Below are 114,717 nucleotides of genomic sequence, written 5' to 3'. Positions count from 1 at the left end.
AGAGGGGGCTCCAGACATGAGAAATCATTGCAGATTCCTCTGTGTGCCTGCTGGAGAACAGAGAACAGAATAAAGAAAAGGAGTACTTGTGGCACCTTAGAGACTAACCAGTTTATTTGAGCATGAGCTTTCGTGAGCTACAGCTCAACTCATCACGAAAGCTCATGCTCAAATAAACTGGTTAGTCTCTAAGGTGCCACAAGTACTCCTTTTCTTTTTTCTTTTTACGAATACAGACTAACACGGCTGTTACTCTGAAAAGAGAACAGAATGTGGTTATTTATAACACAGCCCCTTTCCTGCTGCAATATAAATAAATGTGTAGGTTAGATGCTGTTGTAGTAATGGCGGTGGGTGTAGGAGCCAGCTGGGTCTCAATGAGCTCATGGGGTTCAGATGGTAATCTCAGGCACTTGCTGAGAAATGTCATTGGCAACATTCTTTCGTGACAGTATGTTAGTGCTACAGAGGAAGCCAGGCAGTGAGCACCCCTTAATGTCAGGGCCTCATTTTTAAGGCAAGGTCTGAGCATCCCTGCCCATACAGTACGGCTCATCACCCCTGTGCATGCCCCCGGCACTTGCACTGACAAATTCAACAGAGGACAGCGCTGAAGAGGCCAGAGTCACAGGTGAACTTTCAGCAGGGCATGTAGGGAAGCAGTGGGCTAATATTATACCCACTGCTCACAGACACGCAGTTTGAATAGCACCTGGGTTTGGACCTCAAAGGGACTAGATTACCCAGGCGGCAGCAGCATGGGCTCCTTTGCTTGCTTTCTAGTGGAGGACAGGCATGGAACTTTGCATCCAGTTGCAAAGCCATGGTAAGGAATAAAACCTTCAGTGTACAGCAAGAGAGTGATCCAGTCCTGAAGGTAACAGTAACAAACTATTTTCTCCATGCTGCAGGAGAGGATGAGGCCTGGAATCAAATGAAGGGGAAATAATAATATCAAGCACATTTCCTCCATAGAGCTTGAAGCAATTTACAAGAGAGGTCACTACAGTTATCCCCATTTTAAAGGTGGGGAAAGTGAGGCACGGAATAGTGAAGTGATGTGCCCAAAGTCACTCAGTAGGTCAGTTTCAGAGCCAGCAATAGAGCCCAGGTGTCCTGAGTCCCAGCCCAGTGTGCTATCCTGTAGGCTACATAACACCTCTTGTTAATCAGTAGCAAATGTTTAATAAATAGACGGGCCAGAAGAGCGTGAGGAGAATTCCCTCTATTACGCATTTGTCACTGGAACCTGGATGGCACCTCCGCCTTTATTTTAAAAATGCTCTCATATTCTACAGGCCTAACCCAAACTCTTCCATTCCAAGCAGGGTTATAATTGAGCTGCTGCTATGAAACAGGGTAATATATTTTTTATCAGGGCTGACCAGGGTAAAGTCATAAGATAAAAGTGAAGAGACAGTCTCTGGCTGAAAAATAAGTATATTCCACCTTTGTTCATTCATTTCAAGAAAGCGATGTCTATAAAACGTTGGCAGCCTAAAACGAAACACGAGAAACAAACAAACTATATCTACTGTGTATTCCAGGCTTGATGTACAGTGAAAAAGCCCCAAAGAGATGATAAGCAGCATTATGCTATGAATCAAAAGAGCTGACTGAGTTCAGTGAGGGGCTTTATTGTTTCTGCTGAGTAAATGTCTCGGCTCTCACCAACAGGATTACGACACAAATTCAGATTCATGTTTGTTAATCTAGCTCAATAAAAGTATTTCAAAAAGCTCTGTTTGATTCAGCAAAACCCTGCCAGTAGTTTTGCACTATGACCACTAGAGGTTGCCAATAGGTTGAACCTAAATGCGGATGGGAGGTTTTTGTGTGTGTTTTCTGCTGGCAGGTGCTGGGGCAGTGAGGAGCAGCTATTGTATGACAGTTAGATGCTGGCAATAGCATTCTGCCAACATGATCCTTCTGCCTCTCAGATGGACTTGAACAATACGATCTTACCGCTAAACAACCCTGTCCTCACACAGTCCAGTAACATGGAGACATAGGGCTCAAGCCCCAGCCATGCCTGAAGAACTAACAGCCACCAAAGAGATGACTTTGAGTCCTTTTCTTCCTGCCCTGCTCTTGGGTCTGGCCAGTGGCTGACCTAGCCCCTGCAACAGTTTGAACAGTCCAAGGGTTGCTCTAACATCTGCTGGTTAGCAATGCCCTGCCTCCCAGGAGCTATAAGGCCAATGAGTGAATCATTGGAGCACCGTGTGCTCCAGTCCTGTCCCCTCTCAGGGCTTGTGAATATGCTGGACTAGCAGTGCTAGACTACCTGGCCTTGTAGGTCTTTTCCATCACGGGTCCCTATGATTTACCAGTGATGCCCACAGACAGATTCTGCAAGTCTGGCACCAGTTTCATGGCATCTGTTTCTGGCAGCAAGCGTGCTGGGGACAGCAAACTCTTGGCACATGAGGGTTCAGATTATGGTGTTCGAAATGAATGCTTCTGAAGTCTGGCTGGTTTGCAGCGAAGGGGGGAGTTGACCTCTGTGCTGAGGCTGATATGCACCAGCACAGCCAGTGCAAATAGGGACAGTAATGCTAACCGCCCACTCCCAGGGACAAGTGCAGAGCCCGCCTCAGGAGCCTACGGTGCCTGGGGCACCCTACAGTAGGCTGGGCTCATGTAGGGAGCAGGCTGGGGCAAGGAAGTCGCGTGGCCGGGGCAATCCTGCACCCTGGCAGTTTACCGCTCATGCAAGGCTTATAGGGGCTATTCCAGCTAAGTGTACAAGTTAGGACAGCTCTGATCCACACCAGGGGAAGAACTGCCCCTTCCCCCCACTGAGAAGCCCTTGAATAGGGGAGGTGCAAGTCACCACCTCCAGGTCCCAGTGCTGGCCTTAGCGCTGGGGCAGGGATAAATTTCAAGGCCCCTCAAAAAGCGATTAACAGGACAACGTGGTGTCACTACCTAGGTCAGGGGCTTGGGTCCCACCCAGGCCAATGGGGCCTGAAGGGTGTTCCCATCTGAATCTCTTCAGTGGCCTGTATAAAATGAGCCTGATGGTCCATGTAAACAGCTTCATTCCCACAACAGGCCTCCTGGTTTGTTGACTTAGCACAGCGGCCATGGACTGAGTGGGGCCTGGAGACTGCACGAGCACCCCTTGAGGTGGACCCTTCAGGACACAGTTGAGATGCACTGTGAGGTCAGCATGGGGGAAAACTCGCATAGCGGCTCCCCTCTCTCCCCCCGAAACTTCCAAATAGATGACTAGAGGACTCCAGGCGTAAAGTGTTTCCATGCAGCATCCACTGCCAGCATTTAACTCAGCCAAGAAAGGACAATGTACACACACACTGTGGTTCATTGCAAACATACAATGGTTGATACTGGATAGTGCATCCGGGATTTAGCTTACAATGCACCTCATTAAGGGCTACATCCTGTACCCCTGACTTAGGCAAAACTCCCAATGAAATGCATGTGATAACACTACTTCCCTACCTGAAAAGAAAAAGCCGCAGCAGCTTCGCCTGAGAGAGGACTGTCAGATTTGGCCCCAAAGATGACTACATGGTAACTATTTGGGCTAGATTCTGTTTTGCTCATAGGCATCTAACCCCATTCCAAGATATTTTTATGTGTCAATGACCACCCTCATTTTTGGTCCCAAGAGTTCCTCCTACACATCAAGATTTTTTTCAAAGCTTTGTTGTTTGGGACTGTGACCTTAATCAAAGAATATGCAAATCCTGGGCTATTGTTCCGCACTGTGTACAACAGACAAAGGACACCGGAATCCTCCTTAAAACGGCTTTTGTGGATTGTGGGTGGGTGGAGGAGGGCAGAGTGTGTTGGTGTCTGTTTATGGGAATGTGAACTTTGTTATGTGATGGCAAATACCATCCAATTCATCATGGGATATTTTTACCCTGCTGCCTGAAGGAGGAGCAGATCGGAAACCTATTTTTTCTCCTGTTTCTTTTTGGGAGGCCAGCACTTGGAAACCGGGATTTGAGATCTAATTGTTGAATGCTCTAGAGCAGAAAATGCTGCCAAGTTCTTCGTATCATCAGTCACTCCAAAGAAATGGCAAAGTATAAATAGCCTTCTTCCAAGAGTGGCATTCTAAATGGGAAGAATCTTTTTCCGTATCAAGAAAGGATACAGTCTGGTACCAAAATTCCTGGGTTCTCTACTGCCTGGCTCCACCAAATGGGGGCGGAGCCCTTTAAGGAAGCTATGGGCAAAACTCAGGGGACTTTGGGAAGCTACTTTGTTTCTGAGAGAGTTAGCCAGGCTGCAGTGCTGAGCAATCAGCCCGTTCTTTGAGCTCCTTTCTCTGTGCTTATTTCCAGCACCAAAAGTAGCAGGTGGAGATGTGGACACTTGTCCACTAGCATCTGGCCTGATGCCGCCAAGCTCATTTCACTCAGGGGCCATCAGAAAGGTGTCTGGGGGCAAGGCCTTTAGCCCAATATCATTTTGTTTTTAAGAGACCCGCAGCATGGTTGGTCCAAGTCACAAATATGTCTTCCACCTAAGCCCAGTGCCTTATGCAGTCTCAGGGCAACCTTAGGCAACAGTATAGCTAGATGAATCATCTCCCTGGGGCAGAAATGGTTACATAAGAGGGGAAAGGAAAGACATTTCACATTTCATTCAAGGAGTAAAACAGGTAGGACAATGTTTAAAAGGGTTGTACAACCCAGACACTTCCTGTTTTCCTCCGGCCAGGAGCTGTGATTGTCACTTCTTATTCAGCGTCTCATCCTGGGCGGAAGACAATATCAGGTTGTATGAGGGCAGCAGGATGTTTATATGGCAGACTGAGTCAAGGTGCTGCTTTTAATACGCCCAGGAACAGAGTCGGGGAGGGTGGGGGGAAGCGTTCAGTAAAGCTTTTTAAAAAAGGGCCATGAACAATCAAGATTCTTGACGATTGCCATGCAGGCCGGCTGGCTTCTTGCCAGCTCAGAATGTCATTTTCTAAGGCTATTATAAACGGATTTGACAAGATGCTGGGAACTACTGGTAATTTAATGTGGATTCATACCATTAGTGACGCTACATTGAGAGGCTTTGCTTAATTACGATGTAAGCCGTTAAACACATCCACTCAGATAGACTGCATTAACATTAATACTTAATGGTGATAAACATAACCAGCTGAGACTCAGCCACATGAGACCCCCCCCCGCCCCCGCATTGCATTTCTATTCATGTCATGCCCCCCCTCATCTCCCATTTTAGGAGTTATGAATCTGCAAGGTATGTTAGAACAAAACCGGGTACCCAATGGGGCTTATTCTCATTGGTTACCAGTTGGCTCACAGCCTCGACTATCAGGGAAGATAAAGAAATGCAATTCTTGTAAGTGAGGCATATTGTAACAGCAGAGGAACAAATTGGACATGGTTGGCTAAATTCAGGCCTGGTGTGCGAGTTCTCAGCTCCCACTGTCGTCTGTTGGGAGTTGGAAATTGGTCCAAAATATCAATGCTTCAGAATATGCTCTAAGTAGGTTTATTGCATGAATGTTACAATACGTAGGGCCTGGTTCACCTCCCATTTACACTGGTGTAATCCATTCACTTCAGCAGTTTTAATCCTGATTTACTCTGGGGCAGAATAAGGCCCATAATGATAGGTGGAGCTGGTTAGTGCCATCTAATATTAAGGTTACCAGATACTTCCCATTGTAAGACCCTGCCTTCAGCCATTTATAACTTTGCCACACTGGGACTAGCTGGACAAGGAGACTGGGACTGAGAACTGAGTGGGGCACGGGGAAGGAGGTGATGGGGAGTGGAGACTGAGCTGACAAAGAGTTGGTGTGCAGGGCAAGAACTGGGACTGGCTGGGCAAGGAGACTGGGGCAGGAAGCTGGGACAGGAGCCTGGTAGGGAGATTGTAACTGGGAGACAGTGGGGATGGGGAACATGGGCATTGGGGGGCATGAGTGGAGGCCTGGGGTGGGGAGATAGATTGTATTAGGAGCTCGGAGGAGGGAACTAGCACTGTCTGGGCCAGGAAACTAGTGACAGTGGGCTGGGGAGCTCAGGTGGAGGGAACTGGGAATATCAGCAAATATCTGTGAAACCCACTGGCAGAGTGGCTCATACCCTGCTAATGCTGGTTTACATACAGGATGACAACCTACTACAGCTCATGAAGTGAGCACTTGTCCATCTTGTGCACTGATTGAGTCCCAGTCCTGTTTATGTATGTGATCATGTAGTTATTAAAGACAGTATCATAAGGCATACGCACAAGGGGTGAATCAAAGTTGCTTGGGTAACCTTCATTGTGGCATTTCCTAACTTTGATTGCTTGACTTTGCAGCCTTAATAATGGGGGGTTTTTAAATCCGTTTTTGTGCACGTGTGATATTTGTTTGAATCGACTCCTACCTGGCTGTATTTCCCAACTACTTTGCGTCTTCCCATTGGGTTCTCCTGTCAGACCCCCTGCATAGAGTTGCTGTGCACTATTTCAAAGCTGCCACCTTCCCCCACAGAGAAGGGGCTCATCTTTCTTTCTTATGAGACATGAACCTGAGCTCCTGGCCGCTTGTGGTTATTAAAGAGGATTATTAGTGTGGCCATGTAGGCGGTTGACTGTACGACTGTATTACTTGTAAGACGTGCTGGGCACTGCACAGGCACACAGGAAGCCACAAGTGCTTGCACACACAGACTAGGTGCTGTGAATTTGTGGATGCTTAATTCTGAAAATCTAGCTCTCTGCCTCTCCTTGCTCATCTATTTTTAATGGGAAGGAAAAGTCTGCTCCTCTGCTGGCCATTAGTTTACCTCCTCCTTTAGGCTGTGGTTATCTACTGACCTGACATTTTCTGATCCATGAAGATCTGGAATAGGGTAGGTGGTAAATGATTAGTTTAGGTCTCCACACACTTATCTCTCTCAGACTCGGCTCATTTCCAAACTACCATCCTATTTTGGACTTAGATAATTACAGGCTAGATCCATGGAGCTGACTATGAAATAACCCTCTACACCTAATAATCAGCACAATAACTCAGATTTATGACACAATATGTCTGAGTCCCACCTTGTCACCTTAGCCTTATATTGTGTGTGTGTGTGTGTGTGTGTGGGGATTTGGGAGTGACCCAATTAATTGGTAATCCCCCCTGTGGAACTCCCATTGAAGTTCATACAAACTGACGGCAGGATCAGGCCCTCTGCTTTTCATCTGAGGCAATGCTGGCTGGATTGAGGCTCTTGCAGAGCAGAGAAGGTTTAAATCAAAGAGCTCTCAGAGCTTGCTAGAAAAGAAAGTGAAAATGAAGTGAAGGGAGAGGAAAAGTCAAACCTCAAGCATCTGCTGGTGGAGTCAGGGCCTGATCTCTCTCTTGTGATCCATGCACCGAAGCGAAGGGGAGGTTCAGTTTGTGTAAAGGTGTGCAAGGCTGGTTGATGTGCTTCCCTAAACTACCACCGGTGCAGCATTTATACAGACTGAGTCTCACAGGTCCAGGACCATACAGCCTCATATTTCATGTTTCTGCTCTGCCACAGGCTTCCTGTGTGATCTTTGGTAAATTCCTTAGGGTTTGACTAGATGAATTGACAGTTTGTGGTAAACTGGAGTGTAAATCCACCTTGCGCTAGTCTGCTGCACACTCACTGTCTGTGTGGACCCTGCTACCAGGCACTAAAAATTCCCTAGTGTGCATTGACCTCCATTGCTTTGGAACGGCAGTAGATCAAAGTGCACTAGGGAACTGTGGGCAGCAGAGTCCACACAGATATTTCATGCGCGGCAGGCTAGTGTGCGGTCGATTTATACTCCAGCGTGCTGCGCACTTTGTCTAGACAAGCCCTCACTCTCTCTGTGCTGCAACGTCCCACCTGTGAAACGGGGATAACAACACAACCTTTCTCCCACTCTTTGTCTGCCTTGTCTGTTTAGATTGTAAGTTCTTCAGGGCTGTCCCTGTCTCTTACCATGTGTATGTACAGTGAGCGCCTAGTACAATGAGGCTCTGATCTTGGTGGGGGCTTCTAATTTTCTACTGTCATATAAATAATAGTTAAATAATAGTAATGATCTTTCCACCACTTGTGTGAAACAGTCATCCCAAAATTGTGACAGTGAAAAATGCAACGCACCCCTCTTACCATCACATAGGTCCTATTAGTAGACATGCATTTTGCTGCCCAGGGAATTTCGGAACAAACAGAAATTGTAGAGTTAACCAGACTAAGAGAGTTGCTGTGCGTGGCTGATTCTTTCCCTACATGGCACCGCCATTTGGTTTTTCCCAGGCCCTGACCTTTCTGTCAGGGCAGTGAGCAGCTGTTTGAATGAAAGTTGTGTTGTTCCGACAGTGCTTGGCCGCAGCTGAAAGTATGTCCTGAAGGGCCTGAGTCAGCGCTTTGTGACTGCGGCTGTTACCCGTGTTTGTCACCGCAGAGCTGGGTCAAGACAGAACACATTCTGCCTTTGCTATTGCTTTTCCCTGGCCTTTGGCCACAGTCAAGTAAAGGCAGAGATGCAGCCTAACTGGGTCTGAAGTGGGAAAAGAGAAAGAGAGGCAGCCGAGTGGCTCAGGATGGCAGTTGATCAAAGGCTCTCATCTCTCACTGAGACACACTCCGCTGTAAATCAGAACACAGCTCAGAGAAACACAGTTCTGGTGACAAGGGCCTGGTTCAGTGGGCTGATGCTAACTCCACCGAGTGTTCATAGAAACGGGGGTGCGCAGTGGACAGGATTGTCTTCAACCTACCCAGTATGGTGTTGTTCTGCTCTCTTCCCTCCCTCGCCATCTTCTCTGGCTGGAAGTACCATGTGTCCCCTACCCTCTGGCTAGGAGCACTGCCCCTCCATTGGCTAATGGTAACAACCTTCTAGTCTGGAGAGGTGTTCCTCCTTCTGCCTTCTAGTTAACAGTTTTCAGAGTAGCAGCCGTGTTAGTCTGTATTCACAAAAAGAAAAGGAGTACTTGTGGCACCTTAGAGACTAACCAATTTATTTGCATCCGATGAAGTGAGCTGTAGCTCACGAAAGCTTATGCGCAAATAAATTGGTTAGTCTCTAAGGTGCCACAAGTACCCCTTTTCTTTTTTTCTAGTTAACAGTATCAGCCTTTCTCTGAGTAGATGCCCTTTCCTGTCTAGCAGCATCCACCTCCCCTTTGGCTTGAAATACTAGATGGTAGTTAAACCCACTGGGTCAAGTTCTGCTCTCATTTATAATGGCCGAAATCTGGTGTAATTTCCCTGACTTTATGGAGGTACTTTCCATTTACACCATGGTAAACTGAAAGCAGAATTTGGCCCACTGTTTCCAGTAGCGAGCGAGTGAAAGGCTGCTTTTCCACAAGATACTGAGTCCAATTCTGATCCCACTTACGCTGGTATAAAACTGGGGTGAGCACTGAATCAGGCCCATTGTCTCTTCAGTTTGACACTGGGAAGTAACTTTTGACAACCAGGAGCCTGATGCATGGAATTGTAATAGTGCATGAAAGAAGGGAATTTCCACACATTGGACTGCGGCTCAGTGTACGCAAGGGGCTGAATTCACTGATTTAAAGCTGGAGTAAAGTTATTGACTCTCCTGTGGTTATTCCAGATTTACCACGATGTAGCTAAGATTTACCCAAGGGAATCAGCAATAAAAAAGAGCCCCAGGTACCTCAGTCTCAGCCACAGCCAGAGTTTTGTTTTATTTATTCAATTTTCAAGGAGAAAAGAATCTGGGAGTCTGAAATATTGTCGTCGGAACATCCTGGCCGAGCTCCTGCTCTTACTGAACGAATGCACCACAAGGGGAAAAAACGCAAGGACAGTTCTGCCAAAATTCTCATGGAACATCACAATGAGCAAAGTCTCCCTTTGGGCCCAATTCAAAGCCCGGTGAAGTCAGTGAAAAGACTCCCGTTGCCTTCAGTGGGCTTTGGATCAGGCCCTAGCACAGCTAATCCCCATAAGACCAAGTGCAGACAGCATTCACAGTAAATCAGAGAAGCATGGGATTGATCTTAACTGCCACTCGTGATCCTGCCTCCCTCTCTGCTGGGGGTGAATCATTCTACAGTAGATCAGTTTTTTCATTCTCACTCGGCCAGCTGCAGTGGAAGTGGCCACCTATGCCCAGGACCACTGTGGTGCACAAGCAAAAACTGCACGTGCACCCACACTTGGAATTGCCTTGTTGCAAATCCCCTTTTTTTGAGCCTGGCTGCCCAGTGCACGGACATTTTTGTGGGCACATGGAGGGTGCAGCTGAGGCTGGTGGAAAATTTGGCTCTGATAATTTCTTCTACGAGAATTATTTTGCACTGATCCCTCCATTTGTAGAAAGGAAGCAGACCAGGGGTTTTCCTAGGTGCTGCATTTTAAATTACTACTACATCTTTCAAAAGAAGACAAACGTGCAATTTGACTACAATAAATATGGCACAATCTCTCTGCCATTGTAAATAGGCATTGTGTGACCCCAAAAACCCTGAGAGGAGAGGTGATCTTGTGTGAAGGCTCTGGATTAGGACACAGAATAGCTGCATTTAATTCCCGGGTATGTCACAGACTTCCTGGGTGACCTTGGGGTAATTCACTTAACCCCTCTGTGCTTCACTTTTCCCTTTGAAAAATGGGGCTAATGCTACTGCTTTTGTCTTGTCTATTTTGACTATAAACTCCCCATTTCAGGGACTCTCTCTTCTTATCTGTACATTGCTTAACACAGCGGGGGCTTTCTCAGCAAGCAGCTCTCAGCTGTGGAATTGTTCTAGCCAAGCTGGGGGTGTTCCCCTTCAGGGCATACCACAAGGCCCTAGTCAGTCTTGAGGGAGCGGTGTGAATGAGGTGAGTTCTTTTTTAAGCAGATATTTATCACTTTTTGGTGATACTGTTGTGAGTGTCCAAATGCCCAGAGATGGTGGATGGCTGCATATTTTACAGATCAAATAGGTACTAGATCGAGTCAGTGACGAGCCCTTGCACCTTCTCTACATCTAACTTCCAGCCAGGTTCTGAGTAATTTGGATAAATAATGTTTTCGGGAAAACTAGAGGCTTTGATCTCTGCCACTTACCATACCAGAAATGGAAGGGGGAAGAGGATTTAATGGCTGTTTGTTTTTCTTTTTTTCCAGACAATAACCTGGTAGGTAGGCCCGGGTTGTTTACATTGGGATCAGGCTGTACAGTGTCCTGTGAAAGGAAAATGACACATCTACCTCTGTTTGGATGAGAACTGTAAGAAAAACAGAGTTGGCCAAAGACAGCCCTGATGTAACTGTGTTGATCTCAGTGGAGAGACACCAGGGATGAATTTGATTGGATGTACATTTCAGCACAGGTGCAGGCTTTCTCCAGGCCCCGGGGGTGCTCAACCCCCCCGCTCCGCCCACACCCACTCCCTACCCACAAGCCCACCTCCCGCCCCACCACTTCCTGCTCCAGCTCCGCCCCAGGCCCCGTCTCCACCCCACCCTTTCCTCCAAGCCCCCACCCAGCCCCACTTCTTCCCACCCCCACCCCACCTCTTCCCACCCAGTTCTGCCCCTCCTCTGAGCGCACCCCTGGCTCCTCCCCCCACCGCACCTCCTGCATGCAGCGAAACAGTTGATCGTGGTGGGTGGGAGACACTGGGAGGAAGGGGGAGGAGTTAATTGGCGGGATTGCCAGTGGATGGGAGGTGTTGGGTGGGAGGGAGGGAGCTGGCTGCTGAGGGGTGCTAAGCACCCACTAATTTTTTTCTGTGGGTGCTCCAGCCCTGGAGTGCCCACGGAGCCGGTGCCTATGCCTTTCAGGCCTGAACCCCCATTAAGTGCCAAGCCCGAGATGACAACGAATAAGAGGAGAGCCATGAAACCTTGTTTTTGCCCGTTAGCAATGTTAGGTTATTGGGGCAAACATGCAGGAAAGGTAGAGTTTGACCACAAGCCTGCATAGGATCATCTGAGCTTTGACATCACCCACTTTCCACCTCCTTCCCCCTTCTGAGTTCATGTTTTTGTGGGATGAAAGTCCTCTGAATACATCCAAGGAAATCTGGAAGCCCTGAGTCTAGTGGAAAAACAATGTAACCCAACCTGCCATCATCAATCTCAGTGGTGCCAAGAAGTCACCCTTTCCCCTTCCTCCCCTCCCAGTAAATGACATTGTTTCAGAACACACTGACAGTAAACCAAAAACCAATACCCGTTTCCTGTGCTATTCCAGGGACCCATCAGCAACAAGAATGGAGCAGGCAAGCAGAAAGACAGGGCAGTGTGACCCACACAAGTTTATATCACACGTCTCTAATACAAGGCGGTTGCAATGTCTCATCTTCTGCTCTTTCAGGATCTCAAGATCAACTTTACTTGAATCACTGAAGCACCTAAACACCATCAAGAGACATGGGCTTAACCTGGAAAATTCACTTCTGGATCCAGAACTGAGTACCCCCAATGCTCAAAGGTGTTTTGATCTTCGGTTTTGGTCTGATCCATCAGAGAGATAAGGTCCAGCAGTGAATTTTAGAGCTAGACCCGGCCTGAGTTCCAAAGTTCAGAGTTATTAGGCCTTGGATCAGTTAGTCCACACAATCTGCAATATTTATCTAACTGCCAACAACACTATCTGAAAAGTCAGCTTGTTGCTTATTCTTTGTGTCCCTCAGTTTGGTTCTATTAATTTTCTTTTTCTTTGCACATTAGTAGGTGCATCTATTATCCTTTTATATTGTGGTACCACTGGGCCCTGGGTCTTCGTGTTGGATGTAATCCCGTTTTACTGCTCCTTCTATCTTCCCCCCACCTGTTTTTCTCCATTCATCCCTCTGTAAATAAATATTTCCTTTCGTATATTCATCCTATTATTCATTGAGTGTGTGTGTGTCTTTGATCCTGGGGGTCTGGCACAGGTACCCCGGGGTTAGAAGGGAGTTTCCCTGCTGCATTCCTGTGTGTACCTTTTCTTGGCCAAAAGCCCCACTCCATCTTAGCCACAAGGTCGCTACAGTTTCCCTTGAAAACAAAAGCTGGTTTGTTTTGTTAGTGAACCTCCCCCCTCCCCCACACACATTTCATTTAAATCAGACATTTCCTGTGGAAACTGACCCCCCAAAAGCCATTTCTGGCTGAAAAAAGTTGTGAATGAAAAATCTCAACCCACCCTAATTGCCTCTCCTGTGCTATTGTGCAGTTTAAAAGCTGCTGCTTCAGTCAGCCTCAAAGATGGCTCATTTCAGAGGTGGGTGAAGAGATGTGCATATGCTCTGTGTTTGTGTGAACTCTGATTAACCAGTGTGAGGACCATTTTTGGGAGCTTTGGATGTAAGGAACTATATATATATATATATATATATATACATGTATATCAGTCACTATCATTTATCTGTCTAGTTTAGTTGACAGAGACTCGGCTCATCACAAATTTTCGCATCCCAAAGCTGCCTCCAGGTCCTTGCTGCGTAGAAGGGTGTTGATAGCATAGTAAACAGTGCACTACTGTAAGGGGAATATATAACGGCTCCCTTTGTCCTCTCTCATTCATGATATTGCTCTTCTTTCCATGCCGCTTGCTACACTTAAACCAGCTTGTCACTTCCCATGCCCAGTATTCACCCTCTCTTACTCCCATGCCCCTCCCCTCGAATCCCGCATGGTCTATGGAGGCTTTGTCTATGCCACTCTTCTCACTCACAAGGACCCTAGATTTTTCCCATGCTGTCACTGAAATCTCATGGCATTGTATTTGCCTCAATAAAGACTGATCTTTGTGGCGGGGGCTTGTCTCTGTGTGTACCTTGGAAAGCGATGTGTGTGTATTTATGATGCTAAACAATAATAATATGTTGCATTATCCGTTCAGAGACACAATTGCTGCATCCTCCCTCATGGCGGCCCCGCCGATACAACGTGTGAACAGACCTGGTGATGGGGGATAATTAGCCTTATTACATTCTGTAGTTATTTATCCTGGGATTTTAGAGGCATCTAAGGGAGTGAGGTAACCAACCCAGCTCACATTGAATTCCAGTGGGAGATGAGTATATAGCTCCCAGACGGTCCCTTGAAAATCCCAGTTTCAGTGGAGATGAGCCTGAATCCAAGCCCTAGATCTGAACACCCTGCACAGACCAAGGGCAGCATTTTTAAAAGCACCCAAATGACCTAGGAGCTTACGTTTAATTTCAAAAGTAACTTAGGCACTTAGGAGCCCAAGTCCTATTTTGTCATTTAGGTGCTTTTGGAAATTGTACCCCAAATTTTGAAGGCTGATCCTATTTTTAGCTTTGAAAATAAAAGGGGAAGCACTCCCCTCTTCCTTGTCCCTATCAGACTGCCTTTATTGAGCTCCATTTTGGTGTCATAGTAGGTGAGTCAGCCTTGCTAGATCTATCAATACAAGTTCATGACCTGTTACTGCATTATGGGATTTCAGGGGATCTGCCTAGAAAACTCATAATAGAAACCAACCTAGTTTTGTGACTGGCATAACAAGAACAGACATTAAAACGCATTGATAACATGTTTGGAGGATCAAAGTCTTATTTTTTTACTTTCAGATTTGATAGCACCATGTCACTGTTGGTATTTCAGAGTTTCCATTTACTTGGTCTCATTGCTAGAATAAAATCTTTTAATTTTGGTAGCAAGTGCTACTGATATATAAAGGGGATCTGGAAAATTACACACACACACAAAGATGCTACAGATTTAGTACAGATAGGCCCCTCATGGGGAAACTCAGCCCTGGAAATGGTTCTAACTGCAAACGGTCTCAAACTTTTAGGGTTTTTGGAGTCTGTTCTGGTTTGGCCAATTAACAGAGAATTGGTAAGTTTGGATCATCATGAAACTTTACAAAATGTCTTTCTGTCTTGCCACGCTCTATTGTGAACCCCAGAATTTTCTCCCAGAGGTAGAAAGACTGTTCTTATCTCTGTCTTCTCTCTCCCTCTTCCCAACATTTAAAATGGCAGGAACAAGATTTCTGGCATTGTCCTACGGAAACATTTTTACAGCATATCTTCCCACAAGGGACATTGTTTCTACAGCACAGTGCTTTCAACTCAGGTTTATTCCTGAGCCACTGCACCTGATTCTCTTCTCGCAGATGCTAATGTAGTGCTGTTGACTTCAGTGGACAGGCTCCTGATTTAAACCAGTGCAAGCTGGAGGAGAATCAGTGTTTGCGTATATGGGTGATCACTAATGCGAGCAGTAAGAGCAGGAGCAGGCCCTCTCATTGACTTCAGCAGAAGCAGGTTTGAGCCATCACTGCCTATGATGCATTTCAGCATTCACAGTTTAGCTGCAGCATATAAGAATCAAGAATGTTTTCTGCTTAAAACCAGACATATACCTTCCATTTCCCCAGGCAAAAATACCAGCCCTTTCCCATTCATCTCCAGGAGCAGATGAGGAGGTTACTAGGGCTTGAGAGAAGTTTCCTTGTTAGAGGCCTGAGAAATGTATGACCTATTTCTGTGCTTTTCTGGCTCCTCTCCTTAGCTCTTAGACTGGCTATGACAATTACCTCACCGGTAACAGGGACTGCAGGGAAATTCAAGCAGAAGAAATGCCCAGTAGTGAGCAAAGGCTTGTGAGTGAAAGATCCTTGATAGCAACAATCACTTGCAAATGTTTCTTTCTTATATTGTTAATTCTGATGTTATTAGTGGCTTTTCTATGTGGTTACCTGTTCAGCAAGGATCTGGACTGAGAACAGCTAACTTGTTTCACCCAAGCCACTGAAGAAGATAACAGCTTTCCATGCCTAACCACCTACATTGTGTGGTAGCTGGAGCTTTGAAATGGGGAGATCTTTGTTTCCTGTCCTGCATTTAAAACATTCTGTTTGCAGAGACAATAGCCACTTTCTTGTTTTACACCCCATCCTTGTCACCAGAATTCTTGTTATGTTTCTCCTTAGGCAAGGGCAGCCATATGCTTTCCCTCCAAATAACTCTCTTTTAGATTAAGAAAAACAACAGCACTAAAAAACATCTTCATGTGAGAGAGCATAGTGTCTGGATTTCCTTTGGAAGTGGCTGCCACAAGTTGGAGGACAAAATGGCTACTTTCTCTGTGCACAGACAGAGTGCTTAGAGTTTAAAGGTGGAGTACATCAAAAACAAAGGCATCACAGTTCCATAGCTACTATGTCCTTGTTTTCCATATGTGGTAATGGAGACTGTGCCTTTAAGGAAACTGAACATCACACTTCTGGGAATGTTCTAGAAATGGCAGTCATTGGACATCATGTCAAATGGCAGACTCAGGTACTTGCATACCTAGCAGAGTCTGGTATTTTTCCAGGGATCTTTGGATGGCATGGCAAGTGGTGTTTCCCACACCTGAAACTTCTCTCTCTGTGTTATTCACCTAATAAGCTACAGGTGATTTAGACGAGGAAGCTCCATTGTCTCTGATCCTTTTTGAAAATATCTAATCCTGGCTCCTCCTCATGACCTGGTTCAGTGTTAAAAATGAAAATGGTTTTCTCAAGCCTGCTGAATGCCATCCTGTAAAGACTGCTGCGCAACTGGCTGAAGAGCTTGTGCCCCTTTCCAATTTATAAATCACACTGGTTTATAAATCTTTCAGATTTGTATATAGTGCTATAACCCAGAAACACTAACAGCAGATTAGATTAAACAGATGTAAGAACTGTGCTGGATGGGCCTTCCAGCCAGTAGGACTGCATAGGAGACCGATGAAATTGTGAGAGTTTGGGGCTGAACAATCTGGGCAGGGAGAGAATGCAGGAGTCAGAAAGAGACCCTTATGATTAATGATGAAATCATACATGCAGGCAGTAGTTGTGAGTTTAGCTGCATAAATAGCTAGGCGCTAAATGAAACGGGATGACTGATTAATCTGTGGACTATCCTAAAATGCAATATGCAATAGATATTTTTTCCTAATGGAGCTCCTTTTGAAACCCTGACCAAAGTTTGGGCAACAATTCATACCCATGTGGGGGGAATCCAAGTTCAGGATCTTAATTTGGTATCAGATTTCTGCATCCAGATTTAAGATCCCAAGTTCTGCACCCAAATTTTGCATCCTATTTTCTCCACATTTTGGATCCAAGTGTGGTATCTGAGTTCTGGGGCTAAATCTGAGAGTCAAGATTTGAATCTAAATTGAGCAGGACCCCAGTTCTGCCAACACACTAGAGTAACTTTTTGCTCTCACATGTGTGAAGTTACTCAGGCCCAGATCCACAAAGGTGCCTGGGCTCCTTACCGCCATTCATTTTAATTGAAGTTAGAAGCCCAAATACCTTTGTGGATCTGGGCCTCAATGTCCACAGGCTTGTGGCCTAAATTTAGGTATCTAAGTTTGAGATCCAGACTTAAGAACTGAATTATGGATCTGAATTTGGGCTCCAAGTTCAATCTTTTGCTCCTCACCGTGACAAACCTGGCAGGGCTGCACAGAGGGAAACACTCAGCCCTGATGATGGGAGCCACGTATTGCTCTCCAGTGGATACATGGAATAGCATTGAGGGGCAGCACCCAGCTTGTGGGGTTGTCCTGGCCTCACACATCCACTGAGGAGTCTGGGAGCAGTGGTGCAGGGGAGTGGAAAGGGTGGGAAAGAAAGACAATGTTCCTCTGTGCTTATATTTCCCCCCCCCCCATATTAATTACTGATATTGAAAAGCAGGATGCGCCCACTTGCAGCTCATGATTCTCTCTTTTCCCACACAAATACTTACCTGGGAAGAATGCAAAAACAAACCCTGCTACTAAAAATACTGCAGCCAATGGGAGTTAAGGGGAGAGATTTTCCAAAGCACAGATTGTTCCGGAAATTTGTAATCCCATTATAGTTACTTTTGGGGTAGTACTGCTTGTTATATTTAAGGAGACCATGAACAATGCAAGTAACAAATGCAATTCCATCCCCTCCTGAATACTGTCACCCTTCGGAGAGTCCATCAATAACCCTGCAACTGCCGGCTCCCCAACCAGACGGAGCAAAAACAGGATTTTCTTATCGGCACAACAGGAAATTCTATTTTTACTTGATGTTTGAATTAAAAATACAGGAGAAAGACGCAAGTGCGTGTGCTTGTGTCTAAGTGTTGTGCTAAAATTAAACCATTCTGCTTATTCCTGGTGCCGTCCTCCATGAGCAACCAGTGCTGCACTACAAGAAGAATCGAACAGTAAATTAACACTGCTATGGTATTTTGCCTTTCTGTAGTGCCTTTCCTCTGAGCATCTATTCGCAAAGTGCTTTATGAGAGTGAATTAATGAAACTACCCCATACCCCTGTGAGGAGGGGAAGTATCATTATCATCATCATCATAATCCCACCATTGGAGACAATGATGACTTTCTAAGCCCACCCAGACAGCCAGTGGCCAAGCTGGGAAAAAGAACCCAGGCCCATGTTGTAAGATGGTCTAGACCACCTTAGCTTACTATTTGTCAGTTGCCAGCTGATGACTATTGGTTCTTCTTGGAGATATTCTAGTGAGGCCAGGCTGTGATTTTAAAGGGAGGCTAAGGCCTTGTCTAAAGCTGCAGGCTATGAGTTGTGTGCAAAGACTCTAGGGTTTTGATGCTCCAGGACAAGCTGGAAGATGTTTTCCTTTCCCAACCCCGCAAAATCATTCAGACAGTAAATAGCTGCTCAGCATTTCACTGTGCTAGGTGACCCCAATTCGGCCTGTTTAATTGAGTAATCCTGTGTACCGCAGTGCCAGTTTACTGAGTGCCAAAGAGATTTTGCTGGGGCAGGGACTATTGTGGAGCTTTAGGACACTGGGAATTATGCCGGGACTGGGTCAGAATTGGGGGGGAGTTATGGAAATGTTGGAGGGGAGGTTGCAAAGGTGGAAGTGGAGTTTGCCTCGGCTCTCCTTCCAAGGGCGGGTGTTAGTCATTAAGAATTGAATTGCCTCTGTGTTGTGGCATCAGTGTATTGTTTTGGATTTCCCTCCACTCTTTTAGAAAAAGTTCAGAAGGTTCTTGTGAACTTTTTCCGGGGGGGGGCCATCGTTGACAGAGGCAAAGTATCTTGTATCTGCCCATCGTGGAAGGAGCTCAAGGTCTCATTGATCTTTTGACCAGAGTTACTTTTCGGTCACTGTTTCTGCAGCACCTGTTGTCTGTGGATGAGCCTGTCCCTTGGAAGCAACTGGCCTTTGCTTTTCTTCGGCGGGTGGGGGATTTCGGTTTTAATTGGGCTCTTTTTTGTTGGACTGGGGGTGCCTCAATTTTGAGGTGTTACTTAGTTTTTATCAAACTCCTTTTAATGCTTGGAGATTTTTGAAGTTGAGGCTTCAGGACAGGGGCCTGGAGTTCCCAGGGCTGCTTGCTGCAACTCCTTGTTTATAACTCTACTGTGAGGATTGGTAGTCTTGATTCTAGGAGTCTTGTCTCTTTCCTTATGGCAGCAAGTGTAACAAAACTGGTTCGTTTAATTGATTTTACTAATTTTACATGGGTCTCAGTGGCTAGCTTGGCTGTCAAGCTTAGTTTTCATTCCATTTGCAGGGTTTGTTGGTTTTTATCAGAAGTGGAATCAGCCCTTCCTAGGGGCAGTATTGCCAGGCTGGCCAGTTGCCTCCTTGAGCGAGTCATTCCTGAATATATTAATGTTTCTATCTTCTTGCCTGTTGCTCCTGCTGAGGATTGGGATGTTGACAAGCCTTGTAGCTTGCTTGCCCTTAATGGGTCTTCTTCATAGCTTAGGCCATAAGTCATTGTATATGCTTGTGGTAAAAGAGTCATCATTTTCAAATGCTTGTTGGTTATCCTGATATGATATGGAGGAGACAGCTGCTGGTGACGGACTCCATCCATCCAGGTGAACTGTACGGTGTCCCCATCCTGTGTTTGCCAGAAGCTAGGAATGGGTGATGGGATGGATCACTTGATGATTACCTGTTCCGTTCATTCCCTCTGGGGCACCTGGCATTGGCCACTGTCGGAAGACAGGATACTGGGCTAGATGGACCTTTGGCCGTTCTTATGTTCTTATGTGTGCAAGCCTCTAATTGCAAAGAGGATGGGTGATCTCCAATAGAGAATCCTTCATGGAGCTATTGCCATGAATGTGTTTGTGCATCATCTGACTCCAGAGGTGTCAGTGTCATGTCCTTTTTGTGACATGGAGGAAACTGCTTTTCATATGTTTCTTTCTTGTTCCAGGTTACAGCCATGATTTATTTTATTTCAGGGTATTTTCCAGTTATTGTCCCTTCATTTTTCTCATACTGTGTTTATTTTTACTGTTAAATATAAGTTCACAAATAGATCAGTGGTATGCGTTGCAAACTTTATTTGAGGCAAGCAAAGACAGACATTTTAAAGAGTAGATGATGTAAATTATTTGGTACTGAGGTTGCCGTTTTCTTCAGTTTTGTAGGTTTTTATTGGTTTTACACCTTCATGTGGAGTTTAGATATTTTACTCTTATAAGTGATTTGGATCAATTTATTCAGCAGTAGGCTATTGGAAAGGCACTTCGTACTGTTTGGAATGGGCAATTGTTTTGGATTTGTAACTGATGTTCTTGTTTTTACTGGGTTGCTGTACTGATTTTATGAAAAGTGTTTTAAAAGTCAAAGTCTCTCTCTCTCTCTCGCACACACACACACACACCCAATGACTGTGTATTTATCCATAAGGGAACAGTCATTGGGCCAGAGATCCCATTCATGGATGACTAAACAGAGATAGAAAAGGAGTACTTGTGGCACCTTAGAGACTAACCAATTTATTTGAGCATAAGCTTTCATGAGCTACAGCTCACTTCATCAGACGCATCCGATGAAGTGAGCTGTAGCTCACGAAAGCTTATGCTCAAATAAATTGGTTAGTCTCTAAGGTGCCACAAGTCCTCCTTTTTCTTTTTGTGGATACAGACTAACACGGCTGTTGTCTGAAACCTAAACAGAGATAGGTGTCTCCCTGCAGTGTGGACTTAGGCACCTATGTCCGAGAGAGGGGGGGAAGCTAAGGACACACTCCTTTACTTGGGGTGTTGCAATGCTTATGGTAGGTGGCTGTCTCCCTGGGATGCTGGCTTTTGTGGACTGCATTCTAAGACAGGTATCTCTCTCCATGCTTTGCATAGGGAGCCTCGGCACCTAACCTGCCTTTCTGGAGTGCACTGTTGTTCCTGTGATTTTCTAGGCATTTAAAATTTAGGGGCTGGGATACTCAGCGTTGCAACGACTAATTCCATTTATGAATCTGGGCCTTCCTTCTTGTGTGCCCGTCACTGGCAGCAAAAGTTCTGCAGACTATATTAAGCCCTCAGTGACACTTGTGCAATTTCATTAGCACCCGGGGTTTGTTCAGGTGTAACTAGTGGTACTTAGTAGACAATTCTGTTGACCAGACAGAAGAACAAAGTGAACCCAGATCATTCTCTCTCATTTGTGCTGGCTCTGCAGGGCTATTAAGAGCAAAAAGCAGCTAAAACTTACTCACTAAAGTCAGTAGATGTGACTGATTACAGTCACCCAAGGGGCAAATCTATTGAATGACTTACAAGATGCCATTTGTACATAATCTCTTTTTAGAGATCCCTGCACGAATCACTTTAAAATGACTTTTGAATACAGAAGGGTTTTTAAAGGCATCTGTGGGGGTTGTTTGTGGTAAAACAGGATTTTCAGTCATGAATGAAAGATGGCTTAAACTTGCTAACACTGTGAACAGTTGGCTGACTGGGTGCAGAAGTGGGGGAAGGGTCTCCCACACAGATGACACTGATGAGTACAGCTCAGTTTAAAAGAAGAAGTTAAAGCAGAGAAAGGGGTGGATGTTTTAGGAAAGTGAGTGTAAGAACAAAGTAGGTATTAGTTACATTAAGAGAGCCAGGAAAGTAATGAGTCAAAGAAGTGACTCAGAAAAACAGGGTAGAGAGGGAATCACAAAAGGTTCAAATCTGATAAACAACAGGCACCAAAAAGTTTGGATGCCCAGCTGAATGTGTTGTCTATGTAAGTGCATAGCTGTGTTGAAACCAGAGCAGATCATAGGTCTCGTCTGTCTGGAATGGCTTGATGGATGACATCTTTACTATCTTTATCCCACATGATCTTAAAAACTTAATGTAAGTTTAAACCAACAAATTATTAACTGGTTTTTGTACTTACAAGGGGGAAAAAGAACATAGCTGAAGTAATAGAGGGCAAATGCTTTAATTTATTAAACTCAGCGTGCTCGCTCTATTTTGTTCTTTAATGCATTGCTAAATCTTGACTCTACCTTCTCATCTGGAAGCTCGTTCATTCTACCTGTTTAATATGTGTTTATAAACAATCCTGTACAGGCTGATGCTTAGCTTGTTCCCTTAACTTAAATTGGACTGGAAATCCTATGGTTTGCGGTGAGATTTCAGGTGAGACATAGAACTAGATGGCCAGAAATGTCACGAGAGCAGCCTTTCTCCTTGCATTGAAGTATTTGCAGTTTTAACTAGAAAAGGCAAATGCAGAAACAAATGAAAATGACATGGGGAGGGATTGGGTCAACTAAACTCTATCAAAAGTTTTGGTAGTAAGAAGGCTATGGTGCACAGGGAGAGCTCCGTGTGGTTAGACATTAGTGCATAGAACACCGGGTTTGGGAAGAGAGAGAGAAATTATGAATTCTGATTGGGTGGGGATATAGCCTGAATTCTGTAATTACCAATCATCTAGCTGTTTCTTTGGCTACACTTGAGGGGGAAATCTATATTTGCAAATGATGTGGATGATACAATACAAAGGCCCCTATTACTATCTGATCTTTTAAGCTACTTACTTTGCAACTTAATGGTATTGTTCATTTTACATATTTTCCCCTCATACTTTGAATTAGGCATGGGCCAAGTGACTTCATCAAAAATATGAAACTTTCAGTTACCAGAGCAAGCAAGAACTTGACTCCTGCTAGAAAAACCCAGTCCATGTGCCTGACCCATGGATGGAGAAGAATGAAAGCCTTCTCCCAAATGAATGAAAATGAGAGTGCCCCAGCTATGCAGCTACAGCATGTGAGTAGTTGCTTGCTTAGTCGTGCACTATACAAAAATTCACAGTTTATTTTAAAGGAGAAATAGAACAAAGTCTAATCCCTTCTGATTTAAAGAAGCACTAGTCAAAAGGGTGTTAAGACTTCCTTGGGGGACACCAGCAACTTAAAAATCAGGCTTCTGTCTGAAATATTTTAAATCTTCTGTGGTTAAAGTAAACCCTAAATCAGATATTTTTCATTTCTTTTTCATTCATTTTGTTTACTTTGGGCATTTGACCGCACTTTGTTGGGAGTCCATTTCACTGTTTCCCCTGTAAGGCCAAAAGAACTGCTTTTTTTTTGCTTTTGTAGGTTTTTCACATAACATCTGGGGAGAGAAAAACATGGAGGAAAATAGATACATAAACGCCACAAAACTTGGCTGGGGGACTCAGGGATGTGTGCAGTACCTGAAACTACTCTTACCTCATTTCCAGCACTGGACTATATTTCAAATGGACTTTGGACCTTTTAATGTATAACCGTTTAATGGGTTTATTTTAAAATGTAATGGTTTAGTCTCATTGCCCCAGTATTTATTTTGATTTAAATAATAACTCAATATACAACAATGTATTCATAGAGAAGGAGGATGGTCCAGTGGTTAGGGTACTAGGCTAGGACTTAGGAGACTTGCGTTTGAGACTGCCTCACAGTGATGTTGAGAAGTAAATGCTTTAAAAATTGTGAGAGGCTCAGACACTATGGTAATGCTGGGCCATAGATATACCTGAGGCTAGATTTACACTAAAAAGTTAGCTCAACCCAGCTATGTTGCTCGGGGGTATGAAAAATCTGCACCCCTCAGTAATGTAGCTGAGCCAACCTAACCTCTGGTGTAGACACTGTTAGTTTTTGTTCAACGTAGCTACTGCCCCTTGGGGGACATGGATTAACTACAGTGATGGGACAACTCCTCCCGTCATTATATGGTCTACACCAGGGATCGGCAACCTTTGGCACGCGGCACGTCAGGGAAATCTGCTGGCAGGCCGGGACGGTTTGTTTACCTGCAGTGTCCGCAGGTTTGGCCGATCACAGCTCCCACTGGCTGCGGTCCACCACTCCAGACCAAAGGGAGCTGCAGGGAGTAGGGTGACCAGATGTCCCGATTTTATAGGGACAGTCCCGATTTTTGGGTCTTTTTCTTATATAGGCTCCTATTACCCTCCCATCCCCCTCCCAATTTTTCACATTTGCTGTCTGGTCACCCTAGCGGGAAATGGCGCGGGCCGAAGGATGTGCTGGCCGCCGCTTCCCGCAGCCCCCATTGACCTGGAACGTTGAACTGCAGCCAGTGGGAGCTGCGATCGGCCGAACCTGCGAACGCTGCAGATAAACAAACCGTCCTGGCCTGCCAGCAGATTTCCCTGACGAGCCGCATGCCAAAGGTTGCCGATCCCTGGTCTACACTGTAGCAGTTTGAGTGTAGACATAGCCTTAGATAGATAGATGGCTATGAAGAAGGTTATTTTTTTAAGCAGGGCTACACTAAATGCCCCCTACTGACATGAAGATGTTTAAATCAACCAGAATTGGAAAGGCAGAATTTGAGGCATAGTATACTACCTAAATCAGAAATCTTAGGATATGTCTACATTGCAATAAAACACCCATGGCTGGCCCGGGAAGGTGCCAGAGCCTGAACTTCTACACAGCAATTTTATAGCCCCAAAGCCTGACCTGGGCTAGCTGTGGTGTTTTATTGCAGTGTAGACATATCCTTAATTGGACTGGCACAGTTACAGTATCTCTTGCCTGTCCTCTGGCAAATAAGGAACTTTTGAGTCAGGTGGTTTGACTGGGTATCAGAATGGGAAGGGCTTCCTACAGTAGCTTCAGCCTCCTTATGCTACTTAGAGAAATATTAGACAATCTTACAAACTGAAAGAACTGGGTGACTCCGGGATTGGTAACATCAAACAAAAACTTGCATCTTAGGTTACTAGTCTGCATATGGGCCAGGTCAGCAGTGACCAAAAATAGCCAACTATCTGATGTCTCTCCTCTAGTAGGTGTGAACTGAATGAATGCTCTCAGTCCACTCCCAAGTGCTGCTGAAGTGTCCACGTTACAAAAGCCACAATCACCACGTGCACAAATTGGCAGCCGGTTTTCAGTCTCAGCATAGAGGGCAAGGAATCAATGGGCAATGGAAATGATCCTCCTTTCTTCCATCTATAGCGGGGCCTCACTCCCAACAGTAAGGCATAGCAGTGGAGGATGGCACAAGGTAAAGCTTGCGCTGTCCCTCTGCCGGTATATATGGATGAAAGGAGAATGTCAGTGCCGATGGTCATCAGTCTTCCCCCCCACATGAGAATCCACTGTCAAATGTACAGAGCTATGGCTGAAACAAAGTCCCCAGTGTTTCGTACATGCACCTCCTGTGAAGTACCTATACCCCTAGTACATGCTCAATCTGTCACCCTTTCTCTATGAGGACACAGAAGGCAAGAGAGGCCAATCCTAAACTTTTTCTCATGGAGCACTCAATAAGAGCCCCCTCAGAACCAGAGGAAGGGGCCTACTGGGCCTAAACAGGCTTCCTCTGTCAGTGTTCCTGTGAGCTACCACTCAGCTCCCAGCTCTCAGGCCTGCTCTTCAGAGGCATCTTCATCCACTGAGACTGGCAGAGCATCTTCCACCCAGTTATCTGAAAGGAGTGGGAAGCAACATCATTCCCACAGTAAGCACAGGCCTAGGTCACCCTCCTCAGGACTTAGTTAAAGAAGGCTTATATGTCTCCAGGCTACTCAGCCAAATGGTAATGGCCCAAATTGGGTCCCTCTGACACCTTGTCAAAACCTGGTCTCTGAACACATATGGTACTGTCACAGGCCGAGATCCGCACTTCAACTGGCACTGACTTCTTGTTACCAACATTTGTGCACCCCGATGCCCTTGGTGCCCATGATTCCAGTGTTGACCCCTATGATACAGATGGTTTCCGCACTGACTTTCTTGCATCAAAGTTATTTTTGGTACCAAGTGATCTTGTGGTCTATGTGGCCTAAATCACCATTACTATCCTTAGCTGTGAGAGTGCCTGTAGCAGGGTGCACTCGCTGCAAGAAGTCTCCTCTTGGCCAGGCATGGCAAAGTAGATAATTCCCATATGGCTCCCCCTTCCAATGGTCACTCCATCACTGTAAGTGGCTTCTCTTCCTGTAATTCACAGTGCTGCCTCTTCCTGACTCAGCCCTCCAGCTAAGTTGCTACATGGTCCCCACTTCTGGGGTTTCAAAGTCTAGCTGGACCAGCTGTTCGGATGGTGCCTCAGGCTGTCCTGTGGCTTCCCAGTGGATGGCAGGGGAACCCAGCTCCCCCCACTATGCTGCGTTCAAGCCCAGGGACCCTGTAATCAGCAGGGAAAGGCGACACAGTCTCCTTCCTTGCTGCTGTTTCCCTGGCTTCTTCCTACCCTGCCATCTCAGGCTTTCATTCTCCACAACTTGTCTGGGATTGACCCTTCTTCCATGGTTAGAATGCCAGGGCTTATTCTCCCCCTGCCCGGGTTTCCCCCTTGCCACTTCTCTGCTCTCAGAGAGTGACTGGGGACTCTCCCCCTGCAGCTCCTCCTGTTATTACAAACTTCCTCTCTTTATATTCCTTACCCGGCTGGGCTTCATCAGCAATGAGTATTTGTAAATTCCTGGGCCTCCCTTCAAGTTCAACTGTGAAGGTTAATTGGCCTCTTCTGGGCCACCTTAAACCCTTCAGGGTTGGTGTGGGGTGAATACCTCATCACTGTGCCCTGTATAGCACAGACAACTATTACTATCACAGTATCAGTCACTCTTCAGTTACAGTAGTGGTGGGCTTAACCTCACCCTAGAAGTTCCTGCCTGAGTGCAGGGGATGGACTAGATGACCTCTTCAGGTCCCTTTCCGGCCTACATTTCTATGATTCTATGAAATAAAAAATTGGGCTCTTAAGGCTATAGAGATCAGTAGGTGATAAAGGTAGGATCTACAGGCCATCCACATTCTAAATCCATTCACTGGACTGTGTGATGGACCTGGACCGAAAACTTCTTACCTCTTCCCTGAATTGTCCTGGTGGTCTGGGTATTTAGACTCAATTCTTAATTGAGACTTAACAAACCCAAATTAGTACATGTGGCATGAAAGGAATGTGGGGAGAAAAATACCTAGTGGTGACTCTTGCTGTCGTCTCTCAGAAGTCTGAGAGAGTCAATTATTTTAAAAAACCTCAAAACAGGAAACTCTTATCAGCTCAGCAGGAAGTTCTATTGCTTTGTGGAAGTGTTACTTTAGGGTCATTGCTTCTTTAAGGGGCTGTTTCTGAGTAATTTATGGTCTGAGATAGGCATCAAGCCTTCCATGAACAGGAGGAGTGGCCCTTTGCCAGGGAGGGGTAGTGGCAGGGGGTGGAGGAAGGGGGAAATGACAAGGGAAATAGCTTGTATTATCTTGCAGTGTACATTCACATTGATAATATTTTCATTGTCCTCTACGGTAAATTACGATCCTGTTTTTGTTCCATATTCAGATCCAGGAAGCAGGGACCCTGTGTCTTTTAAAAAATACAGTCTTAGCCTTTTCGGACTTTGTTATTCAGTAGAAATCAGTATGTATAGAATGTGAGATATGGAGGGCTACAGGAAGATATAAAATTCTCTGGAAGAGCATCTGCTAAACTCTTAACATATAAAATAATGTGTGTGTCCGTGTGCTCCAAACACAAAGAATGTGTGTGTGTGTGTGTGTGTATATATATAGTGTATATGTATAAATATATATGTATATATCAAAATATATAATGGCTAAGATTTTCATAAAGGACTGACTAGTACTTTTGAGCATCTCAATTTTGAAATGCCCAACATGAGACCACTTAAAGGGGCCTGATTTTTAGAGGCTAAGTGCGATGTATTCTTTGGGTTTGGAGTGTACGTAATATTTCTGACTGAACAGTCAGCACTGGCTCACTACCCAATATTAAATACCTTTTGTTATATTTGTTTGACTATTTTGGATTGTTCTCATCACCATGGTCAAGCCTATTATGGATATCTCCACAACTGAATTATGTATGATCTGCAAACTGTATTGTGCATGCCTAATACAAAGAAGAAAACCTATTAATAGCATCCAGTTTCTCAGTTATCACTTTCAAAGCTCTGAGTGGCGATCAAAGTGTCTGTACATTGTTTGTTCATCTTATATTATCATTAAGCCTGGGAAATCTGTTTGTGTTAAAAATATGAGCTGAACCTTTGTTGAGGTTTTAAAGGTTTGGTTAAGTGGTTTGGGTTTTTTAGGGTTTTTTATTCATATGGGCCCGAAGTAGTATTCCAGATCCAATTCCCCACACTTCAGCACTTTCAGAAAGTGAATATTCAGACCCACCTTCCCTTCCCCAGCTCCACATGAACTCAATGCAGCTGAGGCTTTATCCCATTCACTTTAAGTAGCCACTTCCAACCATGACCTTTCAAATACAGTAATCCCCCCAGGGGATATTATTTCTCTTCCACTGCATGTCTCATGTCCAGTGTTCTGATAATTCTCACACGAACCCTTTGGAGTTGGTCTCCGTCATCATCTTAACTGGGGACCTTTCTAACTGAGTTCCCCAGATGAGCAGTAAAACTTACTTCCTCCTGTCCCAATAGTACGATATATTCAGAAAAAATTTACTGAGCAGAAATGACTTAGTACAGGAGTTCACAAACTTTGTCATAGTGTGGAACACATCCTAATAGGGAGAGTGTCTTGTGAATACCTCCTCTTTCAATGAAAAATGTACAGACCACCTTTCCTTTCATTTGTGTTTGAATATCATCCCTGGGGATTTCGCACTTTTGAATGCAAGCCACCTATATAGGTGCCTAAATATGGATTTTGGAGCCTAATTATAGTCTAAACTTTAGGTTGTTTTAGAATCTTGGCCTATGTGGTTTTTAAAGAGGTTGTTGATACAAAAAGATGTGTAGCGTAAGAATTGTCATTGTTGTATGTGCATTTCTTTGTCTTTTATCTACTTACCTCTATACTAGGCTTTTTGAAGAAACATATCTCAGGCTTAGTAAACACAGCTAATGGCTTTTTTGTCCTTGGATTAGATAAAATGTTTCCAGTTGTACTTATCTAGGAAGTAAATAGCTTTTTGCTGGGGCTGTAAAATCACTCTTCCTCTCCCCGTGCCTCAGGGCTTTTCCTCTGTCAAGTGCTGTTTTTCTGGGTAAACAATTGAATAGGAATGATTCAAAGGGTGTAACTTCTCAAGTAGCAGCTCTCCAGATATGAACATGCAAAACAACAGGTTGTGATGACCTATCTATGTGAGAAATGGCCTCTCCCCCAATGACATACCACCACAGTTGTGGTCAGCATTGGTGTCCGAGCTGGAGCCTTATTGGTATGAGTGCGGGTTGGCTGGCAGGCCATTCTCTATGAGGGCTCCAGACCTCCAGAGCTCACTTCCCCTGGTGTATAATAGTTTAAGTATGTGAGTCCTCAGGATGCACGGCTGGAGTCAGCTCTTCTCCCCTGCCCTTGGGGGTAAGGATGTTGGGTTGGGCTGGGTAGAGGCTGTGTGTGACAGCAGATTCTGATGGCTATGATATAGCTGTGGTGGTGTATAGAATGAACTTTTAAGTGGAAGACTTGCAAGACTTCTTCCTTCGACAAAAAGGGAGGGTTTAGGCTTCTTAAATCCCTCAGAATTGCATCTTCTAACCTCGTTCGTAGTCATCCTCGTGCTCTGCTTCCTTCAACCTCAGCTCTACGCACCTTCTGTGAAAGCATACCTCCTTCTGCTTGTGGGACATAACCCCATCAGTGCAGTTGTGCTATTCTCAGCTGGTGCTAGACTGCAACTTGCCAGGATCTTCTGGGTATCTCCTTGTTTGTGACAAAATCAAACCAACAAATGCTAAGAATACAGCGTCACTTTTGACACTGAAAACTGTTTAATTTCCTCTCCTCAGTTGTTGTGGTTAACAGCCATACTTCTGCTCCATGTAACGGGGTTACTATCACTATCATGTTGAACAGTTGTATCCTAGTTGTCACATAGACATCCTGCCGCCCAAACAGAGGCCTCTGAAATCTCTGAAATGCCATTGAAGCAAGACTGAATTAACATGTAAGTTCTGCAATTATAGAACTGCCTGCTGTCAACCAACTACCCAGATAGATAAAACTATTCACCCATTCGATGTCATTTCCATCTACAGGCAGCATCAGCAGGTCATTCTTTTCCAATTTATAGGAGGCATGCATTGCTTTGCTTTTGTCACCACTGATCTGAACGCCCATAGATTCTGCATTCTTTTTTTTTTTGCAGCTCTTCCAGCATTAGCTGTAGTTGGTCAGTAGTCTCTCCAAGTAAGTCAATATCATCCGCATACTTAAGATCCTGTAAAGATGATTCTTAAATTTCACACCTCCTTCTTTGGCTTCCTTCGCCTTTGTCGTCAGCTAGTCTAGTAGAATGCTAAATACCGTAGATGAGAGTATGCGTCTCTGGTGTACCCCTGAGTCTACTAAAAGTCAGTCTGTAAGACAACCATTGTCCTTCACACAGCTAAATGTACCACAACACAATTCCTCCACTCGGTGCACTCAGTCGTCAGGCACCCCATAACTGGAATAGCAGTATCCACTGTGCTGATCAATATACTGAGTCAAAAGTGGCTGCAGAGTCTATAAACGCAGTGTTACCTTCCTCTTGTTGCTCCAGTTGTTTTTCAGTAACATTCCACACAGTGTATACAGCATGGATTGTAGAACAACCTGTACAGAAACCACACTGGTTGTCTCATTTTAGGGTTGAGATAGTATTTCAGTTGGTTCAGAAGTATGATCATAAACACCTTCCTTGGGACTGTCAGTAGTGTAATTCCCCTATAACTTGAGTAAGCTGAGTATGCTCCTTTTTTTGAAAAAAGGGATGATACAGCCCCCTTTCCAATCTTCTAAAACAATGCTATGAACCCAGTGAACTAAGTCCAGGCCTCCACTTTTCAGCAGGTCTGATGAAATATTGTCAAGACCAGATGCATTACCATTTTCTAACTGTTTGATCTCTAATGTCACCGGCCTTCTTTCTGCTGGGTAGGTTCATTTTTGGATGAAGATGTAGTTTGCATCTAGTGTGGAGGTTATGTTTATGCTGGGGCTGGGCTGTATTTGCTTTGAATTTATTTGGGATAACTGACATGTCTGTTGATTATTTGTGAATGTTTAGAAGACTATCCGGGTTGCTCTGATCAACGGAAGGGCACTCTGTCATTACAGAGGAGTAACAATCAACATAAATCATTAAATAAGTAAGAATTGACTGTGACCGTGAAAGACCAGTCTGAACAGCCCCATACTTGAGGGAACTCCAGATCTGAATGTCCCTGTCCCGGCCTTCATCCCCAATTCTATAATGAATGAAACCACAACACATGGACCCTGAATGCTCTGACTTTCTGGAGTATTGGCTACAGATCTGAACTCTGAGGTTCATGCTTGTCTCTAGCGAGAATCTAATAAATAAACTACATTTCTGTTGCATGGGATCTCAGTGTGTTTTGCAGCCTGCATGGAAAGTGCTTGCTTCCTTCACCTGTGGGATATTATACAATAATCCAAACCTGGAAGGGAATAATATCCCAGGTTTTATTCCTAACAGTGCATTAAAAGGAGGCAGTGAAAAAATACTGCCCCTTTTTAATCAAGCAGTAAGAATTGTAGAAACGCAGCTAGAAATATACATGCTATTAAAGGAGCTACAGAGTTTGGGCAGGGACACCTAAGATGCATAGGAACCTGGGCAAAGAATCCTCACTGTCATGTTGGGTGCTTCTCTTCCCACACTCCAAACCCAACTACTTCCTCTCCTGTGAGGAGGGCTGACCCTTTTCTAGTGACAGGATGCAGCCATTCAGAAAGGCCTGGTCCTGGCAGAGACTCTTTAGGGCTATGGGAAATGCCTGAGTCTGCGTGAGTGATTCACTGATGAACTGTGCCTCAGCCAACTTTCACAGGTTCACTAGCCACCCCTCCATTCTCCAGTTGCTGCCTTTGACATCCCCAGTGGACCTCTGTGAGTTTTGGGCTGAGAAGCTGCCTCTGCCACAGCCCAAGCCCTTCTGGGCATGCCAGCTGGCTGCTTTCCCACAGGTGGGCACTTTGAGGGGCCACTTGGTGAGGACCACTGCTTCTGCCAATCCTAAGGGGTCTTCTGAGGGACAGGATGTGAGCCCCTCTTGTCTCACCACATCCGGCGGAGCGGGATATGTGTCTCACTACACTTCTACCAGAGAGAGAGAAGTAAAAAGAGACCAGAAAGGTGTTCATCCTGGGGCTATATAGGGAAGATAAAATAAAACTGTCCATGGTCACATTTGAGGTGCCTCATCCCACCAGGGTGCTCTGCCTCACCTCCAACAGGCTTTTCTCTCTGCAACAGAAATTTCTTTGTATAGATGTGCTGGAGGCTGACACCAGTGGCAATGTCAAGGAAGCAGCTGCAGATGAAGAACTAGAGCAGGGGTTTTCAACCTGTGGTCTGTGGACCCCTGGGGGTCCGCAGACTATGTATAAGATTTCCAAAGGAGTCCGCACCACCATTTGAAATTTTTTAGGGGTCTGCAAAGGAAAAAAGGTTGAAAACCACTGAACTAGAGCATTACGTGGTATCTGGACAGTGCCGTAGCATAGCAGTCTTATATTAAATGGCTACCTGGCAGGGCAAAAGACACAGACAACTTTGTAAAACAATAGATATACTATTTGCAACATTCTGATCCAATGCTTGAGCACTGGATCAGAACTGACCCAGAGGGAAGAGAACCTCCTACTGAATCACTAGCACTGCAGTACCCTACAGCTTTTTCCTTGGAGGGGTATATTAAAACAAAAACATGGACAATCAGCAAGAATCTTGGAATGGGCTGGAAGTTTGTTTTTACTAAAATATGCATTGACTTTTCAGAGCGTGTCATAGTTGACTTCTTGCTGCTGCTGTTCAGAGCAAACTGCTGATTTCTGAGACGTTTTGGGAAATTATATTGTTTTCTATAAGGACAAGACATTAAACCAAGGTCTTGATCTTATGTAGACCTCCAAGATCCCTTGGTGTTTTCTTTAAGAGTAGGGGCGTTAACATTGGTATCCTGGCTGAATTCCATCTCAGGTAATTCTGCCTATGGAAATTCCCTCTGCAGTTTCAACTGTATGTGCTATTCTTTACTTTCTGCCCTTAATGGTCACGCAGTCCTGCTGTACACCGTCAAACAGTGGCAGAGTGCTTTCCCAAAAGGTGGCTGCATTTCAGTGGTGGTCTTGATTAGAAATGCACCAAAAAAAAATCCAAACATTTATTAAAATAAAAACCTCAGATTCATTTCAATGGTGTGACAATTTGGAGAATCTCTGTTCCACTTACAAATTCCAGTTTGATTTTATGAACTGTCTGTATTCATATATCTTACAAGAGTCTTTTACTGTGTACTGCCTCGTGTCCCTTTTGCTAAAGAACAGGGGAATGCTGCCTACAAATCTGTCTTTGAAAGAGCAGGGTGACCAGACGTCCCGATTTTATAGGGACAGTCACGATTTTTGGGGCTTTTTCTTATATAGGCACCTATTACCCTCCATCCCCGCCCGATTTTTCACACTTGGTATCTGGTCACCCTATTGAAGGAGAGAGTGGTTAAGGGCTATCAACTAGTGATCCGATCTGGCCCATAGGACAATAGGAAGGATGAAGTCTGGGGGAAGCCAGTTTTCTCCAATTTCCGTGTAGGGGGTTTGGACAGAGCAATGCAATTTCTCAGCAGCAGACAAAGGAACCAGGTGTTAGCGGCAGGACTTACAAACTCGAGGGACTCACAGGGCAAGGGAAAGAGGAAGCCTTTGACACAAGATAGGAACAAAATAGGGTATGCTTTTGTATCATGGGGGACTGTTTTTGATGGAGGACCTAGCCAAGACCAAAGGAAGCTAATCTGGAAGAGGGAGAGAGAGAGTCTCCATGATTCAGAGAAGTCATAAACTGCATGGCAAGGATCTTGGACAATCTAGAGGACTCTGACCTAAGCCCAGATAATGCTCCAGAGTGGTGAGGAAACTGAGGTAGGGAAATGTCTGGAGGTGTGTTTATTATTTTTGTCTGGCTCTGTATATATTTTGTGTTATATAAGGTAAAGAATGATTGTGTTTAGAAACCTTTGCAAAACAATTGGATCTATTTGCTTCAATGATCACATGTCATAGCATCATAGGGTTAGAAGGGACCACAAAGGTCATCTAGTCCAACCCCCTGAATGTCCTTAATGTCCCTGAAGAGGTGAACTTTAAACCCAGAGTACCCACAAGGTTAGAGTTCTGGGAAAGGCTGTGCTCCCAAGCTACTGGAGGGTCTTTTTTCGGCATCGGGGGCAGCATTGGTCCTGGGGACCTAGGGCAGTTGGGTTATAGGGCCTGGTTTCTGTGAAGGGGTAACGGAGAGCCTGTACCTGGGGAAGTGTACCACAGAGGCCAAGGGGAGAGACAACACTGCCGCCTACTCAGACCAAGAGATGCTTAAAGAGCATACGGGCCCTGTGTGTGAGGCCCAAACACAGCAGGCAGGTGAGAATCCTGCCAAGGGGCGCTCTATCAGGGCTGTGTGTGACAAAGGATCTCTGCAACCCCGTTAGTCCCTTTCTACAAATGTTCATGTCAGCACATTTTTGTTCACAAGAATATTCACAGAAACAAAAAGCAGCAGCTGGCACCCATCCTGAGAGCTCATGCAAATGTTGTACTTGCACCATCAGGGTCTGGCAGCTATCTTGGAAGTGTTTTGTGGGTTTAGGAATCATCCAATCAGGGAGCAGAAACATTATCCTGTGACTGAGATGTCCAATCACACAGCACAAAGAGTGTCCATTCAAGCAAATACTCAAGGAGTATTGCTAATTTTTCTAGTATAGAGGGCATAAGGTTCAGAGGATTTGGCCCATTATGTCATTATTTTATTTAGGGCTCACTGTGACATCTGGTGGTAACAGTGCATCAATTTCAAGAAGTCTAGTTCTATAGATACTCCTTTCCACCCACGTGTATCAGTGGGTCTCTGAAATTTTGTTTTAAATTACTAGCTATCCTCAGAAGCAGGTGCTCTGTTAGCATCAGAAGTAGGACATTTTACTCCAGCCCAGGAGCAGACGCTTACAGCTCAAAAGCCATAGACTGAGACTCAGTGATCAAAATTAACACTGCTTGGTGTCCAGGAGATTGACCTTAAAGAATTAGACATTGAGTTGTCATGTGTGTCAAAAAGAAAATATCATTTATATGACATTAAAGAAAAGCAAGGGATTGATGAATGCCCACAGCTAGCAGATCCTGGCAACTGCTAATAAGAAAGCTTGGATGAGTTAGACAATTTTTATGGCTGAATTTACAAGCTGTGACTGCCAGAGAATTGTCATCACTGTCCTTTTGTTTGCTGACTTTACAGATACTTTTGCTATGCTAGATTTAGATGGATCCATAAAATGTGCGTTGGATTTAACATTACTGTAGCGTTTCAGGGTGTACAGAGAAACAGAATGTCCTACCAGAAAGAGAAAAATTGACTTGCATACTGAGGAAATCTGTACCTGGTTACATGTGCCTTCTGTCAAAATTATGGGTCAGTTACATTCAGGCTCTTGAGAGTCTTACACAGTGGGGCTGGAAATATTTGCATAATGGGGGGTGTATGTGTGCTAAGAGCCATTCAACCAAACTGTAAACCATGTATATGATGGAAACCACTTCAAACCAGGGGGTGTCACAGCACCCCTAGTTCCAGCCCCTGTGGTCTTACATATCTGGAATTTGAGAGTCCACTGACGTAGTTGGGGTATAGATGAGAGATGGGCCCAAGCTACAAGCCTGAGATGTAAACTTTGAGGGTGTTTGTATCTGAACAATTCCCTCTGCTGTAGCTGTGAATCTTTTAAATAACACAGATGCAGGTGGATCTGGCTTTTATTCTTGTGTAGTATGTTTATTTCCAAAGAGTTTAAAATTCTGACTTCAGAAATAATAAAGTGTCCAAATCAGGGGAAAGCTAGTGAGATAGCTTAATCCTATCCCTCCGAGTGACTGCAATTTCTTTCCCTACATGTGCTATATTTGTAGGCGCCTATATCATTCTCATCTTACTGGTAAGGACATAATTTCATAGGCCAAGTAGTGTGTACAAAGCTATATATAGAAAATCTCCACTTAGCATTAGTGTTGCAATCAATTTAGGGCTAAGGCTGAGGAGAGGAATTTTACACTCTGACTCTACAGCTGATTTAATGCAGTGTTCACTACAGTGGGGGAAAGAGACTCGCAAAAAACCCCAACCACCCGGGACTAGTCCTAAAAATACCTTCTGTCGTTTGTGCCAATAAGACCATTTAAAATATGCTACTGGAGCCTTTATTCACATTTCTTTACAAGACGTAGCATTATATTGTTAGCTGGAAATGGGCCTGATCTAAAACCCTGGAAACTTTTGCAGCGTTCTTAGGCCCATGCCATCCAAGGGACCAGTACAATATAACAAAGCCCAGAGCAGGCAGGTCATATTCACAGGGGATTTCCTCCTCCCTTGGCAGAGATTAGATGTCTTAGGTACACTGCGTCTCTCTTGAAATATCAGATTCATTGTTCCATTTGACCTGCCTGCAGGAATAGGAAAATGACATGCTGAGTGAATTGCCCACATTAGCCTTGAACTTTCTCCGTGTGCAGAGTTCTCAAACTAAACTCTGGTCTGAACATCTCCAGTCCGGCCTTGGGAAGGGAAGGAGGGAGGGAGAGGCTTGGAAGCACAAGGAAGGAAAGGGAAAGACCAAAAATAACGGATGCATGCTGTATTATGAAAGCATCATAAAAAATAACCCGCAAGGTTACTGTCCGGCTATTCCTGTGTAACAATTCGGCCTCCTCCTCCTCGCCACGATTCTTTCTTAATGCAGACACTCCAAACCTAGCGAACTCAGGCAATCTTGAGGCTGGGGAAAGATTTCACTGGGTCTGCAATGTCCTCTCGACCTGCCAAAGCCCAGATAAATAGCCACTCAATACCCCTTCCCACAGCTAGCCCCATAATAAGGGAAACCATGAAACAATAGTGGCGGAGCCTAGATGAGTTCTGCAGACACTCTGTCAGGTATTCCCCCGGTGTTGGTTTGTGGGTGGTGCAGATCATGGTCTATGTCAGGTCAGGTCACCAACAGCTCTATTCAAAGGCAAAATGTTTAGGCATTACCAGAGGACAGTTTTCAGCCTTAATGCTGAATTTCTTGGTCGTATCCAGTTTACGCCAGTTAGTTAAATGTGATGTAAAACAGGTTCTGACTGTTTGTTTGATTAAGGATCCCACTGCAGTGTAGGAATGTTGACCTCGCTGTCCTGGCAAAGCACCAGGTTGGCTAACTAACTGCATTCTGCCAACCTAAATGCCCCCTAAAATTTTAATGGAACAGTTTGGGGATTGGTCCTGCTTTGAGCAGGGGGTTGGACTAGATGACCTCCTGAGGTCCCTTCCAACTCTGGTATTCTATAATTCTCATTTATTCCATTTATTTACATTTTCTTCTCCCAGAACAACTTGTCCCTTGTATCTCTAGGGTAAGAAATGGCTGTCTTACCCTAGCGATACATGCAGAAACTCTAAAATGCAGCTATCATCCATAGGGCCAGACAGTCCCCTCTGAGATTTGTCCAGGGAGCAATGGAAATAGAGGAAAACCCATTACAGTGGCTGAAAATGGGAGCAATAGGAGTTGAGCCAAACGGCATCTTATCATCCCCTCCTTCTGAGTCTGTGGAACATTCCTCTGTGTGCCTGCAGCACCTCAGATTTAGGCGGGCATGACAGGAACAGAGAGGAGCGGGGCTGAGTATGTTGATAGAAGCATTCCTCTGCTTGGCATCATCTTCCAACAAATCAGAATGAATGCTGAGCCCTCCACACAAAATCCTGGGGACTTCTTGCCCCACACTGGCACACATCTCTTGGAAAGAGGAAGTGGGGACAGGTACAGACAGGGAGGCAACGGCAGCATGGCTCAGGCTGGAGAAGACCTGCCAAGGAGACCTGGGGCTCAGGGAGTAGCATGGATATCTAGAGATCCATGGGACTGCCTAGTGGATTTTGAGACAGTCATCGGTTTGGCAGGGCCATGCCACCTACTCGGAGGTAGAGCTGGTCAAAAACATTTGCAAGAATTATTTTTTGAAAAGTTTTTTTCCTGTTTTTCATCCCATTTACAGCTTGGCCAGACTTTTTCAAATAGCCAAAATTTCAACACTATTTTTTAAATTTTCAGTTTTTATTTATTTTTGACTGGCTCTATTTACCAGAGAAGTTTGTATGTACTTTATGTATGCAAACGTGTGGGGGTTAAGCATCTTTTTACCCTCTAAGGGGTTGGTTCTGTCTCATAGTTTACAGAGCACTTTGGAACCCATGCGGATGAACTGTAACGTGTAAATGCAATTTACTATTGTTTGTATTCTTTTTATATGTACCTTTCCTGTTTAGCATCCTGCCCTTTCATACCGTCTCATTTTCACTGAATGCTAAGGGTGCTTCACCTCTTCTGTCTTGTTGTTAAACCATAATGCATAATAAATCAGATCGCTAAGCAACAAAACACTCATGTCTGTTTAGTTTTTCCTCTCGAAATGGCCTGAAAAGTTACGCTTGAACCAAGCAAAGTGGCTTTTGCGTTACAGCCTATAAATCTTCTATGTTTTGGGCGCTTGTAACGGTTGATAGAGCTCTTCTGTAGACCTGTGCCCGCAAGGGCTGGTGGGGAAGATACCAGCAAAAGGAGGACACTCAGGCCTAAGAATAGTAAACTATGCTTTATTGAAGGAAGGAAGAATTTACGCTCCAATCTGCGTGGGGAGCCCCTAGGATGCGCGGAGGGGCTGCAGGGGACTCTGGCCGTTCGGGACAGCTGACCAGGCAGGACTCCGCTGGGGGGAGTCCTCTGCGGCGCTATATTCTCCGCGTTTATCTCGGGGTTACATGGGGTCAACAGCTGGCTACATTCTTATATGTACGATTTATGCTTATTACATAAACTGACTCGTTTACAAGCAAAAATATGCTGAACTATGCTACAACATCTTTTGGCAGGGTCTGTCGGACAAAGTTCATTGAAACTGCCTGCATCCTCCGCTTACATCCAGTCACCTACTCAGTCCACCACTTAGCTCCTCGCCAGTCTTCCGCAACCTTGCCCCTACAAGACCCCTCCTGTTAGCATTTTTAAATGAGAGCTGATGAAAGCTACCAGATTGGCTATCATGGAGACTGAAGTCCTCTGTATATCCATACAGTGTGGATACAGGACGGGCAGCAGCCATGCCACATGCCACTCTGCTGACTTGTCCTCAGTTGGGAACAAAATCTGTCTGTGCTGCCAGCCTGTTCAATCCTTGGCCTCTTTTTCTGAGGCCACTAAGATCAAGCGGCCAAACATGGTGTGAGGGTTTTTGTAATGTGGACTGAAACCACTCAGCAACTGAAGGTGCTAATGATGTTTCAGTCAGTACAGGGCTGGATCTGTAAGGCTTTGTATCTCTGGAGCCCTCCAGTCCCCACTAGAGTGAAATTTATGGCTAACCTCAATACTCCTGCCAGTGAAACTTTATCCTGGAAGAAAGAATGATAGACACTCAGCTTTTTGATATTGGGAACTGGGATTTTGCTGCTAAAAGCAATCGTGTCACAACTTCACCACAAGCCCTTCCAGATTAGAGATCCCCTCTAGAGCCAGTCCCCAGACTGGAGGTGGGAATGTCATTAAGGAGTGACACAAGGTGCTTCCCTCACTTTCCCAGCCAGCCCCAGCCCCCGTTGAAATCTACCAGAAACTCAGGGTTTGGAGTTAAGTGAATGCAACTTCCTTGGAGGAATCTAGCAACGTGCAGCAGACACGTGAATTGCAGTGCAAGTTAGCTGGAAAAACAGGCGTTCCTGGCAAAAGAGCGGACCCTGATAATGGAGTGGGAAAGCAGACGCACCCTCCTTTGCTGTTCCGTCTACACCCCCAAAGGCTATATCTACACTGTGAGCTGAGGGAGTGATCCCCAGCTCACGTACGCATACTCCAGAGGGGTAGCTGGTGTACAAACGGCAGCAGAGGCACCGGCTAGCTGGGCCACGTACACACAGACAGGACTCAGGCGGGTTTGTAAGTGGCTTGGCTAAGCTGTGCTGCTGCCGCCTGCGGTCCCGTGGCTACACTGCTCTTTGTGCTCCTGCTCGCTCTCATCAAGCTAGTGCGACCACACACACACACACACACACACACACACTGGGAATTACCCTCACTCCTAGAGTCGGGGCAGCCTTTGGTATACTCACCGAATGCTCAGCCTGTGCTGCGTTACCGCTTACGCCCACTTTCTACACGTGTTACCAGCATTACACCGGCACTCAGCTGGGCCCTCACTGTGTTATTCCCTGGGATAAAGGTCACTCAAATGAAGTACCCCATCTCGCAGGGGTCGATTAACGCAAGCTCAGAAGACCATGTGAGGGGCTGTGGGACTATGTGGTTTGGTTCATTTCAGGTCCCAGTGAAGCTTTGGCGCCTTCTCCTTCCAGGGCTGACAGGAAAGAAATTACTTGGGAACCTCCCTGCTGCTACTGAAGCTAGTGGCAAAACCTCAACTGAGCTGAGCAGAAATGAGCTTATTTTACCCTTCCCATATACTGAGCTCAGTTAATCTTGGGTGCAATTTCACTGGCTCCAGTGAAGCTACACCAGTGATTATAATTAAGATTCCCAGAAAGTAGCAGGAAATTTTAATGCAGATATTAACCAGTCATGAGCCAACACAAGCCCAATAAGGTTGTTCTGTACACAGACAATACAGATTGTACCAGGGATGGTTTGCTTCTATTGTAGCCTCCAGGCAGGAACAGGGGTCTCTTTAAGAAACCACCAATATTTTATTCCACTGTATAAGGGAGATGAGAAAGAAACAGTCCTGACTTCTTCTTTTTTTTTTTTTAACTTTTTTAATAATGTTTTAGGACCAGGGTACAAAAAGGTTAATGCATTAATTTTTAAAAGATAAATGCACTGCAGTAAGCACATCCTACATACATAGAATATATTTCTCTATATAATATCAACACAGATATAAAATAAGTTATACTTGTCTTGGTTTTTTCATCACAGTAGGAGCTCAGCATATATCAAGTGACAACAAGAAGTGGAACCACACCCCGTCTCAAATGAAAAAAGTAAAAGGGATGAAGGGAAAAATGAATCTAAAATGGAGGGATTATTACCAAAGTAAAATCCCAGGAAATCAGAAATTTCATAGTGAATGAAAGGAAGAGTTGAACATTTCTTGGCTCAGGATGGAAGTTCTGGATGGAATAAAGAGTAATTGTCTGAGGGCTAAGCAAGGACTCATTACCGGTATCCAGGCTATTGCTCACAAGGACACAGAAAATACAGCAAGCCCTTCCTACTACTACATGGTGCCTCTGTACTCTTGATAATAGATGATTCATCTGACAATGTTGGATTTTTTTTTATAAGATAAGAACATGAGCTTGTAGTTTGCATTGTACACACTTCTGTGATAACAGGGAAACATATAACTTTCTAGGAATGATAAATACCATCCATTGTCCAGAAAGCTTTCAGAAGGGGAAAACACTGAGCAGTTCCATATGACACATTCAGTGGATTATTTGAGGATGATGAAGTGGGAGAAATTCCTCCCCTCTGAACCATCTGATCTCTGCCTCTAAACATTCAACAATTTCCATGCCTTCGTCCCCTCCTTCTCTTTGTTTTCCTGTGGGTTGTATTATCATTTGCTTGGCCATGTACTGAGTGGGAATCTCCCACTGGTGTCAAGGGGAGATACAGGTGCTCAGTAGCTCATTGGATCTGACCCGCTGTGGTTAGAGGAATTCAAGCTGCCAAATTCAGATCCAGATTTCAAAAGCACTGAAGTTTGGGTGTGTTCAGATCTGCTGTTTTGGCTGAGCCCACTCGAATGACAGGGGCCACTTGGAAAATTCATAACTAGATCTGGATCCAGATTGCAGACACCTCTATAGACCCTGTCCATGAGGGCTTTTATCTGGGGTTTCTGTGGGGGCTCATCACTAACTGTGATGTGCTCTTTTACTTTGATCTGCAGCTCAGGGATTTTTGTGTCGCTTCCCCTTTCCCATCAGGAATTTCACAAATCTCAGGCTGCATCTGAACCCAACTAAACAGCGTGGATGAAGTTGAGGAAGGACTCTGGAGATTATCCTCAGATAATTCGCGCCTAATCCAACTCCAGAAGACACAACCTACTTGATTCTTCCCTCCACCCTCTTCTGTCAGCTTCTGCCACTGCCTCTAAGCCTTTCCTTTCCCTTCATCTTTACAGACTACACATTAGGAAGCAAAGACATTACATAGGGAGAATTAGTTGCATGTTATTATGAGAAAGGGCTGGGCTTTTGTGTTTTGCTTTAGGTTTTCCTTTGTACATTAAAATTGTTATAAATCCAAAGGCGACCTCACATCTAAAGGTATAATTTAAGTTAACGTGTCTCTGTGTCTTCTCTCTTTCTCCCTCCTCCCCTGTGTCTCTCCAGTGACCTTCCTTTCACTCTGTCAGTTTCCTCTTGGATGGAGGGAGGAGATGGGAAGGAAGTTCATTTGGGAGCTCATGACCTTCCAACTTGACCTTAATGAGATGATTAGCCAAGGCAAATTCCTCATCATCCAGCATCCCATCCTTGTCGATGTCAGCCAGTTTCCATATCTTGCCCAGCACGGTGTTGGGCAGCTTGGATCTCACCATCTCCCTCTTGGCGTTGGCCCCAGTTATTTTACCATCGACGGGTGACAGCGTGTAAAAGATCTCATCGTACATGGGCTTGTCCCTGGCCACCACCCACTCTGCATCGTCGATTCCTTCTCCTGCTCCTTCACCGTAGCCATGTCCAAATGGGCCATGCAGGGTGCCCTCAAAGGCACCTCCCTTCACTATCTGCATGGGCTTTTGGGACTCTTCCTGGCGTACCAGCACCATGAGCTGTGCAATGTCATTGGCCAGCATGTCTTCCACTGTCTCCAGCAGTTTACTCTTCAGTGGCTGGAATTTGCTGAAATCTTGACCCTGCAGCTGATCCTTAAAGCAGGACAACGACAAAGAGAGGTTAAGCTGCAAGCATTAGGGAGACTTAGCTGTGCTCAGTACGCCTCTTTTCTGCCACAGATCCCAAAGCACTTTCATAAAGGGGGGTGGGTAAAGATCAGGGACTCGAGTAAGGGGGACCAGGGGAGAGCACAGCTCCCCCGCTCTGCTAAAAGCAAAGGGAGAGCTCTCTTGTCCCCCTGGCCGGTACAGCTAAAAGTTCAGAAGGTAGACGGACCCCTTCCTTCCTGGCTGGTGTGGCAAAAGCTCTCACTCCTGATTCAATCAACTTTAACCCTTGGTAAAGATTCTTATCCCCGTTTTATAGATGGGGAGAGACAGGGTGCAGAGAGGATCAGAGACTTAACCAAGGACCAGGAATAGAACCTTCTTGCCAGAAGCAGGCACAAGTAGTACTATGCAGGGCACCCTCCCCGAAAGCTATGACTCCTTGACCCATTCAGCCCACATCTGCTTCTGCGTCTCAGAGCACTTCTGCATGGCTTGCTACACCCCAGCTGGTCTCGCCAATGCTCTGCACGGCAGAGCTCCCACACCCATGCTCCACAGAGGAGGGAGGCCACCGCTGGGGCAAAAGAATTGTTTATTTATATGGCTTTGATTGATTTTTGCCATCATGAACCACAATTTCAAGACCTCAAAAAGAGGCCAGTACTTTATGGCATGTATTACGGAACGTACTGCTCCATATTACTGTGTGGGAACATACAACCCTAGTATTACATGGGAATGTGCTATCTCATATTACACTAAAGAGAGGCACGATTCAATCTACGTCCAAACAGTTTTAGAAGCAACTGCGACATTTCAGGAGTAAATCTTCCTTTAAAAATGCACGAGTGCCCCTCTCCATTATCTTATGGAGCAAACTGAGGGAGTGCCTGGCATGAGCTATAATTTCATTCTACCCCTTGTACTTCAGGTTGCTCATGATTGCCCATGAGAATAAGGAGGGGAATTTTCCCCCTTAAATGCAGCATTTCGCAAATTGTTTTCCTCTGAAACATCAGATGCCAGTCACTTTCTACACCTGTGGACTGGCCTGGAACTTATCTGATGTGACAAACTCTACTGGCCCCACTTTTCACAGCTAAGTCAAAGTGCTTAGAGCAAGTGTTACTAGTTCATCCCCTACTGAGAGAAGCCAAGTGACCTATATCTTTATCCTTCAACCTCTACTTCTTTCTTAAACAGCATCCATTTACTCCTAACTGTGGTATAAAATTCACATCTTAGCAACTAATCAACTAGATTCTCCAGCTGGCTCTCAAGGACTTGCGAGTATTTTCCTTCTCTTTAAATGAACAGCAGATTCCATCTGCTCCATAAAGATGTGGTAATAATCTTCACAATGGCAGGTTTCAGAGTAGCAGCCGTGCTAGTCTGTATTCGCAAAAAGAACAGGAGGACTTGTGGCACCTTAGAGACTAACCAATTTATTTGAGCATAAGCTTTTCATGAGCTACAACTCACTTCATCGGATGCAAGCTTATGCTCAAAGTCTCTAAGGTGCCACAAGTACTCCTTTTCTTTTTGCGAATCTTCAGAATGCAACCACTGGAAACAGGCTGCAGCCTGGATTGAAGCCAGCCAATGGTTTGAACATCTCCAGCATGGTTAGCATACACTACACGAGGTCCTGATTCAGCACTCACTGAAGTCACTGGAATGGCTCCCATTGACTTACATGGCCGTTGGCTCAGGCCCCAAATGTGTAGCACAGAAAACCTGCTTGTCCATTTAAAAACAGAGAGGGATACTTTAATTGTCACATCCTCTTTTCTCTGAAGGAGTCTTTCTTTGCTAGAAACAAACAAGCAAGGGAGAAGAGAGCAAAAAAAAAATAGCCCCTATTTGAATACAGAATACTATAAATATTACATTAGTAGTATTTGTGAGGCTAGGCTGGTCCTGAAAGCTGTAAGCCCAAGGTCTGAAATGAGACAGAAGTAGCTAAGTAACTCACTGTAAGAGTTGTTTGTGCCATAGACTCAAGTGAAGGAATCTTCCCTCTTGCGAGGGCGTTAACCTACTATTGTTGAAATATGTATGTCTAAATATAGCCTGGACATAAGGCAGGTTTCATTTCTGCCTTACAAAAGTCCTGACACACTTGTAACAGCATCAGTTCAGCATTGCTTCTGACCGACTCCCTACAACTGCTATAATGCTTTTGCCTTGGTCAATGCTCTGGCCCGGTTATTCCAGTGCTTACCTGCATCTTTCTGAGATTCGGGAAGTCTCCTGGTGAGATCTGATGCTCCCGTTCGATCCGGCTATAAATCTCCCCCAAATTGTTCACAAGCTCCTTCTTCTTATTGTCTTTACCAAACACTGATGGCATTTCCTTCTTCAGGGAGCTAATGATGTAGGCATGAACCTGATGGGCATAAAAAAAGAGATGGGAAAGAAGACCAAGAACAGCATTAATGGGTACATCTGAACATTATCTTCAGCAGATGGTACTCATGCATCCAAGCTTTGGAGTAAACCCTATCCACTCTCCCTTCCCCTTCACTGAGCTCTTTCTCCCTGCCTGCTCTTGCTGGTTATCGCTACTGCACAACACATACCATTCTCAATTCTGTGTCCTGATTGGTCTGATACAAGAACACTGTGCATGCTGGGAGATGTGTTTGTATGTCATCTGTCACAGGGAATTGTTTTGTTTCATTTTACACCTCCCTTCAGGACAAAGCATCCTTCCAGCTAGCAAATATACACAGTGCCCCTTCCCCTCCTCCTCACCGCCACCCAGTGCAACATGATGGACAATAGCTATGAACCAGTGAGCTGAAATAGCCAAGACCTCTCCTCCATCCTCCCCATTGTAAACTCTACAAGGCTGAATTTCTCTGGCAGGACCCACCTTGGCCAGCCGTGCCCGCTTGATGAGATCATTCAGCTTCCGCAGGGCTGCATTGCGGGGCAGGCTTTGAATATCCCTGAACAGGTCCTGTTCCTCGGCCTCAAACAGCTTGCGGTTGTCAGGGATCAGCAGTGGATGGGACCAGAAGGAGCCGATATAGACCCTGATCACCTCGGGCGTGTTGACGATCTTCCCCAGGGACCACATGAGGGCGCCGTATACGCGCATCAGCTGCTGGGTCTCGATTTGGTCAGCCTTGTTGAGCACCACCCTCATCTTGTCCTCGTGGTTCTTCAGCGCCTTGATGACGTCCGAGAACTCGTCTGAGATGTCCAGCTTGTGGGCATCGAAGAGGAGAATGATGCGGTCGACCCGCTCTGCAAACCACTCCAACACGGCTGCAAAGTCATAACCTAATGGGAGAGGAGGAAGAGCAGAGAGACACATGGGCGACGAGAGAGGCAATGCGATGCCGTATTCATTGACAGGCTGAAAAAGAATAGGCAACGTGCTGCAGAGCTCTGTGGGAACCAGATAAGAAAGGCACTGGAGACATCACTCTCCCCTCCACCATATCCCTGACCCCAACATGTGTTCTTCCCACACCTCATTCTTACCAACACTATTTCGCCTGTGACACGCACAGTTTCTTTTACAGACGATAGTCCTCTCCTCTGGACCAGCTATTGGGGAGCACCCAGACAAGTCTTATAAGTCACACACACAAGAAACTGCCATGTTCAGAATGCAAACTGGTATATCCCTGCACACAGCCACATGACAGGAAAGTCTAGCCTGTTAATTACTTTTCATCAAGATAACTCACGAAGGCTGCAGGGTTCTGGAGATTTATAACCTGTACCCTGGCTGCTCTGAGTGTATTTTGTTCTCCTAATTAACAATATTTAGCTTTGGCAGAATTTAGTTTGTATTTTTTTTTAATAATTTTGAGGGATAATATGGATTTTACTTTTAAATTTTTTTTTTAGATTTTTATCCTGTTCACAGTTGCAGGAAATGATCGGAAGGTATCAGACAATAATTATTTAATGACAGCAGTTGTTGAGATTCAAAAAGTTAAAGCTTTCTAACTAGTAAAACAAAACTGTCAAGATCCCGTGGCAAAATATACAAATATATAAATAGCCTTAAATCAAACTCTAATGTAAAGTTCTCAAATAGTCTATTTTCAGGTCTTATCTAGTTTTATGGGGCTATCTTTGGCCCATTATGTTTAAAAAATTGACACCAACCATGTTTTACATGAGAGAGATCATCTCACCACATAGGTCAGCCACAAAAGACATATAATTTACATTTTACTTCACTTTTAAAGGCAGCATTGTTGATAATCCCAGAGATGCAAACTTTTGAATCGGCTGCTCAGGATGCACTAGAGTGCAGGATAGTCAGACCGAGAGGTTAGGTTTGGCTGTGTCTCTAAATCAGATGGTTTGTGAAACATGGATATGGAAAACATAGATTTTTATTTTCCCCTCTGGCCACATGAGATTTTTCGGTTCTCTTTGAAACCCTGCTGAGCCCAGCATACAATATGACAGGCCAGCATCCTACCCACATGCCCCTGACATCACCTTTTGCGCTGCTCAGCATATTGGCTAGCTGAGGAGCTCCAACTGCTACACTCCTCTAGCCAACAGAGATGCTCTTCCCACCACGACCGGACCATGCAGCTTCCCTTCTGCTGGGTTCAAAGAGGTTAGGGCGCAGCAGTTGCTATTTTCAGCCAAATCATTTTTAAACTCCCGTTCAACTCCCTTGAATAAATGTATGAGAATGTATCAGCTCGTCTTTTGCAATACCTTGAGGGAGGCAGCGTGCCCTTGTACTTAGAAGACAGGACTCCAGGGCTCTGTTCCTGGCTGTGCCATCGACGTGTGTGGCAAGTCACCAAGGGTGACATCTTGGGTCTACTGAAATGCATGGCAAAACTCCCATTGACTTTAACAGGGCCAGTATTTCAGCCCTAATCTGTGGGTCTCGATTTTCCAACCAGTAAATGAGTAGGATATAGTGGAGGAAGCCACAGCAATTATAATACCTTGCTCTTAGAGAGCACTTTTCATCAGCAGATCTCATTGAACTAGCTGAAGAATTACTGAGCAGAGGTGTATGTGCATTCTAGAGAAAGGGAGGTTCTCCACTTTATCAAAGAAAAGGTCAGACAGAAAATGTAAAGATCTTACTTTTATGCAGTCTTTTCGGGTGGCCTCCCAAAAGCTTTATACCATTTTACTAAAGTACCATATATGTACTGAACATGGATCACTTCATCCACCGCTGAAATGCAGCCATGTCTGGGGTGGTGCTTAGCACAACAGTTTAGGACAACGGGCAAAGAGAAATACCATATTCAATTGAAACAGCCAGGGGAATTTTGGAGGAGTTAGAATACAATTACTCGACTTGGAATTTGGCCAGGACATAGGGCCTGATTCTGATCTCACACAGGTGTACATCAGGAGTAACTACAATGTTGCTGGAGTTAGACTGGGGTAAAATGGGTAAGTGACAGCAGAATTAGGCCCTATGTATCCATCTAGGCCCATATTTTGTATAAAAACATATGTGCTTCAAGTTAGGATGTTAAGTCAGTATTTAGGCACAAAAGTAATTGGCCTGATTTTTGAGTGCTGAGCACCCCCAGTTCTCGGTGAAGTCAGTGGGAGCTGCTGGGCTGAGCACTTTTGAAAAGTCCTTTGAAAATAAGACTTTTTATTCAGGCACCTTTTAGGATCCTATCTTTAGGCAGGCCTTTGTTAAAGACTTGGGCCTAGATTTCATACCAAGCCCATCACCTTGGTATCTGGGTGGTTAAGTATCTGAGAGTTAATAACCCATACTCTATTATATGTTTGGGAAAAAAAAATCGAAGTGCTCATCTGGTCAGCGATTTCCCCAGACACTTGGCTAGCTGAAACAGCACCTCAATAGGGCTCGCCTTCCATAGAATTCACGTGACCTTGTCAGGACCCAAATGAAGGGAGTAGCTGTAGCATAAACTCAATCATTTCCGCAGTCAGCCTTGGTTCCATACCCATCTCCCCTTTTCCTTTTTCACAGATCGTCCTGTGCTGAAGAGTGCAGGAGTTCCCACCCCTCTCTAAACTCTTTTGTTAAAAAATCTCCCCCACCTGCACCTGTTTTCCTTCTGAGTCTAGCTGTGCCTGTCAGTGCAAATGACTACAGGGAGGACTGGAATGCAGCAGTGGTGCATGCGAGAGGGCTATTTATCACTCTGCTTGGCACAAATAGGAGCTGTGCTCATAAATTCCTTCGAGTGTCAAATGCAATGCAACACATCTGACTAGAATGTAATTCCTTTGGGCTTTCCATGGCCTGCTTGAGTTAATGAGTCTCACGGTGCTGATTGCTGGAACTTCACTGGCAAAACGCAGCAAGAGATATAAGCAGATGCCCTGCCCCAGCATTTACTCTCGCTCTGAAATCACCTTCCCTTGGTGCTACGTAAGACTCGGGCATGAATGGAAAATGAGTCCCGACAGTGGAAGGGGAAGCAGACAAGATAAACAAGAAAACTATTTGCTTCCATCAGATGTTTCTTCATGGGACAGGTTTCCTTCTGCCAGCTTGAGAGGCAGTCAACGGATTTATCCCAGCTCCAGGGCCGACAAGCATGTCAAATCGACAAGTCTGATGGGGGGATTTTTCATAGGGCGGACTAAATTTAAAGAGATACAGGTCCTCTTGTGAACACCTCCGTGCCCAGCCCCAGCTCCACGCATTCTCTGTAGCACTTAGAGCTTTGGGGAAATAAGATCAAGAGGGGATAAAATAGACAAGCCATTTGTAGCCAGCAGCCTCCATGGTGCTAAACGGTGCAGCTTCCTGCACAGTTTGGCTCCGTCCGCCAGTGACTTCCACGCCCCCACCTCAGATTTTGGCGTTGCCTGCAAATTTGAACCTGGCCACTGAATTTATACCAAAGAAAACCCTAAGGAAGTGAGATTGCATCTTCCACTGATGGAGAGATTGGGTCTGAGTCAAAAAACGCTCCTCCTGGATACCCTAAGGGCATCCTACAGTGGGCTACAAACCAGTGGGGCGTATCATAACTTGAATACTAATAGGCTCAACTTGTGCGACAGTATCTCAACTTTGGGGAGCACCTGGAATTGCTCTGTAGGTCAGTCTTCAGCACTATTTTAGGCCCTCTTGCATTCTGTACTTGCACTGCCCATGCAAACGCCAAATGAGTTCCCACCAGCCAACATAAGCCTGTTTCCATCAGCCTACTTTGGAGTAATCCCTTCATTGCATCCCCCTCAGCCTGAGATCTTATCAGATGTCATCAGGTAGGAGGGATCAGTCCTAAATAATAATAATACTTGGCACCTCTAAAGCAAGGATCTCAATGTGTTTCCAAACATTAATGAACTGAGTCTCAGAACACCCCGGGGGGGGGGGGGGGGAGAGACATTTTATCACGCCCAGTTTACAGATGTGGACACGGAGGCACAGAAAGGTTAAGTGACTTGCCCAAGGCTTCACAGTTAGTGGGCTGCAACGTCAGAGAGGGGCACATGAGCAATGTTGAAGGAGCAGAGATGATGGCCAGGAGAGGGAGCAGCCACGCTAAGAGATCTGAGTTTAGTGAGAAGATTGAGTGAGTAGCCACTTTGGTCAGAGTGTTGATCTAGGGTTTGAAATCAAATGAGGTGGTGAGGAGGCAGGATCTAATGGATCAGACAGGACATCAACCTGGGAGCCGAAATCACCAGGGTTGAGGGCAGGAAACTGGGCAGCGGAAGGAGAGGCAAGAGGCTGAATCGGAGAAGTGGGCAGGGAGTCAGGTGAGTATAAGTGATGGCTCCATGGAGGGGCAAATGGAGAAGAGTTGGATGGAGAGTTCTTTAGAGAAGAATGAGTGAGAAGGGGGAAGAGGAAGGGCCTAGAGGTGGAAAGAGGAGGAGCCCTGTGCCCTTGCCATGGCCCTTTGTGCATGAATCAAGGTAGGGAGCGTGCAAAAAGGCTGTAGAGACAGCGGCTGCAGGGAGATGGGAATCTAGGTTTTAGCCGGAGCCAGGAGAGGGAGGGAAAGAAAGCTGAAGAGGTCATGGATGGTGGTGATAGTCTTTGAGGTGGAGTGCCTGTTCCAGCTGGAACAAAGAGTGGAGGCATGGGGGTGAAGTCTGAAAAGGAGGGGGCAAAGGGCAGAAGGAGGGCAGGAGGGCCAAGGCTTGGGTAGATGCCTCTCGAGGTGAGGATAAGTGGATTTATGGGGAGAAGATAGGGTGAGGAGTATAGTTAGAGCTGGGGGGGAGCAGCAGCAACAGGAGGGCAAAAGGGAAGGGAAGATTAAAACAGAAGGAGGCATGATGGATCCTATGTTCTTCACATCTTGTCCTAACCTGTTGTTTTAAACAGCTGCCCTGTTCCTCCGCAGAGGTGGCTGCATTTCAGTGATGGTAAAGATATTTCTCTCTCCCTCTCTGGATGTACTTGTAAAGTGCATAGGAACTCTTCAGGATGAAAAGGCTTATATGAATGTAACATGTCATCATTCCCAGAGCAGGGCTCATCATGATACTTCCGCCCTTGCCTGTGCTTAAGGAAATAACCGAACACGGAGCTAGCAATTTAAAGCACTAAGAGTGCATGAAAAATGGTGTGTGTGTGTGTGTGTGTGTGTGTGTGTGTGTGTGTGTGTGTGTGTGTGTGTGTGTGTGTGTGTGTGTGTGTGTGTGTGTGTGTGTGAGAGAGAGAGAGAGAGAGAGAGAGAGAGAGAGAGAGAGAAACTGGCTAGTGGAAACTTCTCACACATCTTGGATATGTAAATGTTTCCAAAGCAAAGGTACAAGTGACTACACTGCAGTGCAAGTCTCACTGCTTTCTCAGTTAGGAATGATGTGTTAATGTCAACTTTACAATACTAACATTTACATTAACAAGTATTTGGAATGGAACAGAGAAATCTCCTGCTTTGTAGTGGTTTCAGGGCTAAAAAGAGACCAGGAGCCTGATTCTGTTCTCGCTTACACCAGGGTAAATCAAGAATAATTTCAGCAACAGCATTTGAGTCAGATGGGTGTAAAACCTGGGGGAGACGAACCAGTTCTCACGTTTCTCAGAACCTACATTCCTGGCAACATGCTGTTTTTTATTACACAATATAATTGCTACTTTCTTTAAGTGTTAAATCTCGTAGTTTGTATCAGCCAGACTCAGCATTTCTTGGTACTTTGGAGCCACATTCTGAAAAGAACTCAAAGTGAGATTTTTTAAGTGCTCAGCACCCACAACTGGGACCAGATTTTCAGAAGAGCTAATTTCCCATTTAGGCACATAAATAAGGTCCAGATTTTCAAAAGCGCTCAGCATCCAGCAGCTCCTATCATGACAGTTGTGGCCAGGTCTCTTTTGAGAATCTGATCCCATTTATGAATACTGACTTCTGAAAATCTGGCCCCAACCCAGAGTGCTGAGCCCTTGGAAAAATCTAGCCCTTAATGACCATCTGCAGTAAGAACCTTCACTCATCCAGCCACAGCTACTGGCAACTTTGAAATACCTTCACCATCAATCATTATTCATTGCATTGAAAGAAAAAGTGATCTGCTTAAATAATGTGAATTGATTTAAAATCTGATTCATAAATATGATAGACCATTGCCTGATTAATAAATGAGACACTTAGAAAACATCGAGAAGTCACTACGGTTATAAAAATAAAATATCTTACAGAAACCTATTAGGAATTAAAATGTTGTTTTATTTCAAAACCGCAACATTTGCCTCTCCGCGGTTGGTGGAAACACAACACAACTGCAGCATTTCCACCACGGAGCATTCAAAATTCATGAGTAAGGGCTGTGACAAAAAATCATGAGACTGGCTTAAAAATTATGAGACATTAGAAATAAATCTCGGGTTCTTTTTATTGGTTCTGGTTTCTGAGCCTTTGGTGTTATGCTCAGGTCCCATTTTCAAGCTTTTCTCTGCAACCAGGATGGTTACAACTTGCTTTTTTTTTAAAAAAAGCAATCTGAGTTTCATGTGACTCCAGGAGCAGAGGCATTTGGTAAAACACCAAACATTGTGATAATATCACAAGAGCTGGCAATACTGTAACAGCGTTGTGCTGATGGATGAGAATGAGGAAGCTGAAATTGGCCAATGTCGTTTCATCCTGTGAGTTGAGTGAAATGCAAAATGTAAGCAAACAGCATCTGTGGTGAAGACTCGGCACAGGTTTAAAATTCGTCCCTTTTTAATAATTTTGGTTAGCTCTGTATCACGCTGTTCTTGATATTGGTAAAGAAACTTTTTGTAAAATTAGTTTCATGTTGATAGTATCCATTTAACTTAATTTTTCATGCAGGATAGGAGGTGAAAAGCCCTCTGTCTGCTCTCCTTTCTGCTCCAAGCACGGCCGTTACAGGCGGAACCTATCGGTGGGTTCTGTAGTCACATAAGATTGCTATTGATTTCAACTTTACACTGTACCATGAAAATGCATGACTCTCACGGACAGACTTGCTCCTCAAAGAATGACTTTGCCCTGCATTTCTCATCACTGATGCTCATTCTTTCTAAGAGAGACATCTGGGCTAGAATATACATTTCCTTGGCTGTGCAGATTCCTGGGCTGGACTTGAGCCAGCAAAAATGGACGTGGCTAAATGCGTGTGTTGGAAATGAAACCTGAAGCCATTTTCCCACTCTTATCCTTTATCTCCAGGCTAGGCTCTCACACTCAACCGCTAGTGGGGGAAGAAAAGCAGACTGGCTCGAAGGATTTTCACTAGGAGAAGATTTAGTTCAAACAAGCGCTCAGATTTCTGGATGTCTATTCAAACCTTACCTCAACCAGGAGCCCAACACAGCCCAGCCAGAACACCACTGCATTCAGTGGAATTCCATTTGCTTAGCCGAGGACTATCTTTAGGCTAGTGTGAAGCTGTCAATCATTGGTTAGCAAAGTGTGCAATGCTTAGCCCTCCAGTGCTGCCCTGCTATAGCAGAGGATGAATTATTGTTATCAGAGGATTATTGGCTTATTTAGGAGTGTGGTTCAGTTTACTGCTCCATGCAGGGCATCGCTGCAAAATAAACAGAGGAAGCATGGCCTAGTGATTTGCACATAGGGGCAAGGAGGCAGAAGCCTCTGACTCCTGGTCCCTACTCTGTTACCGAGTCCTTGTGTGACATGGCACAAGCTGCGCCCTCCCCCCTTGTGTCACAGTTATTCCCATTTCACAGGTGTGCATAAACCTCCCCTCCCAGGAGCGTGGTGAGGATTAGTTATGCAATATCTGAACAATGCTTTGAAGAGAGGAAGCATTCAGTATTATTATCAAATGATCAAAGCGGCCAAGACTACAAAGCGACCGCTGCTTTGGTACGAATACCTCCATACGGGCATCTACGCAGACTGCTATAGCCCTCCTCTTGCGCTGGAGGAAATAAAAGAAAGGGGAAGGACATGGAGTGAGAGACAGAGCTAGACAGTGACAAATGCTTTAAACGTGGACACCGACACCCGTCTCAGCAAGGGAAAGAGAGAACAAATGGCCACTCTTCTCATGCCCAGGAGAGTCCAGAGCAGTGAAGGGATGCCCTGTGCTGTGGCTTCCAGGCAATACTTCCCTCAGGTACTTTAAATCAAGCCTCCTTTTGCCTCCCAGTGAGCTAGCTCCACCCCTGAAGGACAGCAGCATTGACCCTAGTGATCCCTAGGCAAGGAACGTGTTATGCTCCAAGAGCGGAAGAAGGCAGCAAGGTTTCGCGCCTTTCCTGATTTCACAGCCATCTACCCCTCTCTGTGGAATTTCCCTCTGGCACTCGGCCTTGTGACTCTGGTCCTGTTCTGCTCGAGCGATGGAGTTCTTACTACACAGTTAGACACCCTGGACCTTTGCACTGACAGACAGCATGGGCCTTCAGCTCCCCCATGTCCTGCGCCTGACTGTTCTGACATCCAGAATCCTCAAGGTCCCTCAGGACTTTCTTTTGGCAGGGTGACCACTGGTAACATTAGTGCCTGGGAAGAGCATTGGCTTGGAGCTTTCTGTTTACTCACAGCACAGCTGCAACGTGGGCTGTGATATTGCACTCCTGCATGCCTCATCCCTGCTTGGGAGGGACCACCCCTAAGAGGGGTGAGGTGTCTAGTCTCCATGCTCTCTCTACTGAGACCGCCAGCAAGGGGGCAGTTAGTGCTAACATGTGCTGGTGTTCTGAGGGGTCACCTGCCTACAGGAAATGGACTGTGACCACCCCCCACCGTCCCCCCCCATTTGACAGTGGCTGTTCAGTAGCCTAGCAGACAGCAGTGAGTTTTGGTCCACGTGACCCTTCGCTGGGTTCAAATTAGTGAGAGGCTCCCTACCTCACTCTCAGTCCCCTGGGCCATGCAGTCCCCAAAGTGTGCTGATTCTGCCTTGAACCAGTGTGTCCCTGTGGCACCCAAGACTCCCTGGACCATTGGGACAGAGATTATTACTATGCTTCTTTTCCTAGGACTAGTGGAAACATGCCAGGCCCCTGTGGGTTAAACCGCTTCAACACAGCATGCCCAATTCTCCTAGTATAGCTCTAGTCTCCGTTTTCCAATAATGCCCGCTCTGCATCAGTGGGAGAAGGAGATCTACGGATGCCAGCGAGATGTTGCTAGCTGGGAGAGCTCCTAGGTTTAAGGATTTAAAAAAAAAAAAATAAATCGCTGGTTTAGTTCATTCAAGGGGAGAAATAAATCAGCTGCATCCTACATATTTCAGCACCCTGTTATCAGCCTTATTTTCCCCTTCAAATAGTTTTCAAATATTGGGATCCGTGGAAGCTGTCCCTTCAGGACACTACACCGCAGGTACGCTGGGGCGAGGAAAGCAAGGCTTCATAGTCCTTACACGCAAGCTCCCTGAAGAAAAGCCATTCCTTCCCTGCTCCTAGCTATTTCGCGGTTTCAGCTAAGACACTTCAAGGTCTCCACTGGGAAACATCTGCCAGACATTTGTCTAAGTTAGGTGCCCAAGTGAAATCTCAGTAAGCTGGCAAGGTGTGGGACCGGGGAAAGCATTTTGCTGTATCTGCAATTCCTGGCACTTTCCCATTCTCTTCCCAGAAACCACACTGCTGCTCCACCCGCCTCTGACATCAGCTTGCCAATGAGAGCAACTGGCTAGCCAGGCAGGTGGGGCCAGCCTCCCCACCTCTTCTTGCTTCTTTGCCATCACAGTTGGGAGTTAAAATTCCCCTTTTCAAACATGGCTTCCTTGAGAAGAGCTGTGGGCAGCCTCTTCCCTCATGCATCACACCCTGACCCTTTAGACCCTTTCTGTGCTGTAAAGCAGATCCTTTGGTGGTGCAAGTCACCATAATGCCTTTGACTTCAACGGAGCTACACTTATTTACACTAGTGGAGGATCTGGCCCTACAACTCTAACCAGGTCATTGTACAACCTACTACAAGATGAATGTAGACATAACCCAGCCATGTATCCATAATTAGGCTAAAGCCTCAGATGGTCCTGGATTTTAATTCAGTTTTGGGGACATTACATCTCTTCTACACCATACCTTTTGATTGGGTGGTGGTCGGGGAAAACCACGATGTCACTGCTTCCCTTGACTTGGTTACAATTTTAGTGTAGAAAGGGCTTTGGCGTGTGGGACAATTAGCTGCTCAAACAGCAGCAGATGGCCACGTTCTTCCTTACACAAACTGTGTGGCAGGCAGTTGTCAGTGATCCAAGATGCAACTGGAGCTGTACCCTTAATTTTTTTACTTCAAGTCACAGGCCCAATCCATCACCATCTGACTGCATTAGAGTCAATAGAGTAAAGGGAAGAACTGGGTCCTGTGTGCTGAAGCACTCCTCCAGCCTGTAATCTGCAAACTGATCCTGTGTGACCAACTGACACAATGCTCCAAGCAAGGGAGCTCCTGGTATGCTGCCTGCCATAGCTAAGATGGGGGGATAGGACACAGGATATGTCTACACTGCAATCAGAGTAACCCATGCTAGCTGTGCCCTAGCTAGCGCCGGTAACCATGGGCAGCATGGGCTAGCTACTCGAGTACATACACAGGCTTCTGGGTGGGGTTGTACAGCCTGCACTGTCATGGTTTCATTGCTGTCATTATTCAAGCTAGCTTGGAAATATTCACACATACTGCAGTCACATCCCTGATTGCAGTGTAGACACACCCTCAGAGGCACGTGGAAAAGCAGTGGGGAAATTTACCGCAGAGACTGCAGAAAACACTGGTCCATTTTGCTACAGGATATTGTCAGTGTATCTTATACCTCTGTTGGTTTTTTTAGCTGAGAACTTGCTACCAGGTGTCAGCAAAAAGCATTAAACCTTGGTCAATGCAGAGTTGGTTACTCAATGACAAGAGAAAGTGAAATGTACATGAAGAGCCCTATTTATGGGATGGAGACGAGTGCAATACCAGAAAAGGCATTCAGGGCATCAGAAACATTAGGGGAAGGGCATGCATTAAGGTGAGGGAGAGGGATTAACAAGACCTACGTTGAGATTTAATTGAGCAAGCATTAAAACATGACTTTCACGAACATTTATTTTTTCAGACCTGTGTTTGGGGTTGTCGGTATCGCTTACTAGGTTATTCATCCTAGCGCCTGCATAGCGCTTTCTGTCATCAAGACACTCTGCAGACATGAACTGCTGTATCACCATAATCTGAGGAAATGCAAGTGTCACCAATCCCACTTGACAGATGAAAAAACAGATTCCAAGATGTTATGGCCAAAACGTTGAAGACTATCCACTCTTTTTGGGTGCCTAAGATGAGACATCTGCATGTCTCAAGCTGGGCTCTCAAAAATGGAGACACCCAAAATGAGTGGACACTTTTGACATTTCTGTCCTAAATGATTCCCCCCAAGATCACACAGCAAGGGGCAGAGCTGGGGTTAGCACAAAGGAGTCCTGAATACCACTAAACTGCATTGCGCTCTTGCCACTCTCTGCTTTGAGTCAGGTCACTCCTGCCTGCGCTCCTGCTGAATGCCCACCCAGAACCTGCAGTGCAGAAAATTAAATAAAATAAAAAAATAATTGTGGGGAAATTACCAGGCGACCAGACCTTCTCAAACCTCAGAAAAGTTCAGCTTAGGTTCCAGGTCAATGCTTATTCCATTTGTATTGGTTCTCCCATATCTGCTTGTGTGAGATGCAATTAATTCAGTCCCTGCTGGCAGCCCATTCTGAGACCATTTCCGGTACCGTATAGGATACTGCATACTAAGTCCAATATTAGATCAATATGACCATGAGGTAACTCTGAAGACTCCCATTATGGTTACCTAACTCTTGAGTTTTTATTGTTTGAAAAGAAACTCTGAATACTGGTCTCTATTTGTGTCTCCAAGCCAGAAGATGGCCTAGCCCTTACCTCGGCTAATTCTTTGCTTCTCTCCTGAAAGGATCCCTGGAGTATCGATCACACTGATGCTCTCGAGAACTGGGTTGGGCAGCTGGGCACATACAAATCTGTGTAAAAAGAAGGGGAAAAAATTCTTGTGATAAATTGATACCTCTGGATATATGGTTCAGAACCTGATCTTATTTACACTGTGGTAAATCCAGAACTCTGTTGACATCAATGGAGTTCCTCTGCATTTACACAGGTGGAAATGAAACCAGTATCTAGTCCCTTCTGTGTTTATTTGGCTCTTCTGGAAAATATTTTTATGTTCACTCTGTTGGCATGTAGCACTTTTTCCATGTGGGCCCCAAATGTAGATTGCTAAAGAAAAACAATGTGCAAATCCCAATATGGAGAAAACTATTTTCTTTTGTTGTTTAGATTGCAGTGAGAAAGGATTTTTGTTTTTCTTCCAGTAAACATTCACCTGCAGGGTTCTGGACTCAACTGAGCTGAAACAGCAACACATCTGAAAAAGCAACAGCATAGTGCTAATGCCAGGAAACCCAAAAGTAAAGCTGGCTATAAACAGAAAGCAAAACTGACCCTTCTGACCTCACTGATGAGAAAGCCAAAAGGCCAAAAGCTTAAACAGTTATTTATCTTGTTGGCCCATGGTAGTATTTCATGGGTGCCTCTTTTGCAATCATGTCACGAGGGAGGGGAGTTGTGTGTGGGGCAAGGTGGAAGGTAGTGGAAGTTGGCATGAAAAGTAACAGCCATGCATTGTCATGGGAGGAAACAGTAGCACCAGAAGAACTTTTGGCCCAACCCAGAGGTAAATGTGGCACACTGGACAGCTGGGTGCTGTCAGGATGGGGGAACACAGTCCAACAGTGCTGCTGAAGTCGCCGTGGCATCTGGACAAACGAGTATCACTGATGTCGGTTGTTTCTTCAATACCTTTTCACTCTGAAGTATGACACAGCTGGTTTTTATAGGAATGAACTTAGTCATCTGGCAATGGGAGTCCCACAAACTTCTGCCCCACACTGTTAGGAATTTCAGTTCAAACACCACCCCAGCTTGGCAAGTGGGCATTTCTCACTGCATGATTGTTAGCTAACAAAACCGGAGCATTCAGCAGCATTTCTGGCATGGCTTTCTCACTGCATAGCTTACGTATCAACAGTGCAGTCAGGGCTAGAAAGACCCCTTAGGACATGTAGCCCATCCCCTGCCAAGACAGGCTTGTTCCCTGCAGTATATGCCTGAGTGCTCTGTCTGGGCTAATTTTAAATGACCCATGCAGTGGGACTTTCGGCACTTTCCTTGGGGAAGCTATTCCACAGAGGAGATCAGATCTGAAGCCAGAAGAAGGGGATTTAATAGAATGCCAGTACACATAATTGCATCCTGGCCGCTCTTGCAATCCTGCCGTTGTTTCCAGTGGGATAAGTTATTCCTCACTAAAACGTTGTGTAGGCAGCTGTTCTGTGCCAGCAATACATGTTCCACTGCAGAGCTGGTTGTGTCTCAGTAGTTATGTAGGTGGGAGGAACAGGTTGAGCTGAATGCATTTTATTTACTAGCACACTCATCTCAGGTACTGCTTTCTCAAAAAACAAAAAGGAGGCCTGTCTATTAAGTATTAAGGGTTTTGTGCATCACATGGAGGCAGCCACAATGTATCTTCAACAGTGTAGTTGCTATGATTCCACTACTAAAGTGACCAATGAAACAGAGTTTAAAATTTGGTTATACCAGGGAAAGGAACCACGTACAAGTGACACCGTCTTACTTCACAGATAATGCTCGATTAGTTGTGCTAAGCACTTCACACACTTAGTGAGACAGAGCCCCAGAGCATACAATCTAATACCCATTGCTGTGGAAACCAGGATGGGGTTAAACACTTTCTCTGGGCAAGCAGAGGTGCTAGATCTGGTGGAAAGGGCTGGCAGGTGTGGCTTGTCAGACTTTGAGACCGAGAGGAGCAACTGACAGCTGTGCTAGGGTGGGCATGAAGCAGCCCATAAAAGGGAAGCAGCGGAGTATGAGGGGGAGAGAGGAGTTTCTCTTCAGGCAGTAGCTGTCATAGTCCTAGGCTGAGGGGTGCATAACTGTAGCAGTTAAGGGTTGCTAGGACCCAAGAGGATCATATTATCATGGCAAGACTATTTCTTGGACACAGCAGTGAGGTGGAAGGCAGCTGCTCTGCAATTGTTTCATGCCTTGAGAACTAAGGTTAGGGGGAACCATGCCTGGGCTGGGTTGTTTTCTCAGGACTGAGTCTGCAATGTTTCTTTTGGTCCCTTGCTGTTTCTCTGCTGGGTTTTGATCTGCCTTCAAGGGGGTGTGACTGCAACTCCATCCGCTACCCCCCTCTTTATCCAGAGAGTAAGAACGCCCCTCTGATGGTGGAGGAAGGAAGGGAGAGCTGGATTCTGTTCTGACCCAGGGGGTGGTAGCTAAATTCCAGCTGCAGGGCCAAACCCAGGTGAAGAGAGTAGGGACTGCACAACTGTACAATACATGGGGGGCAGACAAGCTTCCAGAGTCTCTCTGTTACTGCTGACAGTAATCAAACAGGGAGACCCAGTTTGGCCAATGGTACAGACTTGATGTGAAAAAGTGATGGGCCAGAGTTTTGGTCCTGCTCCATGCACTTCGTGCCATTCAAGTTGCTCCAGAAGTGGGGGCACTAGGAGCCCCAGCTGATACAAAGTGTATGTGTCTCTCCCTCACTTCAGCCCCCATGGCATGTCATGGTCAAGGAGAGGGCCAGAGTGTTGCCCCAGTGATCCCCAGCTGGTGTAGGGTCCTGCACCTGGTGCTCTGTAGAAACTGAGAGCAACAGCTGTTACCTGCTTACCCCTGTCTCTGCTGCACTTAGGGGAAGCTGAATGCAGCAGAAAACCTGACCCAATACAACAAAAATGAACCCCTATGAGAGTGGTCCCCAAACTTTTTACCTCATGTACCCCCTTACCCCTGTCAGGGCTCTGGCTTATGGGGAAGGGGAATGGGTATGTGGTAAGAGGCTGGAAGCTGGTAGGCAGGGCCCTGGGGGCGCTCCCTCTCTGTCCCCTGTGGGGGCTGGCCTGGACCCCAGCTGTGCCTCCTAAGCATTCCTCTGTGCTCCTGTAGGGGGTGCACTCCACAGTTTGGGGACCTCTGCACTATGATGTCCTGCTGATACCACTTTGCAGAGTAGAACTGCACTACAAGGTGAAATGGTACCAGGATCTTCATCCAGGAAAAATTCCAACCACATTACGCAGCTACAACCCTGAAATGCAAGGGGGAAGGACAGGTAGTCTGATCTTCATGGTGACTGGCTGACAATTATGACTGACTATTCAGATGACTCGTTCACTAGACCAAGTTATATTTGCTACCTCCCTTAACAGGCTGGTGAGATTCTTGTCTCAGTTAAAAGAAAAAAGAAAAGGAGTACTTGTGGCACCTTAGAGACTAACCAGTTTATTTGAGCATGAGCTTTCGTGAGCTACAGCTCACTTCATCCGATGAAGTGAGCTGTAGCTCACGAAAGCTCATGCTCAAATAAACTGGTTAGTCTCTAAGGTGCCACAAGTACTCCTTTTCTTTTTTCTTTTTACGAATACAGACTAACACGGCTGTTACTCTGAAACTTGTCTCAGTTAGAAATTCCACCTACTTCAGACATGGGTTGATTCTCTTAATTTGTTTAGGGAATGTTACTTTTTTCCCCCCCCATGGTATCATTGAGCAAGAGTTCTATAGGCAACTGATCATATGTGCCAGAGTGATGGTGGCTTAAAATAACCAGCCACAGTTCACTACAGATACAGGGGATTGCCAGGGGTGCACTATGGAATTTGGTTCAACAACAGAACTACATACAGGACAGAATATAATCTTTCCCAATCTTGATGGGGACTTTTGGGTGCTGCTGCAATATAACAGCTAAACAATCACAGCCATCGGGTGGTAGCCACTACTAGCCCGGGTTGGATTTGAACTCTTAGAGGCAAGAGGCTCAGTATCCGCATACCATTCTCCTTAGATTGAACATATTGAGCCAAATTCACCTTGGTGTTACTAGGTTGGCAGAATTACACAAGCAGGGTGGTATTTGGCTCTCTGTTCCCTGGCTTTAACTATTCGTGGCCTGATTGTCAGAATTTAAGATATGTTCTCTCCAGAAGTGTATTTACTGAAAGGCTAAATAACTGAGCAGCATGTTCATTCTCTGGAATGACCCACAAAATACAATGCAAAGGGATGGAGCAGCCAGTGCCTCCCTGGGTGATGATAGCCCCATCTCCCCTGGATATGCAGATCCTGCAAGTGTTCACTGGCAGAGAGATACGTACCAAGAGCAGGATATTTCCCAGCTGTAGCACTTGCCGCACTTGGAAAATAAGCTTCCTAATTCTTTTGGGGACCCTGCCTCCCTCCGGCCAGTGGGCCGGATCCTCAGCTGGTGTATACTGGTATAACTTTGTTCACTTCACTGAGGATCTGGCCCATGGCCTCTTGCGGCTAAAACAGCAGGACAGTTCTTTTGGGTACTTATCTTCTGAAGCAGTTGGCTGTTGCTTTATGTAGTTGTATGCACTAGGCAAAATGCACCTCCATGTGCATGTACCAGACTTTCCCTCTTTGAAGTCTCTACAGCTGGCAGTTCAGAAAACACTGCCCCTTTCTATTGACTGCACAGGTGTTGGCAAAGAGGGGGTTAATCAGATTTCTTGGCTATTCCCTGAATTAACAGCAGGACTTGTGCTTCTCCTCCTGCCACTGAATCACTGGTGCAGACAACTGCCGCCACGTACCCCCCATGTACCCATCCAGCTCCTTCAGCACAGAAGGATGATAGGATAACAGAGCATGGTGTGATGAGATGAGCTAGTCCACTGGAAGCTTAGCAACAGTATGAAGATTCATGGTTTGTACTAGGAGCAAGTCATCAGCATAAGTCAGGCAGCCAAAGTAAGGTGCATTTGTATTTCACGCTCTGTCTAGCCTCTTTATTACTGCTCCTGTCCCCCGACCTGAATGTTTCTGGCAGCAAGGGCTCTCCTGCATTGTCTTTCTGTGGTGAGGAAGCTTTTGCAACTCCTTTCCGAGCTGCTCTTAATGGTGCTTTTTTGATCTAATGCCTCTGTGCCCTAAGCAGATGATCTGTTATTTCCATAGTGCAAACCACCCCCTATCCTGGAGGAAAGAGTGGGTTGGCACAAGTCCTGGTCATTGGCTGGATGCAGATGTTCTGGGCCCTGTGGGACATTGAAAACAGCTGGAAATCTCTCTGGAACTAGTGCCACATCACATTGGTATTGTCAGAGTGTGCTGTGATCAAATGTCACTTTCAGAGTCAACCGAAGGCACAGGGAGGCTCTTTGCGGACTGACACCTATAGGAATCCATTTAACTCTCTGTCACAGGACATCTCTCCCCACCCGCCCTGTATGCCCATGCCATCTCCTGCCTGGCTGCAGCAATACCCCCACGTTTCTCTCTGAGTGGCAGCTCTGCTGCTTTTCGATTACCGCCTGGAAGCCAGGAGTGGAGCCAAAGTGCAATGCTGCAGAACATGTGGCAGAGTGTCTGGCATGCCCGCCTTTGCTGCGTACCAGGCACTGTCAGGGAAAGTGAGGGAGGGCAGTTAGAGAACTCAGTTTCTGCTGCCAATGCTAGCACAGGAGTCGGACAAGGCCACAGGCAAGGCTGGGACTGGTGCTCTGTCTGGATTAGGGTTTGTGTGTTGCTGGGCCCCTGGAGTGGGGAAGGTCTGCGTGGCTGCCTAGACCTAATGCTCTCACTGGCTGTCTTGGGCCTGGACAAATGAGCCCAAACCCAGGGCTCTGAATTTTGGAGAAGTTAAGATCTGAACAGCACAGCATAGGGCCCACGTCTAGCTGTGACACAGCATACATGCTCCTTGCAGAGGTTGTCCCGTGGGAAGTCGGAGCCCTAGTCAGTTTGTATCTGAAACCAGTGCAACAGAATAGAGAGATCCGTATACTGTTTCAAGGGATGCTCAAGCAATGCTGAAATCCAGAGATGAAACATGAACACACTGGGACCGTTTCACTTCTGATATTTTTCCACTGGCTTCAGTGGAGTTACACCAGAGATGAATATGGCCAAGGAACTGAAGTGATTGCATAGTAGAGGACTCTAGGAATATAAAAGCAGGGGAGAGCAGGGTGGAATGCAGTGATCCTTCAACCCTATTAGTTTCAAGGTAGTATAGGACACAAAGCAAGTTTGGTGTCCTCAGTGCTCTCTAGTGAACGCTTGTCCGTGTTACAAAACAGCTCAGCCCAGGCCATTATGCCTGGAGGTCTGGCCCACGACAAGGAATTGTAGGGAAGGAGTGCTCCCTGTGTGACTGGGGTGGCTTCGCACCAACGCAATGTGGGGAGAAGCTTGGGTGATGTCTTGCCCCCATGACACTCATCGTACTGCTCACCAGGGACTTATGACACTGCAGAGCAGCTCTACCTTGGTGTACAAGCGCAATACACTGACCTGTTCAAAAAAGCATTGCCAAAAGCATTCAGTTTCCTGAAAGGTTTTTTCGGATCCACCACCAGTGCATTACCAGGAATGATCCCCTCCACGTCCCCCTGCATCACTGCGATGAAGGAGTCAGTCGTAGGTTCTGGTCCAATTCTCATCCCTGGGAAATCCTGTTCCAGCAGGTACCTTGAGAGAGAAAACGGGGCATGATGATGCATGAGATCTGAGCTGTTGAATTTCTATCAGAGCTGCTGCTGAGGTGCACGGTGCAGCCCCTTGAGACTATTTTTAGCATTGGAAGTCTGCAAATGCAATGGTAGCTTTTCACTTGGGATCTCAAAGCTACGGCTGCCTCCGCATAATCAGATGAAGAAACAGAGAATGTCAGATGCTGTGAAGAGATTCGCATCGTGATTAGTCATTCTGTAAGTCTGTGCCATGACCGCTTAGAAATTTAGACCTGATCTATTTCTTATCCAAGAAAAGTGCACACTGCTCCCATTCATTGCACGTGGGGTTGTTAACTCTGAAACCTAACGTTCAATATTAACATTACTTCACTGCTGATCATTTTAGCAGAAACGCTCAGCCCACAATCCAGAACTGCTTCGCAGATGCGGAAAGCCACAACTATCCCATACTCCGCTGTCAAAATCTCCGTCTCCCCTTCCTCCATGATAGCTTCTGCAATGCAGTTCTTTTTACAATAGCACACTGAACATCAAAAGGATAGGGGGCAGTGTTACATAACCTATGTAGAGGGGCGGTAAGTCAGTTTACTTACCAATTCTGTGCTACAGAACATCCCTCAATTAATAAAACCCTCAGGTTTCTTTTAACGTAGACAAAGCTGGAATGCTGCAAAAATTAGGGCAAGTTTGTCACAGTATCTGGGGCATTGATTATAAGGCTGCTGGTGAATACAGGGCTGCACATACTGACTTGGCATTGCCTAGTTTGTGAGCACTGGGTTGCTATAGGTGATTGAGCGCTGGACTATGCACATTAGTTTAATACTGTATTGATCATCAAAGCCAGGTTGCTGGCACTTTGTTTTTTCCGTTGCTTAAAGCACACCATTGAACCTTGTCATGAGGTGAGGAAAACAAATATAGACTTGTATGGACTCTGTAAGTCAATACGGGGGGAAAATAGGCTGCATTTTGAGATTATGGTCGTCACCAGCTAGTGGAGACACAAGGATGGGGAGGTTATAGCTTTTCACAGCTAGTGTTGTTTTGATATGGGATGAGTTTTATGAAGGAGGGTGATACTGGGCATGTCACCCATAATCCATCCTCCATGTGAGGGTCTGTGGGTCAATCATTTGGGCGAATTCTCATCTTCTCTTCACCTTAACAAATGTCATCTGATCCACAGCAAAACCATATCGACATATTAGGAATGGCAACCTTTATACTCATCTGGCTACATTGTACTGCCGGGACCTGGGCTGGAGCTGCATTTTCCACTCTCGCTGGGCAAGGAGGAACTACGCTCCAGACAAGTGTAAGGTTTAAGAGCCAATTGAAAGGCCATGTGGCAAGGAAGCACACAAGATTGATGGCTATTGATCCTGTAAGGGATTAATTAACAGTACAGCTACAACAGCATTATCTCTACTGGTGAATCTCCAGATTCCAGAAGGAGCTGGTCTTGCTCTGCTTCTCCTGTCACAATCATTTTATCTTGCATGCCTTTCATCCCAGTGCTTTCGAAGCTCTGTACAGACTAGAAAGATTCACCTACCACTGAAATATAAGGAGCTTTGGGGTGAATTGTGGAAACTGCTTAACAGTTCATAGCAACACTAAATTTAGGACAGGAAGAGAAGAAAATACAACAGCCCAATAGCTCCTAGACTAGGCTACCTAAAATTCACGAGCAGTTGACTATTGCAGAGGTTCTCAAATGTCTCCAGAACAGCAGAATCTCAGAGTTACTAACATCTCGTGAATGGAGGTTGTTCGTAACGCTGAACAAAAATGTTAGTGTTGTTCTTTCAAAAGTTTACAACTGAACATTGCCTTAATACAGCGTTGAAATTTTACTGTGCAGAAGAAAAATGCTGCTTTTAACCATCTTAATTTAAATGAAACAAGCACAGAAAGTTTCCTTACCTTGTCAACGAAAATTTAAACTTTCCCTTTATTTTTTTAGCAATTTACCTTTAACACAGTACTGTACTGTATTTGCCTTTTATTTTTTGGTCTCTGCTGCTGCCTGATTGGATGTTTCCAGTTCCAAATGAGGTGTGTGGTTGACCCGTGAGGGTCTACTGTAGATGGCCACATCTTAGCAGAGAGAGATTATCTCACTGGCTCATCTCCCCACTCATTCATGATTGTATGAGCCACCTCCCTTCCTGATCATGATCCCATAGGTTCTCTGTGGCAGTTACAGCAGCTCCTTACATACAAGAATATTAGGAAAACATGGATGTATGTTTTACTATCTCTAATGGGATTTAGCAGCACCAGATGGCCAGCCAACTTTCTACCAAGTGCTGCATGGACCTCCGTGCAACTTACCTGGATTCAATTCCTTGGGCCTATCTTTCTGAGTTAGGAAGGGCTAGCTCACTTCCTGGAAAGCTCATTTTAGCTTCCCTGTTAGCTAGTTCAGAAGCTGCATTGATGGATTCTAGAAACTGAACACAGACTTCCTGCATGGCAGTGCAGACCCCTAGACTGATAGCATAGCCCTAAAATACTTTCATTTCTATTGGCTTTCCTCTGATCTTTTTGCAATTTTTTTTTAATCTGAGCCAATATACACAAAAGCTCTCCCCACACAGACTAGATTGAATCCACAGAGTTAGATATTTTAGAATTCCCACTTTAAAATGTGATAGGAAAATAGATGATATACTCAGAGGAGATAAAGGCACAAAGGGGAGTTAGGTGCCTTTTTGAAGATCTCCACCCTGACCTTTAACTTTGTAATAAAAAAGTCATTTTTACGCTCCTTTCTGTGATGAACAAGCACCATGACATCATGCAAGTATTCTATAAATACAGACTTTTAAGAAGCCTGTGGTTTTCACCTTTCAGTTATAGACAAGACCTCTAAGAAAGAAGCAGCAAATAATGATCCTCTTCTAGCCAGCCATCCCCACTCATCTAGTAATCCCCCCCCCCGTAACTGTTTGTTATATAAAACACTTTAAAAAACCCCAAGCACTCACAGAGATACAAAAGAAGTTACAAGTTAAAGCTAATTGATATGCAACAAGCAGTATGAAGTCAAACTGAAGTAGATTCTAAGGTACATGAGAATTTACACTGCCCAGGGAGAACTCTCCAGGAGATTTGGGCGCATTGTACAGCAGGACAACTACCGAACAAGGGTTCTGCTATGCTGTGGGCAAACAAGGCAATCTATTAACGTGCTGTGTACACTCGTCTGATGGGCTGATAGCATAACTTCAGGTTAGTGAAGCAAGCGGCCTGTGCTGAAAGAAGAAAACTAAAGCACACTTGTGGGGGGAAAAAATCCTATAAATACACAGGCACAGTGAATGTAATGGCTTGTAAAAGGTGTTGGATGACAGCACCAGAGTTCTCTACCCCTTGAGACTGGGAAGCTGCAGTGCAAGCTTCCCCCAGCCACTGTGCCTTAACCCTCAGCTGTGAGACCCCCTGCTAGGGATAAAAGGGAAGAGACATCTCCCCTGCCCACATGGTCTATCAGGTCCATACTGTCTTGGCAGCCTCTCCAGGGCATGCTTGCAGGCTCCTCCGTTCTAACCCCAAGACACTGCGGCCTCCTGCTAGAAAGGACAGAAGTGCTGATCTTCATGCAAGGATGCTGCAGGATGTGTCTGTGTGTGTGGGGGAGGGAGGGTGTTTCTTTAGCGATGAGTCAGGCAGGATGCTGTGGAGAGGCAGAGATGATGTAGTGATTGTAGAGGGGTAGCGGGGAGCAGTGGCTGGAGGAGCAGCTTGGAACTGGCCTGGGGAGCAGAGCATGAGAATGTTTGGAGTGATGAGATGCCTGCACCAAAAGCAACCTGTGCTGATGGACAGCAGGGCTCTAGCCCCTTTTTATTTTATTAACAGGGAGGCTGGACCCAGGCCAGAGCTATGTTTAGCAGAGACTACAGCCCACTAATTAATTAAAATAGTAACATCCTGTCCTGCCGTCCCCTCCCCAAGCAGGAAACATAAAAGGTAATAATGTTGCAGAGCCAGACTCCAATGGGATCCTGCTGTCACTGCTAACATCAGTCTAGGCCAGTGGTTCTCAAAGCCGGTCCGCCGCTTGTTCAGGGAAAGCCCCTGGCGGGCCGGACCGGTTTGTTTACCTGCCGTGTCCGCAGGTTTGGCTGATCGCGGCTCCCACTGGCCACGATTCGCCGCTCAGGCCAATGGGGGCTGCGGGAAGTGGCACGGGCCAAGGGACGTGCTGGCTGCCCTTCCCGCAGCCCCCATTGGCCTGGAGCGGTGAACCGCGGCCAGTGAGAGCCGCGATCGGCCGAACCCGCGGACACGGCAGGTAAACAAACCGGTCCGGCCCGCCAGGGGCTTTTCCTGAACAAGTGGTGGACTGGCTTTGAGAACCACTGGTCTAGGCTGCTGGTGGTTAACTTCCCAGGTAAAAGTGCCAGCTCGCTGTGTCTCTTCGGGCACATATGCCCTTTCTGCGGATCTGGAAACTCTGCCAAGACAGCCTTGGGAGGAGTGAGGGATGGTTGAAATGTACAAACTGAAATTCAGGACGGTACATCTTTCACCTAGCAAAATAAGGCTCAGTCCCCTGCGTCACCGAAGGCAGACGAGAGAACAGTCTGGTTCCACCACAACCAAAGGGAGCATTTCAGTCTCGCTTCACCGACTTCCAAACACACAGCAAGCCTCCCCCCTGCCGGGCCGCTAGAAATATTTCACAGATGACCTTGATTGTCTTGTTTCCACCCCCACCTCCAGATACAGCAGGAGTCTGATCACAAGATGCTGCCGCTTAGTCCTCGAGAGAGAGAGAGAGACCGCGTAACAATTTCATCTGGATCTAAACCTTGGCTAGAGATGCCCTCCTTCAACTTTCAGGGAGGAGGCTTGGGGGCCAAACCCAAATTTTGTGGCTTAGGTGTTGTTGTGTTGCTGGGAGCGCCTTAAAGCAATGCTCAGAGACTCAATGGTCAGGTATATGACTGAGTTTTATTGATCAGATCTGCACTGCACAGCAGGACCGAGTAATCTCTCCAGGTCCTGCCCTGAAGCACACAGAGCTCAAAGTAAAGATAAGAGGGGTTCTTTGGGGGCAGCCTGTCCTTTCATTGTTCCAGAGTCCCGGTGAAGAATCTGGAGGGGAATGTCCCCAGGATGGGTCAGAGCCATCGCTAGCCTAATCCTAATGCTGAGGCAGAGGAGGAATTTCTTACTTCTTTGCTGTTGTGTTTAACTTCTGATGGTTTCATCCAGACTATCTGGACCCACAGGATCTGCAAGCTTGGGCTGGAACCTCTCAAAAGCTTCCTGGCATTTCCTGTTTCCGGCAGGCCGGAACTACCTGGAGACCAGCCTGTCATGTTATTTTAATGCTTTTGTTTCCAGTCCCAGCATCCCTACATCCCCAAAATTACTCCCACCACCCATTGGCACATGCAGAGGGACAGACACACTTCGAAAGGCCCACTCATCCATCCTGATGGGGCTGCTCCTGGGAAGAAACAGGCTGGCCTCTTCTGCTCTGCCCAGGGCTCCCAGCTGAGCCCACAGCGGGAGCAGAAAGCAGAGCAGCCGGGCATGGGATAGCTGATGAGAACTTGCTGCTTCAGGAGAGAGAGCTGACTCACCACACAAGTGCATCAATCCAAGAGGTGGGGGGACGCTACCTCCCAGGTCACTAATTACCCCATAGCAGTTGTGGAGTCGCAGTTGTGGAGTCACACTTGTGTCACCTGGGCATGCTCACCTAGTGAGGAGCCCAGCTCTCAGGCCTGGAGAGAAGAGAGGGACTGAGTGGGAGAGGGGATCTAGGAGGGAAGGTGGGTAGGTGGTGGTGAGTCTTGTAGTGCTGGAGTTAGTGATGGAAGTAGGGGAGAGTGTGGTGGGGGGGGAAGCCAGTGGGGGCTGCAGAGACCAGGGAGGAAGCACTGGGTGTAGATTGGGGCTGAGAGGCAAAGAGAGGGAGTGGATGTGCAGGCAGAGAGCTTAGAGGGGAAGAATTAATGACCTCCCCAGATCTGGAGTCAGCTCTGCTCTGAAGTGTGCCTGAGAATGAAAATGAGGAGGGATCCAACATGTGACCCCACCACGCCTTTCAAATCTTCTGAGGTCTGAAGCAGAGTTTAAGAACAAAGATTTGGGTCAGGTGTGTGGGGGAGAGGAGGGCAGGGTTAGCCCAGCCAGCTCTGCCAGCGTGGCTTCACTTTATGCAGGGCAATTCCCTCCCCTCACCGAACCCTTCTTTAAAAATAACTTCATGAGACCAAGCAAGACCTCTGCACTGTCTGCTTTCTAGCACACAGGGGTCATGCGCCAGCCAGGTGGCTGGCTAGGCATTGCAAATTCATTCTGTGTCTAGTTCTTGGTTACAGCAGTAGGTTGCAGGAATATTAGAGCAGGTAAAAACACCAGCATTCCACAAAGTCATTCAGGCACAGCCCATTTCACTGGCCCTCTCCTATTCTCCCCACACACCCGTTCAAATGTTGGTACAAAGTAAAGCTTACTCTCAGGCAGATAAGGGGCTGGCCTCACCTCTGCCTTACTGTGGCTTTATCCAGTGTTACTCCTTTGATTTCAGTGCAGTTACCCCAGTGTCAAACTAGAGATACTCAGTGGTGAATCAGACCCAAGATATTCATCTTGTGAATCCACACTGGAAATGGAGAAGGTGCGGCCCAAGTATGATCCGAGGAAAGAGGGTACTGGGAGCTGACCTGGGGTTAGTATCACTGCTGAGGTATATAAGTGGTGCATCTGAACTGACCTGCAGTCAAGACCAGCTCATCCTGAGATTGTGAATATGTTTAACCCTCTCTCTGCTGGTCTTCCACCAGACCTGCTATCTGCCATTACCCTTCCACTGAAATCAGGTCACCTTTAGGATGTACCTGGCACCGGCAGCAGCACTGTTGGTACATAGGTGCTAGATGGATCTGAAACAGCTAGGAAGGGCTGCTTTTAGAGCCTTGACGTTTGACCGTCCTTTTTCACACCCACCCCCTCACCCTCCCACCCTTCTTCATAGGGGCACCTCAGGACACTGTACAAAGAAAAAACAATCCTAAAATAACTTTAAAAAATATAAATCCCAAAGAACCCACAATAAATTTTACCCAGGGCTTATCACTTAGGAAATCAATGAATTCCTTGATAGAGACATGTCCAGGGGCCACACTGTTCCACCACCTTCCAAAAGCCATGGGGATATTCAATAGTAAGGCCACATTAGGGTCACGCTGACCATGCAACCGCAGGAGCACCGAAGTGTAAATGTTTGGCATACCCGATAAAAAGGTGTCAATGCGACTTATTTCTCGTGGGTGATGCCCTAGCTCTCCAGCACTCTTGCTGTGGGTCATTTGGTCCTGATCTGAGTATGTTTCTGCCATGTTAGAATTTGACCTACCTATCATTTTAAAGAAACAGCTCCGAGAATTTCCTATGAAGCCGCCTTTTTGTAAGTCATTGGTGGCTGGCATCCCAGGAGACGGATGGAAGAGAACCAGGGCTGCCCCCGCCATCAAACGTGAGCAAAAGAATACTATAGGCCAAAACCTACCCTGGGAGAGACGCATACAATTCCCATCACTGTCAATGGGGGTCGTATGTGTGTATCAGAGGGCAATATTGGCTTCTTCCAACATAGCAAAACTTTCCACCCCTCAAGTAAATAGGCCAAGTTATTACCTGATAAAGGTGGTCTTCCCAGTGGAATACTGCCCCACCAGCAGCACCATTGGCTTATTATCAAAGTCAGCATCTTCTAAGGCTGGCGAATGAAACTCGTGGAATTTGTAGTAGTCTTCCAAAGGGAGCAGCTTGGTCTTGTAGAGCTTTTTGAGACCCTCGCTCACAGTCTGGAACACTTCAGGGTCTTTCCTCCTCCTGTCATCGGTACCCAACCAGCTGAACATGATGGAATGGCCGGAGAGGTGATTGCCTTTCAGTGAGGCTTGGTCTTCAGAACACAAAGCAGAAGAGGTGTATGGCTCAGCCGGAACTCTTTCTGGGGAGGGTTCCAGGCAGCAATTCCTAAATTTAGTCACTGTGTATTTGTTTATGTTAAAGCAGCAAATTTCTGTTTATCTCCAGAGGTTGCTGGTTATCCTCTAGGAAAGAGCATTCTCTGCAATGCAAAGCAAGACGCTTGGGCAGGATGCAGGGGAGAGGGGGAACGAAATACCCGTAGTGGCTGCAAAACAACGTCCTTTTTCTTGTATCAATGGAAGATGAGATGACTCTCCTTGATTTCCTCCAGGATCTCTTGTTATCCACAACCGGAGCTTTGATTCTTTTGTTGTTTTAAATCTGCAATAGGTAGGCTTTTTAAAGTATTTGCATAAAAACTCCTCTTGAATTGCAATTATAATGCAAAATAAAAATGCCTCCCCCCCCCCCCCAGCCCGGTTTGCGAGGCACTTAAACGCTAAACTTCATTCACTCTCTCCTTTCAGATCGTAGAGGTGGGACTGAGGCGCTGATTTGCTCCCGGAGGGTGCATGCTGCAGCTCTGGAGAAGAGGTGGCTAATCACGACAGCATCCTCCCCTGGAGCCGCAGCTGGTGTTTAAATGCCAGTCTTTCAGGAAATCGACGAGCAGCGGAAGTCACCAGCTCCTGGCAGAGTCTGGCCGTTCTCACGGGCCGGGTGAGGCTGAGCAGGGAAACACCATGTCTGGAGGAGGAGCTGGCTTTGCTCCTGCTCAGGATTTGCTGCAGTGCTGGGCATGGTCAGATTGCAAGCTGCAATCAAGGACGCAGTCATCTCTGGGGTGGGAGAGGATCAGGGCACAGCGCCCTCTAGAGGGAGACGCAGGGATCTCGATTAGCAGATTACACACAGACACAGTTTATTGATTTAAAAATACTTCGTTTTTCATTTTTAATCTGGCATTCATTGGCATAGCTCCACTGACTGCAATGGTGATGTGAAGAGGCATGCCAGGTTAGAATCTGGACCATAATGTATGTGTATTATGGTGCTTTTCATCCCAAAGAATCTAGAATGACAGAGCTCTTTAACTCTGTGTGTGTGTGTGTGTGAGAGAGAGAGAGAAGCCTTGTGATCTCTCATACTGCCCCTCAAATGTACCTCAATTCTGACCCATAGGAATGACCTCTGGGTATTGACCTTGAAAGGGTAGTTCAGTTTCCAAGGCCTGTTTGGGGTCTGGTGTCTTCGCATAACCTGCCAGCAAGGAAGCTTGTATTGTGGTGGATTTCATTTTTATATGTGTCAGCAGCCACTAGTGTGGCTCTCCCTGATCTGTCTTATGTTTGCATTGGCACCATACCTGCCAGCTGAGTAGTATAGTTCATTGGTAGTTTAGCTCTTCTCTTAGCAAACTTATTATTTTTCTTTAATTGTGTTACATTACATTACAGTAGGGTATATAACCATGCAATTAAAATATGAGCTATATTAATCCAGCCTGTCTATCATATACCAAAAAGATGGCTGGCATGGTACAAGAAAACCATGGCAAATATTTTCAAACTAGGGTGCCTAGAGGTAGGGATCTAGTTCCACATTTAGCCACCTAAATAAAAGGGGGCTGATTTCCAGAGGTGCCAAGCAGCCTTCTCCCAGTGAAGTCACTTTGAAGCTTTACAGGTCCTCTGGAACCTCCTGTAAAGCGGGCCCCTTTTATTTAGATGCCTAAATGTAGAGTCAAGTGCTTGACTTTGAATATTTTAACCTATAATCTTACAGTAATAACTAAATATTATTTAACAGGACAGTTAAATTTGGTTGGCCCATAATCTGAGTAACTTTTCCCCTTTAAATGTTTTTAATGCAAAATAACCCTCAATAAAACCAGCCAATGGAAGCTGCAGAGCTGGCATTTGGGGCGGGGCAGCGTGCAGAGCCTATCTGGCTGCCCAGGCATCTAGGGGCCACAGGGACCTGATGGCCACTTCCAGGAGCCGTGCGGAGCTAGGGCAAGCAAGGGCCTGCCTTAGCCCTGGGCCCCCGCTGCGCCACCGACCGGACTTTTAATGGCCTGGTCGGCAGTGCTGACTGGAGCCGCCAGGGTCCCTTTTTGACTGGGTGTTCTGGTTGAAAGTGGATGCCTGGCAACCCCAGCCGGGACCCAGCATAAAACCTGGGATTCTGCAGCACCACCTGGACCCCTAGTTCCTGTGCCTATGCCTCCACTGAGGGTGTGTCTACGCTACCGTTAGGTCAATGTAACTTGCATCACTCCGGATGTGAAAAAACCACTCCTGAGCAATGTAAATTACATTGACTTAAAGCGGTGTCCACACCATGCTATGTTGGCTACTGCCGCCAATGTAGTGCGGTAGTGAAGACAAACCCTGAGTCCTTTGCCAAGAACGCTGTCAGGAGGCATTTTTGGAAAAAGATCCCAGCTGTCAGGAGACGTTTTTGGAAAAGTGTCAGAAGCTCTGACACCTTCCCAGCAGGTGGTGGGTGGTTCGTATAACAGTGAAAAGAGTCCCTAGGCCAAATTCCAGCTAAATTCAAGAATCCCTCAACCAAATGTGTTTAGCATAAACAACTCCAACTCTGTGTGAAAGGCAATTGATATATATCTGCTGAAGCTAGGGCTGAATTTGGCCCTTTGTGTCTGCCATACGATATGAGAACAAACAATCCTTGCATTTGAATAAGAATGAGCAAGTTAGGGATAATAGGATCGTCAGGGTCTGAAATGTGGTTATCCTTTCCTAGTAATCTCCAGTGAAGAGGCACCCTTGAATGCCAAAACTAGTGTCTGACCACCAGTGCTAGTGTTTACTCCAACCACACAAACTAAGAGATTCCATAAATATAACTTCTTGTGAAAGTGGGATCATCTTAAAGGTCGGGGTGAAATTCTGCCCCAGTGAAGTGAATGGGCCAAGATTACACTTACATTATTCACTTGTTTCTGTTGTATCTATCTTTTGTGAAGAATATAAAAGATCTACATCTGCCCCGAGGGCCGGTTCCATTGTCTTTTGGATACTAAATATTTGATAATAAATTTGGGTTGTTTTTTTCCTGTTGATTAAGCATTTTGTCATCTCTGGTTGCTTCCATTCTATGATCTTTTTTATTTGTACAAGTAGTTCTTCCGGCTTGTCTCCCAATCTAGCATAGAAGTTGGATAGTTCAGAATCCAAGTGGTGATTTATCTGTTCTGCAAGGATATCCATTGTGGCAGTAAATTATACATTATTGCATTTCCTGCAGAAGGTCAAGGTTCTTACCTCAGCTTCTTCAGTAGTTATTAGAGATGGTGCAAAAGTAGAATTAAAACAAACAAACAACTTTAAAGCAATTGTATCTCAACTGAAAATTTTTGCAAAACTATGTTGATTTCTTCAGAATTTTTCATTTTCAAAAATGATTGTGCGTTAATTTTTTTTTCTCTAAAATTTTTAAAAATGGATAATGATGAAGAAATCAACATGGCTTTGCAAAATTTTCCTGTTATGTTAAAAATGGCCAATTTCATCTCCTAGTTGTCTCCACCATTCAAGAACGGTACAGTTGCGAGGCCATTCTAGTATCTACACAGCTGTTTTTGCGTGGCTGGACTCTTCCACTTTACAGTCTGTGTTTGTGATTGCCTTGCTTTTCACAAACTAAGCCACACTTAGCCCGGTCAGGCCTTGGATGGGAGACAACTGATGAAAACCTAGATTCAAAGATTATAAAGCAGAAAGGGATCACTGTGATCATTTAATCTGACCTCCTGCATAGCACAGGCCATAGGACTTCCCTGAATTCTTGTTTTGAACTTGAACATATATTTCAGAAAAAATATTCAATCTTTATTTCAGAATTGCCAGTGGTGGAGAATGAACCCCAACCCCAGGTAAATTGTTTCAATGGTCAGTTTATGCCTTATTTCCAATCTGAATTTGTCTAGCTTCATCTTCCAGCCATTGGATCTTTTTACACCTTTGTCTGCTAGACTGAAGAGCCTATTATCAATTTTTTTGTTCCCTATTTACGGATATCTAACCGGTGATCAAATCACCCCTTAATCTCTTCATGAAGCTAGATGCTGTAGAAAGTGGTGTTGGTGATTCAGAAGCACTGAATCTATGCCCCATGGTGATTGTGCTAGGTGTCCCGGTGCTTCCAGAGGTACTGTCTTTCTAGTGAGATGTAAGACAAAGGTCCTGACCACCAGTAACATAAGAGAGCCCATTGTACTGCTCGTAAGAGAGAGATGTTAACCTCCAGGTCTCTGTTAAATTCTGCTTCTGGTATTACATCTTGCCAACCTAAATTCCACTTGTTGTTTCAAATGGATACTGTTTTCTTTGTTTCCTGTTTAAACCTGTTACTTATGTTGATTTTAAACAGCTACAAGACTCCACTCCAGGGTGGATATATTTTAGTGCTGGGTGAAGTGATCATTATTTGTATGTATCCTTTGTTTATTCCATAGTGACATAAGGAAGCTTAATTTTTTAATATCCATAAGATTGTTGGATGAAAAATGCTAGGCAAATACTAATTCTTTGGGTCTAACAGCCAGTATGATTATCTCTATTTCTATCTTAACAGTATAGGCATTAAATAACAACCACAAACTTTCTGTGTCTAAGTTCTCATTCTGGTTACATTTTTCAGGTAGGTGGACATATCATTTCTCAGGAGATAAAGCTCACTGGGAGTCAAGTGTTTGGCATTCTGTCCCTGAACCTGCCATAGAATTTCTTGTGATGCCTCATGCAAGCCATCTAACCTCTGTGTCTTCGTTTTCCCATCTATAAAACAGGGACAACACTTCACAGGGGCGGTATCAGCATATTGTGCTGTTTTGGATGAAAGCAGCTACAAACGTTTGCTGAATGAAGGAGAACAAATGCTAGGTACAATGTGGGTAGATCCAAGAACTACGTGGGTACTACTGGGGGAGGCAGCATGATCTGGTGGATAGAGATTGATGCTAGGAGTCAGGAGTTGAGTTCTGTTTCTCACTCTGCCACCGACCTGCTTGCATGATCTTGGGCAATTCACTTCACCTGTGCCTTGGTTTCCCCTCCAAGTTTTTGTGTGTTTAGATTGTAAATTCGTTAGGTCTCTCTCTGTGTTTGTACAGAACCTAGCACAAGTCTCTGATTTCTAATGGGCCCGTAGGTGCTTTACATAATACAAATTGTAATAGTAATTACAATATTTTGCTCAAACAGCTCTACACAAACACTACCTCACCTTCCTGGAAGTGATGTCCATATAAAAGCCTGTTCTCTTTCCCACTTTCTGAGCAGTGGAGGGGCTTGGAGAAAATACTGCTTGTCCAAGGAATGTGGTTCAGCCTGCTCTAAAACTGACAGATAAATACAGCTGCCGTATAAAACAAGTCATATGATCAATGGTGACATGAACCTTTGTGGGTTATCTATAACTGTTACTGATACCTCTCTTTAAATACCTAGTGCAGCATTTTTAAGGACATATCCCTATTAAAATAACATGACTGTACAATGTGAAATTCACTATCAGGCTTCCGTGACAGCTTGCCACATTAAAGTGACTAGGCAGTGTCTGAAACTAAAGCTATACAAAGACAAAAAAATGTTAAAACTGTTGTTATTAACAGGGTTATTATGGCTAAGTGGCTCCAAAATAGAGCTGGACAGGAACTGGAATTTCCATTTTTTCAGACTATTCAGTGATTTCAACATTTGTTTTTGTTCTGAATAGGGACAACCAGAAAGAATTTGGAAAATTCCCACAAAATGATTTTTTTCCCAGAAAATATTTTGGTCATTTGAAATATTTTATTTAGATAATATCAAGATGTTTCTCGTTGATTTTGCCTTTTGCCTTATAAAAAGACATTTTTATATAAAATAAAAAACCTCAAAACCAAAAATTTATTTTGAAACAAAAAATCAAAATGTTCGATTCAGAAATGTCAAATGAAAACATTAAGATATTATCAAAATACCTTTTTTCTTTTTTTTTTCCAAAATGAAATTTCATTGAAATTGGCACATTTCCATGAAAAAAATTGGTTTCAACAATACAGCATTTTCCAATGGAAAAACAATCTGTGGAAAAGTTTTCAATCAGCTCTACCTCCAAGCTTTGTTGTTCTGCATTGTGCAATACAATCTGCCTCTAATGAACAATATGCTCTTTTAAAATGTACATTGTCCCCAATAGCTGTGACGTTGACGAAAACGATGCTGTTAAGGGAACTTCAATAAATAGTATAAGAGAGAGCAAGAGAGTTTATTGCAAGGTATTTACAGAGATTATTAGTATAAATTGATCAATACAATGGAGCAGATTTTGCTCTGTTACACAGGTGTAAATCCAGTACAAGTACGTTGAAGTCAGCAGTCTGTTACAGAATTACACTGGTTTTACTCTGATGTATCAGAGCAGAATCGGGCTCACAGCATTTATTTTGTGTGTTTTTAATTATTGTATTGATGCTAACTTGTAACCATTCCTATAGCTGGTCAGAACAATTCCATTTAAATATTTAAAAAATAAAAACCACTTTATAAGTTTTGTTTGTTTTCTGCCCAGTCCTAACTAACCACAAGAGAGAGTCTAGTTAAAAATGTATGCAAAACAAATTAAAGTGATCTATTAAGAAACTAGTCATCCAGGTATAACATATTATGTATGTGTTTATAGAACCTCAAGATAACATTACCTGCCTAGTGCCGGTCAGAGGTTTGACCTACTTCACTAGTGTCTTGAACCGTAGTCAAGACATGAAATATGCATTTTGCAGTTCATATTTAGTATAGCTGAAAAGATCTGACAATCTTCCAAATGGGGAGAATGTGAACATGTCATCTGCTAGTATTATTAGGAAAGTCAAGGTAGAAGATTTGGTTGAATTGTGCTCATCCGATATTGAACGAAGTTTCCAATCCTGCAGCTGTCCGTGTCTGTGAGCCATGAATTGCGGGACAGGGGTCTAAGACTCTTGTTGTGAAAGTTAAGCTAACTAACCACTATAGCTGAGAAGTAGTCAGACACTTACAAAAGGAGCTTTATATTATGAACCACTAAGCTAATCACAGATGTCACAGGCCAAACAAATAAGAAACAAAATGCATGTCCTCCACTTTTATGAACAGAAAGTTCCCCAGTTTGGGGTCTTTGTTTCAGCAAAATGAGCCCACAGCCTCTCACTTTTTTCAGACATTTTTCAGAGGTGTCTACCCCCCAATCTTTACAAAGGTTTTAAAAAAAAATGGCTTACTTGCTGACTCCTTCCAGAAGGGAGACCGTCTGTTCTGATGGTCTCTCAAAGTCTTCTCACCTTGTGGAAAGTAGAGTGGGTTGAAAAATAAGGCAGAAAAAAACTGAGAAAAATGTCAGAATAATTTTTGTTTCATTTTTCCCACCTATTAATTGAAAAGTTTAATCCAGTTTGTATTGTTTGTTTGTTTTGTTAATCTTTTGAAACAGGACATTTTCAGATGTGATTATTTTGGTTAGGTTAGTCACATGGTAATAAAAATTATATAAAAAGTTTGTAAAAATAGTTTTTGAGAATGCCTTATTTTAAAAAAAGATTTTAAAATTGATAAAAGTTTCCAGAAAACAATGAGTTTTCATGAAAAAATGTCTGTGTTGAGAACAGGGCAGTTTTCAATAAAATGGTTTGATCAGTACTAGTGGAAAGGTCACAATTTATATACTCCCCTTTTTTTCCACTGTGCCTTGCCAGAAGCTAGTGTAACCCACTAGTCAGTCCATGTTATGTGTCCCAGATACAGAGGGGATGTCAGTCTATTACAGCGCCCAGCTACTGAGGTTGGTTTTTCAGCTCAAGCTGTAGCAGCTGGTGCTTTTAGCTCTGTAGGCCCCTGGTTCAATCTCTTCTGTTAAGATGGTGGCCATCACATAAATGGGGCAGCTGTCTAGGCTTGCTAGATAAGGTACTACTTTGTATGAAGAAAGGTGGTGGAATCAGGACCTTAGTTTTCTTAATCTTATAACACCCACATTCCTGTAAAATAGGAGGTGAGTCTTTGGGTTTAAACACAACATTGTCAAGATTCGGCTAGTCTCACTTAAGGTTACGTAGATGCACGGTGTCGATGACACAGTGTTTTGGGATTTTGTTTTTTCTCCACTTCCCTGTTGTGTTGGAAGGTGTGTCTTCTGTTGATGTCATCTGAGGTCGAGGCAAGGTGAGCACGGCACCTCATTTTGAAAACAACCTGTGATTCATTCAGTCCCATAAACTCATGGCTTTTTGTCTCTTTTCCAGGAGGTTTGAGGAAGGAATGTATTAAGAAAAAACCCACTTCCTATCAGGAAAATCAGAGAGGCATGAAGCCTGTTCATTACGAAGCATTAATGCCTAATGAAAAGTGTCAAAGAGTTCAGGTAGCAATGGGTGCAGAATGAGCAGGGGCTAGGCAGGGGTGCTGGAACAATTTGTATAGTGGGGGTGCTGAGAGCCATTGAACCAAACTGCAAACCCTGTAGATAATGGAGTGTCACTTCAAGCCAGGGGGTGTGGCAGCACTTATGGGGCTAGGTGGGAGGTGAGGGGTAATATGGTTCCCCAATGTTAAACCAGTCATTAAGGAGAAGGAGAGTTTCCCTTGCTACATTTTTACCTATGGACCAAGGCTCTCCATATCCCAGTGTTGGGAGGAATGGAGGGAGAAACACAAAGTAGCTGAGGTGGAATGGAAGAGAAAAGGAGATAAAGGCAATAGATGGAAGGGAGGGAGATTTTTGAGCTGCAATGGAGAGACAGAGAGGAAGTGTGTGTGTAGGTGGGGACAATTTCCTTTTGGGGTGTCTAGATCCCACATAGCAAATGTTCCTCTACCCTTTCTCTCTCCACTGCTCTGCCCTTCCACTGTCTCACTCCATTGTTCCCTATGTTCCTGCATCCTCCTTGCTTCAAGTGGAGGAGGTTTCTAGACAGTCACAGCAGACCCCTTCCGCAGACTATGAGCCCCTCTCTCTGCTGGTGGCAGGATGTGTAAGCAGGTGGGCCTGGGCCTGGTCAAAGTGTGGAAGAGCCAGGGGAGCACTAACAGGCAGGGAGGTCAAGGTCTCAGTGAGCCATGGAATCTGAATTCCCCTTTGGTCTTGGAGATGGCCCCTGCGGCAGTACATTGACGGGTGGGGCAGTGTGGAGGAAGCTGCACTGCGGCTGTTCGTGCTGTACCTAATTCTTCTTCCCACCTGTCAAGCCAACACATTTCTAAAGCACCAAGGAAACCCTGAGCGGCCTATTTTCTCTTGCAAAGATTGTCCTGTCTGGCTAGGAATTAATATTGCATTTGATGGTATATTCATATGATAAATAATTCAATTATCATTCATTTTTTTTAAACACACAGAGCAATAAAAAGACTGGTAAGATAAGATGGTTTAATTTTAATACTTGTAAAGAGACAACTTGTAGTTGTGATAATCTCCGCCCAGCTTCTACTGACTTGGTTTGCAGGAGACTTCTATTGGAGCAGCTGTCCAGATTACCAGTATGAACCTTGGCTGCCATAATATGCTGGATACACGCACTGCAGCATGTGAATGGGTAACTCTATTAACTGGTAAAGTCAAGGATGTGCAGTTGGCAAACAAAGCCAGAGGGCCTCTTCCTGCTTGTTAATATCTTAGTATCATTTACATTATGATGGGGCCTGAAGACCCCATTGTGCTAGACACTGTACACAAGTGTGAGAGACCCCCTGCCCCAAGAGCTTACAATCTGAATAGAGAAAGTAAAGTATTATTAACCCTGTTTTACATAGGGGTGACAGAGGCACAGTGACATCAAGTTACTTGCTGAAGGTCACCCACAGTGAGTTTGCAGAACAGTCAAATCTCCTTAGCTCCATGCCACAAGACCGATCCTCTTTTAGTCAAAAGACCATCCTTTCTGTCTAGTAAGCTGACAGGGTTTGACCATAGCTATTGAATAATTCTGATGCTTTGTATGGTGGTAGCAGAAGATCATATCCCTGGAATTTCCATTTTTTTCAGAAACTGCACTTGTCTTAATCATCGATGTGACACAATTCAAAACACCGTACAGGCTCAATCCACTCTGAGCTGGATTCCCTTCCTGAGAAGAAAAATCCAATGTAAATGCATTTGGACAGAGTCAAATAAATCCACTCATCATGCATTATCAGCAGGGTGTGAACAGTGTCACCTGTGTGAACAGTGTCACCTGTTTCATCTTTGAGATTTGGTAGAGAAATGACTATACAAACAAGGAAACTGCCTGCCATTTAAACCATGGATGTGTCAGTTTCTGGTAAAAGGTGACGGACTGACGTGTTCTTTCAAGTCCACCAATGGGACCGGGACATTGCCTCCTGGGCAGGTCTCCAGAAAATGCCTATTATTGCTCAATACCATGAAACTGATTCTCTTTCCCCTTTCTTATGCTTGAGAAGTGGAAACAAAGTATCAGATTTGCATAGACAGGATATACCACATGCATGCGTATACAGTGTGTGTATATAAAAACAGGTGCCATTAGAGTGGTGTTGACAGTGGAACGTTACTGTTTCTTGTGAGGAAGCAAAGCCACCTGGAAGAAGGTAGGACGTTTAAATTATAAGTGATAGAGTGATTTGGTGCTGAAGTTCAGAGGCTGCCTGGTGCCTGCATGAGCTTATGAGGATTAGGATTTTCCAAGTGGAGGAGGGGAGCGCAGCACTTATTTGTCTTTTGTCATGCTTGGATGAAGTTCTTTTATCAGCTCAAATGGGCATATTTGCAACATGTTGCAACTAGCTGTACTGAACAGAGAAGCTGCTGCTGCTGTTCTTCGCTGTTCAACGGGAGATGGGAAAGAAAGAGAAATCGGGGTGTTTTCATATCGGATCATTTCAAACAGAGCAGGTGCAAGCAATGATAGACCGGCTCGATCAAATGATCTGGGTTCCACACATCAAAGGCTCTTGCCCGCCAAATTCCTGGGAATGGGGTGTGTGTGAGCGGGTGACTAATCTACACCTTGTGCACACTTCCATTTCAAGATCAAGAGCTACGCATTTTGGGGACACTTTAGGCTACATTTGCCCATAATCCATGCTGCAGAGATTGGAAGGGCCCATTGACTGAATTGGAGTTATATGTGCTCGGCGCCTCTGATCATCAGGATCGTTATTAAGGTGCCTAAATATGGATTTAGGTGCTTAACTACGAGCACTGCAGGCCAGATCTGCAGATGTAAACGGCTTATTTTCATGGGTTTCCATAGGGCTTAGGTGGCATCTGATGATCTGAATGGTGATTTGAAACTTTCAGCCAAGGTGCTTAAAAGCTGCTATGTGACTCTCAGCATGTAGACTGATCGGCTGAGCTTTTGAGAACCGTGCAGGCAGTTCAGCCCTGCATCTTTTATTAAGATCAATAGAAGTCTATGGCCAAATCCCTGGCACTGCTTTGAAAATCTGGACGTCAACAGAGGTCACTCTTAACGCTTTAGGGCAATGGTTTAAGCACTGAGGATTTGGAGCAAGGTCTTTAACCTTGAAGTGCTTTAGTTCACTTAAACAAACAAAAGGCAGTGATTCTTTTCAGAATAACTTTATTTGCTAAAATATATTTGAAGTAATGGGAACCAGCCTTAGAGTTTTGGTACCAAAATACCCACGAGCTTGTTTAATCAAAGATGGGGTGTTGTGCTTGCAGTGTTGTCTTCACAATGTATTATTGTGCGCTAGCAACTTTTACCAAAGCCTAGGAAACTCAGCCGCCTTGTGAGGTTTCCAGATTGACTACTGGTGTTTTGTTTTGATACCTAACATTCTGCTACGATGGATGAGCCAGCTATAAAAGACAGGACTATTGCATTGTCCACTAAATTCACCTTTTAGCACAGAGACGTTTGTTACACCGCTAACAGCTACAGACTTAGGGGCAGATCATTAGCCAGCATAAAGCAGTGTAGCTTCATTGACTTCAATGGAGCTAGGCTGGTTTACATCAGCTGAGGATCTGGCCCCTGAAAACAACCTGCTCCAGGATTTGCTGGCATAAGTGCACTCACAGGGCAAAGAGGAAGAGAGAGGCTTTCAGAGAGTTACTTTATACACTGACTGCTTTTACTAAATGCAGAAGATTTGCCTGTGGACTGTTGAGACTCTCATTTCCAGCGCCTGGCAGCTTCAGAGCATCTAACAGTGTGAGAAAGGTCAGGCAAGGTCCCATGCTGCTAATCTACAGTGCAGCCGTATAAGTCAGATGACACAATGCTTCCAGTAGTAAACATACCAGAGGGAGGTGTGAAAAGAGAATAGGACCAGATCTACCCAGCCTTCTCATTCACAGATTTTCATTAAAGCACTTACCCTCTGTCTGTTACTCACAGCTGCTTGTCCTTAGAAACTGCACTTACTGAAAAGGAAGACACATACCACACTCCGCCCCCAGTACAGGAGGTGACATAAGTAATGTATGCTCAGAGCCACATTCATTAACGTTACCGATGGACATACATGCAGTTTTCCGTGTATACTGTACTTTGCACGTCTTCTGCCCCTTCCACCCAAAGCTCTGAGACTGCTGGGAAAGAAGGAGATTAAAACAAGTGGGGAAAGTGTCCTGTAGCGATCTGAGTAATAATTTCCCATGACATAAGTAATTAGGTGTTGCATTACTTTTAACTTACATGGCATCTGTCATCCAAAGATCTCAAAGCAATTTGGCAAAGATGTTCAAAATTAGGTGCCTACATTTAGATTCTTAGGGGGAAATTTTCAAAGGCATCCAAGGTATTTAGGAACACAAATGTCATTGACTTTCAGTGGGTCCTACTGGAATCACTAGGAGTTGCTGGATCAGCACGTTTGAAAATTAGGCCTAAATGTGGATCTAGGAGTCTAATTTTAGGCACCCCTTTTTGAATGTCTTTGCTTTTATAATTAATAAGCTTCAAAACATGCCTGTAAAATGTGGGTGTTTTACAAATGTAATGAATTGGTAAACTGAGGGGAAGAGAAGGGTAGGGCTGCAAATGACTTAATCTGGCATTGTGGGTACTCTGGACATCTGAAAAATCAGACCCCTTGTGTCCGCTCCTCGGTGGGTGTAACTCAGTCAATGGCTGGTGATCATGACACAGGAAAAAAAACCCATAACAGTTAAAATAAGAGAGGCCTCTCTTTTCACCTCAGGCCCTTTGGCACCAGCCACACAAACTGCAGCCTCTGGGTCATATTCTCCCCCCATTCTTAGTGTTAAAACTCCTGTCTGTGCCAGTGGGAACTCTGTATGTGGAATGAAGGTAGAATACAGCACTTTGGCTGGCTTCTGAATTTTGAGGCGCTATCCATGGGGAAAGCATCTCAACTTGAGTTCCTTGATGAGAGCAACATTTGAACCTGGAATGTTTGATTCCAGGTGAGTACGGTTTCTGAGGTTACTGTGACACAATGAAATTTAATTTTGCAGAGTATCTGCTGCAGAAGAGCCTCCCAAACGCTCACCTTCTCATTACTGCCTGTGAGACACTTTTCTTTCAAGACTAATTCATTTTTTCAGTCTGTAGTAGCATAACCAGGGTCCCTTAGGAACTTCCTGGTTATCACTAAGATGTGCACCTGGGCTGAGTGGACATTCCCAATCGCAGTAGGAATAGAACTCAGATTCTCTTGCTCCATGCACAGGGGGCTCTGCCATTTGAGCTAAAGGATGATGTTCTGTTAGCTTTTAGCTTGGCTGCTAAATGAAATCCAATAGGCATGTGGCACCAAAAATTTGTGCAAGAACATTTTTAACACTTGTGATGTGGGTCACAGCACATGAGAGGAGAGGAGAAATTCTTGTCTTGCCTTTAATGTAAATGGCAGAGAAACCTCGGTGTGATTTCTATAGCGGGTGTGTTGCATTCAGCAGGGTGGAATGGCTATTAGAATAGGAGGATTTACCATCCAACAAAACAGTTAGAAAGGGGGAAAAAACCTCAGCAGAGGAAATCCAAAAGCAGATTATGAGTAATGGCTTTCTGTTTTCTCTAGCTGATGTTACTCTTTGGTTTGTTGTCGTACAGTGAATGGTTCTTGCATAAGGGGATGTTTAAGATCGATAGCTTGCAACGTTATATGTTGGCATGGAACAACCTACTCCTAGGTCTTCATTTAGTTATGCCACCAGAGAGGAGCATTTTGTTAGTAATGTCCGTGTGACTCCAGGTGACTGGAATAAAGGTGTTACTAAGATTGTGGCATGATAGGAAAAGGTCTTAGAAGGGATTTAGAATAGTCTATTGCGCCGGGGAGGTAATATGGGGAGAGACTCAGAATATCCTTGTGTATTGCTTAAAATTAGTTATCAAGGTCTTGCATTTAAGGCCTAATTCAATGACCATTGAAGTCAATGAGAGTCCTTCCTTTGACTTCAATGTGCGTTGGATCAGGTCTACAGAGTTGAAGCCTCAGATACCACAGTGTTGGGTGCTATGATAGAACCTATGCTAGAGAGATGGTAAGATGCCCACTCTGCTTTTGAGATTCATCCCTCTCTGCTGGTTATTCTTGAAAAATGCAAAAACCAGTTATGACTAAACTTGCTTGTTACAATTACTTTAACAGCCAGGAACTCTACTGAACGAGACACTTTTCTGCACAAGGAAGGTCGAAAGAGTCCTCCGGCAGTGTGTAGTGACAAGACCCCTAAAGTATCAATATCTGGGAATTTCTCCTACCACCACCATGGCCTGGCTCTCGTTCCTGAGACGAGGGAAATCAAAGCCACGGGTGCCTTCGTGCAGGGTAGCCTTCCAAAAGCCCAACAAACTTCTTCATCAGAATTACGAGACCTTGTTGGAGACATGCTTGAAGAATAAATGCCTGTTCAAGGATGAGAACTTCCCAGCTGACGTTTCTTCCATTGGAATGGGATCACTGCTGCAGAAACTGCCCCCAAAGCTACAGTGGAAGAGGCCACATGTAAGTGATGTTCAGTGAATGGTTCTTATGTGAGGGATTGTTTACACTGGATAGCCATTAATGGTCTGAGTTAGCATGGAACAACCTATTAATAGGTCTTTGAAACAGGGTGGCTTGCCCTTGGGCTGGAGATCCGAGGGCAAGTTAACCCTGGTTACAGAATGAGTCCCACCTGAGGGGAATCAGGCAATTTCCTATAAAGAGGAGAAAGTGGCCACAGCAAGGGGGAAGCTCAGCAGGCTGTAGTGAGACTGCAGAGAGAGCAAAAGCCTCCTGCAGGGAAGATCCTGAGGTCAGGGGAATTGCTTCAGCTTGAGAGGGGCTAACACGGGAAGGACTTTGACCAGACCAGGAGAGTTTTGGCTTTACTCAGTTGAAGGCTGGAGGGAAGACTGTTGTGTCTAGTTTTGAACTTCAAGTTAATCAGCAGGGCTGGTGTGATTTGACTGGAAAAATCCTACATGGAATTTATTTGGGGCCCCAAGAAGGGGAAATGAGGTGAGAGGCTGCCTGCAGGGCCGCCCTTGGGCCACCAGGGGTGTTGTGAGGTGGCCGCACGTCTACAGTATTCATTTAGTTATGCCTTAAAGTCACCAGAGATGGGCATTTAAAGTAACAGTACATCCTTACATTCATGTGGAAGCTGGTGTAACTGCAGTTTCATAGCTGCCCTGGAACAGCTGAAGGGAGAGCAGTTTGTTTTAATTGATTAACAAACTTTCGTTGGTATTGATTTGAGTCTACTATTCCCCTTTAAACAGAGATGAACACAAGTGGAACATGTTGTGTCCTTCTAATATTGAAAGGACTTCTGCCCTCAAATGTCACTGGGACATGTGTGCTCATGTATCAAAGGACAAGATGTTGACCCCTCTTTTTTCTGACTATATTTTGTAGGACATTACTCCAAAATACAGACTATGGTTCTCCTTTGTTTTAATGAAGAGCTGATTTGTGGGGAGATTTATGGTAGAAAAGAATTTCCCCATACCCTCATGCCCCAGAACTACTTGCTAGATTTATTTGACATTTTTATGGCCCATGACATTACGGAGAATTTGTAATGTTCATCTGTCCCTGAGTAAAATATCATCTTGATTTGATGGAGAGTGACATATGCAGAGAATGTCTATGCATTGAGGAAAATATACCACAGTCCATCCATCTGTCTAATATAACCTTTCTGTTCATCATCATAGGTGCAGTAATAAAGTAACATAGTGGCAGGTTAGAGCAGGATTGAATGGATGGAGCAAAGTGGGCCCTGTGCTCTGGAAAAGCCTCCACATTTTGTATTTCTACCTGTGTACCCTGGAAGTACTTGCACAGGTTTGAGGTCTTTTGCTCTGAAATCTCCACGCTGCTGACAGCCGCGGGTTTTTAATTGCAGTGCAGACCTACTCTGTGACTGTTCGCCTAAGTACAGGCTGAGCAGTTTCATCTGAGGTAAGGGTTAGTATTTAATTACTCTAAGTGTCTTTTGAGTGCTTGGCATTTCTCTGCCACCTCTCATGGGGAAGACGACAGTGAGAAAATTAAATTGAGCAATTTGTGGATCATAATAGTGAAAGAGAATTTTGACATTTATTTTATGAATTTGCCCGGAGAGGCATTGGAGAGTAATAATACGTCTTCTTTCTGAACTATTACTCAGAATTTTTACGGCCTCAGAAAGTTCTTCAGCAGCTATCGGGTTTTTTTTCTTCATTGTCTAGCCCAGTTATTAGTCATAGCCATTGAAGACGTGACAGGAGGTAGCCTCTGCTGTGAATTACATCATTGGAATCTCAGTACTAAGAGTAAAAAAGTGAGCAGCATTTTAGAATTTCAAGACAAGAAACAACTTTAAAGTTAACTTTGAATATACGTATCAAGAACCCAAGAGTGAAAAATCTTATAGGGATTGTTTTAATGATCTCCAAATCAGGCATTTCAAACTCAGGAAATGCAAAGTTAAGGCTACACCTAAAAGAAATCCAAACATGTTAAGGTAATAAATGCATAGTTTAATAAATGCATGACACTGAAACCATCTCAACTCTGCTGTGTATTTATACTATGAGAGGAGCAAAGGGAGAAAAAATCCCTCATGTATCTTTAAAAATCAGTTTACTCTGGAACCCCAAACAATGCCTCGGTGATAATCGGATAGTTATTTCATGGCGTCCGTACAGGATCTGATACCTGACCTGTGCAGCAGCAGGAGTAGCCCTGTTAGGAATAGAGCTGGGTAAAATTTTTCAACCCAAACACTTTTTTTGGTGACAAATGCAGATTTGGCTATACTGTTGTTTTGCAAATTTGGGTCAGTTTCACCAAATTGTTCATTTCAAACATTGTTTCACTGTAAAATTTTCAAAATGAAACGTTTTAGTTTTTCAGTTCAAAATGACTTCTGGTTTCAGTTTCCACTCATTGTTTTTAAAAAAAATCACAAAACATTTACAAATTGTTCAAAGTGAGACAAAGCATTTTAATCAACCCAGAATTAATTTTTTTCTGACTTTTCATAATTGCCAGCAAAGTGAAAAATCCCTGATTAGCCCAGATCTAGTCAGGAAGGAGTGAGATGACTTCCCTACACCATCTTCTAGACACATGGTAGAGACCCCCAGAAGCAATGTGATTGAATGTCCGAGAGACCTTTGACTCCTCAGAAACTCACTCCATTAGTGGTGAAGTGGCTTCAGAAGAAGCTAGTCAGTCCTCAAGGTTTTGCAGGACCACTGCAATGATTTGACATTCTCTCTCTCTCTCTCGGTCTCGTACCTTCCAGGAGCTGCATAAAACTCCAATATTTTATACTGCAAACGCCAGACGGCTTGATCTCTGCCAAGGATTGGTTGGTAAGGCTCCTTTCTTCTTTGTATATATAGCTATACACAGAGCAATTTAAGCTTAATTTGACTGTGTAAGACTGCATATAAAGGGTGTTGATTTCAATATCATTCCAGCTCTGCATAAAATGGATTAGGAAATTGTATAATATGCTCAACAAATAAGCTAAAGTTCTAGGCTAAGATGTGATCCAAAGATGTGTCCCAACTAGTTGAAAGTTCCATTGTGTGCCATAAACATGACTTTTATTAATGTTGGTGCTGGAAAGTGAACTGACCTTGTCTTCATACTTGTCTATAAAGTGCCATGCCTACTACGTAAATGATAACAACAGAAGCTTCATCACTGTGGCTAGTCACTAGAGCATGTAATGTATTTCATATCACATAGACAGCAGAAGGGCCTGTGAATACTGCAATACATGTATGTAGGCACAATGCAGGCTTTGTGTCAACCTTGACTTGCATTTGCTATGAAATGAGAAGAGGAAGGGTGGGTAAGTTAGTGAAGGTGTGTGAAGACTTGTACTCTTCTAAATGGGAGTGTGGTCTAGTGGTTAGAGCAGAACTGTCACGCTCTATTCTCAACTCCACCACTGACTTACTGGTTGGACAAGCCATATTTATGCTTCAGTTTACCCAGGTTAAAAGAGTAACAGATGTTCTTAGGCTTCATTACATTTGTAAAGTGCTTAGAGATCCTCAGACACAAGTATAATAAACGCAGAGCATTACTGTTAGAGCTGGTCAGGAAATGATTTTTTTCCCTGTGGAAAAAATTCAAATTTTCGTAGTTTTCAAGTTTTGGCAATTCTGGTTGTTGAAACAGGAAAAAAAAAAAAGGTTTGTTTCTTTTCAATGAAAACCTAAATATTTTCACTGAAAACTTTTTTTGTGTGAAATTCCAAATTAATTTGTACTCCATTCCAAATGAAAAGGCTATGAGAGGACGGTTACAACACTAAACCTGTTTTGACTTAATAAAACACAAATCTAGCTCATCCCAATTTTTTTGGTGTAGTTATAACTTAAAAGCACCCAACCTGCTGCTTCCTTCAAAAATATTTGTCAATAACGGCAATAATTGTCTTGATTCCACCCAGTGTATTTGCTCATTCTTTTGTTACAGAAAACTGCTGGTTCCTGGCCGCGTTGGAAGCGCTGACGTTCCACCAAGACATCTTGGCCATGGTCATGCCGCAAAACCAGAGCTTTGATAGGAAGTACGCTGGCATTTTCCATTTCCGGGTGAGTGTTCTTCCCCCTAGCACTGGATGTCCTCAAAAACCATGCCTTATGCTTGACGGTGCCGTGACTAAAATCGTGTTCTCAGATAGTCCACGTGCAATTCCCGTTGCCCTCAGTGAGCGCTGAGTGAATAGGTAACTCAAGTCAGGAAATGGGTGTCATCCCAACCCCCCCTTTAAATGAAGTGACACACTCAGAGAGTCAAAATAAAGTCACCCCTCTTGGTGAATATAAAAAGCTTATGCACAATCCTTCTATCCAGCTTTGGCTGCCCCTATGGTTACCTTACTCCCGGCTAAGTCTTCCCCACTCCTACATCCTCCAGCATGGCTGCCCTCAGGACCCATCTGTTCCAAATCTTTACACACTTGGTCTCTCTTTTAGCCTGAGAGCTACTCCCATCTCTCTTTACCCCACCCATGTATAAAAACTTGCTGCATCTGTGAGGCCGCAGAACCCACTGACCACAATAGAGTCATCACCCTCTAACAGGTTACACGTTACTCTGACAGCCTGTTACAGCCCATAGCTAATAGATGGGTCCTTTTCTACTGTTGAAGATGAGGTTACTTCCCAGTGAAATATTTTCTCATTCCTGTCCCCTTGCAGTTTTGGCACTTTGGCGAATGGGTTGATGTGGTGGTCGATGACCGACTGCCAGTCAACGAGGCTGGTCAGCTGGTTTTTCTCTCCTCCGTTTGTAAGAATCTCTTCTGGGGAGCCCTTTTGGAGAAGGCATATGCCAAGTAAGTGAATCGTCGTGCTTTATGCAGATAATCTCTGTCTACAATTTGTTGCCTCCTGCATATGCAGTTCTTTCCGTCTAACAAATAGGTCTTATAGAATTTGCCACATCTGGAATATTGTGTGTGGTTCTGATCTCCATACGTTAAAAATTTAAAAGCTACCACCGTGATAATTAGCACCAGTTAGAACCCTTGTACAGGAGCCCATGGAGTCAGAAATACACTCACCCTAGGAGAAGGCTCTTCTAGGGTAGGGTTGAAATGGTTGGTGGGCTGGGGAAGTTTACATTGCCACTGCAAACATTGTGCTTATTCTGTGACTCAGTATAGTTCTTTAGGTCAAGATTTGGAAAAATGACTGGTGATTTGGGGTGCCTCCATTTTTGACTATCCAAGTTGAAACACCTTAGAGGGGCCTCATTTTCAGATAGGGCTGAGCAGCCACCCTCTAAATATCAGGCCCTTTTAAGATGCCTCCAGTTGGGCACCCAAAAATTGAAGGACTCACTTTGAACCACTCCACAAAGTCACGTTTGAACACTTCAGTCCCACTCTCCGGGGCTGTTAATCCAGCTCCATTCATCAACGCTAAGAAAGACACAGCGCTGAGAAGAGTAAATTAGGTGATACATGACCTTCATAATCTTACAAGGAGACACTGAAGGAACTTAATGTATTTGGTCTGAAAAACGACCCCAAGAATGGGAGAGAATTCTAAATAAATATTAGAAGGGAGACAATATGAAAGAGGGAAAATTAATTAATTTCACTGGACTCTAGCCTTCTGTCAATGAGAGACTAGCTAAAATTTGAGAAGATTCCATTTTGCTTTGCTATTCTGAAATAATATGTTAATGGTGAGGAAAATCAGACAGTGGACTAAAGTCTTAAGATACAGTAGATATTCAGAAGAAACTAGCTAAGATATGATTACGAAAGGAATACTGTAGGACATCCTTTCAATACTTTTTAGTGAAGGGGCTTAGACTAGAAATAGAGGAAACCAGAAGTCCCTTCCAAACCTGAAATCAATTATCTGTATTCCCCTCCTCCTGAATGTTGAGGATTCATATAAAATGAAGCATGGATTTCAACCTTCACTTTGGTTTTGCAAGCCCATCGTGGGGTTTGCCTCTCTCTAGTATCACTCCATCCCTATTATATATGTTTGTACTACAAATTAATAGCAGATAAACTGATATCTCTCTTGCTAGGCTCTATGGCTCCTATGAAGATCTGCAGATTGGACAAGTGTCGGAAGCACTGGTGGATTTTACAGGCGGAGTTAATATGACTATAAAACTGGCAGAGGCTCCTCCTGATCTATGGGATATACTGACAAGAGCAACCTACAGCAGATCTCTCATGGGTTGCCAGACACATTTAGGGGTGAGGCCCAGTCTGATGTCAAATGGATGGATAGGCTAACACCAGCAACATCTTTCCTGGGAAATTTCCCTCCAGCAAGCTGAGCAGCAGTTTATTATACAGATCTCTCTCTCATTTGTCAATAGCTGCCATCCCTGTGGTATCTAGGATGATGCACATTAGCATGGTTCAAATTTTTTATTTAAAAATCAGATTTCTTTTAAAGCTTTGCATGCCTTTTCTAAACTGCCCTTGGTGTTCCACATTTCTTACAATCAGAGATGGGGCTGGGCTTTGGGGCTGGGAGTGGAGCTGAACTGCAAACCTACGTCTTGAGATTTGCAAATGGCCCTTGTCTTTGTAATGGGCTCAGCTAAAACCCCCATTCTAAATGCCCTGCAGACGGGGCGGCATTGGGAGCCCAGATCAGAATTTTGCAGCTGGAGCCAGTCTGTAGTTGCACTGGGCCAAATTCGATCTTCATGTACACAAGTGTAGCTCCCATTGTCTCCACTGGGAGCTTCATCCACAGAACTGAGGGCAGCATTGGGCTTAGCTGTTGCTTTATTAATACATTTATTGCAGTTTTTTCTCTTTTTCTTCCCTGTATGCAGACAGCAAGGGTCCTAGAGAATGGGCTGGTGGCTGGCCATGCCTACACAATCACTGGTATTAGAAAGGTAAGGACAACGCTGGTTCTCTAGCTCCAGACTTGTCTCCAATGCCAGCAGCATTCCCTGGTGCAGCCTTGGGTCAGACCAAGAGCTGGCTGTGTGCCGTGTTGGGGAGCCTCATGTGCCGTCCACTCCCTTTTAAGTGATGTCAGGGTGGCTTGAAAATGAGGAGTGCTTCAGGCAGGTTTCCTTTCAAAACTGCATTCTTTTTACCCGCAGGAATAAAACATAGGGGACACTGGCTCGGCCTCAGTGTAAATCTCCGGCTGTAATTGACTCATGGGCTCTGCTGACAGTATAACCTACAAGAGCATGCAAAGCCAACTGGTCTAAATTCCCTTTATCTTAAAGTGAAAGGGGCTGGCCTATTTGAATTCTGGGCAGGTGGGCCTAAGCCAACCTAGGACAGCCATGCAACTGAGTGAGGGGCCACAGAGCCCAGAAGCCATCTGAATGCATGGGACAGAAAATGAAAACCAAGAATAGGAATGTGGGGGCATAGGTTTAAAATGAAGAAACTGGATGGGGACACAAAGCACAGAACCCCAGACAGTGCCCACTGTTCCACTAAGGAGTTTGAAGAGATGGTGGCTACTTTGGTCAGATGGTGGATCTCAGTGATCAGCATCCTATTTATTCATTAGCAGGTGCACAGTCAGGGGGGCAAGTGTCCTCAGGCCTCACCCCACCCCGCTGATTGGGCTCACCCCTGACCCAAAGGTTCAACCTCTGCTGGTAAAGAGGAGTTAACCACCCTGGCCCCCATTTATTCCTTGGTGTCTTTGCTGAGATGGGAGCCAGTTCTGGTAGTGGTCTGAGACTCAGTTCACCCAGGCCACCAAACGGCCGTCTGTTACAACAGCGATAGGCCGTTGCTGATGTGAGGTGCCTTTGCAAGGAGAGGTGAAAAGGCTCAGTCAGAATCCCATTCACCAGGTGCAGAGTGCCTGACTCCAGCATGCCTAGTGCCCGGGGACCATAGCCCTGTCGCCTCTGGGGAGGCTACCAGCAGTAGCACTTGCCTTGAAACAGTCTTTGCATGCAGGGGATCACAAGCACGGCTGCTGTGCCTGGTACCTGCACAAGGACACAAGAAGGCGAGTGAGGCGAGAGGAAACCTCCTTCCACCCTCTCTCTGCCCCCTAGACCAGGCACAATGCCACCCCCGCTCCCCATTTCCCCCAGTTACATTCAAATTCAGGAAGTGCTACAATTAAGATTCTTGTAGCAATGTTCTAGGCTGCCTTGGATTATTAGTCCTACTGACAGAATTAGTCTTCATGGCCCTGTCCTGCCCTCGGATATGTGGGCACGACTCCAGGTTGATTGCTAGGGAGTTACACAGATGTTGGCATGTGAGGATGGTTTTATTGTTAAGACCCTGGACTAGGACTCAGGAGCTTTGGGCTCTATTCCTGGCTCAGCCACAGACTTTCTGCGTGACCTTGGGCAAGACACTTAATCACTCCCTGCCTCATTTCAGAGGTCCGCATTGAGCAGAGTCATTGAAAAGAATAGCGGGAGCACCGTTATCATCACACTGGTTGACATCAGTAAAAGGAGAGGAGTCACCATGGCATGTTATGCAAATGTAAACCAGACAAAGGCTGCAGAGACCCTGGTAAATTCAATGTTGTTTGTTTTGTGCAGGTGACTTGCAAATATGGACCGGAAAATTTAGTGCGACTGAGAAATCCATGGGGGAAAACTGAATGGAAAGGAGACTGGAGCGATAGGTGAGTGAAACCGGGAAGGGCTAGTGCTGAGGAGGGGTTTGGGTGGATGAAATGATGCTGCCACCTGCGGGCATAAATTAGTGCTGATGACATCTGCGTCAATGGAACCGCTGCGGCTGCTTTCAGATACCCTTTGGTTTCAAGGCAATGAGTTCATGGAGGTATTTTGCTAGAGCACCCAGTGCTAATGCAGTTCAACCAACTTAGTTATTTCACACATGCTGCTCCCAAGCACTTAAAACAGAACGTTGGTTCTGCTTTTTTTTTGTCAAAGGAAACATAATGTAAAAGGGGTTCTTCATAATGCCAAATGATGAACGCGGTGTGTGATCTAGCATCAGACACAGGTGTTTTTGGATTACCAGCGAGGCTGCTCCCAGGACAGCAAGAATAGTAAGGTGATCCAATATCCTATATCAGAACATTCACCGCTTTGTCTGTGGATCAGGCAAGACCTTCTATATACTGCAACTTCTGGGATTCTGAGATTAGAGTGGGGCAGGGTCTGAGCTACCTGCTCTTCAGGGAAGTAGGCGTCAGGCTGGCTCTGAGTATGACAAAGTGGAAGGCACAATTAGAGATGGCAAGGGAAGTGGTGGAAGGGCCACTGAATCTGTGTTTACATGGATGTAGTGGCTGGGAACTTCCTTTCCCCCTACAGAGGGCATAGTAAGTACAGTAGTCACTGCCCCTCCATCGCAGAGGGACGGTGGCTGCTATTCCAGCTCAGAGGCTGGAGTGACAGCTGCAAAAGGACTGTGTGGTAGCCCTGCAACCTACCCTCATTTTAGGTTGGGGCAGATTCCTTCTTCAGCAGCTCCAGTTAGTTCCTTGCACAAATCCTCTTTGTTCAGGTTTTATGAGGGAAGGTGTCTGGATTTCGCCTTGTATGAGGAGAGCGTAACTTTCCTCTGATCTGTGTCTGTCACATGACAGCAGAAAAGCCGGCCACGTTGAAGAAAGAATGAAGAGCATACCGTAGGCCTGACTTGTAAATCACTTCCAGCTGCCTCTGATACTTGATGCAGAATATTCTTCCGATTACGTGTCCTTCGACACAGAATTGACCAACAAAATAGAACCCAAGGTCTATATTTTAAACATTTGGAAGCCACATGTATAATCTAATGAACTGGCCAGTAGAGCTGGCTGGGAATTTTCCGACATGTTTTTTCTTTGGAAAATGCTGATTAGTTGAAACCAAAACTGTTTTCAGGAGAGGGCCTTTTTCGATGAACTTCCCATTTAAAAAAACAAAATGGGGGAAAAAAAAGTTTCTAAATTGTTGAAATGTTCCATTTTGATATTTTCAAAATGAAAAAGTTCAATTTTTCAGGTCAAAATGACTTTCTTTAGAAATATACGTGAATTTATAGGAAAAATGTATATACATTTTGTTTTCAGATTTTGACATTTCATTCTTTCAAGGCAGGAAAAAAATTCAAAATCTCAAAAATTCTCATGGAATGGGACAACCCCTAGCTCTGCTGGCGAGTGTGCTATCCAACATTAGTGCTCTCTGCAGGAGAAAATCAGAACAGCTCAGCTGTTTTACATAGGACCTCTATGGCTAGCAGCTAATGGAGGTTCACCTTTAGCTCAAGCCTGTGCTTTAGGTCTAGGGGGATTTAGGTTCTCTCCCTGCTTCTGATGTGCCATTCTGAGTGTCCAAAGTGCAGCGTCTAGTGTGAACCCTGAACTGCTTGGGGCCAGAGATTTGTTGCAGCAGGAACTCATCTTATAGCAGATGTCTGTATTGAGCTTCTTGAACTTGAAGATAGATTTGGAGCATTTATTTAGTTATTGCTTCAAAATCAGCTGCTTTGTTTCTGTCCCTAGCTCTGGGAACTGGGACCAGCTCAGCCCGAAGGAGAAGATTTTGCTGCGGAGGAACCAAGATGATGGAGAATTCTGGTAATGGAACTGTGAATATCTGAGCTCCTCTCCTCCTTCATCCAGCGCTAAGGCCGCAGCTAATGCTGAAGCTAAATCTGCTGTCTCTCTGCTGTGCTCTAAGATGAGATATGTGCATAATGCTTTATAATTGGAACGCTTTTTGTTTTTTAACGAAACAAAGGGAGAAATTACATGGGGCTGCTACATTGCCACCTGGTGGGAAAGGGACATGAGAAACAGCCTGTATGATACAAGCACTCTTCTATGTGAAGTCAAGAGCGCTTTCAAGAGCAGAGGAAGAATCTTTGTCCAGTCCCTTCTGACCTTAAAGTCTACTTGTTATCATATTTTCAACACAAACCCAGACAAAGCTTTGGTCAGGCAGACAGTGTTTGTTCAACTGCTTCCCATTCCCATAGATTTTTGCCACCAGGTGGCAATGTTGCAGCCGGTTTCATTATACTTTTTCTTTTGCTTGCATTCTCATAATAATCTCTTGGCTGCTGTCCTTTGTTGGGCCTTTAGTGATGCATTCACCACTTGCATGTTGCTGTTGGAGCAAACCTTAACTTCTTTACCAGCTAATAATATGTAGGGATTACCATAAGTAACACAGAATGGGGCAGTGCTGGGAATATCCAGCCTCTACTTTTTAACCACGGATTGGCTGCTGACTAGCATCTTGTGGCGGTCTTTTCACAGGATGTCTCTGCAAGATTTTAAGACCCACTTTGTAGATCTGATGATCTGTAAATTAACTCCCGACCTGATGAGCCAGGAAGATGGGAAGAAGTGGATGTATTCTCTGCAGATTGGGAGATGGGTCAAAGGGAGCACGGCAGGCGGCAGGATGAGGCCCTACAAAGGTGAACGGTGCTTGGGTGCACTTTAAGGGATCCGGATTTAGACTTTTCTATGTAAATAGTAAAGAACGGAATTTGTTCAAGCAAAGCAAAATTTGCCTCAAGACCCAAAGCCCAATGTTACCCTGTTGTGAGCAAAATTTGACATCTTTTTAAAAAGGTTAGAAAGTGTGGCAATGAACAAGTAAGGGAGCCAGCTTATTCTCCATTACCACTGAAATCAGGTTGTTTCCTTAGGATGGTCTGGTGCTTATGGGCCTATTGTGGCACTTAGAAGAGGTGGTTTCAATTCCTGACTCTGTGACTTGAGCAAGCTGCTTAATATTTGATTTTTTCAGAGATGCAGAGCATCCACTAGTCCAGTTGAAGTCAATGGGAACTGCATGTGCTCACACCTCTGGCAGTGGGTACCCCTGTGATTCAGTTGCCACTAAACTGAGGGGAAATAATTCTTCCTTCCTCCCACCCTTTGTCTTGTCTGCTTAGATTGTGAGACCTTCCATGGCAGGGCCTCTCTCTTACTATATGTTTGTGTATTACCTAGCACAGTAGGGCTCTCATTTTGGTTGGGGCCTCTGGGGGTTATAAATGAACTGCTTCCCCCACTCAGCCTGAAGCCAGGTATCATGTGGAAACACAATGACAAAATGTGTGATGGAAAACGTGACCAGAAGGTTTTTATGTTTTGCTTCTCAGACACATTTTGGATGAATCCCCAGTACTGGCTGGAAGTTTTGCAGGGTGACGGCAGCAAAAGGTCCCTCCGTTCCTGCAGTGTGCTGGTGTCCCTGATCCAGAAACCCAGCAGCAAACACCGAAACCGGGCACCTCACCTCTCCATAGGGTTTTCCATCTTCAAGGTGGGTAGAAATCTGATCTGTGGTAGAGTAACTGGGTTGCCCTGCCCAGCGTGAGACACTTCCTAGCCCTCCAAACCAAGTGAGAGCTCTTCAGATCCTTGGAGTTACATATCCAGCAAAGCCCAGTGGGCTCTGTGTTCTCACCTCCCTGTCTGCATGTGGCTCCTATTCATCCAAGAATCTCCTCTTGAATCGATGGGGTTGGGCCCCTTCAGACATGGCTTTCCTTGAGCTTTTCATCAAGCACAGGACATGCTCTGTGTTTGCATAGTCTTTGTCAAACTGCAGGGCTGTAAAGGAGCTCCAGCTACCCCAGTATGTACTGGGCTTCACCGTGCCCAGGTGTGTGTGTGTGTGTGTGCGCACCAGGGTCTGAGGGAAGGGCTAGGACCCTCCTGAGCAGAGGCTGGATACAGAGTCCTCCTCAGGCTACCATCCATACTGGCAAAATCACCCCACAGGGGGTGGGGAGGGACAGGGAGCTGGCCCTGGGTGTGATGTTGCAGGCGTGTGTAACGCACTGGTGAATGAGTGCTATAGGTTCCCCCTCTGTGCCCCAGCCATAGAGGATTTTAATCAATGACAGCTACTGCTGGTGAGGTTCCGCTCAAGCTGTTGCAGCTCCTGCTTTTAGCTCTGGAGGTCCCCGTTCAATCCCTGATGCGGCAGCCGTCACATTTGGAAGGGGTGTGGCCCATAGCGTTATTTCCTCTGTCCTCCCAGCAGCTCCGGGGGAACGTGCAGCCTGCTGATCAGAGATTCTGCGCAGCCCCGGCTCCTGTGGACTTTAGCTGGAGTTGTGGGTGCTCAGCTGTTCTGAAAACTAGGGCCACTGTGCCTCAGTCAGGTACAAAGCCTCCCCGATTTCCTGCTGGGGCACTGTGCACCTCTAGCTGCAGCACCAAAGTCCTGTGGGCCACATTAGCAAGGGACTCCCTTCCACAGAGAGCTTCCTGCTGACTGTTGAAAGTGCTGAGGGTCCTGTTGCTGCCACGTGTTTCAGCAACCCAAGCTTTACTGACCCAGCCTGGCAAATAGGCTGTGGATGGCCTGGGAAAGATTTTCAAAAGGAGGAATCCAGGCTTTTTAAGCTAAGGAGCCCCATTGAATCCCCTGAGCTGCTTCCAGTTGTTAAACTACATTTGCTGTTAGCTGTGAGCCAAAGGGCTCTGAACTCCCTGACTGATGGATTCTCTCTCTTTCTTCCCTTTTAGATGGGCCCAGAGGTAAGTCCCTCTCTGCCTTCTGTTGGAGTCACATGGGGGCAATGCAGATGCTATGTCACCACCTGTGGAGCTGCGAGTGCCTTTGTTTCTTGACCAACAGTTCTAAACGCCTTAATACAGGTTTTAGAAAGCATTACGAGAAATCATGAGTTAATACAGAGCTATGACTCGGGCTGTGTTGGGAGGAGCATACCTCAATTCAGCATTAAGGCCCTGCTCCTGGGCTGCATCTGAGCTGCGCTCTGAGCAGCGATGGGGCAAGGGGAAGGGAAAGGTGACATGTCATCCTCCCACTCTTGGGATCAGCCAAGGACTGGGATGGGGCCCAGCATTAGTTAGAGGAGTCTCAGGGTAACTCACCCTCCCACCAGCTCACTGTTGGAGATCTCCTGGGGAAAAGGCTGCAGGTGTCTTCTGCCACCTGGGCTTTGCCAACATTTATAGGATGTTCTTAACCCTTTCCCCTTCTCATGGGACTTTGGGACCTGAGCTGGGCTCCTGGGAGTTAAAAACTGAGGAGTGAGTTTGCCCTGACTTACACCCCTTGATCTGAAAGGGGCTGGAGCAGGTATAAGCCAGGGCAGGATCTAGCTCTGATCTTGTATCTAGGAATCCTACACCTGCTGCCCTGCTTACCACTTAACTCACTTCCAAAGTCAGTGTCCCCAGGAACTTGGACTGGTAAAGAACTAACTCTAGCAAACAGTCACTCCAGCATGTTTGCAATGTTAATTACCTTGTGTTAGAAACAGTAGCCTCAGATATGGGCTCTTTCTGAACTAGGGATGTTAGGGCACCATTAGGAATACAAGTGAGATTAAATTTGCCAGCACAAATGGGCTTGACCCAGATTAGGAGAACACTACAGCACTGTCTGTGCTGCATGCATGCTAATGGGGAGACCAGGGCTGGTGGTGGCTCGGAGTTGAGTTTCAGGTTTGTATCTAACACCGAGATTAATGCTGAGAGATGTAAAACTGAGACAGTTTTTGGAATTGGAACTACAGTGATTCACGGTATTGACAGAGGCATAAAAGCTATGAATGTAATATAAGATGCATGGTAAGAGGCAGCCCCATGCCCCCCTAGATGAAATTGCTGCATTAGCATGAGAGAAATATGGACAAAGGGAGAAGAATAGGAACTCCATAATTCTGCAAGAGAGTGAAACATCTGAGCCGTTTTGAGGCACAGCCCATGTAAGGAGGCTGCAGTATTTTGGCCTGCGGAATAAAAACCATTTGTAAGAGCAAAGAGTGCTGCACCCTTGAGTAGGACCTGGAGTATCGGGGATACACACACACATGGAGGCCTGGAAGCTGTAGCAAAGACTTAAGGTGGAATTCTCCCCTCACCCCACTAAGGTTCTGGAGCACTTTGTCCTGGTGCAGACACAGTGTAGGACCACCACGACAGGTGACCCTAGAAATCCATGACCCACCGCGCAAAAAAACAAAACAAAAAACAAAACCTCTTGTGCATGGGGCATGCCAGGGCAGAGCTGGAGAGCATGAGGAAAAAGCTGAGGATGTAGCCATCAACCTAGGGCATTCTGTGCTGCTGTGGGTAGTGCAGTGCTCAGAAGGCTGCTGGAGCTTAGGGCAGCTCCTGGCTGTTATACCTTTCACTGGAGGCTGAAATGACCCCTGCAGCAGCCCAGAATCAGAAGGGTGCAAAGGTGGCCTAAGGCCACTCTTGCCCCATCCCCCCAGTCAAGTTCTGGGCCGCTGTTTCTAGTGAGATCTGAGCATGCTGCAGAGGGACTTGGGTGGAAGCCTCATTGCTTGGTGATTTTTAAAATGGGACAATGAGAATGTACCGATAGGACAATCTGGCAGGAGGACGGACAAGGAGATTGGTCGTTTGGCTCTCTGATTAGATCTCTATTGTCTGCCTCCTTTGCTTGTGGATTATGGAAACGGGATGTGCTATGGCAGGTTTTCTTTAAGCATGCCTCCTGGGTTCTCCACATGACTTTCACCTGAAACCAACGGGAATTCCCTTTGTTTCTTCCCTGGCCAGTACCACAAAAGCAACAAAAAGCTGGCGCCAGCGTTCTTTGCCAGGAACCCCTCCCTCAACCAAAGGCGTCTCTTCCTGAATGAACGGGAAGTGACTCAGGATTTCCGGCTGCAGCCTGGGGTCTATGTCATCGTCCCCTCCACCGCGGAACCCCAGCAGGAGTCCGAGTTCATCCTGCGGGTCTTCTCCAGGAAACACGTCCTTGGGTGAGATGATGCCATACCCTTGCTTGTAGTGTTTTCTTGGTGCTCCTGGGATAGTTGTGCCTTTCCACCGGGGTGGTGAAGTTATAGGTCAGTGCTGTCTGCTACTGGGCTGGATGCAGCTTAGGATAAGTACCTGCTCCATAGCTTAAACAATGCTATTAGTCTATATCCTAGTGTTGAACTAGGAGCACTTGGGACACTGTGCATACTGTATGGGGAGATGCAGGACACTGATTACTGGTCTTGTCTGCACTAGGATATTTTCCCTTACGTTTTCCACCGTTGCTACGACTGGTTCAGCACCATGGCTGGTAGCAACGGCGAAAGCTCTAGTGCAGACTAGGCCCAAGCAGCCACTGGCCTTCTTTCCACCACATCCAGGAGACCTGTTCTGTGCAGCGTTAGCTGATGTAGTGCTTAAAATGCCAGCAGCTGCCTGGAGCCATATTGACACTATTGCTTCCACTAATGGAGTTGCAATGGTGGGGAAGATCCCTACTGTAGACACAGCAGCTGTGTGTGGGCAGGTTGGGGTCCCTGCGTGGGAAGCAGAGGAAGGAATTCTGGTTGGCAGGTGGAGAATCACATGTGATAAGGGCGACACTGTCTAACATTTCCATTGTTTTCCATTTGCAGTGAAATGGGCGGAAATTCAAGTTTCATCCTTTCCAAGGTTAGTTGGAACGAGGGAGGTGGACTGTTGGAAGTTGTGTTTCAGATCAGGACTTTGGCTTTTCTCCTGTGGCAGTGCTCTTCTGTGGCAGTGATGTGGCGGGGTTGAGTTCGTTTGGAATGTGAGACCTCCTGGTACAGCACTTTAAGACTGAGAGGCCACGTCTTGTTCTATAGACAGAATCTCTTGTACCATGAAGGTGAACATGGTATAAATATCCAGAACAAGACAAGCAAACCAGCAGACACTTAGGCTTTTTCACTGCTGTGCAAACCATTCTTTTTGGTGAGATCATCACAATTCATCCTCACTCTTTCTTTTCCATCTGCCTGCAGAGGGTCTCCCTTTTATTTACTTGTGTTCCTTCCCACTCTTCTCCTTTTATGTACTAGCAAAGTTGAAACCACAGTGGGAGCCGGGCAAGTAATTGCAGTGGTGATGGCAGGACAGGGAATGCAGTGAAATTTGGGAAGAATGTGATTGTATGTTGGATACTCCTGCTTCTATCTCTTCAGTTAACATTGACTTTTTTCTACCCTAAAGGAAATAATTGATAAACATGAAGGCAAGATTTGTGAGGATTTCTTCAATAAGCATTTTGAACAAGTAAGCGTACACGTTAACTGCCAAAGGAAATGCCGCAAGGCCAGCCGCTTGTGCTGCCAGAGCAATTGTGCCAAGAAAAGTCAGAGTGTTGTCAGTTGGCAGCTGGAGTGTGCTGGAAACTGGTGGGGAGCGTAGGAGATCGGCATGAGGGTACAGCGTGAATGTCACGCGAGGAGTTGTGCAATACGTAAGCAGGCGAGAAACATGCCAGTTAGAAAAAAACACTCTTCATTAAATTCACGGCACTCAGCTCACGTTGGGTCTGCTTAGGCTTCTGAAAGCCATTAATTTGCACTGGATGTGCTCAGAAAGTTAACATAGGCATTAGCAAAGCCGCTCCCATCATCTGATATGCATGGGGAACAATTAATAGTGGGCTCTTCAAACTAACAGAGAAAGATATAACACAATCCAATGGCTAGAAGTTGAAGGTAGACAAATTCAGACAGGAAATAAGGCGTAACTTTTTAATGATGAGAGTAATTAACCACGGGAACAATTTAGCAAAGTGGTGGATTCTCCATCACTGTCAATTGGAAAATCAAGATGGGATGTTTTTCTAAAAGCTCTTCTCTAGGAATTATTTTGGGGAAGTTCTCTGGCCTGTGTTCTGTAGGAGGTCAGACTAGATGACCACAATAGATTGATGAATAGCCTGGCTCGTAGAAAATCAATATTTATTCTTACAGATTGTTGTTATTATTATGGAGCTGATTTTCAAAGGTGCTGAGTGCTGGCAGTTCCCACTAATATCAGCTGGAGCTGCAGCTATTCAGTTCTCCTGAAGATCAGGCCCTGTTTAACTCTGAGAATTAGAGCTGGTCAAAATTTTGTGCATAATTTTTCACATAATTTTTTGTTCACATAAAAAACAGCGTATGTTCACAAATGAAAATTTCCACAAAAACTTTTTGGTTCTGACAAAATTTTTCGGTTGTAAACATTTTAGAAATTTTTTGAGGCTTTATTTTTCATGGGAAAAAAAACAAACAGATTTTTTTCCAGGTTTTTCAAAATTATTTTTGTTTCATGTGTAACTTTTGATTGTTGTCATGGGGTGTTTTCTTGACTCCTTGGTTGGATGAGTGTGCACGTAAATACTTGCTACACTCATTCCAGCTGTCTTTCACAGGGGGGTTTTCCGTGTTTTGAACAGTTTTTGGTTTCAGCAACTAAAGTTTTTCAGCAATCAAAAGTTTCCAGAAAATTTAATTTCAGTTTTTGGAAACCATGAAAAATTCATAAAACAAAAAAAAAATCTGTTTTGAAAACTGAAATGGAAATATTTTTAAATTTTCCATCTTTGCTGACAATGTGCTTGATGTGACAGATATCACAAAAGATAAAGAGAGTCTTTTGAAAATAATAGGCCAGATTTTCAGCTGGTGAAAATAACTAAATGCATAAACGTCTGTGGAGCTTCGACCATTTTATACCAGATGAGAATGTGCTTTTAACAATCTAAAGGTCTAATTGAACACCCCCAGAGTCAATGGGTGTCTTTCCATGGGAGTTGGACTGGGATTGAAAAGGCAGATAGTGAAGACAGGACATGCTGGGAAATCCAAGGAGGGGAAATTTATTACAATAGTATTTGTCTCCTTTAGCATCCTGAAATAAACGCTGTCCAACTCCAGAGGATCCTGAATAACGTGGTCTGGACACGTAAGTGCTAGGAGATAATAGTTTAATAACATTAATTAGGTGCTAGTTAGAGATGAGCCTGAAGTGGACCTGTAACTCCCAAACTCCCTCCCTGAGTTCTGGGAGTGGAGGAGCTGGTTTGAAACCCTGGGTCTGATCCTTTTCTGATAATTTAAGTTCCAAATTGGATTCCAAACCAGCAAGGATCAGTTCTCAGGATTTGGTACAGATGTGGCCCAAAAACACAATGCCTGACAAGTTTGAGCAATAAGTTGGCTGAGTCCCTTTATACTTATGCAGATTAAGGGTGATGTAGGCACAGGAGAGTAATGAGTATAACTGGCTGGGAAATGGCTTTCTCATGCCGCAAACTTTTGAGACTTCAACAAATTTTCCCCTCAGAAATGGGGATGAAAAGTCAAAATCTCAGATATTTTCACAAACAGAAAGTTTGGGGAAAAAAACAGGATTCAGTTAGTTGAAACATTTGGTTTCAGTTTTGACTTTTTATCATAATTAGCTTAAATTAAAGACAAAAGTTGCTTAAGAATATAAGAACGGCCATACTGCATCAGACCAATGGTCCATCAAGCCCTGTGTCCTGTCTTCCGACAGTGACCAATGCCAGGTGCTTCAGAGGGAATGAACAGAACAGGTAAGCATCAAGTGATTCATCTTCAATCCAACTTCAAACTAGAAAACCAGAATTTTTTGTTAGAAAATATCAAAATTAAAAGTTTTGACCATTTCAAAACTGTTTTTCCTAAAATTTTTCAAGTAAAAAAATTTGTCAAAAGTGACCATTTCCCATAAAAAGTTTTGGTTTGACAAACTGGCATTTGCAGACAATAGAATTCCTGATCAGTTCTAATAATGGGCTTTACCAGCACTAGTCTCTTTCAGTGCACCTGTCCCTGGGTAGATAAAACATCTGAAGGGTTGCAAGTTCCTTTAATTTTCTCAAGGGTGAATGAAGATTGCTTTTTTATCTTCATATCAGTATCTTTCGAAAGTGACCCATTGGGTGTTGTGAAATCTGTAAGGAAACTAACCAACCGAGGTGGAGTGTCTTTACTCTTCATAGGCAATCAGTTTGAAGACATTCATTTCAAAACTTTACTGTGCATGATGCATATTTAATAAACAGGGCTATAATGAGATTACAGCATCTTCGCTTTCTGTAGAGTAGGGATCTGTGAGTTATGGCTTCTGCTTGGTGGAAGCAAACAGGCAATCTATAATCATGAGTTGCAACAAGATTAGTTTCTTTCTGTTTCTTTTCATGTAACTCGTGTATGGCCCAGGAATGCTCAGAATTAGGTTTTCAATTATGCTTGTGAGTTTAAAAGCTGCCTGTCTGTGTGAGAGAGAGAGAGAGAGAGACACTAAGCACCAGTGTTTCAATTCATTGTGGCCAGAGAAGCTGCACCACAGATGAATTAGGCCTAAGGAGATTGAGTGACTGCTCCAGGTCACCCAGTAAATCGCATTTGGGATTACAATTTGGGGTGCTCTTTAACTGCTATTTCCGGTGTTAGCTACAGGTAATGGGTCATAATGCTCTTCATCACATGGCCGCAGGGAGCTCCCATTGGCTTCCATGGGAATTACACCCATGCAGCTGAAAGTGGAATCTGGCCCACTGTCTTACATTTTTGCCTTGCCCAGGTTGAATCACAAGTGATGTAACTTGTAAATGAGAGGAACAGTGTCACAAAAGGTTTGGGGGGGCCCAATCCTATCCCCAGTGAAATGAATGGCAGTTTTGCCACTGAGTTTCGAGGGCAGCAGGTTCAGGACCCTGAGGTCTATTTTACTGAGCAGTGTTCAATTATTCACCATAACAGTCCTCTCTTTTCCAGATCTCCAGAGCTTTCGTCTGAGATTTAGTCTGGATGCCTGCCAAGGTATCCTGGCACTGCTGGACGTATCCTTTAGCTTGGGCTGTATATTTATTTGACGCACCTAATACCTTACCTGAGCTTTATTCTCCATGGGGGCGGGACTTACACTGTGATTTCTATACCATCGGGGCATTTCCCTGCTCACTGATTTCCTAACTCCCAATAACAACAATTCAGTCAGGAAGAAATGGGATTTGTTTTGTAAAGAGCCAGATTGTGCTCTCATTGAAACCAGTAGCAAAACTCTCATTGATTTCAGGTCCATAGTGAAGGGAGAACTTCACAGAATTCATAAAATTATATTGACTGACTGTTCTTTGTTTTTTGGTTTTTTCCCCCCAATTTTGGAGTCTCTGACCCTTTACCAAGACATCATCGACCTTAACTCCTCCACTAAGCTTAATGCCACTGGCACACTGAGTATTCAGGAATTCAGGATCCTGTGGAAGAGGCTGCTTTTCTATCTGGTACAGAAATATTTTACTTGCCTCCCTGTGTACTTCTCAATCGGTGTTGGCTAGGAACCAGTTAAATCCCAAGAAACCAGTCTGATCTCTGGGTAGCTATGAAGACTCACGAGGATGTGGACTGGATGGAAAAGCTGCCTGCTTGTCAAGACACAGGGAAATACATAGTCTTAAGCAGGGCAGTCACCGGAGGTGAGGGAGGATCCAGCGAGAATGGAGATACACCTTTGTAAGAGGTGTGTACCCAGGAAAGATCAGTGCTGGTGCAGCATCTGTTTTCGCAGAGGTGCCTGCTTTTCAACCCAATTGACCTGCTGTCTGTGACTGACGCACAAGAAGGTCATGGGCTAGGATCCACAAAGGGATTGATTTCAGAGTGGCAGCCGTGTTAGTCTGTATCAGCAAAAACAACGAGGAGCCCTTGTGGCACCTTAGAGGCTAACCAATTTATTGGGGCATAAGCTTTTGAGGGCTAAACCCCACTTCATCAGATGCATGAAGTGGAAAATACAGTAGGAAGATATATATACAGAGTACATGAAAAGATGGGGGTTGCCTTACCAATTCTAAAGGAATTGAGGCATCCAACTGCAGGAGAGCATTTATGGCTGTGGATCGTGAGCAGATATAGGCACCTCTCTCTGGCCCAGAGTTATGCTCCAAACTACTCTTGGGGGCAGGGTTGAGGCCTCACTCCTCTCCCCAGCATTTACTGTTGGCTAGTTTAGGCAACTCTCCACTCAGCTTGCTGGCTTCTGAGAATCCCATTCTTAGGCGCCTAACTCTCTCTCTGTTCATTGGTATAGAGAGCCTGGGCATCCAACTCAGGGCTGTGAATTCCACCTGGCAGCAGAGCACTAGAAGTTAGGCATTGCAACGCCTAAGTCCCTTCATGGATCTAGCCCCAACTGATTTAGGGAAAGGTTCCATTGTGAGTCACTGGTTCATCTGGGATCAGAACTCTGGACCCTGTGAACTTTAGTCAGGGCATATTCTTGCGTGTGGGAACACCGTACCCCTGAATAGATGCTTCCTCCACACATTGCAAACAGATTTCTTGGGACCAAATTCTGCACTGACTTTAGCCCCTGTGAAATCCCACTGGAGTCAGATTGTAAATAGGACAGACTTTTGGCCTGTAACTTTTCCAGCTACAACTCCCAACTCTGCGGATGCTTTGCAGAGGAAGTTACTAGAGATTCCTGGTTTCCCACCAGGTGGAAAAATCTACTCCTTTCCTATATTATTATTACTACCACTAAGTATAAGTAATGAATTGCTTTGACTCCTCCACGTTGATGAGCCCCACACAGAGCGAAGTGGGGTTTGTGTTTCAATGCTGCTGACCAATAGATCTCCCCTTCTAAGAGGCTCAGAATCACTTTTTGTTTCTTTCACTTGTTTGATTTTTTTTTTTTTTTTTTAAAACAGGAAGTTTTCCAGAAGAAAGATGTTGATAGATCAGGAAGTCTGGATTTAGTGGAATTGCATGCAGCTGTGCAGGAGACAGGTGAGCACCAAAAGGCCACTGACTTTTGGCAAGTAACCACATCCTCATAAAAGCCTGGAAAATCCCCCAGACTGGGAAAGAACTAGAAGACTGTACCAAATGCCAGTAAGAGGGGCAAACAACACACAACCCCCTCTTCCCCTTGATGGTAGCTACTTCTGCTACTCCCTCTAGCTTCTCTCCCAACCACTGTCCCAGCAGTCAGGTTAAGGATACTTTATCAGTGTTGCAAGGACCCCAGACCTTGGCTTCTGAAAGTGATTTGCAGCGTGAAGTTTCACTTTAGCTTCGTGTACAGTATATCCACGTCTCACTGACAGCTCTCTACTAGGGTAGGAAGGCAACCACTCCAAAGTTAACTCTCCGTTATAAGCCCTATTTTGAACCTATATGATCGCCACAGAGTCATAACTAACTTCACCTTAACCGATTGGTTGTGTGTGGGGGTGGGAGGGCAGATCCTGAACTGGTACAAATCAGTACAGCCCCATCAAAGTCAGTGGTGCTAATACTGATTTACAGCAGCTGAGGATCTGGCCCTCTATGTCAGCTAGACAAGCACACAAGCAGTAGCAATGTCAGACTTCATTACTTTAAGATCTTTGCCCCGATCCTGCCAGGAGAACTACACAGGTGGACCTCTGCATTTGGGCAGAGCCCCACCGACTTCAGTGAGGCTCTGCATGGGAGAAAGGATTCACTCTCACAGTTCTTTTAAGGATCAGGGCTTTTAAATGCTCATGATTTATTGGCAGTTTTTGCCTCCATCTGGTTAATTAAAGTCATTTTGCTTGGTAACATTCAAAACTGTGGCTATAATAAAGAGGTGAAAGATAACCTCCAAATCCAGGTATTGCCATTACATTAAATCATGAGTTGTGCTTTCCAGGCACAAATTCTGAAGGACATTTGGGATGAATTCACCTGGATTTATTTGTGAGACAAAAAAACAACCACATGGACTTGGAGAGAGATCCCCACACCATTTTCAGGGTCTGGATAATTTTCCCCACTAGTTTCAGCCAGATATTCTTCTTCACCTCTTTTCCTAAACTCTTGTCTTATATTGCTGCTAAGCAGGTTCTTTGACTTACCCCAGAGGTGGCTGCATTGCAGTGGCGGGTAGAAGGAACTGTTATATTACTTGCCCTACCTCCCATGGATATTGTGAGTAGAGATGATCCAGATTTTGAGCTACTCAAAGTTTGGGGATGGCATTTGGATCTGGGGGCCTGGTTTAGGTCAGTCCCTCATTTGAGGCATAGTTAATGTCTATCAAGGACTTTGAGATCCTCACATGAAAGACGCTGGAATAGGGTAATGTTCTGTTAGTTTTGCAGTTATCCTGTGATGCTCTGGATGGCTGCGAGGTGCCCTATCATTCCCTTTCTTCCTTTCTGTAGGGATTTCGCTCAGCAACCAAGTCTGTAACCTAATGGCGATCAGATACGGCAACCCTGACCTGAAAATCAGCTTTGAGAGCTTCGTCAGCTTCATGCTGCGAGTGGAGATCATGGGGGGTATGGATGTTACTCAGCATGTCACTGATGCTGGACTCCAGAGCAAGTCTGGGGCCCCTTACAAAGCCATTCAGCTCAGTCCCCGGGGCTGCAAGGTCCAAGATATGGGGCTTGGTTCTCTTCTCATGTAAACTAGTGTAGAGCAAGAGTAACCCCACTGAAGTCAATGGAGTGAATTAGAGGAGAATCAAGCCCTCAGCCTCTTTCCCAGACTCCTAGGCCAGGCAACCTGGAGAGGTTTGGCTCTGTGGAGAGAGCAGGTCTTGTATCTGATACTGCAGTGTTTGCTTGTGCAAGGAGTTAAGGGAATAAGAGATGTTCCTATTATGCAGGAAGCAGGAGGACCTGTGATATGTCCCAGCCAGAGCTGCCATAGAGAGGGAACTGTCCTGATCTCCCCAGGGCTCAAATGATCACAGCAGCATGAAGCAGCTCATACTCCGCCCCACATGTCACTGGCGAATGTCCCTTATGCCCCACACAGGCATTTTGAACTGTGCTGGACAGGGTGGGGTCCCCCTAGATCTGCTAGAGGCTCTGCATTTCAGTTCACTCCTGGGCTGGCGAGTCTGAGTTGTCCTTGTCCCTGTTGGCCATCAAATTCATTTCCCTCATTCTATTTCTTCACAGAGGCCTTTCAGAACTTAACTAAAGATGGCAAAGGGATATATCTCCAGGAATCTGAGGTAAGGCCATGCACTTGCCCGTTCCCTGAAATACAGCTCCATGCCTTAGACCTCTTTGCCTGCTGTAGTAAAGGGCTTATTAGAACAACAGGGCCTGAATCAGCACTGCCATGCACCTGTGTGCATGGTCTTTTGCACCTGTGCATAGTGACTGTAAAATGCTACAATCATTAACCAGGCCTCACAACACCGATGTGAGGTAGAGAAGTGTTAGTTATCCCCATTTTATACATGGGGGGAAACTGAGGCACGGAGCGCCTACAGTCACACAGCAATTAATGCTGAGAACACTGGAGTCCCAAACTTTTGCATTTGCCACAAGATCATCTGCCCACCAATAAAATGCAAGAGATCATACTTTCTTGGAGGGCTAATTGGGGATATAAAATGTAGCCAATGGCTTGGATGTGTGTATGTGGTCACATCACGATCTGCTGCTGGATGGAATCTATACTACACATGCTCCAGTGTTCGTAGGCTCCTGACAGTAATGGAGCTGCTTCTCTTGCACCCTGGAGACAGGTCATGTGTTCTGGGATCTGAAGAGCACAGATCTTAGTTCCTGCTCTGTGGGCCTAATTGTGATCCCACTGTAGTCAATGGTAAAGCCCCCATTGACTCTAATGTGAGCAGGATTGGACCACATGGGAGGTCCTTATACTGTGTCGCCACAGAGAGAGAACCCACAACCGTCCTACTCCATTGTGAATCTTACTGAAGTCCAGTTGGATGTGCTAGTTCAACCCACTTTCCCTGTTTATTTTACAGTGGATGATGATGACTCTCTATTCCTAAAGCAAAGCAGCGGAGGAGGAATGAGTTGGACTTAGACACACTGGCCCCTCCCAGGACATGGAGGGCTGTTCCTTATCAACTTGTTATACATGCTGGTTGCTTTGGGCCAATCCTGCAATCCCTACTCCTGTGAGCAGTACCAGGTCAGCCAGTGGAGTGGCTTACGTGCATTAGGACAACTGAAGTGAATACAGGTTGCTGGATCAAGCTCTTTCCATATGGATAGATTTTATCCCATGAGGATCTACTTTTATGAATAGATTGGATCTAAAGACCTGAGATGCAGTGAAATGAAGATCGGCTTTTATTTTTAATACATCATTTCAGACACCTCTAAGAATCAGCCGGGGGGACTACAGAGTTGTGGATTCACTGAGAGACCAGGGGATTGCAAGCTGGGACACACAGTTCTTATAACTAGCGAAGCTACCAGGATGAAAAGTCCCTTATTGGATGCCCTGAATCTGTAAGGCTCCCCATAGTTTTAAGGTTGAATGTAGTTGGACACTGTTTTTAGTAATAGATATGTATATTATGGTAATTCCCAAAGGCTCCATCCAGTTAGGATTGGGGCCACACTGTGCTGGGCGATGGACAAACCTAGAAAGGAGACGATCCCTGCCCCAAATGGCTTATGCTCTAAAGACACAAACACAATCAAATTCCACAACCTCTCCAGGCAAATGTAATCCAGGTCCCTTCCTCCCTCCAGGTATAAAAAGAATCACTGAAAACTATCAAAGAGTTTGGAAGCTGAAGTCTAAGCTTTAGGGCCAGATCCGCAGGTGGAAATTGAAGTCAGTGGACCTATGCTGATTATGCCAGTTGATGATCTGGCCCCCTTGTTTGTTGTTTAGGGCTAAGACGTTGCTTATATAATTAAGGTGGGTAATAACTTCCAGTTACAGATTGAAAAGGACAGTAAAAGACTGTTTGGTGCAATAACAGCATTCTAAGGATTATTTTCCAACTTAGTAGAAGAATTTGTGTACATGGAGCAGTCTGAGCATTTGTTATAGATGACGTAGATACCCACAGGTGAGGTCTAATTCTACACTTGCTTTGTCTAAATAGCGGGAATTTGTGTGGATTTGAGATCTGAATTTGGCCCTCTATATTATAGGTGGGGACAGGAGATGGGGGTGGGAAGAAGAGGGAATCTGGGACTAGGAGTTGGGGAGGGGGACCTGGATTGGCTGGGCAAGGAGCCAGGATGGGAAGGGACCTGGGACTGGAAGCCAGCGGGGATGGGAA

At 45.1% G+C, this 114,717-nt stretch overlaps 2 protein-coding genes across 2 annotated transcripts; one reads left to right on the top strand and one right to left on the bottom strand.

Moving 5' to 3' along the window:
* Positions 1 to 41,042: 41,042 nt before the first annotated feature.
* Positions 41,043 to 73,433, bottom strand: EHD3 (EH domain containing 3). Its single transcript, XM_074949152.1, has 6 exons — positions 72,789 to 73,433; positions 64,939 to 65,115; positions 58,441 to 58,538; positions 46,035 to 46,447; positions 45,381 to 45,545; positions 41,043 to 43,138 (listed from the first exon to the last, which is right to left on the bottom strand). The coding sequence occupies exons 1-6, from the start codon at positions 73,013 to 73,015 to the stop codon at positions 42,611 to 42,613; spliced, it is 1,608 nt and encodes a 535-aa protein (XP_074805253.1). The 5' UTR covers positions 73,016 to 73,433; the 3' UTR covers positions 41,043 to 42,610.
* Positions 73,434 to 87,739: 14,306 nt separating this feature from the next.
* LOC141984547 (calpain-14-like) lies at positions 87,740 to 114,326 on the top strand. Its single transcript, XM_074947622.1, has 21 exons — positions 87,740 to 87,976; positions 90,753 to 90,822; positions 91,943 to 92,061; positions 92,671 to 92,807; positions 94,022 to 94,196; positions 94,790 to 94,855; positions 96,500 to 96,585; positions 98,425 to 98,499; positions 99,184 to 99,347; positions 100,041 to 100,208; positions 100,839 to 100,846; positions 103,453 to 103,658; positions 104,295 to 104,331; positions 104,875 to 104,937; positions 106,545 to 106,602; positions 108,444 to 108,508; positions 108,884 to 108,952; positions 110,384 to 110,462; positions 111,866 to 111,982; positions 112,613 to 112,668; positions 114,321 to 114,326. The coding sequence occupies exons 1-21, from the start codon at positions 87,740 to 87,742 to the stop codon at positions 114,324 to 114,326; spliced, it is 2,061 nt and encodes a 686-aa protein (XP_074803723.1).
* Positions 114,327 to 114,717: the final 391 nt, after the last annotated feature.

The sequence above is a fragment of the Natator depressus genome, chromosome 3, assembly GCF_965152275.1.
Source record: "Natator depressus isolate rNatDep1 chromosome 3, rNatDep2.hap1, whole genome shotgun sequence".
NCBI classification, from domain to species: domain Eukaryota; kingdom Metazoa; phylum Chordata; order Testudines; family Cheloniidae; genus Natator; species Natator depressus.
Note: the sequence above shows the minus strand (reverse complement) of the source record. Positions and strands in the feature narration are given on the sequence as shown.

What these genes read in the sequence shown, in the direction of transcription:
- LOC141984547 (XM_074947622.1), top strand. Translation starts at nt 87,740, where the DNA reads ATGGCCTGGCTCTCGTTCCTGAGACGAGGGAAATCAAAGCCACGGGTG. An exon ending in CAAGTTTCATCCTTTCCAAG is followed by an intron (nt 104,332 to 104,874) that starts GTTAGTTGGAAC and finishes TCTACCCTAAAG; the next exon opens with GAAATAATTGATAAACATGA. An exon ending in TCAATAAGCATTTTGAACAA is followed by an intron (nt 104,938 to 106,544) that starts GTAAGCGTACAC and finishes TGTCTCCTTTAG; the next exon opens with CATCCTGAAATAAACGCTGT.
- EHD3 (XM_074949152.1), bottom strand. Translation starts at nt 73,015, where the DNA reads ATGTTCAGCTGGTTGGGTACCGATGACAGGAGGAGGAAAGACCCTGAA. An exon ending in GGCAATGCTTTTTTGAACAG is followed by an intron (nt 58,539 to 64,938) that starts GTCAGTGTATTG and finishes CTTTTTACACAG; the next exon opens with ATTTGTATGTGCCCAGCTGC. An exon ending in AGCGGGCACGGCTGGCCAAG is followed by an intron (nt 45,546 to 46,034) that starts GTGGGTCCTGCC and finishes TATGCCCATCAG; the next exon opens with GTTCATGCCTACATCATTAG.